Raw genomic sequence first — 144,179 nt, 5'->3', positions numbered from 1 at the left:
GCGTGTGCGGAAGGGACCTAAGAGACAGTGCAAAGCCCATCACTTCCTGCGCATATATTACTTTCTTCTGATTCTGAACTATGAGGAACATTCTTCATAAGCAGTATAGTGTAATATATATAGTACAGAATGTCTTATATTATTGGATGGTATTATCAGTATGTTGTCACCCTCTCTCAGCCCTGCCTTGGCAGGAATAGGGCAGGATAAAAATCTAATAAAATAGACAGACAGACAGACAGACCCAAGAATTCATTATAAGCTGTGGTACTTTTGCAGAATTTTTTTTCTGATAAGAAGAAGAGGAGTTTGGATTTATACCCCACTTTCTCTCCTGCAGGATACTCAAAGGGGCTTATAATCTCCTTGCCCTTCCCCCCTCACAACAAACACCCTGTGAGGTAGGTGGGGCTGAGAGAGCTCTGAGAAGCTGTGACTAGCCCAAGGTCACCCAGCTGGCGTGTGTGGGAGTGCACAGGCTAATCTGAATTCCCCAGATAAGCCTCCACAGCTCAGGCGGCAAAGCTGGGAATCAAACCCGGTTCCTCCAGATTAGATACGCAAGCTCTTAACCTCCTACGCCACTGCTGCTCCTGGGCTATTTATGGATAACTTTGATCCAGTTTCCATATTACATGTGGACAAAGATCCTGGGACAAAGGTCCTGTTACATGTGGATAAAGATCCACTACTTTACTCTGGATCCTTGCCATCCTGGGTAATAAAATCATGTAAGGACCACATCAACATCATTCTTGCATTTCTGACTATGACGCAGATACTGAACATTGTTGCCATATTATTAGTGTGAAATTCTTGTCCCAATTAGGGTGGCCAACTCTGGTTTGAAAATTTCTGGTGATTTGGGAGTGGATGCTGGAATGGGTGGGGTTGAGGGAAGAAAAGGACTTCAGTGGTATATAATGCCACAGAGTCTCACTTCCAGAGCATCTGTTTTCTCCAGGGAAACTGATCTCTGTGCTCTGAAAGTCAGTTGTAATTCAGGGAAATCTCCCAGACCCAGTTGGAGGTTGGCAGCATTAGTCTTGATGCTTCTAAATTCTCAATTTGGGCGCCTGAAACTTAATTAAATCAATGGAATCAATGGTAGCTGACACAAAATCTAGTTTCTCCACACTCTACCTTGGACTCCCTTTCATTTTTTTAAGTTCTCTCTGCTGGACTCCTAACCACTGAAGAGTAAAACAAAAGGTGAATTAGGGTATACGTCCTAAACAAATCCGAACCCAGCCATTCAAATGTAGAAATATGTCAAATGTGGTTTTTCCCAGATCTTTCGGTACTTTCTGGGATTCCTTTAGGCTCTGTTTGTTGGCTTGGCTATAGTATGATTTGTTCTACAAACCACAGGAAGCTTCCTGAGATAAATGAGATTTGCAAGCTGTTTCCTTTGCTTGGTAATAGCTCTGTGGGGGAGGGGGAAGGTCAAATATGATGTCTCATAGTCTTGACAAAGCATCTTATACTGAAAAATTTGCTGTCAACCTTGTGATTTCCTCTGTGCCTTCCCACTGGCGATCTAACATATTAATCCAGGGTGTTTGCAGGCATATGTTTTTTGCATTTTAAAGTCTTGGAATGCCTGCTTGGGACCACCACCACCACCCCGCTTGATTTACAGTGCAGAGAATCTGAACTTACAAGGAATCTGCAGAACAGAATTTGAGTCTAGTAGCACCTTACAGATCAATAACATTTTCCAGGCGGTTGGCTTTCATGATTCAAAAACTCATCGGAGATTTACAGGGTAGCTGCAGGTGAAGAGTCCATCTAAATACTTCCCTGTAGCCACTACAGGGAAGGGGTCACTTTCAAAATGGCCTGGAGCAGCTCACCCTAACCCGTACCATTCTCCTTATTTTAACCCTTCAAAGGGATTTTCCCTGCTTTCCCTATCAAGCTGCCCTGTAGTGGTACAGCTCTACATGGTAAGGCACATGCAGAATAATGTATTTTCAATCCATTTTCACAATGTTTTGCAAGTGGATTTTGCTATTCCGCTCAGCTGCAAAGTGCATTGAAAGTGGATTGCAAATGCATTATTCTGCATGTGTGGAAGGAGCCAGAGATTCTGGGAAAAAATCCATCATGTCTTAGTAGGGGGAAAAGAAAGAGGGGTGGGGTAGTGGCAGTAGCAAGGGGGACAAGAACAGGGTGTGTGTTCCCACCTATTCCTATTTTCTTCTGCTGCTCGCATGATGGGAACATGTTTTAACACCTTCATCTGGAAGCTGTCTGGGTTTCCCAGTGCTTCTTTCCAGAGTGCTGCCATAAAATGACAGACATGTTCAGAGTTATACGTTAAGGAAGATAAGTAGTACCCTAACCAGTAGAGAGGGAACTTAGTTGTTTACAAATATATTCTCTTGCTGTTTTCATCCATTATAAAGTACGGATCCAAAGAGACATAGAAATATGGGGGCATAAAGGTACTGGTTCTACCATCAGGTGGCTTTTTTGCAGCCTGTCATAAAATAGAGTTGCAGCAATCCCGTGACCTTAGCTCTGACAATCCATCACACTCTTACCAGAACAAACATCATGGTGAGAAACATGAGAACCAGTCCAGGTGGATTATGACCTTTTGGTACTGCTGTTGCCCAACTTTCATTGTGGCATAGGTAAAAGATTGATCAATGGACCAAGAAGTTCCCAGATAGAATCTAAATGCGTAGCCCCAGGCAAACTTGCGTTACTTTCAGCTCTCCCTGACTCACGCAATAAGAATGTGGAACTACTTTAGGATTCCAGCAAGATTTCAGTGCCTGATGCTTGGAATGTTCTAAAGTACTATCCAGAAGCTAAGTGTGATTATTAATCCTCTATATGGACTTTTGCAGGCAGTCAGTCAGTCTTTATTTCAATACAAAACCAGCTCCAAAAATTTAAAAAAGATAATAGTGAAAATAAAACATGAGATTTAATATAGCAGAATAGTATCGGTGCTATGTGATAAAAATGTTAGCCTCAATCAGCCACTTATGTGGCCCTGAAGGCTGCATTGGCGACTTGGGTCCTTATCTCCTGGGAGGAGTCTTTAAGCAGAAAACAAACATAAGATTCTTTCTATCTTCCTTCCGCATAAGGCTGACAGGATGGGACCGATATACTCAGATCAAAGGTCATTATAGAGAGGGCGCTGCAGGAGGATATGTCCTGTAGTTTCTACTTTCCCTGTGTTACATGGGAAAATTAATTGGAGGAAAGGAATAGGATGGCATCTGCCTTGCTTGAGAGCTAAAGTAGAACACTGAAACATGCAGGGACGGTAAAGATTCTTCAGTATATGGGAATCTCAAGGGATGTGAGATAACTTGTTGTAACCCGTCTTGAGCCCTCCGGGGAAAGGGTGGGATAAAAATGTGATAAAATAAATAATAAAATAATATTCTGTGGATTGGAAACATTTTGTGTATACAGACTAGATGTTCAATTGTATATCTGGGCCCTATCTGACTGAAAGGTGTGATCCCAAAACTGTTGCTTTATTGCTTCTTTCATTTTTTTTGGCACCTTAGGTACAGCTTGAGCAAAGAGGGGTGTTTCTGAAGTTTACTCTTAATTGTGCTTTGCTAAGTAGAACGATGGTTATCGATAAGGATTAGGGGTGCTATTGCCTCAGTATAAGTTGTACCAGTAGTTGGTTGTGTGGATCCATGTATGGGTCTCCATGTGGATCAAGCCGGTTTCTCATCTGAGTAGGATGTTCAGGACTCATTGCAGAACTTCAAAGAACTTTTGCAGGAACTTGAATTGAATAGCTTCCAATGAACACTTTTCTTTGTAGATCCTGGCAACCATATAAAAGCTGAGATGCAATCTTTCCCTAGCAGACTTTGAGTGTTCTTTTGCAGTCAGCCTTTGGTGGAGACATCAAAGAAATATAAAGCTCAGTCAAGTTTAGAGTAGCAGTGGCGTAGTGGTTAAGAGCTAGTGTATTCTAATCTGGAGGAACTGGGTTTCATTCCCTGGTCTGCTGCTTGAGCTGTGGAGGCTTATTTGAGGAATTCAGATTAGTCTGTGCACTCCAACACAGGGCAGTTGGATGACCTTGGACTAGTCACAGTTCTTCGGAGCTCTCTTAGCCTCACCTACTTCACAGGGTGTTTGTTGTGAGGGGGGAAGGGAAAGGAGTTTGTAAGCCCCTTTGAGTCTCCTTACAGGAGAGAAAGGGGGGATATAAATCCAGCACTTCTTCATGGTGGAGTTTAATCTGAAGAATCGGGTTTGATTCCCCACCCCTCCACATGAGTGGCAGATTCTTATCTGGTGAACTGGATTTGTTTCCCTGCTCCTACACATGAAGCCTGCTGGGTGACCTTGGGCTAGCCATATTTTTCTCAGAATTCTGTCAGCCCCACCTACCTCACAAGATGTCTGCTGTGGGGAGAGGAAGGATGTCAAGGTTCCTTGGTCCTCACTCAGGGCTACATAGTGTGTGGGCTCTTGCTTTGAATCAAACACTTCACACTAAAAGGAATAAATAATATTTATTTATTTATTTACTTACTTACTTATTTATTTTACAAAGTTCAATGGTACTGATAACCCCAGGTATAGACAGTACAAAAAACAAATTGGAAAACAGCAGTGACTAAAATGATAATGCACAGTCCTAACATGTAGCAAGCTGTATTTCTGAAGTCAGAAGCAAAATTCAAAAGAATGCCAAGTTCAATCAAAGTGATGATTCAAGTGTGACAGAATGGCCAGCCAAAAAGTAGCAAGATAGATAGATCTCTCTCAATAGCATTTCAAAACTAATATAGTCAAACTCTAACCCATGTGACCCCCCCAACCAACAGGAATGCCTCTCCAATTAAGCCAAAGCAAGCTTGTTATCTAAACTGTTCGCAGGTGAAATCAGATACAAACACCAGAAGGAATGCTCTCCCAATTAACTTGTTTTGAGGTCCTGATGACCTTGATTCCCCGCTCTGCCGCCTGAGCTGTGGAGGCTTATCTGGGGAATTCAGATTAGCCTGTGCACTCCCACACACGCCACCTGGGTGACCTTGGGCTAGTCACAGCTTCTCAGAGCTCTCTCAGCCCCACCTACCTCACAGGGTGTTTGTTGTGAGGGGGGAAGGGCAAGGAGATTGTAAGCCCCTTTGAGTCTCCTGCAAGAGAGAAAGGGGGGATATAAATCCAAACTCTTCTTCTTCTTCTCTTCTTGGCAGATGAAAAGCTCATCACTGCAGCTGTGTTTGCTACAATAAATGAACAGACAAAGAATTTTAGATCCTAGAAATCATTCAAATATGGCTACAGTTATGTCAACTTAACATAATAACAAGTTAAAATACATTTTCTTTACAGGAGAGAAAAGCAGGGTATAAATCCAAATTCTTCTTCTTCTACTGGAAAAACTTTCTCGTGAACCTCTTGTGACCAGGAAAAAGAAGAGCTAAGCCCCAGCCACTCTACCACTGCTGGGATTGGTTTGATCTCAGCGTTATGGGTGAATCCTATTTAATTATTGTATTATTTATTTAAAACTTTTAATAGATATTTTTCTTCCTTATAGAACTGAAGACAGCTTGTAATATGAATAACACACATAAAATAAAATACATAAAACCAAAAATTAAAATTATGGTTTTGGACTGCTTTAATCAAACATCACCCTAAATAAAACTGTTTTCAGCTGCCTCCTAAAGATTGAAAGTGAGGGGACCTGGCACACCTCCTTGGAAAAATTGTTCTATAATAATGGGGCAGCCACTGAAAAGACCCTCTCTTGTGTACCCAGCAAAAGAGCTTCTTTGATTGATGGGACAGTCAGGAAGGGATCTCCCTCTGATATTTATTAACTCTTGGTCAGGAACATATGGGAGAAGACTGTCCTTCAGATACCCTGGCCCCAAACCATTTCGAGCTTAAAAGATCAAAACCAACCCTTTGAGCTGGGCTTGGGAGTGGATCGGTAGCCAGCGTCATTGCTGTAGTTTTAAGGTCACCTGCTCTTGATAGGCTCCGACCAGCGGTCTAACCAGAGCGTTCTGCACTAGCTGCAGCTTCTGAACATTCTTCAAGGGTAGGCTCCAGCAGAACACATGCAGTTGCGCAGTCTAGTAGATGTAACTGAGCATCGGGCCTATGCAATTATGTCACCTCCAGTTATTTGCCAGAAGTGGTGTCCTGCCATTGGCATGATTCTGATTTTCCCTTGCTGCTCTGCTCAGCAGCAACAATATTCAGTGCTCAACTTCCCCCTTGTTTCTTGCTTCCTCGCCACTGGAGGCAATGGCTAAAGCTATGCCATGAAGTTGAACGGCTCCAGCACAAGTCTCTTATAGAAGCTTAGGGGTTGCTCAGCTTGGCCTGTTCCTGGGGCATGTTAACTTGCTGTTCCAGGCCCTGCTCAAAGTTGCAGCCAAGAAGCTGCATTCTGGATCCCCCCCGCCCCCCATTTGAAAAATTTATGTGTGGTTTCCAGTGACTGCAGCTGGGATTTTTCTGGCTTTTACTAGTCATGTTCGGTAATGGATTTACGTACAGTTGCAGCTCCAGGGGAGAGGAAAATCAAGGCCACCTTGATATCAGGTCAGGTATAATAATTCATTTCTCAGAAGTTTACAATCCGGTAATAATAGGAGCACATCTCGGAATGTTTTCCCAGTTGGCAGTTTCTCAGGTACTGCGTCAATTACAGTGAGTTAATAATTGAAATGAATTTGCATTACATCAAGAAAAATACACACACCCCAGAATATTGTTTCTGTGGAATAGTCTTTTCTGGTTTAAGGAAAAAGGTTTCTGTTTGCATGCCGTATCTCAGTTCTTCGTGCTGTCTAATGCTTTGTTTGGACTAGAATTACGTTGTTCCCATTCCCTTCAGTCATATGGATATGAAGTTCTGATAATGAAGACTGTGGGCGAATTGAACATTAACGTGACATTGCTTTGCGAGTACGCTATTGGGCATTTGCTTTCGGTGGAGGACAGGAGCAGCAGTGGCGTAGGAGGTTAAGAGCTCATGTATCTAATCTGGAGGAACCGGGTTTGATGCCCAGCTCTGCCACCTGAGCTGTGGAGGCTTATCTGGGGAATTCAGATTAGCCTGTACACTCCCACACACGTTAGCTGGGTGACCTTGGGCTAGTCACAGCTCTTCTGAGCTCTCTCAGCCCCACCCACCTCACAGGGTGTTTGTTGTGAGGGGGGAAGGGCAAGGAGATTGTAAGCCCCTTTGAGTCTCCTGCAGGAGAGAAAGGGGGGATATAAATCCAAACTCTTCTTCTTTTTCTACCAATTTGTAATCAGCTATAGATTTCAGTCTTGCTGAACAGCTGCATACAGTTTATCTTGTTTATAGCCAAGAATATATTCCTTGGACCTGGGAAAACAAAAGAAATTAGCTGAGGCTTCCAGCTAAATTATTCCCTTGTGTACTGAAACCTATAGGAAAAGGGGTGGGTTAAACAGATGAGTAAACTGCACCTTAATCATACTAGGAGAAGGGAAGGTTTTCCTTTCAGTAACTATGGAACCAAACGTTTAGCCTTGAAAGCCAGCCTCTGCTTTAAGCTCTAAGAGGTATTCTGATATTAATCATTGACTTGTTCTGCACAACACAAATAAAATGTCTTGAGGATGTTAAAAGAAGCGTTTTGGAGAGGAGTTCTGCACAGCTCCCCCCCCCCCCCAATGTCATCAGGACATTTTATTTCAGCTCAACTCATTTTAGTTTGAAAATGCTAAACTAGCAACCTTTGTTCCCAGACAGGTTCAAGACATCTCCTGCTGCTGTGTGGACAGCAGGAAACATTATTCCCACCCAAGTTTAAAGCTTCCATTTTTGTTTTCTCCACAGTTCATGCTAGTGGCATAGCAGCAATGGGGTGAGGGTGGGGCGTGATGCCCCAGGCATGTGCCACGGTGGGGGCATGGTGGGGGTGTTCTGGGGTGGGGCGAGTGGCACCACGGCAGGGGCACAGAGTGCGCGTGTGCCCCGGGCACAGTTCCCCCTCGCTCCGCCCCTGGCACAAGCCCAACCTTTTCTGACAGTTCAGAAAATTCCCTGTGCTGCCCCCCATTTGCTGAGGGTTTCTCATGGATGTTTCCTCAGCTGGCATCGTGGCCGCCCCCTATTTCAGTATTTAAAGTGCATGAATAAACTTGGTTTTGCCTGGCAATTATACAAACATGGTGTTTGTATTTTTTGTTTTGTTTTCAATGAGGTGTCTTCAAAGCTATGGGGACTCAATATGAGAATCGACAATATGTGCAGATTTTGAGTCTCCATAGCTTCGAAGCCACCTCATTGAAAACAAAAAAAGGACAATGGCACGTTCACATGAGGGCCAGGCAAAACACTGAAACAGCGGGCAACCACAATGACAGCTGAGGAAACACCTGTGGGAAACATTCAGCAAATGGTGTGTGGCACAAGACTCCCCGAAGTGGCAGAAAATAGCAAGAAAAAGAACAGCTGGAAGAACTTTATTTTTCCGCACTATGCAGACCCCAAAAAATTAAAACTGGTTCTTTTTGTAACGTCTGGAAGACAATTTATTTATGTTGTGTAGACTGAACCCAAGTGTAGAAAGGGCCACTGTCAGGATGAATTTTAGTGGTGGAGAATATAATATTTAGCAGACCCAGCATAGCCTAAAGCACAGGTGTCAAACTCGCAGCCCTCCAGATGTTCATGAACTACAACTCCCATCAGCCCTTGCCAGTATAGCCAATGCTTATGTTGGGAGGGACTGATGGGAATTGTAGTTCATGAACATCTGGAGGGCTGCGAGTTTGACACCCCTGGCCTAAAGGATAAATACAACCTCTGAATGGGTTCCCGTTTTGGTCTTGACACAGATGCACAAACAAAGAAAGGAAACAAAACTTAGTCCTGCAACAATGGACCCAAAGGTCAAGAAAATACAAATAAGGGGATGTTAATAATAAAACAATATGTGTGTGTATGTGTGTATAAATAAAAAAATTATATACACAAATATATATAAATATATTTAAACAAATATATATAAACAAATGAAAACCATCAGTGCATGTTAAGAGCCCATAATAGCCTACATTCCAAATAGACACACCATTAGACCTTGGGGAAATTCATTCAATCTTTCTGCCTTTCCTTCGTCTTATTTTTAAACATATATATATATAACATATTTTTAAACATATATATATATATATGGACACACATACATATCAACATACGTTGCCTTGGCAGGAATGTAGCAGATGATTAAATCTGTCAGGAAGCATCATGCAACGGTTGTATCACACGTCAGCACCCAAAGCTGTCTAGTGTTAAGGGACTGCTGGCTTGACATAATGAAAGGAATTGTGGTAAATCAAAGACAGAAGGAGAGCATTACAGGCTGGATGCAACGAGAGACTTATCATTGTATGAGTTCAGTGCAACTTTATTTTTGCTTTTTCTTGCATACCTGCATGGTAGTTCTTTTTAAAAAATGATCTCTTATAATAACTACATTTTGGACAAAAAGGTTAATGAAATTGTGCAACAAACAGAGCCAGGGTTGGTTGGCAAGTGGATATTGTTGAATTATCTAGTACAGATTTTTGAATAATTAAATTGTAGAGGACCTCAGACGGATTGTCATAATAATTACAAACCCACCTTCTTCATTATAACTGTCTTTTTTAACAGCAGGACAACTGTTAAGATTTATCTGGAAAAGTGAGACTAAGATTCTAGTCTTCTGATAGATTTGGTTTCATTGAGATGTACTCTGACATGTTTCTTCAAGAGAGGTCCCCCCACCCCCAAGTTGAGGGGGATCCAAGCTAAGACACAAGGACTCCAGCTCACAGAACGTGAGGGAGTGGAAATCATTTTCTATGAGTAGGAGTCCAAAATGCTCCCCAATATCCTGTAGCTGACCAGTAGATATGCTATTGTGAAACCAGTTCATTGTGCCAGTGGAAGTGGAAGTTGTTGAATAAGCTTTTCTTGGAAGACTCTGCCTCTGTGTGTGTGTGTGTGTGTGTGTGTGTGTCTGTTTGTGCTATTAGGTCACAACTGACTTATAGAAACCCCATAAGCTCTTCCAAACAAGAGACGTTTGGCATTGGCTTGCCATTGCCTGCCTTCGCATGGACTGAGAGAGTTCTGAGAGAACGGTGACTGAACCCAAGTCACCCAGCAGGCTTATTGTGTAGGAGCAGGAAAACAAATCCAGTTAATCAGATAAGAGTCTGCCACTCATGTGGAGGAGTGGGGAATCACACCTGGTTCTCCAGATTAGAGTCCACCACTCTTAACCACTAACCATTCTGTGTTCGCTGCAGCATTGTGAGACTATGGTTGAGTGGTAGGGCATCTGCTTTGTATCCAGGTGGTCTTAGGTTCAGTAGTTCCTGGCATCTACTATTGAAGGACCTCATAGAGCAGAAGTGGCATAAGGCTTTCTTGTATGAGACTTGCACAGCTAGTTGCCAGCTAGCATGGAGGGGTACACACTCTGCAAGTCAGATCACCAAATAGTTGCTCTCATTTTTCTTCTGGTCTTGGGTTCTCTGTCTCTGCTCACTCCCTTGCCTCCCCTCTTTCTCTCAGATGTCCTCCCTTTGCCTCCTCCTTCCAATGCCTTCCAGTTCTCCAAAGGTTCTCCTCTAGAGTTTTACCTCAGGTGCGTCACCATTTCTGATGCACCCACCATTTTTGATGCACCCATGTTTACTTTTGGGTCCTTCCTTGGAGGACTGAAACACACCTCTGAAATCCAAAATTAGAAACTACAGAAGAGCCACAATGGCATGCAGATGAGACACATGGAGCTTGCAGACTGTAGAGTGTGTACCACTGGATTCTATTGAGACGAATGGTCCAGTGGTCTCACTCAGTATAAGGCAATCAGTTTCATGTGTTCATAGCCTGCAATGTGTCGAGGGTTTCCACCCCCTGCTGGATATTTCTTTTTTAATTAAAGTTTTTAGAATAGTGATACAGTTACAAACAAATCAAAATTACAATAATCCTGTCATGTAAATCAAAAAATAAAGCCCAAATGCGTATTTACATTAGGGGATTGTTATACCGACAGAATAAAAAGGTGCAGAACCTTCAAGAAAAGTAGTTATTAGAGTGATAAGGGAGAAGAAAAAACAGCTAAAACTCAGAAGAAATAATTTTAAAAATGAAAAAATGAAGGAAAAAACAAAAGAAAAAAGAAAGAAAAAAAGGGAAAAGAAGCAACCCCCCAAAAGAAGTTTTTAAAGAAAGAAAGGAAAAAGTGGAGAGAAAGAAAAGAGGAAAATGAAGCAAAATCAAGACAAAACAAATGACTTCCTCTTAGCTCTATTACTATTGATGCATCTCTTCTTATTTTCAACTTCAATTCTTTACTCATTAAACAATCAGCATTGACTCTGTTGGATATTTCTAGTCTCTGCTGCTAATAACTTGCAGAGGAGCGACCCGAAAGGTGACTCACCTGGCTCCATTGGTATGCCACACATCATTGTGTAAGGTGTGTGCTACGCAACCAAATGTCAACAATAAGCTGACCACAAAATTTCCTTTTCTGTGGAAAAGGAACATGAGATACCTGTCACCTGGGCAAGAAAATATGTGCATCAAATGAATGGGAAAATGATGGGCTCACACTCATTGCCTTGGGAACTGACCAGCTAAATACTCCCATCTGATCCGGAGGCCCTTTTGCAAATGCATTTTGTCTTCCTAGTTATCTTGCACAGGTGTCCCAAACATAGTGAAAAAATAATATGGGTGGAGGAGGGTATTTGTTAAGAGCCATGCTGCTGCTAACGAAATTTGCCAGCAATGATTTGTTCCCCCCGCTCTTCAACAGTAATGTAAAAAAAAAAAAAGGTCTACATTGTGCAATGGTGCAATATAGAAATCTTGCAAGAATGTCAAGGGACAAAATGAGGTGGTTCGTCTGTAATGATGGCATCATGCCAAAGAGAAGAAGGTTCAGCCAAGAAATGGGACACATTAATTTTGCCCTTGCAAAACGTTTCAGAGCATTTTTGATGAGTATGAAACAAAACAAAACCCTGAGCAGTCCTCCTCAGAATCCTGCAACAAGATGTAATCCCAGGAAAGTGTTTCTGTGCTTTCACTTACTTCTGAGTAGTCCTGCTTAGGAGTGCTCGGTTACTATGATGGGCTTAAAAGGGTATAACCCTGTTTAGGATGACACTGTAAGAAGACCATGTGGTGCCCAATTTCCATTTAAAAGCAAAGACAACTGTGTGGGATAGCCTCTGTCATTGAGAACTAGCAAGATCTCGTGCCGGATTAGTATATTGGGCCAGTTGTTCTATTTCAGCCTATCCTACCCAACAAGGTCGTTGTTTTGTTGATCAAAAAGAGGAGGGGAGGATGACATTGTAAGGCACTTTGGGTTGCCATTGTGGAGTACAGTGGCATGCAAATATATAAATAAATCATTGTACATTGCAAGGGATTTTAGAACATCCTGTGTTATATGATTTCATAAGTCATGATTGTTGCAAATTTGACAGTAAATAATTCCATCCTATGAACTTGGCTGAAATTGAATGACTTAGGGGCAGACAATCAAAAGAAACTGTAGAGGTCTCCTCCTTAAGAAAATGTACCAGACTTCACCCAAGTGAATCCTATGTACATTGAGTTTGATGGAATATCCTCCCAAATAAGTGTGGAAAAGACCACAGCCTTGATAAGACAAAACTCAGGACCCCTCTGGAATCTGTCTAATGCAGTTGTACAGAGAGCCACATTCACAGTTACATAAATAATTGCTGTCAAGTCAAAGCTGACTTATGCCAACCCTTGCAAGAGTCTTTCAAGGCAAGTGAGAAGCAGAGGCAGTTTACCATTGCTTTCCTCTATGGAGCCTTCCTTGGTGGTCTCCCATCCAATACTGACCTTGAGATCTGATGATACATTCCTTCCCCACATTCACAATTAATATCAACCAAAAGAGTCACATCTATTTCCATCCCTGACAAGAGGCCTGCACCTCATGGAAGTTTGCCACTTACTCATTCTGTTAGTGGCAGCTGCTTCAAGGTGAGGACCACCTGCCATCCACAAGTCACAGTAGGCAAGGGCATTGCCTATCATCCTGAAACTCTGGGGCCCCACATCGGGGAATGATGGGTCATTTCCCCACTGAAAAAATGAAAGTGGATAAATCCAGGTTTGAAAAGAATCTGCACCTTTTGATCGCAGTTTCATGGTCCCCACTGCAGCTTGTGGCCCCCAAATGACCCTCGGTCCCAGCAACGCAGCAGCAACGCAAAATTCCCCACTGTCAGCAGATCTAATGCGTGATCCGCACAGGGTCCTGATTGGCTGCTGCGTTGTGCTGGGGCGGGATTTTTAAAAATTCCTACCGTGCAGATCCGCGGCTGCGCGAGCATGCGCAGAACATCTATATGTGGAAACGCGGAAACGGGTGATTAAAGTAAAGCCCCATTTCCATGCTGCTTTGTCCCCTCATATCCACGTGGATACGATGTTTAGCACTTCATTGTATTGCCTTTTACTCAGTGAAACATTCAAAACCGGCCCACGTTGCCTCACATCCACGTCGATCTCGGGTACGGGAAATGAAAAAGGGACGCACGAGCATGCGCAGAGCAACTCTATGGGGGAATGGGCGATTAAGGGCAAGCCCCATTCTGTGCTGCTTTGTCCCTTCATATCCGCATGGAAACGACATTTAGCACTTCATTGTATTGCCTTTTACTCAGTGAAACATTCAAAACCAGCCCCACGTTGTTTCATATAGACGTGGATCTTAGCTCCGTGAAATTTTTTTTAAAGGGCTGTGCACGCATCGCACACAGCCCACTGCGCCCTGATTGGATGGGAGGCTCCACATTGCTCGCAAGGCTGGGAGATTTGACCCCCAATCCTCCCCACTGCTCCCTTCCATCCTGGATTGATCATGGCGTTTTTGAAACGGTCTACTTTCTTCCAGAAACTAGATGAATGCGTGTTCGGCGATCAGGCAGTGAGGAGTTCTGTTGGAAACCTGGATATTTGGAGTGACGAGCACGCATCTAATCATCAGTGGGGAATCGACCATGCTCAGAACAGCCACAGGGGGCATGTGAAAGAGCCACATGTGGCTTCCTAGACACCAAGTATCACTTCTATGATTCACCAAGCAAACAATACGTAGACTCCGAATCCGGTTATGTCTACATGGGCCCATATTTTTGAAGAGCACCTCTAATCTCATCAGATGTTTGGGGTGTTTTTTTTTTTGTCTGATGAGACTTTCTCTACTCTGGAAGTTCACAGTGCTAAGCACCTCACCTTCCTTGAGCTCTCATAACTAACTGGCTGAGTGCAGGAAGCAAGGAGCGTTTCCAATCATAACACAGGTGTTCTGGTATTTATACACTGAAGTGCATTTCAAAGCATGACAAGTTTTAGAGGAACTGACAACTGTCTTAAAATGTCCTTGTAATATAAATCTTAGTGTTTTGATGAAAAACAAGTCACCCGTATCAGGGATGGGCAAAAGGTGAATCACTGGCCAATTTCCATTACGTTTTCTGGCATCTACCTGCCGGTTGCTGCAATTCTTGCAAGGAATGCTGGACTTTGGTCTGATCCTGCAAGGAACATAGAATCATAAAATCATAGAGTGGGAACATCTTGTTTTCTAAATCAGACGTTTCCAACGGTGTGCCTTTGGGCATTGTGGGACCCTCTGGCACCTTTCCTGGCACCCACAAAGCTTTTTGAAAGAATGTGGGTGGAGCCAGAAGGGCCTTTTACCCAGCAAGACCTCTGATTGGCCACTGGAGGTCCAATTGGCTGTGCAGGAGAGCCAATGCAATGTAGTGGTTAAGAGCAGATGGACTCTAATCTGCAGAACCAAGTTTGATTCCCTTTTCCTCCACGTGAGCGGCGGACTCTTATCTGGTGAGCTGAATTTGTTTCCCTGCTCCTCCACATGAAGTCTGCTGGGTGGCCTTGGGCTAGTCACAGTTCTCACAGAACTCTCTCAGCCTCACCTACCTCACATGGTGTCAGTTGTAGGGAGAGAAAGGGACGGCGTTTGTAAGCCTCTTTGTGGCTCCTTACAGTTGAGAAAAGCAGTGTATAAATCCAAACTCCTCCTCCTCCTCCTTCTAATAAACAATATAAGTTTCAACAGCAGCTATTGTTTTCATTTCCTGTCCTTCCTCTTTCCCAGTGTATTTTTAAAATCCCCCCCACATGTGGCCTTCCTCTGGTGGTTGACTGTACCTCCTGCAGCAGCCATTCTGTGGTTGGCCCTGCACCCTATGCTAGAATTCCAAAGGTTCCCACAGACTGAAAAAGTTAGGACTCTTGCTCTGAGCATTAGTTTGCAGCCAGGATCATTGGTACACATTAGTCATACCACAAGAAATCCCCAGGAGCTGGATTAAAATTGAAAACACAAATAGAGACCAAAGCCTGATCTACGAAGAGTGTCCTCAAACTCAAGGAGAATTTGATGTTTGAGTGCATTTCTGACTCTCATGGTACAGCTAGTTCCCAATTATCACTGTATCAATTGGTAACAGAAGTCAAGTTATAGGAATAATTCTGGTAGGACTCCTTCAACTAGCATCCAGAGAACCTCTCCAGATAGCAGGGGCAATGTGCAAAACTTGACTTGCCCTTTTGTAAAGAAGAACGATGAGCAATGCAGCTGAAACAAAAAAGGGAGTTCTAGGAAGCAGCTCTCACTTCTCGTACAGAGAGAGGTTCACTGAGTACATTTAGGAGAACTGCAAGAATGAGCTCTATGGGCCATGTCACTTATGGGGTGATTATATGAAGCCAGCCTTGTCTTAACACTGCTGTCTCGGAATATACCGGAAAAAGTCTCATTGTGGTAATCTATATATATAAAAAGCTAACAGTGTTTTTGTTACTGATGCCCTAACGCCGAAACAGCTAGACGGATCGCCGCCAAATTTTCACATGACATCCCTCCCTGTTGCAGGCAGGTAATCGGACCTTCAAATCACCAAAAGTCCATACCTGAGCCAGGTAAAACGTATTTTTCCTGGCGCACCAGGCCATGAGGCTGGCTGTGTTTAACTGTCACCCTTAGAATGTTCGTGCAGCATGTGGCCTGAGGGCTTGGTATGCAGGAATAATCGGTTTCAGTAATCGGTAATAATCGGTAATTTGTTTCAGTAATCGGTAATATTCGGTAATAATTGGTTTCAGTAATCGGTAATAAACGGTTTCAGTAGTCAGTAATAATCTGTAATAATAATACGTTTCAGTAATCGGTAATAATCCTATTACATGTAGGAGGCATCTGGTCATGCAGGGGGGAAGTCCGGACAATCTGGGGGCGTCCGGATACACAGGGGGCCTGTCCGGACACGCAGGGGGGCCGTCCAGACACACAGGGGGGCCATCGGGACACGCAGGATAGTATCCGGACACGCAAGGGGGCGTGCAATAATTAGTTTCAGTAATCGGTAATATTCGGTTTTAGTAATCAGTAATAATCTGCAATAATCCGTTCCAGTAATTGATAATAATATGTAATAGTACGTTTCAGTAATCAGTAATAATAGGTAATAGTAAGTTTCAGTAATCGGTAAAAAATGGAAATATTAGGTTTCAGTAATCGGTAATAATCGGTTGCGGTAATTGGTAATAATCGGTTTCAGTAATTGGTAATAATCAGTTATGATCGGTTTCAGTAATCATTAATAACGGGTTATAATCGGTTTTAGTAATCAGTAATGATTGGTGATAATCCGTTCCAGTAATTGAAAATAATAGGTAATAATCGGTTTCAGTAATCAGTAATAATTGGATTCAGTAATGGGTAATAATCAGTAATAATTGGTAATAATCATTTTCAGTAATCGGTAATAATCGGAAATAGTAGGTTTCAGTAATCGGTAATAATCAGTACTAGTAATCAGTAATATTCGGTAATATTCGGTTTCAATAATCGGGAATAATCGGGAATAATTGGTTTCAATAATCGGTAACGCAGAATGTTCTTAGAATGTTCGCACGGATGTTCACACACCTCACTCTGCCCTCCCTCACATCCAACCACCACTTACCCACTTCCTCACCCATATTTGTCACAGCTCTCTTTTACTAAAAGCGAGCTGGACTTTGCCTTTTTCTTCTAAAACAATCTGTGGGGTGGGGGCGAACCAACACTACTGGCTCCGCTTCTTTTGCACATGGCCCTTTAAGAACCCAGGGAGCTGGCCTCGATCTGAACGGCTTACCACTCTGCCTCTGCTGCCTGACTGGGATAGCCTCCTTGCCCCAGTTCTGCCTTACCCAAGCCAGGACTGTGCGTGTCAAACAGCCTCATGGACAGCGGGATTTGCACTCTGGACAATTCCGTTGTGGAATGGGAAGGGTTACCTTAAACTAAAAAAACAAGACACCACCATATAAAGATATACATTGAAAAGGGAAAGAGGGATTCCATTTGACCACCCCAAAAGGCTATGCTGCGGATCATTGGACCTGCATGGACCTCTGTGTGGGTTGCAGACCATGATGAGAAGGACAATTGCCACAGCAACACGTGGCCAGGCCCCGCTAGTTAAAGATAACATTGCAATGCCCTCAATCCATCCTTTCCTTAGATTCTCCAGATTGGCAGAAACTGGAAAGTTCACTTTTGTTGGCTTTTGAAATGTGCTGTGAGTGCTTCATTAACACCTTCCAAGAGCTTTTTCTCCCCAAAACCGTGGCTCCGCCAAGCCATAAAGATGGAGCTTGGTGCCCTGCTGAATCAAATATCCAAAAGCTGAATGTTGAATGGTGAGCTTGGCTTGGCTGGGCCCCAAGTTTATACTTCAGGTTCCCCCTCCAAAATTCTGCCTCTGAAGTCATGGGGACTTTGGTGGTGGAGCCTACAGTTTAAAGCTGGACCTGGCTGGGCCAAGCCCTGCATTGAACAGGCTTCTTTCTGCCACTGATTGTGCCATGGCAGATCAAGGAGAGGAAGAGAGACAGAAGAGGAGGGCAAACAGTTGCAGGCCGCATTAAACCATTTGGCGGGCCAGATGTGTACCCTGGGCTGTACTTTGGAGATCCCTGTGGTAAAGGATGATAGAAATGTAGATAACTCTCAGTTTTGATCACATTTCCCGGAGAAGTGGAATGTATCATTCTGTAACAATAGGAAGGGTATCTAGTAGAAATGATCATCAAAAGGGTGAAAAATCAATGAGTTTGAAATGCAGAAGGAGCAAGTTATAGTAACCCTTAAAGGGGATGCTTTTAGAAATGTAACAATCGATTTGTATACCAAACTGCTAAGGAAGCTTATCGAATCTTCTCCTGTTGAAGTTTGGAAGCAAAGATACGTTGAGTTAACTCACAAAAAAAAGTCCCACAGGAGGCCAGCGAAGCTGCTAAACTCATTTCTGCAATTTGAAAGGCGAGGGAGTAGATTCACACCCACCACAGAACATTTCCTGGTGTATCATGTTTGAAGTCATAACAGCCCATTAAACAGCTGACTCACAAAGCAGACAATGAGTCAGCCCTGCTTCTCTCAAACTTCACACATGCAACCATGATCTTATGCTGAAGCATTTGTGGCGCGCTGTGTCAGACGCGAGAAGGAGGTGAGGCTGAAATGCGTGACCTGTTAGGAAAAGCCACAGCGATGATTGTCCGATATCAGCAGGCACCGCGCCTCGCCTGTGGTTTTATGCAAACATGGCAAGAGACGCCTGTGTGTGCAGGTTTGTCCTCTGCAAACAGCAGTGAGGTGTGGGCTGCATCTTAGGATACCAAGCAGCCTGTTGCATCGTTATATCCTCTTTCCCCCTGGGATGTGCTGAACTTGCTCACCTTCAAACCAAGTAGCCTCATGTTCCACATCCTCACCTAGAACTGGCATGCTTTGACACATGGTACTAGTTCTGCGAATGTTTTCCCTGCATAGTCGTTATTCATTTATTTGGGTGTTTCTCTGCTACACTTCTTCCTAAAGAGGGACCCAACATAGCTTAGAGGAATTTCCCAAACACAAGATAGCCAGCGTAACACAGGTCCAATTCAGCAAAGCAAACACATTCAGGGCAAATCCAGATTCTCTGGGCTGATTGCATTCAGATTTTTCTGTGCAGGGCCAAAGAGCATAAAAGGAGGTCTGATTTTAGCAGACGCCATCGCAGAAAGAAGTTTGAAAGAGTTGAATGCAAAGCTTGGCTTTAACCGCTGCTCCTCCCTCTGAAATTCTGTTGCTTTGACTGCTGCATGCTTTGGATTACTGCCTGCCTGCATTAGATTCCTGCTGCCTGCCTGCTGCCTGGAGAAGACATCAAACGTTTTTAAATGTTTGGTTTATTTAAAAAAAATTTGTGTGTGTGAACTGTGTCTGTTTTACCTTTTAGTATTTGGCCTATTGGTGGGTGGGACTCAGGGCCCAGTGAGGCCTAAAGACTCTTCAGTTGCCTTGAGTTTGGTTTGAATTCCCTGTTTGTTAAAAGTGGGATTGGCTTGCAGATCTGTCTGGGCTAGCAAAAATGTCCCCACACCTTCAGCTACCTGGCACTTTGTGGTTGGACATGGGTTCTGCTGGGCTTCTGCTTCCAAGGCAAGCATGGGTTTTGCTGGACACCGGCATGTTGGATTGGCTTGTGGTTTTATCTGGGCTGCAAAAGTGTCCCCTGTTTTGATGTTCTTGTGTTGCGTTTCTGTGTGTGTGTGTGGGGGGGGGGGTTACATTGGTTCTGTTAGGCTTTGTGATACATTGTATTGTCGAAGGCTTTCACGGCCGGATTCAACTGGTTCTGGTGGGTTTTCTGGGCTGTGTGGCCGTGGTCTGGTGGATTTTGTTTCTAATGTTTTGCCTGCATCTGTGGCTGGCATCTTCAGAGGTGTATCACAGAGAAAAGTCTGTTTTACACTGTGTCTAAGTGAGAAGGGAAAGTTTAGTGTGGTATATTGTCCATGTCCCAGGGTGGGGAACCAATCATTAAGTTCTTGGGTGGAACTTGCTATGCAAAGGTGTGGTTGAGTGCACTGTATTGCGGGTGGGGTTATCAGTCCATTTTTTAAGTACTGGGAGCCACACTTCGCTAATTTTACATAATCTACTGCCCAGTCCTTTGACCTAGAAATGCCGGGGATTGAACCAGCGATCTTCTGCATACAAAGCAGAGGCCCTACTACTGGGCTACAGCCTCACAACCCCAAGTCTAGATCTTGTATGAGGAGCACCTTGTTTGGTGAATCAGAGAGTCAAGAGCTCCAGTGATATCAGCAGCTGTTGATTCTGGCTCCTCCTGGCACACGCCTCCATATAAATAGTAGCAGAGTTGTTCTGACAAGTTGGTCTCACAGTTCCAGACAGTAAATGCCCCACAAAAGAACCCAAATAGCCGGCAAGAAGATGTGGGATGGAATGCCAGAGCATTCCTTCCTCCTCAAGCTGAGAAAAAGCCTCGAAGCCTTAATTGTTTAAAGGAGCCCTGTAATTAGATAATCCCCCTCTTTAAATGATAGCATCGGCATGGTGTGTTCTTCACAGAAAATTCTGAAGGTTGATGTTTCACGGCCCCCAGAAAGCAAGAGGCTGGGAAAAGGTACAGATGGATTCAGTCCAAGCTCAGCCAAAGCAAACACTATCGGGGACACTTGCGTCATTCCTCTTTGTCCTTATCCTTCAAACAATAATTGGCAGGTGAAAAAAGACTTCTGGATGGCAGACTCTTGGCCCAACCTTGCCAAAGTAATGAGTGTCCACAGACAGGTATAACGTCGGACCTTGCTACCGTAATTGGTTTTCTAATTGCAGGTGGATGTTAAATCAGGACATGATGGTTCTTGTCCCACTGAAAGACCGAAGACATTTCAATCAGGAAATGGTGATTGTCAAAGAAATGCATTCTGAATATAGTTTGTTTTATGTTATGTTTAATACTAAAGGGCACAAAAACAAACCAAAAAATCCCCAAAATTCTGCCCTGGCGACATTTTGGCTAACCTGGGTGAGCCTTGGGTTTTCGCAGAAATCATAGGCTTTTGGAAAGAATCATTTGGAATAACCTTTCATCCAAGGTCATTTAGTGGGTTTCCTGGCAGGGGTCTGAACCTGCCTCTTTCCAATCGTCTGCAGCTGCCTCACACTGAACCTGCCTAACCATTTCATTTCAATTTTAATTTACACCCCGCCCTATCCCTGAAGGGTTCCTGGTCGCTAACAACATGGTAAAGCTGTATACAATTATAATAGAATAAACAGTAATGAAACAATAAGGAAATACATTAAAACTAAAAATAAGGATCGAAATTACAGATGGTGACTTAAACATATCAAATCTAACAGATCGAAGATAACCACAACAGCAGCACTATAACAACATCTCAGTACACATTAATATCAAATCCATCCCAAAGCAATCCATCCTATAACAATACTTCAATAAACTAATGCATTAACTATAATACAATAACAAGATATTAACATATTAGAAATACTAATACATGGACAGTCAATAAATTTACAGTAGATCAATACATTTAAAACAGTACGTTTAACAATGTATTAATACATTAACACTACATCAGTAAGACTAAAAACTACTCCATGCTAGACCATAACTGCTGCAAGAGCCAATCTAATAATACTACCTATTCAACCTACCCTCTTTAACAATATATAATATATGAGCTAAGTTAGTATGTACCTAGCAGTTAAACTACAATTAAAGTCACAGTAAAAGAAAGGATAATTGTGCACAAGCCCAGATTGAAAAAGGCTAGTCTCCCCTCCCATAACCATTCTGATGGGGTTCTTGCCACCAACCCCCACTGTGTACTCCTTGACGACTGATCTGCTGGAAATCACAGACATAGCCAGTGCAAAGGTTCACTGTTGTTCCTTGATCATAGGCAGCCCAGCCAGTTTGAAAAAGTCCATGTCCACCATTTTGGCAGTCCTAGTCCGCCGCTGTGAGGAAACCTCTGCCACTGGTTCCTCACTGCTTGGCTCTTTACTACCCGGTTTTGTGGGGTGTTCTTACCACAAACTCGTCGTACGTGAACTTGCCACTGTGCACTCGCTGCTGCGGGAAAGTCTCTGCTACTGACTCTCCCTTATGCAACTCACCAAAGGGGCCACCATCGCCTGACACACATGTCGCCATGAAAGGACCCTTGTCACTGGTCCCCTGCCGTTTAGTCTACCAAGGGGACTTTTGCCACCAGCCTCCCCACTGACTGGGCCCCTGAAACCAGGCTCTGCGCAAGCCAGGATTGATGTCCACCATCGGCTTCAAATGCTGGCGTCCTCTGGCAGCCGCACAGCTACAGCCCAGCAAAAAGGGATCCGGAGACATATTGGTCTTATAGCGATGCAAACGTCGTTGCGCAAATATCACCACAAGAGTTAGAATGACCTAAGGTAGTTCTTCCAGTTTAACTAAGTTTACTAAATGTTAAAAAGTTTTGAGAGGGAAAGGGAAAAAAAACAGAGCTCCGTCTTAACGAACTCCTCCGGGCACCATCTTGGATATTTGAAAGATCTTCAAAGCATTCTGCTTTGATACTTCCTAATACTTTGATAAGCCTAATCCTGAAGCTAATAACTGGACTATCATAGTCTGTACTGTCTCCCCTCTCTGGCAATGGCTATCTGTGTGGAGTAGCCAGCCAAGGGCTGGCAGACTGATTGCTTTTGGGGGCAGGACTAGATGAAGCAATGTATTTTGCTCTGCTGCCACAATGTCACTTCTCATTGCCTACCTGGAAGTGGTGTCGCAGCATTCCTCTTCCTCCATTTTCTTCCACTGTTGCACCAGGCAACAACAGGCAGTGGGAGGCAGGGGGTGGGAAGAGTCTCACTCAGTATCCCCATAATAAGCCATGCAGTCGCGCAGACACTGTATTGGTGCCATGCAGCTCAGGCGGCCAGTGGCAGGCAGAGCTCCCACAGGTGGCTCACTTCTGCATAGAGGTAGGGAACTTCTGCGCAGTTCCCTACCACTGTTAGAGAGACCATTACTCTCACTACATCGGGAGACGTGGTCCTCCTATATCCAAGGTCTCAGGGGGAGTTCCATCACATCTCCTGCTATCTGATGCTTTTAACTGGAGATGTCAGGAATTGAACCTGGGACCTTCCCCATCCAAAACTGATGCTCTGTCACTGAGCCACAGATTCTCCTCCATATACTGGGTAATGACAATCACTGTGACGTTATCGATCTGAGCACTGTTGCCCTTACTGACATTCTGCAACAGATTGGGGGAGAGGGGGAGAATTCCCTTTTGCTGCTTTAGTCTTGGTGATGGTATTTTTTTCTGCCCATCTTCCCAGGAATTTATAGTGGTGTACATTGTTCTCTGCTCCTCACCAGTATCCTCCTAACTGCCTTGTGGGGATGGTTAGGCTGAAAGGGTGTAATGGACACAAGCTCACCCAGTGATTTTCATAGATGTGATTATTTCCACCAGAGAGCCAGTGTGGTGTAGTGGTTAAGAGTAGTGGACTCTAATCTGGAGAACTGGGTTTGATTCTCCACCCATATATATGAAGCGTTCTGCATGACCTTGGACTAGTCACAGTTCTTCAGAACTCTCTCAGCCCCACCTACCTCACAAGGTGTCTGTTAAGGGAGGAGGAAGGGAAGGAGTTTGTATGCTGCTTTGAGACTCCTGAAAGGTAGAGAAAAGTGGGGTGCAAAAACCAACTCCTGTTCGTCAATCTGGATCTCCGTGATCCTAATTTCTGCACCATACATGCTGTGCTTTTTATCAGATTAAGCTGTATGCAGTGTCTAGAAAGGCATCGTATTTATGGAGAAACACTGCTTGCTCCACAAGCACATAAAGCTGCAAGTCAGCTGATGCAACTCAGCAGAAGGAACAGCAACGCATTTCCCTCCCAGAGAATCAGCTGCAAATAGATTCCAATGTTTTTTGGAAGACAGAATGGCCACCTCTCCTGCAGGAACAACACAACATTATTTGGTCTAATGCAACGCATTTATCCCCAGAGTTGGGAGTTTGTAAATCTCACTCATCCTGCCTTTTCTCAAGTACAATTTATAATATTCAAGTTGTAGTGGTGGGACAGTTCCCACAGGAACTGATTATAATCTCATAAAACAAGGCTCGGTCTCCTGGCCTTTGTGAATATGTGAGAAAATAAGCTGGCTGAAGGGAGATATTTTTCCCAGTTGCCAAATGTCAGCATTGTGTATGATTCTGGCAATAAAAAACGCCCTTGAGAAAAAACAGATATCGACTGGTGGGTTTTTTTTTTAAATGAATGCGAATTCACAGTCTTTTAAGTCTGGGAGGGGAAGAGATAATAGTTGGTAGGGTAGTTTAGTCTGTGAGGAGATGGGCTGGATTTATATTCTTTGTGGGAGGGAATTTATCAGAAGTTCAAAAAAAAGCCCAAAATGGCTCAATTAGTCCTTTAATGAGAAGTCTCTGTAGACTGTTACATTATGAAGTCATTCTTCAGGGGAATTCTTTTTTTAGCACCAAGATTTTGTAGCTTCTCCTGATGAACACAGAAGTCAGTGTCCTTGCAAACCATCAGCATTTGAGCATAGCAAATTTGCAGATTAAAAAAAATAGATTGTAACACTTTTAGAACACCCAGACACAGAGCATGAATGTCAAGATGCTAGGAGACAAAATTCCAGGAATGCTTGTTCACTTTGGAGGCCACTAGAACTAGGCAAGTAATGTGATTTGATGTCGCAGTCATATAGGAAAGTTCAGTCAGTGACTACTAGCCATGGTGACATGGTGGATTTCCAACTTCACAGGCAGTAAACCGCTGGCCAAAGCACGATGTTGGACTTAGCGGACCATTGGTCTGATCCTGCAGGATACCTTTTGTGTTCTTAGTTGGTGGTTGGGTTGAATCTGATAGAGATAAATGGGGATGGGGTGGGTGGAATATTTGCCTGGAGGTTCTTATTAGCCCTGCTGGTGTATTGTAAAACAGAAACATATACAGTGGAACCTCGGTTTTCGTTGGTAATCTGTCTGAAAAGAATCGATGAAAACCGAAACCGATGAAAACCGAGGCAAACTTTTCCATAGGAATTAATGTAAATCCAATTAATCCGTTCTAGGCACTCCAAAAACCTACCAAAAACACATTTTTGGTGAATAAACATAGTGTTTAATGCTGAAAACAGTACCAAACAATAACACTAGGACCAGCTTCAGAGCCAGTGGACCAATGTCGCAGCAGAAAGCTGTCCAAAGAGGTCTGTTTCTGACGCCTCTTTAAGATTTGTCTGAAATGGGGCAAGACATTGTCATTAAACAAGTTGCAGACACGGCCTGCAACAGCTTTGTCCGGGTGATTTTTCTCCACAAACCCCTGCACCTTACTACAAATCGATGAAAACCGAGGCAAATCAATGAAAACCGAGACAAATTTTTCACTGAAAAAATTGATGAAAACTGAAATTGATGAAAACTGAAGGCAATGAAAACCAAGGTTCCACTGTAGATATAGTCTGTACTAATTCAGCTGCTTAGGATCTCTTAAACATAGCAGAATGTAGCATCATTGTACTCATCACGTGTCTGCAAAGCTATGGTGACATGAATAGAGAAGCTGCAATGTGTACATATTTATGTAATCACAGATTTGCAAACATCCCCCTCAAAACAAAAAAATAAAAAGGAAAAACAACACGTGCACAGGATCACAAAACAAACTTTATTCATCTAGTTTTACAGCGAAATTGTGCACTGATGAGCTGCAAACAGAGGAAATCTCCACAGGGAATCTTCACGGAGAATCTGCTGCAGCACACAAAATGGCATCTCATTTTTTGTCTGGGCAGCACCAACAAAAACGCATCAGAGGAGAAACTTGGTTTTTTTCCTTCACCCACTTGCGGTTTCTCTGTTCCTCACACGCCCATCATTTTCTGCCGATTGACTCCTCCATTCTGCCTGCCATTTGCTAAAGTTGCCCTGGGACGTTTGCTCTTCAGGTATTGTGACTGGCCACCTTTTTAGATTATAAAGTACATGATTCAATTCAGCGCTTACTGCTGATTCTAGCAATTTGTGGCTTCCAGGTTTTTGAAATTTTCCATGAGGTGTCTTCGAAGACACAAACACACTATATGAGAATTTCATCTGATTCTCATATCTTGTTATTGTGTCTTTGAAGACACATTGGGGGGGAAAGCAGAAAACTATATATTGACAGAATCAGCAGGAAATGCTGAGTTGAATTGTGTACCCTATAAGCTAAAAGGGCAGCCAGCAGCAATACCTGCAGAGCAGAAGTCGCGGGGCTTAGCAAATGGTTGGCTACAGGAAGGAGTTAACCGGCAGAAAATGGCAGACGCAAGGAAGAGAGAAACTGAAAGTGAGAGCTGTATGAGTGTGTGGAAGAAATAAGTTATCTACTGAGCTTTGCAAAGTAAGCAGGAGATGACTTTAAGTCGACTTCAGAAAAAAGTTTGCTAGTTTAGTGTTTTCAAAAAAAACCCTGGGTTGAGCTGAAATAAAATGTCTTGAAAATATTTTTGGGGAAAAGCTGTCCGGAGTTCCTCCCCAAAACACTTCTATTCATGTCTTTTCAAGATGTTTTATTTGTGCTGTGCAGAAAGGACCTCTGATGGACCTAGAGGAGTGTAAATCAGCTAAGGATTGCAGTATAAATTTCTTGCTTCCTATTCTTATCAGGAACCACTGGAAAAAAATACCCTAGAGAGGAAAGAAATTTTGAATTCATGTATCACACAGTGGTCTTGATGAATGCTAAAACTGCCCTAGCCATGGCCTGTAAATGAGTTTGCCATTAAGAAATGTTTAAAAATAAACAAGGCCCAGCCTAAACTACTCTGCATCTTGCAGAGTCGGACTTGTTCCAGGGTTTTAGCATAGTTACTTCTGGGCATGTTGTTTGTAAATACATTCTGCTGTTTTATTAACCTGCCTGCCTGGGGTACAGGATTGTGCTTGTCAAGCTGGTTACTATTTATATACTTGAAATATTTAAATATTTTGTGACTCATTTAGACGCCTTTATTTGGGTGCGCAGCTAATATTTTCAAAGCTATTGCTTAGCTCGAGAAAGCTAAGTTTCTAAAAGGAGGCAGGGTTCTTCAATGAGATGAATCCGTAACTTTGTTAAACTCATTGGTCACAATCCAGAAAACTGAATACGGTAAGTGTACTTATGTGTACCTTCACATTTCTACATATTGCCTACCTACATTTGAAACCTCTGGAAATTCTTTATTTACAAAAGTGTCCAATAATGTATTGTCAAAGCCTTTCACAGCCAGAATCAACAGGCTGTTGTGGTTTTTCCGGGCTGGATGGCTGTGTTCTGGTAGTTTTTGAGAGCCAGAGTGGTGTAGTGGTTAAGAGCAGGTGGACTCTAATCTAAAGAACTGGGGTTGATGCCCTACTTCTCCATCTGAGCAGCAGACTGAACTGAATTTGTTTCCCCACTCCTCACATGAAGCCTGCCGGGTGACCTTGGGCTAGACACAGTTCTCTGAGAACTCTCTCAGCCTCACCTACTTCACAAGGTGTTTGTTGTGGGGAGAGGAAAGGGAAAGGAGTTTGTAAGCCCCTTTGATTCTCCATATAGAGAAAGCGAGTATAAATCCAAACTCTTCCTCCTCCTTCTTTTAATCCTAATTTGTGGGCCTAATTTGTGGGCCTTCCGGGTTGTGTGGCCGTGGTCTGGTAGATCTTGTTCCTAACATTTCACCTCCATCTGTGGCTGGCATCTTCAGAGGTATATCACAGAGAGAAGTCTGCTACACACTGTGTCAATTTGGCTTTACAAGCTGAAGATCTGATAAATAGTTCCCTACCGGCACATTTGCTTTTCTACCACATTTTAATCCCACCCTTCCTCCAAGGAATTGTGTGGGAAGCACACAATTTCTCCCCTCGCAGCACTCTGTGATGTGCATTTGTCCTGGGGGCGGGGGGGGGGGCATGCTATAGATGAGATCAGCAACTGCATGTAGACATGTTCAACTGTAGCACACTGGACTGCTTAGCACATAAGGCCAGTTTGCCATATGAAAGACCAAGGCAAAACCACAAAACAATGGCAACACTATTGGGTGTCAACTTGTTCCATGGGTGCTTGATCAATGTCCTTCAACACAGAGGCAAACATGCACCGCCTTCTGCAAGCACACCCACATCTTCACAAGCAGAATTACTCCACTCTGGCATCCTCCACATCCAATTCTATTGATGGTTTTTGATTGATTGACAGATGTATAGGCCGCACTTTCCCTGAACAGGCCCAGGACGGCTGACAACAAAAGATTAAAATATGTGGCAGTGCTTTGTAAAAGTTGCTATAAGATCAATCCTTCACTCACTAAGGGGGATGAATTAAAGGAAGAGGAAAAGGAAACAGGGGGAAAGAAAGAAACAAGGTAAAGGGGGAAAGGGATGGGAGAGAAAGGGAGGCCAGCTATGATGGAGCGCAGTGAAAACAACAGAGAGTGAGTTTAGGAAGAGTGTCGTAACTGATGCTTGTAGGAACACCCTTGATTCACAACATTCGTCCATCAACTGAGCTGGTACCCGCGATAATGCAGAATCAACTGCCGGCTCTTGTTCCCATTTATCTGTGAATGGGAGGGCCTCCTGGAGCACTTTTCATGCTGTTTGCTGATCTATACTGTCTGTTGTCCTCGCTACACCTCTGAGTGAGAACAACTCAGTGAGAACAGTAGCTGTTTGTCCTCAGGTTTCCCTTGTAAACAGAGCAGGTGTAGAAAGAATCTTGGCAATCAAAAGGGCTCCTTAAGGGAAGGAAACAGATAAAATGTACAGGCGATGCCAATGTGGTTGTGTTTTCACGGACAGCAGAAAAACTAGATTGGAGACAGCACAGTTTGAAGGCTGGCTAAGGGCTTAGTGTCCTTTTGATAATGACATAGTAAAAGGCGAAAGATTTATACGATCTGAAGAGAAACCAGAGTATGTTCCGGTTCCGGTAATTCAGCAGACCAGGCGGCTATGAACGCTCTCTTACAATTTTAAGTTAAGTCCAAGGTTTTAAAGACTATTGTAAAGATTTATTTGCGATATTATTTGCGATAATGACATAGTAATGCAGATATGAGAAATGTGAATATCCAAGGCTTTGGGTTCCACTACCATGGAAACAGTAAGGAGCTAATGTGGTGGGTCTGATGGTCTTTTAAAGATTTATTTATACCTCCTTTTCTCCCCAATGGGGACCCAAAGAAGTGAACTTTATTCTCCCTCCCAACATTTTATCCTTCCAAGGCCAAATTCCCATCAGGAAATTCAATCTAGATCAAACCAAGTTTGAAAATAAACTGCACCTTTTCATCGAGGTTTCAACCTCCCCACCACAGCATGTTTCCAGTGAAGACATCTAGGCCTATCTTGGATTCTCAAGAAATGTAACAATCCCCACTACCATGCGATTGGCTTGGTAGGTCTCTTCTGATTGGCTGTCATGCCGTGTTGGGGCGGAACCTTTTTTTTCTCCCGCAAAAATGTGCTGACGTTATGATGTCAGAATGTTATCACGTCTCCCAATTTCTGGTTGGTTATCGTTCTCTCGTGCTCTCGCGAGAACAGCACCATGCACACTGATTGGTTGTAAGGCATTTGTGTCATGCTCCACAACGGGGAAATTTGAACCAAGATTAGATCCCTGATCCTCCCCTCCAAACTGGATCGAAGACGTGTTTTTTGAAACACAGGCAGATTTTGCAAAGACGCGAGATAAGGGGGAGAATGAGTGCCAGAACCTGAATGAAACCTTGTTCGTCTGTCAGGCAGTGGGGAGTTCTTCCTGAATCCTTGATATTTTGTATATCACACGATTAATTGACCGTGGGGAATCGGCCCAACAAAACCTCTGTGGTAGTTGCTTAGGTTGAGAGAGAATGACTTTCCCAAGGTCACCCAGTGAACTTTCCTGGTACACTGAAGAGCTGAACTTGGGTCTCCCAGATCCTAGTGAAAGTCTTAAATGTCTGTTTCATATTGAGGGTAGTGAATTGCTACTCCTTGTTGAACGAGGGAGAAGAGTGCTCAGCACTTTATAGCAGCAGGCCTCTCCAGGCTGCAGGAAGCAGGCACATAGCTGCTGAATGGCCAGCAAGATAATGCGACCTGGGGATATAATTAACTTGCAGGCACTGCTGGTCAGGGGCTGCAGCCCAGGAGGACTGTTGCTAGCCACATGTGCCTGCTGAAAATAAAGGAACTCCTACCCTGGCCCTCCATTGCCTATCCTTACTCTGGGGAGCAGCTAGAAGAAACTGGGGGAAGGGCGACATTGCCTCTTACGATTTGATATCACTTCCAGGTGAAGAACTGTTCAAAATTCTATGGTATGGTTGCTGAAGGAAGTGATGTCACTTCCAGATCTTCATTCAGAAGTGATGACAAAACTCTGTGGTGCTGCCAACACTGTGGGGGCTGAATTTGACCCTGGGCTGTTTTAACTATCCCTTGGCCATGCAAGAGCTGCGCACCTTTATAGTGTTGCATCCCTCCCATTTCCTGCCTCCCTTGCTACTGTGATGCCCACTTGTACAAGCCTGGGACAGTCTCCCCTTTGGTTATTTACTCTCATTAGCCCCTTTGTGTGAGTTGCTGATTCAGGTGCAACCGCTCCCCCACCCCCATGAGAACCTGTGAAGAATTTGGCGGCGGGGGGGGGGGGTGCTCAGCTAACTTGTTGGGCCCTGTATAGAACTGGGTTACTTCTGATTTTGTTATCTCCCCTCCTGTGTTAAAAGCTCAGGCCTGATTTATGTGATGCCATTAAAAGTTCTGAATACAAGCCTTCCAAGCGTCCTGCAAACATACTAATATTGCGGGTCAGCAAGATCCGAATTATCAAGTGCAATGCAGAAATGTGTCCTGTAGTCCATGTTGCAGAAATAGAAAAAAAAACCCTGCTACACAAAAGCTATTGGCAAGAAAAAGTAAATGTGTAAGAACGTAATATAATTAGTGAGTCAAGTACATAACATACAGTACAAGTAGCCACATTGAAAATGAACCAAAGTACCGCAATGAATAGAACGAAAATATACAACATAAACAAAGTGGAAAAAAAGTACCCTGCCACAAAGTCAAGGAAAATTATTTAAACCCAGGTCCATGAGTCAATGAAAGTCCAAGATAGACCTTTGGGTATATCAGAATCAGAAGATGAGGTTTCGGTGTCTTTATATACCCATTTCGCTTCAAGCTTTTTCACTCCATAGAGATCAGCTGCCTGCCTCTATACAGGATATCTTTCTAGTGTAACAGACCATTACAACATTCCATAGATTATTTTAGAACAATAAATACTAATAACTATAAATATTAAGAGAACAATAAATACCCTTTATAAAAATATTTAGATAAAGAATTATTTAATTTCCCCCTTTAGGTTTAAGTTAATATTTTTTTATATAAACAGATGTTTATAAATATTTATAAATATTTATAAATATTTTAAATTATGGTTAAATTTTTAAAATAAATATATGTAATAATTATTAATCCATAGTATTTACAGATAGAATCAACATTCTTGGATGTTCAATAGGCTAGACAGCTTAAAATAATGAAGGTAACCTTTCAAGTGCAGGATTAGGTGATGTTTTTGCTCAGTTGTGAGTGAAGTTGATGATACAGAGCCCATTTTCCATGTTCAGTCCAAGCTGAACAAGAAAGTGGCCATCCTGAGCCAAATGAATCTGCTTCAGGGTCTATTCCATTTTATCACTGTAACAATTCCATGAGATAGGTTAGGAGAAAGATCCTATTAAACATTTTCCCTGGCCAGCATCTAAGCTCAGCATGGCAGACTAAGCTCAGCATGGCAGACATGGTTCTACCATCCTCCAGTTGGTTCTCATGACAACCTTGTGAGGTAGGTCAGAGTGAGACAGAACAACTTGCCCAAGGTTACATAATGAATTTTATGAAAAGCAGAGATATGATCCTTGGCCTGCCTTGGTCCTTTTCCAACACGCAAACCCAGTGGTGGGATCCAAAATTTTTAGTAACAGGTTCCCCTGGTGGTGGGATTCAAACTGTGGTGTAGCGCCAATGGGGCTGGGCAGGGCATGATGGGGGCATGGCCGGGCATTCTGGGGGTGGGGCATTCCTGGCCAGGGGTGTGGCAAGGATGCAGCTGCTGTGCCAGTCCTTGGGCGGGAAACGAATGCACGCAAGCGCAGGCTGCCACACACACCGGTGCACCGCCTGCTAGACTTCTTCAAGTTCTGCGTGCTACTGCTGAGAGGAGGGGCGTAACTAAGGCAAAAATCACGTGGCAGCAAAAATCACCAATTAGTAACCCCCTCTCGGCACACACAAATAATTAGTAACCTACTCTCAGGAACCTGTGAGAACCTGCTGGATCCCACCTCTGCGCTAACCATTGCACCAACATGCCCAAGCCCATTGACTGAGCAGGATAGGAATCTAGGTCCTTTCTGCATAAATCTGCTAAGAACATTTGCAAAATGTTTTCAGTCCCCCCTTTTGTTTGCACTCACCCCCTGAAACAATTCCTGGCCACCATTTTCTGGTTTTCCCTGTGTGTGGACAAATGAGTTCTTCATGTTTCACAGCCTCATGCTGCTATTACCTGAGTCTTCTGTAGTTGATGCTGTGAAGATGAAGCCCCCCCAAAATCTAAAAAATGTTCCAAAAATAGGACAAAGGGCTTCTGCAGGCAAGGAGTGAACTCAAAAATGGCATCTTAAAGGGACAGCATACACAGGAAGCCTTTCAAAAAACATTTCAGCCAAAAGAATCACTAGAAAAGAGGATCCATTTAAAATATTTTGAGCCTGCAAATAAAATGTTTTTGGGGAAAACAATGCAGAACTCCTTGGAGGAAACGTTTTATTTCTTGCTCCTAAACGTTTTAAAGTGTCTGTGTGGAAAGGGCTCTGGTCTTCCTGGCTGAAGTCCCAAGTTCTGTATATATGACTGCACACTGGCTGTGGGCAAAGATACAATCAAACACTTAGCTCCTGTTGAACTAAGGCGGATTCCTCATGGGCCAAAAACAGTGGTGTGAAAACAGTATAAACCCTTTTACATTATTTTAAACCATTTTGCACTGTTTTCAAACCATTTTCACGCTGCTGTTTTTGGTCCAATGCAGAATCCACCTAAGAATCTGAATGACTTTGCGGATGGTTTTGTCACTCAGACTCTCTTCCCTGCCTTGGTGAAGATTGTTATGCTGTGGTTTTCTCTGATGGGGATTGGCCAATGATAACCTAGCCCTTGATGGCGTCGTTTGCCCTTGATGGCGTCGTATGATTCGCGCTGTTAAATTTTCATGCTTGATGGTCAACCCAGAGGACAGCCTCTGGGACAACTTCAGCATATCTCACCTTGATACACGAACAGGGTTTTCTTGAGGTAGTTTGTGAGACAGAACGTCTCTTTTTGAATCCAGGAGAGACCCCCAGTGCACTAAAGGATACCACCAAAGTAGGATTTTTGCATGCAACCATTCACTTCTAGGCCTTAAGCCTCCGTTCTGCTCAGATTTGGATTTCCAGAAAGCACTAGCTACTTAAATCCGCTTAACTGCAAGTTTTAGGGGGTTTAAAGGCTTCAAATGAATTCAAATGAGATTTTAAAAGGTTGCGATCGGCAGGAATTTTATGGAGTGCCAACAGAATCAGAAGAGGATTATCAAATTTTAGCTCTTAGCAATGAACAGGCAATAGAAGGCCAAGTGACTTACGATGAACCGTTACTTATTTATCCTGTAAAAAGGAACAGCTTTTCAACGTAGAGCAAGCAATCTCCATATTGTACATTTCAGTGTTTGGCCTTTCCCTGATTTATTTGTAATTAGAGATGAGGATACTTTGCTAAATCCAGGAGGAGCAATACCTCAGGAGTAGAGCTACTGGGACTTGGTTTGATTCCCAGTATTTCCACTTCAAAAGGGACTACACATTGCTGGAAAAATACATTGAGTAGGATGTCAGATGTCAGTCAAAGGGGACAGAACTGACCTACTGCACACCAACATTTACCAGTGCAAATTCTATACATGGATTAATAGCTTTCATTGTAACAAAATATTTGCATGTGAAAAGATAGCGACTTAAAGAGTTTTAGATCTACAGGGTGGGTGGGTGGGGGGATACAGTGAGCCCTCCCCGCAATGTGTTTGTGTATGTGTGTATGCTTGGAGGAGAGATCTCAGATTTACGTCATTCAGGAAACAGGCTCTTGAGATCCAGAGAGGCCCAGGTCACTTCCAGCATTTGAGGCCTCTGGCCACAAAAAAACTGCTGACATACAACATGCATAAAAACAAATTGTGCAACTTATCAAGTATCCCCCAAATTAGCAAATGTCTAAATGCTTTGCTTTGAGCTTGAGGGCCAGGGCAAATGGCCCTCCTGTGCCACCTCTTTCCCCCTTCCCCACCCACCAATTGGCCCTGTCAAGAAATGATTGTGGATCATGGTTCAAACTTTTATTTAACCCTGAGGATCACTGTCTGACCTTGAGGGCTAAGTCACTAGGTCTCATCCTAACTCCTGTAACTCCATCTGAAAGACAGGTGGATTTACCAGGACAAGTACTTTTAGAAAGCATGAACAAATGGAGCCATGGGGGGGGGGGAAGGAAGCGATGATACCCCAGGATGCCCACAGATGCTTGGCACCCAGTGATGTCTGCCAGGCCTACTTACTTTTTAACCCAAGAGAATTCTGAAGAACAGAATTTTTTCAAAAGTCATTCCCTACATACATATATTCATTTAGAACAGGGGCTGCAACCTGCGGCTCTCCAGATTTTCATGGACTGCAATTCCTATCAGCCCCTGCCAGCATGTTTCTGGTGCTAGGGTGCTGTGGGTTTTCTGGGTTGCATGGGCATGTTCCAGTAGCATTTTCTCCTGACATTTCACCTGCATCTGTGGCTGGCAGGTGAAACGTCAGGAGAAAATGCTACTGGAACACGGCCATGCCACCCAGAAAACCCACAACACCCTAGTGTTTCCAGCCGTGAAAGCCTTGACAATATATTTCTGGTGCCTCTTCTGCTTGAGGTGGTTTGCAATTAAATACTGCAGAATTAAAACACAGGCTATTTAAATACGAAGAGCTGAGCTCATCCCAAATAAGTAAGTCACCCTGAATTTAGCCACACACAGACGTTGGGCTTGGAACCTCTCTCTGTGTGTCTGTGCAAGCAGCAAACTTCCTCTTTCTTTGGAAACTGAATCTGAGCATTACCTCTTCCCTGAAGCAAGGAGCCCATCCCTGCTTTCCTCAGCCTCTTTGGTGCAGAGGATACTTAGAAGAACCCAGGGACCCTCTGAGGTCACAGGGACCAATCCTGCCGGAAGCCGTTGCCCTGGGCATAGCTTGGAACAGTCCAACATTCTGCAATTGACCTCATACCCCTGTGGAAGGTCTCCATCAGGGCTTTTTACATTAATCAAAATAAATCCCTTTTGATTGTACTATTTACCCACAGACCAGATCAGAATGATAATTACAGGCCGGCGGAGCAACTGTGTAATACCTTGGAGGGGGGGCGGGAAATACCAGAGTCCAAGCCTGATTATTTCTTGGAAACTGGCATCAAGTCCTCGTCCCAAATGCCACAAATCATGAGTAAAATGCGACCGTGATACTTGCAGTGTTTCAAGTGGCGTCACGCATTTACTTAATTTTTATTGATCTTAATCGTTTCCCGTCTGACTCTTCGCGGAAGGTGCTTGAAGCCGAATGCAGAGAGTTGCAAAACATGAAAAACAACAAATGCATATGTTGATCACTTTAAAAATCACTCAAAAGGAAGCCTGAGTAAACTAGACAGACTTTAGCTGACACTGGAAATGCCTGAATGTTCAGTACCTGATGCATACCAGTGGAGACATTATTCCATAATGAAAATGCTACCACAAAAGAAGCACAGTCTTCATGTCTCCCGTATTCCAGACACACACAATGGGGCATGCTGATACTTGGCGTCTTCCATATACCCTGGTCCCAGACTACTGTAACGGACACATTGGCCCTTTCTGCACAAACCTCCTACAATGTTTAAAATGTTCGTAAAACGTTTTCATTCCCTCATTTTTGTTTGCACTCATCCCCTTGAAACAATTCCTGGCTGCCGTTTTGTGCTTTTCCCCTTTTTTAAAAGTCCTGTGCTTCAGTGTTTCACAGCCTTATGCTGCATTCTCTACTCCTCATACATGCGATGCTTCGAAGATCCCCCCCCCAATAAAAGGACAAACAGCTAAATGCTGCAGAAAAACAAGCAAGGGGGAACTGAGTGAACTCACAAAATGGCACCAAGGAGGAAATTCAGAGAAGTGGAGAAACATAGTGAATAGATCACACAGCCACTGAAGAGGTTGTCAAAAACACTTCAGCCAGAGAATCACTTTAAAAGGGGATTCATTTAAAACATTTTGAGGCTGGAAGTAAAATGTTTGGGGGTCAAAACAATGCAGAACTCCATGGAGGAAACGTTTTATTTCCTGCCCCAAAACCTTTTAAATGAATTGAACAAAAAAGCCCATTGTTAGTTTTCACTTGGGTCTTAGTTGCATGCACAGCTTACCACAGATTGTCCCGGTGGTCAGACCTTGCGTCTCAGAAACATTTCTTGTGAAATCATTCCACACACCTCCACTGTCCCTGTTGTTTCCCCCTTGTCATTTCAGTTACATTTATTCCACACACTACTGCTGAAAACTTATTATTCCCAGTAACGGTTGGGTGTCATACGTGATGCAGAAGAACAGCAATAACAAATGCCAGAGAACCATATGCTAGAATGCTGAGTTGGTCAAACGGTACACACGATTTTGGGCTGCAGGGGGTGAATAGGAGTTTCCAGTGTGCCTTTGCATACAAAACTCCATGTACAAACAGTAAAGTAAGAACAAATAATGTACTCCCATCCTCGGCTTCCTCTGCTAGTTTCTACTAGTACGTATGAGAACATTCTGAGATGTGAACTTTCACAAGAGAGCCACCAGGGATAACAGAACGTTAGCGCCAATTCCAGATCCTCAGGGGTCCACCTCAAACCCATGTGTCTTTGAGGCGATTATGGGAATGGGACCAGCTACCCATCATGTTCTTCTATATGCTGTAGTCCAGAGGGTACTACCAGTGTTGCAAGGATCCCCATCTTGATTAGGCAGAAGATCAGTCTTTTCTGCAAACCTGGGCCAATTTAGAAATGACTGACACGTATATACTCGATCCGCAGGGAAAGGCTACCCATTGGTATTAGATATAGGATAACTACCTAATGGGAAAAGAAAGTGAGGGAAAGGTTGAGCTCAACCGAGTTCCCAGTTTCTCCTTTCCTACCCGACAGATGGCAGAGGGATCGTCTGACTAATAATTCCAATGGAACCTGTAACTAAATTTGGCCCTTTTCAGGAGACACAAGACTCCAGTTCCTATGATTGAAATAAATTGCTTATGGGTCAACCAGAGGTCTTTGTCAACCAGGATAGCTCTGAGAGTGCCAAGTTGTAATTCAGTTCCCAGGTGCCTGGACTCAATTTGGACCAGGACCACCGCACTCCAGGAGAGAGGACTCCATGTTTTCTCAAACTCACCCGGGGGCAGGGAGGAGGAGAGCCAGTGTGGTGTAGTGATTAAGAGCAGGTGCACTCTAATCTGGAGAACAGGGTTTGATTCCCCGCTCTGCCACTTGAACTGTGGAATCTGGTGAATCAGGTTAACTTCTACACTCCAGCACATGCTAGTTGGGTGACATTGGGCTAGTCACAGTCCTTCAGAACTCTCTCAGCCCCACCCACCCCACAGGGTGTTTGTTGTGGGCGGTGGGCAGAAAAGGAGGCTGTAAACTCCTTTTTAGTCTCCTGTAGGGAGAAAGGGGGGAATATAAATCCAAACTCTTCTTCTATGTAACTCATTATTCACATTCATCTAGCTATTTCAGGTCAAGAAAAATTGGGTTATTATGCCTTACAATCAAGGCCCCCTACATCTGGGCATTAACAGTGAAATTCTAATAGGGTTGATGGGTTCCCCTTGGCTACTGATGGGGGGTAGGGTTGCCAGTTCCAGCTTGGAACTCCTGGAGATTTGCAGATGGAGCCTGCGGTGGAAAGGGACCTCAGTGGGTACAATACCATGGAGTCCACACTCCAGAGCATTCATTTTCTCCAGGGAAATTGAGTTTATCTCTAGTTTGGAGATGAGCTGTAAATCCAGGGGATCCCCAAGTCCCACCTGGAGGTTGGCATCCCTACATCATAAACAGGTATGGATTCTTCTAGGGCTGTGATCCCCAACCTTTTCCACTCACCTACCACTTGGCAACCCATTTTCCCCAAATCTACCCCCATATTAACAAACCCATTATGCACTTTTTTTCACGTACCCCAAAACGTTCTGGCATCTACCCCAGGAGGCGTACGCGCACCCCAGGTTGGAAGCCACGGTTGTAGGGCGATGGACTTCAAGGGAGTTTAGAAAACTGTTAACTTGATCTCGACACGGTACTCTCTTTGCACGTCTGAACGTGTGCCCGTGTCGTCACGAAACAGGGCGAAGCAGGAGGCAGCGGCTGGCTACGTGGGCGGCGGTGGTATGAGGAAGTCAGGCGAGGCTGCCCCAGGGCGGACAACCCCGGCAACCCCACTGAGCCTCAAAGCCACGCACCCTCCCGGGCCGGGGCGCCCCCTGCAGGCTGCCCTGTCCTGCCACCAACAGCGGGTTTCGGAGGCGCTCCCCTGCCCGGGCAAAAGGGGAGCCCGAACACCCGGCTGGGTTAAACTTTCGGGTTGCCCTTAGCGCGCTTCTCCGTAACAGCCTCGGGCGGGCGTACTTGCTCGAATCTAGGCATTGGGATCTGTTGGGCAACCGCGTTTCCTCTCAACGGGGCGGAGAAGCATTCAGGCGGCGTCCGGGACGGAGTCGAACAAGATCGCTGCGGGCGGGAGACGGCAAACGCAGAGTTTAACTTCGTTCCTTTTTTTTTCCGCCTCCCTTTGCTCCCGCCCTGCCCGCGGGGTCGCCCTCGGCTGCGGCGCTGCGAGCGGGCAGAGCGCGCGGAGTCGCCCGGGGATGGTGGGGCAGGGGCTAGAAGTTTCCCGCCAGCTGTGCGCCGGGCAGATGTGGGGCAGCCCCCAGCGCTGCCCCCTCTGGTGGTCCTAGCGGGGCGGGTGGCCCCGATCTCGCCGTCCCGGGCGAACTTTGCAGAAGGACGAGCAACTTCTGCGGCGGGAGCTCCGCTTGCTGCTACACCGACCCGCCTCTGGGTTGGGCTATTCTTGCACGTCTGTAGGCAGTGGTGGGTCCTGGTGGTGCTGAGCGAGCGACTCTGCCGGGCAAGAGCCAGCCGGAGAGATCCCATGGAGGAAGCGGGCGACGGGGGACGAGGGGCCGTGCACAAGAGGAAGGCCTGGGCGAAAAGCCGAGATTCCTGGCAAGCCTCGGAGGCCGAGCGGCTCTCGCCAGAAGCGCCGGACCTGAACCCGGGTCGGGAAGGAGGTCTGTGCAAGCGCCCACCGCAGTCCCTCTTTTCTCGCATCGGTCGTGTCTGGGAGCGGAAAGGTCAACAGCCGCTGGACCACCAGCTGTGTTGCTGCAATCCCTTAACAGGATAGGAAGGAATCCCACTGATTTGCAAGGGGCTTACTTCTGAGTAAACGTGGCTAGGATCGGATGGGGTGACGGGGCCCCCTGCAGCTGGGATTGAGGAGACTGTTGAGCCTGTAACTCTAAACACGTGTGTCCGGGCGCTGAGATCTGTCGAGCTGGCTTCCAGGGAGGGTGGTGAGACTTCAGCCACGCTTACTTATGAGTAACGCTTCTTTGGGCTTGAACTCCGAGGAGCCAAATTATATTTGGGAAATTAGATGTAGCGTTCCCCTCCCGCTGTTTATTTCCTGCACTGTATTGTTTTTATTTGCTCTCTTTGTAATGCAACTCCTCCATTATAATCCATTGTTTCTCTCCTTTTTCCAGGCAGTATTCCAAACGAAAAAATTGCAATATGGCTTAAAGATTGCAGGTAAGTTAGTGGTTTGATGAATTGCTGTAACAGCTGAAACTGTCACTTTAATTTTGGGCAGGGAGTGCGCCTGTTTTCACAGAGTTGTGCGTTTCCAAACCTTCCATGGCCTTTGGAAAATGTAACTCTGTTTAGGATTGCGCTGCTGGAAAGAGCTTCTTCAGTTTTGTGGGTTGTGGGTAAGACGCTTTGATGTGTAAATCGATTGCCATAGAATCCTGCCCAAAAAGTGTGCTTGGGAAAGCATTCCACACACTTGCTTGGGAGCCAGACTCACTGAATGCTTTGGGTCTTGCTTCTGAGTAGACCTGCCTGGATCATGCTGTCAGGCATGTTTAAGTCTGTTGATTTCATTGGGTTCACATTTTCCTACTTCTGTGTTGGGCTGTGACCAAATCCTGTTTTTTATTTTTATTTTTTTCCTGTGTGTGTGTACTTTTAGTAAATCTGTTTAGGGAACGAAGTAAAAAAACCAAACCTCTGTCAGTGTTGTTTGCTTTGCAGTTTACGATGTTGTTCAGGAAACAGCAGCTGTTCTTTGGAACTGCAGGTTCTGTGTCATAAAGAGAGACGCGAAGCCACAGTGTAATGTTGTAGTTTGGAAACATGATTTTTTTTTTAAGGAAACAAATTCAATCCAGTATATTCCCTGCAATTTGTGATTTCAGCTGTTGTCTTGAATGCGTTGGAGCTGCAGTCTTGAACGTGTCACTTTGCAATTAGCTGCGTTTCCTTCCCTGTAAAATAATATGTTTGAAATCTGGTTGTTGTAAGACTCCGCTGAACAGTCATGTGTAGGTTTACTGAGAAGGGTGTTTGTTCAGGTTTACTCTTGGGTGAGGAAATACATTAAGTACTAGAACCTTACAGTGCAATTTGTGCAGATTTTAGTCTGGTCTAAACCCACTGAAATCAGTGGGTTTGGACTGCAGTATCTCTCTGTAGAATTGTGCTGTTCCTCTGAAGTCTGTTACCTGAAGTGAGTTGCTTTGAAGTCAAACATCTAGGTGCAAATGTGTCCAGAACGGAAGTCCTCCTGTGCCATCTGGTGTTACAATTACTCGGGTATTTCTGCTGATACTGAGAAATGTGTTTTATTCCATTAATATTGCAGAGGCTAGTTAGCTGTGGTATACTCCAGTTGAGGTTTCTCAGGAGGATGAAATAATCCAGGGAGTCATTGTGAGACAGAGTGATGCAGCGGTTAATGCCAGCCTTGGTAGAGAACAATTAAGATCGGGACTCTGGTAATCTAGGTTCAAATTTCTGTACAGGCTCGTCCTGACTGATCTGACAGGGTTGTTGTGAGAACAAAATGAAAAAAGAGGTGTGTAGAGAACCAGATATGTTGCCCTGAATTCCTTAGAAGAAAGTGGGAAATAATCAACATGGTGATTATTAGGGAGACCTGTGTTTGAATCCTCTTCTTAGCTGCAAGCCTTACTTGGTATCCTTTGATCAGTCACTATCCTCCTAGTTAAGGTTGTTTAGAGGGTAAAGGAGGTGAAGCTGAGGTGCGCTGCCTCCTTTAGAGTAGGGGTGGAGGAAAGTCAGATAAAGATTAAAGTTGCTGATTGCACATCACTCCAAAATTCTGCGGTTAGATTTTTTAATTTAAGAAAGCCAACTTCCATTTTTAAAAAGAAGTAATTATAATCTATCTGCGGAGGGTTTTGGTTTGCTGGTTTTAGGAAATTATTTTTGAAGTTTAACCTCTATGGTTTAGGAAAAGGCACAGTAATTGGATGAACCTTGGAGGGAAACAGGCATTATGGTTTGGCTTTTACCCATGCACACATTTGCATTGTACTGAATCCAGCCATTGGTCCATCAAAAGCAGCATTGTCTATTCAAACCAGCCGCAGATCTCCATGGTTTCAGGTGAAGGTTTTTCAAATCACCTGTTGCCTGATCCTTTGAACTGTAGATGCAGAAGATTGAACCTGAAACCTGCATGCTAAGCAAAGGCTCTTCTACTGGGCCACAGCCTCTGTCCTAGTTACTCACAACCCCCCCCCCCATTTTTATCCTGAATTCCTTGCTTCCGTTAAATGTAAACCAGCAAGACGGAATAGCTGTTCCTCCCATGTGCTGTTTTTGCAATTGTATTATACACCTTTAATATTTTATTTCATCTTATTCATACCCTACCTTTCTTTGCACTGGAGACCTAAAAGTATTTATATTCTTTTTCTATCCTCTGTTTTATGCTCACAGCAGGCCTGTGAGGTAGTCAAGGTCACTCAGAGAGTTTCCATGGTCGAGTGAGGATTTGATTCTGGGTCTCCTGGATCCTAGTCCAACACTTTTACCCTACACCACTAATAATTTCAAATAATTTAACAACCTGTTCTGGTGGTGGGATTCAAATAATTTAACAACTAGTTGTTTACAAGCACCATTTTAACAACCGGTTCTGCCGAAGTGGTGCGAACCTGCTGAATCCCACCACTGACGTTTTCCTAAACCATAGAGGTTAAACTTCAAAAATCATTCCTGAAACCAGGAAACCAAAATGATCTGCAGATAGATTATAATTACCGTATATACTCATGTATAAGTTGAGTTTTTCAGCACATTTTTTGTGCTGAAAAAGCCCCCCTTGACTTATACACGAGTCAGATGTATTTTAAAAAATATTTTAGGGTCTTTACTTTGTCAGCCGCCAGGGGGCGCAGTTTTTAGGCTAGCACAGGGGTCTGCAACCTGCGGCTCTCCAGATGTTCATGGACTGCAATTCCCATCATCCGCTGTCAGCATGGCCAATTGGCCATGCTGGCAGGGGCAGTTGGGATTTGTAGTCCATGAACATCTGGAGAGCCGCAGGTTGCAGACCCCTGGGCTAGCAGCACCAAAATTTCAGGATATCATCAGGTGACACTCCTGATGATACCAGCCAAGTTTGGTAAACTTCGGTTCAAGGAGTCCAAAGTTATGGACCCCAAAGAGGGTGCCCCCATCCCCCATTGTTCCCAATGGGAGCTAATAGTAGATGGGGCTACATTTTGAGGGTCCATAACTTTGGATCCCTTGAACCAAAGTTCGCCAAACCTGGGGGTTATCCTCAGGATAATCTCTTGCTGATACCAGCCAGGTTTGGTGATGTTTGGTTTAGGGGGTCCAAAGTTATGGACCTCCAAAGGGGGTGCCCCATCCCCCATTGTTTCCAATGGGAGCTAATAGCTAACAGAGGTAGTTTACTGTTTTTCTTTGAAATAAATATTCAAAAACATTTCACCTACTGATGCCTCAATTAATGTAATTTTATTGGTATCTATTTTTATTTTTGAAATTTACCAGTAGCTGCTGCATTTCCCAACCTTGACTTATATGCGAGTCAGTAAGTTTTCCCAGTTTTTTGTGGTAAAATTAAGTGCCTCGACTTATGCAGGTCGACTTATACACTAGTATATATGGTACTTCTTTTAATGGAAGCTGGCTTTTTTAAATTAAAAAAATCCAACCACAGAATTTTGGAGTGATATGCAATTAGCAAGTTTGATCTCAGTAGTTCTTTCCTCTTGATATTTTTTGGGGGTGAGAAGGGGAAGTTGGCAGCCAACTCTAACCCTGAGAAGTTTCCCGATCACTAGTTAAAAGCAACCTTCCCCATTTTTTCCAAATAAACATATTTCACTGTTTGATTGCAAAATAGCGGCGCTGAACATTCCCCATGCAGCTGATTCCAGTATTTCAGACAAAAGTTCAAAGACAGTGTAACAAACCACTGTTGGAACTGTGGAAGAATTTCAAACACTGATTATGGTTTGGCATATCATCCCAAGGTAGGCAGTGTACCGCTTATTAATTGGTCACGGTCAGACTCTTGCCCAAAGACAGGAGGCTGCTGAAGAGATGGCAGTTTCCTTGTGAAATTTCCTAACCGTGTTTTTTGTTAGCAAGGTCAAGGCCAAGAGTTGCTGATTTGTAACCAATCAGCATCCAGGGACAGACTGATCAGCATGCCAAAGTTTCTCCTGCTGGCCACCAGGTGTAACTCCAGGCATCTCCAAACAAACTTGTCTTGTTTTTGATATCAACCGTGGCTTTGCTTTATTTCTGTTTTATTTTCTGTAATATTTATTGTAATATTTATTGGTTTGAAATATTTATATATCCATCTCTTTCCCAGGTATCCTGGGACCACCAGAAAATTTCCTTTTCCTTTTCATCACTGTGCCTATTGTTCTAGGACAGTGGTTCTCGGCGTTCCTAATGCCGCAACCCTTTAATACAGTTCCTCATGTCGTGGTGACTCCCAACCACAAAATTATTTGTGTCTCGGTTCCTATGACCATCGAAAATATGTGTTGTTCGATGGTCTTAGGCGACCCCTGTGAAAGGGTCATTTGACCCCCAAAGGGGTCACGACCCACAGGTTGAGAACCGCTGTTCTAGGAGAAAAACCCAACAGAGAGAATTGTTCCCCTTGGGCGGCAATCTTGCTTACTGTTGTTGGAAGTCATGATAAGATATTACAATTGACTGCATTGCTTCCACGTCACAGTTATGCTAATTGGGTTTCCGAGCCTGTTGATAATAAAAAAAGGATTGTTTTGTTCTGATAAATGCATTGTTTTGAAAACATTTGACTTGTCAACAGTTTGTTTTGACAGGTCAGGTGCCTGATCCTAAGCAGAATATAGTATGGATGGAAGAGTGTTGGGTGGGGGGGGGGGGGAGCAGAATTGCTTTAGCTATTCAGCAAGCGTTTTGTCAGATTGCTGAGACTTCGTCTTTTGTTGTTTTGGCCAATGAAGGAAAGCCAGTGGTTAGCTATCTAGCTCACATACTTGAGCTTTAGAAGTCTAGGATGAAACACTGATGCGTGAATCAAGCAAGCTGTTCCCAGGTCTGGAAAGGGGAAAGGTTTGCAGTATTTGCTACACAGCAGAAGCTTGGAATTTAGATCTGGCATATCTCACTGATTTGATTGTAAATGACTGTTTCATCTGGGATGAGGAGTGTAAGGGGGTGGGAAATACTGCTTCTGTGACTTAAAGTCTTGTCTGAAAGGGAATTAACTTTTCAGCAGAAACCAGACTTTAGCAGCTTTGTTCTCTCTGCAGAGATCTGCAGCTGAGGCTACAAGGGAGTATTTTTTTGATGGAGGGAATAATTGTCCTCAGGGTCATTCAGAGATTCTCCTCCTTGCAGAAAGAACTTCTGCTCAAAAGTTCATTTCCTCAGTGGGTTTTCTTTAGGGAAACAGTACCGCTGCAGAGGCTGCTTGGTGAAACTAGCCCTTTTGGTTAAATTAAGTGGCTGGGCATCCCATCTCCTGTATTTTGCCCCCCTTTAACTGTTCTGTTATCAAAGGAGGAAATTGCCTGCCTGATTTGTAAAGCAATGTCAGGAGTGTTCTCCAAACTAATGCCTGCAAAGGATATATTACGCATGAAAGCCAGAGTTTGCAGTGGGTTTTTTTTTATTGCCTTGCTAATTTGTAGCTTGTTTGAAAATAACTTGTTTCGGTTGTACCTCTAGCTTTGATGCTCTGAAATATTTTAGTACAGCTGTGTGGGATAGAACATTTAAACTTATCCTTGAAATCCTTCCACATTCTCCTCGGGGCTAAGGAGGGCTCAGCCAGAACTTGTTCCTGCCTTTGTTGTTGAAGCTGCTGCAAAGTTTACAGTGCTCTTCTAAACCCGTTTATGGGTTTTATACCCTTCTAAAGGGTGTAATTCTCTTTAGAATCTCAACACTTCAGTCCTGATCAGCGTTTCATCTTTCCGAACCAAGAGAAGCTGCCTTGAATGGTGTCTGTCTACTTAAAAACAACTTGCTCTGAATTCAGTTGGCACCAATAACGGTGCACATGATAGCAGCTATAAGAAGCTGGGGTTGATTGTGAGAGATGGTTTTTTATTTATATCCTATTTTGCTCCTTAACGGGGACCTGAAGTGCAGAGGCGCAGCTTACTGAAACAGTGCCGGAAGCTTACTGGGTGACCCTGGGCCAGCCAAATTTGCTCAACCTAACCTACCTCACAGGGTTGTCATGAGGATAGCATGGAGGAGAGGAAAACAATGAAGGCAGCTTTGGGTTCCCTCTGGAGAGAAAGTCTGGGATATAAGTAAACAGACTTCTAAAGGAAGAGCAGGGCCTCTCCAACCACAAGGATTCCATCCCTAGCTGAAATTCAACATGGGCAGCCCAAGGACTAAGTGATTTTTTTACTCTGTATGCTTAATAATGGTTATTGAACTTGAACTTGACTAAGTGATTTTAAAAATACCATGAGGGCCAGGTCTTGATCTGGCCCACAAGGCAACATTTTTGCCCCCTCCCCCCCAATACGCCTTATCAGGTTCTAAAATAGCCATTGTGTGAGTGTGTGTGGTTGTTCGGATGAGTCATGGAGAGGGGAACAAGAGCACCTTGGCACCAGTGTCCTTGTGGAGCCGCAAGGACACTGTCACATCTAGTTTGGCCCTTGCAAGCTCCTCTGGCAGAGCAGAGATTCCTGCTTGGTTATTCCAAGTCTTAGGTGTTTCGTGATACGTGTTTCTTTCAGTCTCACCCTTGCTGCGCTCTGTTTGAGAACTACTGTGAAGACCAGGGGTCAGCTTTGAAATTAAAGGGATGTAGACGTCCCTCTGATGGCATTTGTTAAAATATGGGAGAAATTTACCCGCAACTGATTACAATGGCACTCTGTGCCCATGTGTTGTGAAGTCACAGGTGACTTATGGCAAGCCCTGTAGGTCTCTAGTGGCATTGTTTGAGGAGAAAGAAATTCAGGATGTAAAATATAAAAGTACTGGAGACATTTAACCTCCCTGATTCCAGTGATACTATCTGAGGAGAAAACTTTTAGTGTGTCCCTATTCTCAGTCTTGGAATTGAGTGGGAACCTGACCGGGTGGTGACGATGAACTTCTAGCCAATCACTGGTGCCCAATGGCTCCAGCACAAGTGGCTTTGGGGGTGAGGTGCGCGACAGCAACCGCTCCAATTGCTGAGGAGTGGGAGTCTTGGCGATTCACTCCCCACTCCCAGCCAGTCACTGTGGCGCAATCCCAGTGCCTCATAACTGAAGGGAGGCTGCATTAACATTCCCTCCCTCCCGCCCTCCCTTCCATTACCGTTTCCTCTCTGCCTGTCCCCTGCCTTTCTCTCCATGGCGGCTGCTTTTTCATTCCCTCCTGCCTCTCCTTCCTCCGCCCATTTGAGCAAGATGCGGGCCTGAGGCAACGTTTTGAGCACAGGAGACAAACTAAGCGCAAAGCTTGAACACATTTATTTGTTTGTTTATATGCCGCTCTCCCCGAAACGGCTCACAGCAGCTGACAATAATAAAACATAACATAATAAAACTCGATATAATAAACAATTAAAACAGCTATTAATAATTAAAATAAAATCCAGGCTAATTAAAATACAATTAAAATTAAAACATGAGGGGGAAGGATGAGGACAGAACACAGAGCAGCACAAGAATAAAGTGGGGCAGGTGGGAGAAGAATCTGTTGTTGGAGGAGAGCAATCCCTCTGGGGATGGTGTTTGTGTGTGTGTGAGAGAGAGAGAGAGAGAGAGAGAGAGAAGCAGGCAAAGAGGGAGTGAAATATCTAATGTTGGCCAAAGGGGGAAGAAAGACAAGAGAGCTTGCCCCCCTCAGTGGGTGTGCTTAACCCACCAGTAGTTGTCTAGAACCCATTTTCTTTGTTCATACAATGACCTTTACTGCTAATAAGACCATATTCATTGATGGTGTGTGCTATGGTGATGTGTTTTGCTTGAGGATATAGGTCCGAGGTCCTTGTTGAGTCTATGGGCAGGTGAGGAATTTTCAGGAGACGCATTGTGTACTACCACAAAACAGCTGCCATTGGGATCCGGAACGTGTCATAGTATGTTGGACCACTCTACTAACATCTTTTTCTGAGACAGACTATCGGCCTTTCCTTGATAGGGGAGAAGAAATGCCTATGCAGTTTTTCACCAAATTACTCATTGAGAAGTTGTCAATTTCTCCGTTCAGACAATAACTCACTGGATGGGTTTAAGGATTTTATTGAAGACATGAGAAAGACAGGAGAAGACAGTTCTGGCAAAAAGGCGCCAAGGCAGTTGATAATATGTTGCAGCAAATCCCCACCCCCACATGTGAATCGGTTCAGTTAGGAAAAGTCCAGCCTGAAGGCTCATCCCAGTCGCCAAGTTCCAAGGCCGGGGAAACAGATAAAGCAGCACCTGCAAATGCTAAAGCTCTCCCCAGCAATTCCCACCTCCCAGCAATGGCATCCTGACAGAAGTAAAACTTCTCCTGCCTTCAGTTGATTTGACTACTGCACACACAGTCCCTAATTGCACATGCACCATTTTGTTGAAACTGATTCTTAACTGTTGCCAGCCATTTCACTTTTGGACTGCATGTGTTTTTTAGGGTTTAGTAGTTTGGCATTGATGTAATGATCTCATTCTGCAACCACAAGTCCTTTCCCAGCCACCATATTATTTGCTATAGATAATGTGGTTTAGTCTTCTGGAAATATATATATATATATATATATATGTTTGTAATGCACAATTATATTAACATTCATGGGCGTGTATAGGTACAATTGGAGGCTAAAGGCGATAAAAGCTGCTGCCAAAAAACTTGGCTAGTTAGTCATTTTTTTTTTATTGATCTTGATGGTTCTCCACCCTTCTTCCAAGGAATTCAAAGTGGTTGTCTCGTCTGTCATATTATTTTAAAAAATGCATGCATTCTGAATGGGGGAATGGATCATTCTTTCTCCTCCCTTCCTCTCCAACATGCATGACTCATCAGCTGCCCTGACTCTGTAAGCATCTTGGTTGGTTTTTCTTTTCCTGATTATACCCCACAGTTTCTGCTTTCCTAGGATCACGTTTTCTTCAGCCCTTTTCCCCCTCCATTTCCTCCTCCTTACCAGCATGGCGTAGTAGTTAAGAGCAGGTGCACTCCAATCTGGAGAACTGGGTTTGATCCCCGCTCTGCCATTTGAGCTGTGGAGGCTTATTTGGGGAACCAGATTAGCTTGTGCACTCCTATCCATGCCAGCTGGGTGACCTTGGGCTAGTCACAGTTCTTTGGAGTTCTCTCAGCCCCACCTACAAATCCAAACTCCTCCTCCTCCTTCTTCTCTGCTTTGCATTTCTGCCCCTGCCCCCATAAATCATCCCCCAAAGTTTCTGCCTCTCAGCCCATTGTCTTTCTTTTACCACCAGAGTCTCTTGCCCAGTCTCTAGTTGCTCCATTGTTCTCTTGCTTAAAATGGATACAAATCAGGCATTTAAATGTGGAAGTTCTCAGATGCCAATAGGCATTCCTGGATGCCATCGGCAAAATCAAAGTTTCAAAGAATGACTGCAAGATTGTTTATTATGTGGAAAATCAGATGTAGATGGGTATAATATGCTTGGAGTTAAGAGCCAAGGATGGCAGGCACACACACTGAATCCACTTTCAGTCCACACTGGCAATCATTAGCAAGTGTATTTTTCCTTTCATCCGGCCTTTTATGCACACCCTACTTAACCCATTACTGTTTTCTTCACAGTGGGGTTTCCTGACAGTTTTTGTTCACTTGGGTCTCTTTCTTCCCCTACTTCTGCTTCTCCCTTTGGTGCTTGGGTGACAGCAACCTCCATGATCTACTGGGAAGAACTACTGTACTGTGGGTAGAGTGAGAAAACCTGAAGGAAGAGGAAAAATAATAGTTTTAAGAGTTTTTGGAAACAGCAGAGCTTCTGTAATCTGAGGCGGGGTGGGAGCCCAAGATGTGGAGGAACATGCATTTGCCCGATTCAAAACTGGTGGGAATGCATGGTCAGTCCGAAGCTGACCAAAAGTGCGTAAAAGGCCCCGGTGAACTGTAGGTGGAAAGTGTTTTGAAAGAGTATTAATCTTCATGTGTGAAAGTGCCCTTTTGCAAGAAAGCAGTTGTACAGCTTTATGATGTACTTTGACAGTAAGGTCTGTGCCCGGTCTGGTTTACTCCTTTAGACTTGGTCTTACCGTATTTTCCATCTGTGCTAAGTAGTGTCATAAACTGGCCTCAGCTGTGGATCTTAAAAACACCTGCCAGATTGGTTTGCTGGTCTTTAAGGTCCTGCAGGACCTTTGGTGGTTTCTGTTTCAGTAGACCAGCAAACGCACACGCTCTCTGTCTCTGTCTCTCTCTCTCTGTGTCTCTGTCACTCTCTCTCTCTCTCTCTCTCTCTCTGTAATCAAGTTGCACCTGACCACTGGCAATCCCGTAGCCTTTTCAAGAGGTGCATCTGCCATTGGCACCAGATGTCTGGAATGTTGGTCTTTTCTTCAGTCTCTTGTGTCACCAACAAATGTCCCAGTTCCTCTTTTTCCCCATCCCTCCCTTTTTTTGCATATTCTGCTGTCCCCTCTCAACTCTCATCCTTCCTTTTTCTCCTTCAGTCAGACTTAGGTCTGTCCAGCTATGGTCTCTTTCTTGTAGCGACCATATTCTGGTGCTTTTTTTCTTACTTGGCTTCCATGCCCACACCAAGTGGACACAGCCCTAAAGCAGTACTTTATTGTCTTCTGCCGGTACTCAATCAAACAGGTTTTTCAGCTCTGGTTTTTCAATGCAAAGTATCTGATAAAAGTGCTGAGCAAAATAATGATCCATAGTTGCTATTGATTTAATATAAGACTCCTAGCCTGTTTGCAGCCCCTCCTCTTATTGTGTGGCTCAAGCTCCTTCTGTTTTCCTGAGGTCTTGTATCAGATTTTTCCAACCCACATTTACTTCCCTCATTTTTACCGTGTCATCATTTTACTGCAGAACTTCCCCTTGAGCAATCGGAATATTAGTGAACATTCAGTCTGAAGCATCTCAATGAGTGCTTGGGGGAGAGGAGAGTTCTTTCACAAGTACAAAAATAGTAAAGAAATTTAGTAACTTGAGGGCATTTCTGAAAATTAGATTTCAAACAAACTATTAAGTAAAGAGGGTGATCACAAAGAACTGTATATTTAAATTTACAGTTCTCACACCTGAACATACGAAATTGCCTTATAGCAGGTTCTCTTAGCTTATATCCTCACAACACTCCCGTGACACAGATTAGGGTAAGAGACAGTCAAACTGTGAGCACAACTGTCAAACTGTCAGCTCTTGCTGACCAAAGTAAGAAATTGACTTTGGGCCAGTCACTGTCTCTTAGCCTAATCTGTGTCACAGGAGTGTTGTGAGGGTATAAGCTAAGAGAACCAGCTATTATGTCTTGAGCTCTTTAAAGGATGGGTAGGATAAAAATATGGGATGTTGGATTCTAGACGCAGGGCATCTGCCCTCCGTTGTAGCTGATCACCCAAACCCAACTGAGGCTACCTGAATTGGAGACAGCTGCCATCTTTCTTCCTCAGAGCACTCCCATCCTCTTGACAGACTGACCTGTCCCCCAGCGAAATGAAATAATTAGCAATTTATGCCAACCCAATACAGGAAGAGGAGTTTGGATTTATACCCCACCATTCTCTCATGTAAGGAGTCTCAAAGGGGCTTACAAACTCATTCCCTTCCTCTCCCCACAACAGACATCTTGTGAGGTAGGTGGGACTGAGAGAGTTCTGAAAGAACTGTGACTAGCCCAAGGTCACCCAGCAGTTTCATGTGTAAGAACAGGGAAAGAAACCCAGTTCAACAGATGGGAGTCTGTCACTCATGTGAAGGAGTGGGGAATCAAACCCGGTTCTCCAGATTAGAGTCTGCTGCTCTTAACCACTACACCATGCTAGCTCAGTAGTGGTTTACCTAATTATATGTGCTACTGCAGGTCTGGAAATTCACAACAAAGCAAAACAGAATGGCGGTCAGCAAGTCCACAGGCAAGCCTCATTGGCTGTACTTCCTAAGCTTAAATTTTGTACATTTGCATTCATAGCTGCCTGTCTGATTGACATTTTAACCTGAAGATGCAGCTGTGGGGAAAAAATGCTTTACGCTTATTGAGGGAATTAAAAGTGCTGGTTGGGGAGAGAGGGGAACTGCATTTGATGTCCTCGGGCTTCGTTGCCCTCAGATTGGGATGGCTGCGGCTAAATGGATCTGGCTTGTTGTGAACATGTTAAACCGCAGTGAGGGGAAGCCTGCCCTGTGGAAATGTTTAAAAAGCAATAGAAATATTTTAAAATCTTGTTTCAATTTTCACAGGCGAGGAGATTGTTCTGCATAGTATAGGGTTCTTAAACAGTTGTGATTGAATTGTAAGGAGTTGCAGACCTCGTGAGATTTGTCCTCTTGGGTTGGAAACTAGTGTCCAGAGTACTGAATCAGGAAAGAGAAACTGTGTGGGTTGTTTTTTTTTTCTGTACAAAGTCAATGAGCATTGTGGCTGGGTTGATTTTTTTAATCTGCACTTGCAGCGTATTTCCTTGCATGAGTATCAGTACTGCCCAGAAGTTCCTCTTTCCTTCTTATTCTCTAAATTTATATAACTGGTGTGGGAAAAAAATCAACATGTTCACTTGCGCTAGAAGAGTTTAAGTTGATTTCATGGTTTCTTCTGTTGGTAGGGCCAACCTGAGAGGGAGCCAAAAGGGCTGTTTGACGGCCTTTTCCATCTCCTTTTTATTTCTTTATATTTATAAGCTGCCCTCCCCCAAAGGTTTGTGCCCTGATTTCTACTTTCATTTATGCCTTTAGTTGTTGTTTCAGGTTTTGTGGGGGTTTTCTCCCTGGTTCTTTAAAGACCATAATTAAAGGTAGTCCCCTGTGCAAGGACCAGCTGATTACTGACCCATGAGGTGATGTGGTAGTTTGCCATTGCCTTCCCCAGTTTACCCCCTGCAAGCTGGGTATTTATCCTTAGAAGGATGGACGGCTGAGTCAACCTTGAGCTGGCTACTTGAAACTGACTTCCCTTGGGATCAAACTCAGGTCATGAGCAGAGCTTGGGCAGTGCTGCAGCTTACCGCTCTGTACCACAGGGCTGTTTCCAGCCCACTTTTTGATGATTAGACTGCCATGGTCAAACCACTTCCTTTCGTCCCTTTGCCCTGAAGATGAGCAGTTATGTTTTTATTCTTCAAAGGGCGCTAAAATATCGATATACTGTTGTAATCGATAGATCAGGCAGGTCCTCTGAATTCCCAGCTTTCATTTAAAAAGTTTCTTCCCTCATGGATATATTAGAAAAAAGGCACTATCTTGTCCAGGGAAAGGTCTGGAAACTGGAAAATGTTTGGGAGGAGCTAGCAGACTGATGTGCCGCACTGAGGAAGATTCATCCATTCGTGATATTTATGTCCTGCCCGTTTTTCAACAAGCTCAGGATAGCCTATCTTGTTCTCCTTACTTCTGTCTGACCATCACAGCTATTCTATGTGGTAGCTGAGGCTGAGAGACAGTGAATGGTCCAAGGTCACCCAGTGGGATTCCAGGGCTGCATGGGGGTATAAATTTGGGCCTCTCTCGTCCAGCATTCCAACCACTGTACTGTACCTGGTTTGGAGATGGAACAGTTTAGAAAACAAAGAAAAATCCTGACTGGGGTAGGTGTCCAGCTGAAAGATCGGCATTTGCTGGCATATCCTTCGTTGGTTTTCCTCAAACAATTGGAAATATAATTGCTTTTATGGCTCTTCTGATGTGGAACAAATGTCAGTTTATTTCTGGTATCCTCCTGACAGCCCTAAGTGGACAGATCAATCTGCTGTTCCCATTTTACAGATGGGAAAGTGGCATGCATAAGGTGGCGTTTGCCTGTTCTCTGTTAGAAAGGTGAGCTGGTCCCTTCTTTCTCCATGCCTTTGAAAGTCAATACAAATATTCAAAACCAACAAGAAAGTTTATGGTTTATGTTCTTAGCACTCATGCGTGAGGTCTGCTGTGTCAGCTAGTAAAAGTTTACAGTGGACTATGTCAAATGTCATGCCCGAATCATGTTGTGGAACAAGATGCTGTTAGATCTGTCCCAAGAGACGCTGAGCACTGTGCATCTAAAGTCGCGTTCAAGGGACTATTTTGATAGAGCGGTAGGGGAATAATTATCTTAAGTAATAAAGAATTTCTGGCCCGTGGCTTTGTAAACTCTAATTTTGCTTTTCAATCGTTTTCTTGTTATATTTAACACTAAAAGAAGACATTCTCTTTCTTCCCTAGTTCAGCTATATCATTTAATGTAGTTTATTTAAAGCAGCTCTGTATTTGACTTGAGTGCAAGGGCAGGCCCCTCTGGGATTAGTTAGGATCCATCAAATTAAGACTGGAAACCATGGTTTCTATGTGGCTTGATGAACCGCAGCCAGGCAACACCCACAGATCACTGGATGTTGTGTTATTGTTGCACTGTAACAACTGGATTTTCATGGTGTGGACGAAAGAACCTAGATACAAACGCCTGTTGGAATGCAACGATACTGCAACATCCAAGTGTAGACACTGCCTTAATCTTAAGCAAGGTTTCCTGTGGCATGCACATGCAGATATCCTGGCTTCCTCCCAGGTGATATTGTTGCATTCACCTGAGCTACATAGATGCTCAGTTAGAGTGAAGGTGGTGAGTCCACTATTTGTGGAGGCCAGCCTGGTTGTCTGTGAGCTGAATTCTGGGTTTGCAGACTAACCATGGTTTTATGTTACGGCTGAACTGCATCCAAGTACCCCTTTGGGCAGAGTATTCAATAAGCAGCTGCCATTGAAGATGGAGAAGTCTCTGTTGTCTCCATGATTGGTCCTGCCATCCTGGGAGGTAAGGCCTAGAACTTTACTTAGCGACAGGGACTAATATATTAAGGGGGACAGAGAGGAAGAATCTAAGTAGGGTGGAACTATCTATCCACTAAGCAGCCTACTCCCAGTCTAAGGAGCCTTCCTCCAGCTAAAGACATTCTTCTGTTAAAGGGGATCCTGTAATTGGGGGAGGACTTCAGACTTGAGGCAGAAGCTTCAATAAAGAAGCTTTGCTCAATGTAGCGGTAGGGTAGAGGCCAGATCCACTCCAGTGTATGTTGAAAATGCTGTAATTGGCATTCAGAATGTAACAGCTGAAAAGCAGGATCTAAATATAGTAAGGAAATAAAGAGGATCAGAGGTCTCCCTCCTGAAAGCAAGCTTCCCAGTTAGCAGTAAAATGCACCTCTATAAACAGGTGAGAAACAAGTTGCTTCAAGTTGCTTCTGCTGTAAAACAGCTTTATTTGCCAGTGTTTCCTGTTGAATCCCAAGAGCCTTCTACACAGGCTGTGTTTTCTCTCTTCAGGTTTTCAGCGTAGCAGATATTTTCTAGTTGTCTGTCTGTGCCTAGAAATGCAAGCCACTTGCCAGAGCTGCTCTGCTGGTTAATGGGCTTCTGAGAGGGAAAGTTTAGCTCTTTAAGAAGAGTACCGACATCTGGTGATCAGTTACCATTTTGCTACTGGCCGACATGGGCATTATTGGCACCAGTTTAGGAGGGTATGGGAAACAAAAGACAGGCTTTCTGAAGAGGCCACTAAGTAAGCTGAGGAGAAAAGAGCTGTTGAAAGTCTGTGGTATAAACAATAAGGGCTGTTGTTTTCAACCTGAGCTTTAAGAAGGCCATTACTTGAAAAAGTTTTTTTTTCTGAAACTTTGCTCGTTGACCTGAAAATTCATTGGGATTGCATCAGACTCTGATTGCCAGAGACTTGTTTGCCATCTGGCACTGGTTCCATATTGAAACTTTCTCACTCCTTTCCATTGGTTGTTCATGTCCAGAATGGGTGTTGCAAAGTGTGTGTTGTTGTTTTGTGGTGTAACATAGTTACTAACTTGTCACTGGGAAACATGCAAGGCTATCAGGGAATGGTCTGCGTTTGGATCTAAGGACAGGTCACATTCTGTGGTATTAAGAAAAAGGACTCTTAAATCCTTGGGCTCCTGCATTCCTTCTTGAGAACTGTTTGAAAATTGTTCCTCAACTAATCAGGTTTTCATTTGTCCAGACTGGACAAAGTGGCCAAATATAGGTGTGCTCCCTTGCATGTGGACTAGGATTTCTGACAGTGGTTGAATCTTTGATGGGAATCATGATTTATTAACAAAGTTTATGGAAGTTTTCGATTCCTGATCAGGAAGGGGAAATACACCACCCAAAATGTTTCCAGGGCTCCTCTCGGTAATGACAAGCTATGAGTATGTGTGAATACAACCATGGACGTGTAACAGGATTTGACTTTGAAAATGGAGCAAACACAGCTTTGCCATTACCAAGGAAGTTTGTCCCAGATTCTCCAGATTGTCATATTGAAAACTTTCAGGCTTCCAATGCACAGAAAGGTTTTTTAAGTGTTTTGTTTGCCAGTTTTCCATCCATAGTTCTTGGAGGACAGAAGGTGTGTGATTTGTTGCTCTGCTTTCTTTTAAATGTCAGTTGTGAAGTTTTTGCTGGTATAGGATTTACCTAACAAGGGTTGGATCCAGCCAACTTGTCTACTAGTAAAAAGGCAGAAGTCCCCTTTAATCAAAAAAATGTATGCTGGAGATGTTGGGACCAATATGTTCCAAAGCAATTGAAGCAGGGGCTGCAATAACAATAATAATAGTTTGGATTTATACCCCACCTTTCTCTCCTGTAAGGAGACTCAAGGTGGCTTACAAACTGCTTTCTCTTCCTCCCCCCGCAACAGAAACCTTGTGAGGTAGGTGGGGCTGAGAGAGTTCCAAAGAACTTGAGTAGCCCAAGGTCACCCAGCAGAAATGTAGGAGTGTGGAAACACATCTGGTTCACCAGATAAGCCTCTGCCACTCAGGTGAAAGGAGTGGGGAATCAAACTCAGATTAGAATCCTTCTCTTAACCACTCACCATGCTGGGGTATAGTGGAGTAAGATTGAGTGACAAAGATAGCTAGATCCAACCTCAGGTCTGTTTGCAAGGAATAGCACTTTAAAATTGCATGAAAAACTCTGAAGTGCTGAATGGTTGAATATTTTCAAACGATGTCCAAAGGCTTGAAAGCTGGCAGGAACCAGAAAAGACAATGAAGTGTCATTGGGTGTAAGGTTGGAAGTAGGAAGTCTGTCTGTTCCTGATTCTTGAACTGAAGGCTTCAGGTTGTCTAAAGTCATCTGGTATTCAGATGTTAAGTGCCTTGTACATATTTTGTCTTACCCTATCTAGTATATCAGGTCCTTTTTTTACAGTGACCATGTTGATTACCTGTAACACAGGGAGCCCCTGAAGAAAATCAACCAAGTTCTTTCCTGGTAGCCAGAACTAAGAATCTTCCATAGAGTAGCCCCGCAGCTTAGTAGATGCAACACAGAGGAGCAGTGTTGTCTCAAACGAGTACTTTGTTACTTTCTGTGGGACTGCCACATTACAGAATAAGGAACTATTTACAGTAGGGGCAATGAGATGGTCTGTCCAGTGTTGATGACAATCTTACTGTTTACCTCAGATTCATGTTGTTCAGCGCTAACAACTGTGATATGGAAACCATACAGACAGTCGGAGTTGATCTGTATAAGACCCCTATTGTACATTGTGGAAGCTGGTTTGGTTTGGCTGCTGTAGTGACATCTGTTGATAGTAACTGTACAGATCTGATGTGGTTACTTCACATGCCAGGTTGCCCTGCCCCTACGGATCAGTGTCTTTGGCACAGAAAGTAATCCTGTTGCTTGTCTAACCCAGGAATCTGCATGGCCGGTACTGTTGGCACATTACCATACACAGTTGCTCCCGCAATGCTTGAATAGCATACAAAATCATTCTTCGTTCTCCTTCTCTCTTTCTACCTACAGTTTACTTAAAGAACTTGAAGTGGCTGGATTGCCCTGGGTGATTTCAAGTGCCTTGTGTAAGCGTTATTGAAAGCCAGCTAATGGTGGAGACCTACCCAGTTTCCTTTGATAGCCTGTCTCCCTGGGTGGGTTAAAAGCAACTCGATACCTATGCAAAATGGTTTTCTGCCCTTGTAGGGGAGGGTTGCCAGTTTTCAACCTGCTACAGCAAGTTGGTGTGCAGCTATTTGCATATGGCAGTGCTTCATCTCCCAGATGCTAGAAGCTTCACCTGCGGATTCCTGTTCACCACAGCTGCTGTTGAAAAGCACGAGAGCTTCTTTTGGGCTTCTGTTCTGCTCCATTTCAACCTTGTCCCAGGGCTGAAATTGGCAGTCTGGGCTGTGCTGCACCTGATAGCCTGGGGGGACAAAACTGGGTCAGTTCTAACCCTCCCCAGTTCACTTTCCCAGATCTCTGTTATATAAGCCAGGTCGGGCCCCTCACCCAAAATCAAATCCAGCATTCAAAAGCAGCAGCACCAGGCCAGTGGGCAGAACAACTGAGTCACCTCCCTGCCTCCCTTTGGATGGGTAGCAGAGCAGAAGGACATCCAGTGCGCCTTCTGAAAACCATTCTCCTCTGACCCCCAGTGCCATAAGGCCCCCTGCCCATAAGCACTGGGATGGCCCCAGCCTCCCTGCCCTTCCCCTCACCAGTCACATCCCCCCCCCGCCCTCTATTAATCTTCTAGGCCCGCTACTATGCCCTTGGGAGTGGGCCCTCCGCCTGTCACTCGGAGGGAGAGCAATGGAAAGACCCCATGAATGGACTCTCACTCTAATTTGGGGTCTTCTGACCAGGACATCCTCCCACCATAGTGAATGCCAATGAAATATAATGCTGCAGGGATTTTTTTTAACCAGTTAATAGCAAAGAGGATAGTGGACATCTTTTTCTTTTGAAGGAGCAACTCATCAGTTGTCGGACGCTTTTTTTCTTCGTGTGTGTGGTGCTATCGAGTTGCAGCTGACTTACCGTAATTCCGCAGGGTTTTCAAGGCAAGAGACTAACAGAGGCAGTTTGCCATTGCGTAGCTCACACGCCTCTCTTTCTCCAAGCTTGGTTTGGTAGCCGGTTCTTACCAACCAATGTGCCTGTTTTATTTATTTATTTTGCAGGGTTATGATTTTGACTGTGCCGCAGCTTGCTTTATGGGTTGTTTTTCGATCTTCTCCCATGTGGGTTCAGGAAGAGTGGGGGTTGCAGATATGACAATGTGCTGCTTTAAGGAAGGATGTGAAGAAGCAACTTTTGGAGACAGTCATGTATTTCTTTTAATCTCTTCCTTGGTTTCAGAACGCCGCTGGGAGCCTCTCTGGATGAGCAGAGCAACTTCACTTTGAAGGGTAAGGATCTTATGGTTAAGCAGTGTATGAAGGTGAGGGGGGAAGGGCAAGGAGATTGTAAGCCCCTTTGAGTCTCCTACAGGAGAGAAAGGGGGGATATAAATCCAAACTCCTCCTCCTCCTCCTCCTCTCTCTGTCTTTCTCTGTCTGTCTTTTTTGAGGAGGTATTACTTGAAAACAATAGTGCAGTCAGTTAGACTGGCTGCTGGTGAAAGTTGCTGAGAGCACCTTGTTTTCTTTGAAGGGGTTCGACAGGGAGTTTTAATTGTTCAGGGAAAGGAGTGAGGTTGTGTGGCGTGTGGGAAAGAAGTTTGTCAAGCGTGTACGTGGAGAAGTAGGTCAGCTTTTTTTGGTACAGTCTTTCTCGGGTTGCTGTGACTGAACTTGCCACGCCTGAAAAGTTACCACCTGAACCAACCAGACTGCAAAAGTTCAAAGTACAACAAGAATCTACAGGTAGTGACAAGGTATATAAGAAGCGGTCGCTGGAGCGCCCTTTTTATTTCCCAATGCACAGAGCCGAGAAGGGATGTCTGATCCTTGGTGTCCTGCGGGTTTGGAGCTCCCCGGTAAGGTTTCCAAAGTGTGTCTTAAGATGCAGTCTTCGCATTTTTGTTTGTAAGCAGTGCATGCTACCGACCGGTGCTCTGCTCATGATTTATGACAAGCCAGTTTTCCCTAGCAGGGAAGTTTTGAAAGAGTAACTGTGGAAATCACCGGCATCCCTTCCTGTCTTTTAATCAAGGCATTCTGAAGAGTAACATCTGTCCACTTGAGGCTCTCTGCAAGGCATTGTTGAGAGCTAATTGGGTCTCTAACTTAAAAAGAAATGGAGAGGGAAGCATTTTTAAATAGTTTTTTAGTGTCTGGTTTATTGCAGTCCTGATTACTGACGTGTAGGCATTGATGCTCAATGCTAAACTTTACATCCTTTTTTTTATTAAAGGCATGCTGGTGAGAAATGGAGGAAGTTTTGAAGATGACTTATCCCTGGGAGCCGAAGGTAGGTGTGGCCATTAGCATGTGATTGATCTTCTACTTCAAAGCTGCCTACTGTCTGAATGGAAGACCGTTCTTAGACGAGTGGGACTTGGTTGGTTGGTAATGGGGTCAGAGGCGGGAGGCAAAGCTCAGAGTTCGAAATCAGACTTCTGCGTCCGGTACAGGGTGATTCAGTGAAGCACAGCAGTTTTATGGAACTCGCGTTTTGTTGCTGTTTTGAAAAAAGACCGATTCTTGTTTCTACATGAAAAAAAAATCTGAGCTGGTTTTTAAACGTCAGTTGTGTTATAAAAACAGTTGAGACGTCTCTATCTGGGGCTTAATTTGGAAGAGAGTTCTGCTATGGAGCTGGCTTTGTTGCTAGGGATCAGCCATGGAATATGTGAAGTAAGAGTGCCTTTGAGCGGGTACGGAGTACTTTCTGTTTGTTCTGAAGCTGCCACAGCCAGCCTCCACATGTCCAGAACTTCAAGCAAATGGCATGAAAATGAGAAGTGCCAACCTTGAGTCTTGGCATCTCTCACTCTGGAGATTAAGCATTGTTCCTGGTGGGCCACAAATATGTAATGACAATCCAAAGGGCTAATAAAAAGTATATAGTGTTTGAATTACCTCATTACATGAATACATGAAGCTGCCCTTATACAGATTCATACTGGTTTGCCCAGATCAATCTTGTCTACTCAGACTGGCTGTGCGTTCCAGGGTCTCAGGCTGAAAAAGAAGAGTTTGTATTTATACCCTGCCTTTATGTCCTGTAAGGAGACTCAAGGTGTAGTGGCTAAGTGCAGCGGGGTCTAATCTGAAGAACTGGGTTTGATTCCCCGCTCTTCCACATGAGTGGCAGAGTCTTATCTCGTGAACTGGATTGGTTCCCTGCTCCTCTACATGAAGCCTGCCGGGTGACGTTGGGCTAGTCACAGTTTTCTCAGAACACTCTCAGCCCCACCTACCTCACAAGGTGTCTGTTATGAGGAGAGGAAGGGAAAGGAAGAAGAAGAAGAAGAAGAAGAGTTTGGATTTATATCCCCCCTTTCTCTCCTGTAGGAGACTCAAAGGGGCTTACAATCTCCTTGCCCTTCCCCCCTCACAACAAACACCCTGTGAGGTAGGTGGGGCTGAGAGAGCTCCGAGAAGCTGTGACTAGCCCAAGGTCACCCAGCTGGCGTGTGTGGGAGTGCACAGGCTAATCTGAATTCCCCAGATAAGCCTCCACAGCTCAGGCGGCAGAGCGGAGAATCAAACCCGGTTCCTCCAGATTAGATACACGAGCTCTTAACCTCCTACGCCACTGCTGCTGTTTGTAAGCTGCTTTGAGACTCCTTACAGGAGAGAAAGGTGGAGTATAAATCCAGACTCTTCTTCTTTAATACAGCTATACTCTGTGTCGCGTTATATTTACAGCCTGTATGATCAATATGCTATTTCTGATCCAGTCCTCCTACAGTTTATATGGTTAGGATATTTTATAGCGAGATTATCCAGCACATGACAGACATATAAAAATTTCATGTATTCTGTACAAAAAAGGTTGTCTATTGTCTTCATAGTTCATCTGAGCTTCGAAGCAGGGAGCATCTCCGCCAATTGCCATTATCTTGTTATACTCCTTCTCAAATTCTTGGGCCAGCATGAAATTGATATAGGAGAATGGAAAGTACCTAGACAACTGCCCTGTACTGGATAAACGCCATGGGGTCTGCTATTCTTTACCTGGAATGGTTTTCAAGTGATCCTAGAGCTTTCAGCTATTGCTGGCTTAAGCAAAAGCAGGTATAGCCAGAGATGTTTGCAATCGATAGAAGATTGTCAATAAGGACGGGGTGTAAGGCAAGATAATGATAATCTATATATATAAAAAGCAAACAGTGACTTTGTTAGTCACTCCCTAACGCAGAAATGGCTGGACGGATCGCCCCCCAATTTTCACATGACGTTCCTCCCTGTTGCGGGCAGGTAATCGGACCTTCAAATCACCGAAAGTCCATACCTGAGCCAGGTAAAATGTCTTTTTCCTGGCGCACCAGGCCATGAAGCTGACTCTGTTTAACTGTCACCCTTAGAATGTCTGTGCAGCCTGTCTGTCTGTGGCCTGAGGGCTTAGAATGTTCGCGCAGATGGGCAGAGAGGAGCAGTGAAAACAGTACATAGACAATACTGTTAGATAATACGAGTGGAAGTGAAACACATACACACTTTGCCATGTGAGACGTCAGGTGGGGTTCTCCCCTACACACACATGCAGGTAACTTTCACTCTCTGCGCCTCAGCCACTGCTACCACATAACACACATACTTTCATACACATCCAGCTCATCCTCACACACCTCACTCTGCCCTCCCTCACATCCAACCACCACTTACCCACTTCCTCACCCATATTTGCCACAGCTCTCTTTTACTAAAAGCGAGCTGGAGTTTGCCTTTTTCTTCTAAGAAAATCCACGGGGTGGGGGTGAACCAACACTACCAGCTCCGCTTCTTTTGCACGTGGCCCTTTAAGAACCCAGGGAGCTGGCCTCGATCTGAGCGCCTCACCACCCTGCCTCTGCTGCCTGACTGGGATAGCCTGCTTGCCCCAGTTCTGCCTTACCCAAGCCAGGACTGTGTGTGTCAACCAACCTCGTGGACAGCGGGATTCGCACTCTGGACAGTTCCTTGTGGAATGGAAAGGGTTACATTATACTAAAAAAACAAGACACTACCATATAACAATGTGAATTGAAAAGGGAAAGAGGGATTCCATTTGACCACCCCAAAAGGCTATGCTGCGGATCATTGGACCTGCAAGGACATCTGTGTGGGTTGCGGACTGTGATGAGAAGGACAATTGCCACAGCAACGGGTGGCCGGCCCTGCTAGTAATAATATAATAATAAGATAATTGGACAGGTTACTCCTGGTTGATCAACCTAACCCATTTATCTTGGGTTCTAAGATGTTTGTGATAACAGGAACAGAGGCTGCTGTTCTTGGTCTTTCTTGGGATACTAAAATATTTTGGAGGAAATGCCATCTCTTGTATGTTTTGTCAGCTGTTGTTGACATCTTGTTTAGTTGTGCCTCCAAGGCAGCAGGATCAGGGCTTTGATTAGAGGTGCCATAATTAATGCTAAAAACATTCAGAATAGCAGCAGAGAAGGAAAGCTATTTACTAACATCTGTGTTGCTCTAAACACACATAGCAGACATATTGCTTTTCCTTTTACAAAATTGTATGAAATCAGTAATACATGGGGTAAAACAATTTTCCTGTAACAAGCTTTCAATTTAGGTTGATAAAATTTACTTTATCTGTTCAACTGTATCCATTTATGAGTAAAAATGAATGTTGTACCAGTTGAAAACATAGTGCATTGTGTGTTACGGTGCCCATTGTATGAAGGGAATTGCAACAACTCCTCAGTCTCTTTATAAAGATTGGTCTACAGCGGGTATTAATTTGCTGTCATTTATCAGGGTATGTATCAAAAGTAGCATTTTTTTTGCAAAGAGTATTTAAAAAATCGAACCAAGATTGAGACAGCTTACCATTTGTGTAGGTGATCGTATAGGTGTCGGGTTTTATTGTGAAATGCGTTTTGTTAATCTTCTCCTCCCTTACCAGGTGCAGTCGGTGTCTTGCTGTAATTGCCTGTAGTTAAAGTGACTTGACTGTGAAATAAATGTGTTGAAGCGGCATTCACAAAGGAGCCTAGGAGATGAGGATTACATTTAATGCCAGAATATGGAGAGGAATTTATGGCTTGCCTTGAAGTCTGCCAAGACTGACTTACAAGACCTGCTTTCTGAAATTGCTTTAAACCAGTGATTTCTGAATATTCAATATATGCTTTCTATTGCGAAGTCAGACCTGTAGAATAAGAAGTTTGGTCATGAATTGTTTACCTTGCAGGGTAGCATGACTTTTATTGTTGGTAGTGATGAATTTGGTACATTTTTTGTCCCTGTCCCTCTGTTGTTTACTTAATTAGCATGTTCATTCATCACTTTTCTCCTGCAAGTTAACCGATCAGTTTACTGTGTTCATAGATACAATTTAAATAAAATAAAGAGAACATAACCAGCTATAACTCAATCCAGTAGTCCAGTTCATTTAAGGCCACGAGCCACTTGCCTTTTCTCCTTCGGCTCACACCCAAGGATTCGTGCCTCTGTCCTTGCCCAAATTGGTCTGTATCAGACATATCGGGTTCAAGGTTTACTTAAAAAGAGGGTTCCCATTATGGTCTAATCCTGGATCTGTATTGATCCTCAGTCAGGCTAAATTTTATGAGTTTTCCTGAAGCAACTTTTTGGCCCCTTCCACACATGCAGAATAATGCACTTTCAGTCCAGTTTCACAACTGATTGCAAGTGGATTTTGCAATTCTGCACAGCTGCAAAGTGGATTGAAAGTGCATTATTCTGCATGTGTGGAAGGGGCCTTTGAGAAGTCACCATAACGGAAGTTGGCACTGAATACATGCCCCATGAACAGCAGTAGTGCCATCGTTCATCAAGTCTTTGAAAAGCTAGTTCCCTCTGCCCTGCCTCAGTTGGCTCTTCAGATATCAGAGGAACACAGAGACACTTTTCAAAGGGTAGGAGGCAGGGGTGACAGTTGTGCCGGGTATATTCTAAACCGTACACACTGTTAATATTCAGATCAACTTTGATCCTTGATACGGTAGGCTCAGCATTATGTTAGTCCTTGGGATTGGCTGGCCATTCCAGTTGCTCAGTCTTATCTCACAAATAAGGGAGGAGATGGTTGTCTTTTCACAGAGAATTGTGGGAGGACAGTCTCCTCCTCATGTCTCCTGACTCTTTGTCCTTGTACATCAGTGTCCCTCAACTTGACCCTAGAAACGTTTCCTGTGCAAGCTTCCTGTGTGTTCTTAATCCTCATCCAGTATGTTTGGGAGGGGTGATGGATCAATGGTAGAGTCTTTGTTTGGCATGCAGAAGGCCCCGGGTTCGATCCCTGGTATCTCTAGTCAAAAGGACCAAGCAATAGGTAATGTAGAAGACCTCTACCTGAGATTTTGGAGAGTTGCTGTCTCTCTAAATAGACACTGTCTGATTCAGTATAAGGCAGCTTCACGTGTGCTAATATATGAAGTTGGCTGCATGTACCGTATGAGTTTACAGCGCCAGTGTACAGGCTGAAAGGAACTGTACTGTTTATTATTGGACCAAGTAGTTGCTATTTGTTCGTGGTTATTTATATTACAGTGCAGGAAATTTATATGTATTGTTTCCCTTTTCAGCTAATCAGCTACACCAAGGTGGTGAACAAATGGAGATCTGGTAAATAATCTCATTCCTGGCTTGGGGGTAATGGCTGGCATTCTCTGCAAAACATTAATTTCTCTAAAATGTAGCTATTGGGAGCAGTATTCCGTAGGTTTAGAAAAAATGTTTGGGGGAAGTGTTTTTAACAATGTCCAAGCAAACCGAAAAGACTTGTGTCAGATCCCCACAGACTTATAGGCCCTCATTGACATTTGTCATTTTTTTAAAGTGCATTTTTATCTTGCCTTTCCTCCATGGAGCTTGGAGTACGTGGTTCTCCTGTTTAACTTTGTCCTCAAAGGAAGTAAGGCTGACCCAGAATGACTGGATCAGTGTAACCCAGTGATTCCCAAAGTGGGCGCCACCGCCCCCTGGTGGGTGCTGCAGCGATTCAGGGGGGCGGTGATGGCCACAGGGAGAAACATTAATACATATATATTTCTGTTTAATTGCTATTAAAATTAAAAAAAATTAATTTCCAGGGGGCGCTAAGTAATATTTTTTTTCTGGAAATGGGGCGGTAGGCCAAATAAGTTTGGGAACCACTGGTGTAACCCAACATGCTTTACAACAGAATGGATGTTTGAACCCAAAGCCTTCCTCCTGGGCTTTCAGTATGAGTCTCTGGACACATTCAGGACTTCATGCTGTGGTCCAGCAGCTGGTTCTGCTGGGTGAGGCCTAGAAGTCCAGGCTCTAAGGGTGCCCTCCTTGCTGCTGTCATGTGACTCACTGGAGGTGGTGAAAGTGTTCCATTTGTGGTCTGAGACCTGAACTACAGAAATCAGACCCTGGAAGGAAACTGTGCCAAAAATATAGAACAGAGTCATTTCCATATTCATTAGATATGGGAAGACATTTGGGGCAGTTCCCTGGAAGTGAAACAAAACCCCAGAGCCAGCATCGTGTAGTGGTTAAGAGCAGGTGTGCTCTAATTTGGAGAACTGGGCTTGATTTCCTGCTCTGCCACTTGAGCTGTGGAGGCTTATCTGGTGAACTAGATTAGCTTGTGCACGCCAAGACATGCCAGCTGGGTGACCTTGGGCTAGTAAAAAATATCTAATGAGCCAGAGACAGCATCTAATTTATAGAAGGGAAAAAAACCTGTCTGACTCTAGTGCGAACTTTAAAACTCTGTCTTTAATTAAAATAATTAAAATGTTTATATAACAGAACTACAACTCTTAATCAACAACAAAGTATACATATTATAAATAACAACAACAGAACAATGAATAAAACCCACAAAGGGGATCCCAAACACAATAATATCAAGTCTCTGTAATAAAGGTATCACTTTGAAAGAGATCCACTAATGGTGTGGATGTGAAGGATAGCAACTGTCTGATGCCTGTAAATACTCAACTTCCATGGATGAGCTTCATGTTCTTATAGATGAACGTACCAAACATCAGGATGTTGATGGAGAAATCCTTGGCTGGTGGTCAATAGAAGGTGGGAGTATTGATCCGGGGAAAAAACCAATACTTTCGACTGTTATGTCTTCTTCAGCCACTTTAGGCACAATCATTAAATACAAATATATAAATATAGTTGTATATTTAGGAACCAGAATAATCTTGGGCTAGTCACAGTTCTTTGGAGCTCTCTCAGCCCCACCTACCTCACAGGGTGTTTGTTGTGAGGGGGGAAGGGAAAGGAGTATGTAAGCCCCTTTGAGTCTCCTTACAAGAGAGAAAGGGGGGATATACATCCAACTCTTCTTCTTCTTCTCAGCAGAGAAAATACCAGAGGAGAGAAGATGCAAGAGAATAGAGGGTTTGGGAGGACTCCTACTTCCTTTTATGTGGATGGACTGAGTACTCCAAGGGCATGTTTTAGTCAAGAGTGTTGACCTTGTTCATGTGACAGTGGTGAACCCTTAAGGAAATGGAAATAAGATAATCTTGAACCCCTTAGGAAGAAAAGAAACTTATTGCCTTACTACTCTTGATTCTTTTGCATGTTCAGTAACGGTATGTTGGCAAAGGACAAGAGACTTCAGTTTCATCAGAAGGGCCGAAGCATGAACTCTACTGGCTCTGGGAAAAGCAGCGCAACGGTTTCAAGGTAAGCAGAGAATTAATATCCTGGACACATGAAACAGATCAATTATATGTCTTGTTCTCTCTTCAGCATGGTATAATGGTTAAGAGCAGGTGGACTCTTATCTGGTGAACTGGATTTGTTTCCCCGCTCCTACACCCAAAGCCTGGTGGGTGACCTTGGGCTAGTCGCAGGCCTTTGGAACTCTCTGAACCCCACCGACTTCACAAGGTATCTGTTGTGGGGAGAGGGAGGGAAAGGAGTTTGTAAGCCCCTTTGAGTCTCCTTGCAGGAGAGAAAAGGGCTGTGTATAAATTCAAACTCTTCTTCTTTCTAGGATACCCTTCCTGGTTTAACATCAATCAGTGTCCTGAATAGCTCTTTATTGTTTGATAACATCCCATTTGGGGTATAGATACAAATTCGTACCTCCCAGAGTTGTGGTTCAAGCTAGACATCGTGGAGGGCAGCCCTGTTAATCATTCATCGTCCCGCCCACTTTGAGGCTAAAGCTGACTGACTGGGTGGAACTGATTTTGATATTAGGAAGGGACACCTGCGTGAAGGGAATACACATGAACCTGCCTTCTGTTGAATCAGGCTCTTGGTCCATCACAGCCTGTATTGCTCCTCAGACTGGTACTCTCCAGGGTCTCAGGTTGAGGTCTTTTGCATCACCCACTGTTAGATCCTTTAAAATGGGGATTCCAGGGACCTTCTGCATGCCAAGGAGATGGCCAGCCTCTGAGCCACAGCTCTTCCCCCATATCCTCTCCTGCTTCTTTCTCCCCAGTTTCCCATGCTTTTTCTGTCATCCTGGATCAATTAGATCCCCACTTTTCCGCTACTTGTCCTTTTTGATGTTACAATCTGACCACGATCCATTCACCCCTCCTAGAAGTCAACAGGAAACATGGCTGTCCCTTTGGGTTGGTTTCAAGGCTCCAAATGGGCTTGGAAACTGGATTTACCAGCCTTATTAGCTGCTCTGCTGTTCTTTCTCTTTTCCCTACCTAGGTCAGTGTTGGGAGGTGGGACACAGTTGGACTGTCCCCTTCTTTTTCTGATGGCTCTCTCACCAAAAGTTTTCTCTTTTGTTTTGCCTCTTGTTTTCAGAAGAGTTTGATGAACAAGGACTTTTTTTGAGGTCTTAAAACACACAGCACGTTAAAGGTTCCCCCAGACTTTGCACACTGTCTTGAGAAACTGTCCTGCAGTCGATTGTCTGGACATCTACTTCCAATGAGGACAGATATTGTGACATAATAAAGCACAATGCTTCAGTCTCAGTTAGAGGAGAGCTGGTCGGTGAACTGGGGGAATCCTTTGTTCAGGCTTTTATTTAGCTTTGAATGTGCTGAGTGGCTGAGTAGGCCATGATCTTGATTCAGTGTAAGGCAGCTTTATGAGTTAACTGATTTATATCCACTGACTGAAGGCAGATATAAGCATGGAATTTGCTTTGAATTTTTTTCCCTTAAAATCCACACAACTTCAGTCTGAAACTCTACATGGGAAGTAAGTTGTGGTATCACATCCTGGCTCTAAACATCTTTCCTTGAAAGTCTTATTTACTTTCTAAATAAGCAAACTTAAGATCTCAGTCTTAAACTCTGAACTGAAAGTTTGGAGGAAAACTCAGAAGAGTACCTATCCACACCAAATGAGTTATTTCCTAGAGGGAGAGATGAAAATTCTTGTGTATTTTTTTTTTGTCTAGTGTGTCTGAACTACTGGAACTGTACGAGGAGGATCCTGAAGAGGTTCTGTACAATCTTGGGTTTGGCCGTGATGAACCAGATATTGCTTCGAAAATCCCACCAAGGTTTTTTAATACAGCATCATTTGCCAGAGGAATAGATATAAAAGTGTTTCTGAGCGCCCAGTTGCAACGCATGGAAGTAGAAAATCCAAATTTTGCCTTGACAAGTAAGTAATACAGTTAGCAGTTAAAGCATAGTAAGGAGCTGTGTTGCTTTAGAGGTTTGCGCCCACGTTCTGGGAAAATACAGTCTTGGTTTTGTTCTTGTTCTCGAGAAGCAAAAATGCAGAGTTCCATCCTTGTGTCTGTGATGCATTAAAGACAGAGCTATTGTGAGGATGAAATGAGAAAGAGGAGAATGATGTAAGCTACTTTTGATCTCCACTGGGGAGAAAGGCAGGGTATAAATGGAACGTGTCCAGAGGAGGGCAACCAAAACGGTAAAAGGTCTGGAATCCATGCCCTACCAAGAGAGATGTAGGGAGCTGGGGATGTTTACTCTGGAGAAGCAAAGGTTAAGAGGGACATGATAGCTATGTTTAAATATTTTAAAGGATGTCATGTCGTAGAGGGAGCAAGCTTGTTTTCTGCTGCCTCAGAGACTAGGACATGGAGTAATGGATTCAAGGTGCAGGAAAAGAGATTCCACCTAAACATTAGGAAGAACTTTCTGACTGTCAGGGCTGTTCAACAGTGGAATATGCTGCCTTGGAAAGTGGTGGATTCTCCTTCTTTGAAGGTTTTTAAACAGAGGCTGGATGAACATATGTTGGGAGTGCTTTGTGTGTTCCTGCATGGCAGGGAGTTGATGGCCCTTGTGGTGTCTTCCAACTCTATGATTCTCTGATTCCTAAATGAAATAGATAAATAAGATGATTTCATGGGGAATAAATGAATTAAAAGGGAGAAGAGCTGTCTTGATAGAGATGAAGGGGCTGGACTCAATGGAGAAGGGGATGAAAGGAAGAGAACGTAAGGATTTGTGTGGGCAAAGGGTGTAGAAGCTCTCTGCCCGCTTTTTACCTACATCACAAAAAATTCCTTCTGCTTCTATACCTTTGAAATTCTTAGGCACATAATTGGAAATATACCTTGTATGTTAGAGCCATCTTCTTAGTTATTTCCTCCCAGAAACAATCTTTTCCAGCTACATGGAGTTGGAGTTGCAGGACCCATGTGTAGTAACAGCTGTGTAGATTGGGAGGTTGTAGGAGGAGGTGGGCAACGTGACTCGTAGCTTCTTCCAAGAGTGGAGCTCCTGGTGTATGAGGATGAATGATTTCTCCCTGGTGTTCCCTGTGTACCATGTAGCTTTTACTCTATGTGGCTCCCACAACCTGAGGAGAAAATTTCCTGGACTTGAAAAAGATCTGGGGGAAACAGGAAGGCTGGGAAGATTTACAGTCTCTCCATGATCCATTGCCTGGATCCAATGTATAGTTTCTTTCCAAAGATGGTTCCTCAGCACCAGTGGAGTTTAGTAGGTGTGAGTGTTGACGGTAGTGATCGAAAAAGAAATGGAAGTATGAAATCTGTCTGGCAGTCACTTTGAGAAAACAGATTTCCTTTGAAGAGGGACTCTTTTCCTTTAAAGTTCAGACTTGTGTTTTAACAAAATGTCTGAAACTCGAAGCTATCAATGTGTTTCAGCCAAGTTTTCTTGGTGTGAGAAACTGAACTCTTCTCTGCTTTTGTGTGGTTGCTCTTTCACCTTTGCCAGTTCCAAATCATTTGTAGCTTCATGGCTGAATTTTACAATGCCATCCATTGTTCGGTTTGTCATCTGTTTTGTCTCCCTGCCAGGTCGCTTTCGTCAAATTGAAGTTCTCACTACTGTGGCCAATGCATTCTCTTCCTTATATTCGCAAGTTTCTGGCACCCCGTTGCAGAAAATTGGGAGCATGAATTCAACGGCTTCCAGCAAAGAGCCAGCCAACCCGCCGCCTCTAACCCGAAGCAACACTGCGAGCCGTTTGATGAAGACCTTATCTAAACTCAACCTCTGTGGGAACCAGCAGGCAGGTGAAGCGGGCAGCTGTTCTACGCCTTCGCCGGTTGAAAAGGGGAAAGCTGAAAACGGACAGTTTGAGGACTGTGACACTAAAAACGAACCCAAAACACCAAAGCACTTCAAAACAACTTTGCTGGCTACAGTAAAAGAGGAGGTACCTGGTAATCAGCCAAGCACTGTGGATGTTCTTCATGCTTCTGAACTTTCTTCTGACTCTAACGTTGCACAAGGATTGCAAAGCGACCACATGCCTTCTGAAGCTGAGCAAAATAAGGACTCCTTTGGTCATTCAGATAGACCTAGGGAGCAAGCTGGTATTACAAGCTCGTCCAGGATGGAGAGCGAAATGCCTGCCTTGGGCACTTGTGGTCTTGAGGGCAACTCTGAGCTGCCTGTGCTTCCTACATCACCACCGGATAAGGAACCCTGCATTCTGATAGCAAACCCATCCATTGTCAGTCTCATGCTACAGCAGAAGGACTCTTTTGAGATGGAAGAGGTAAGTGGAAAACTGCACATTTCAATATTCGTGTTCTCCATCATGTTGTACCTTAACATCAGAACTGGCATGTTAGACTTCATAGGCCAACTAAGTGAAGTTTTGTTTCTCTGTATTTATTGAAACATTTGTAAACCACCTTTCTCCCATGCCACAGTGGGACCCACGGCAGGTAATAACAGTAATTAGTTTTATTGTTGTGTTGCTTTGCTAACAAATCCAACACATACAGTTCCATAGCTGTAATGTTTTGTTCTTTTCTGAAACCCTTTTAATGTAACATCTTTAAAGGTACCTCTCTGTTGGGTTCTGAGGAGACATGTGTTATGCTGCCCCCCTTGCCTACCGTAATGTTTGTTTTTTTTTACATAATTTCACTGCCACAAAAGGCCCTTATAGACTTCCTAGTTATACCCAAAGAGCAGGATGCTTTAGCTGTATTTGATAGAATTACAGTATGGTCAATGTGTGGGTGTGGCTTTGAGATAAAAGGGAATCCTTCAGACTAAATAAGACAGCTGTTCTCTTAAATATGCACGGAGCTTATGTAGAAGTATAACAGCATAGTAGTTTCTGTAAAGCTCTTGTGTAACACTCCCACTCTCAAAAACAAGTTAAGGGAAGCATTAGCAGTGACCTTGGCTGAAGTTAAGGTTAATCAGGATTCTTCTTTAAGCTCATGTGTCAAATCAAGATTTGAAGTTGCTTTAAGTTCCTGATTGTTGTCCTGGTTAGCCTTGACTTCATCTAATGTCAGTGTTTGATTTAATACTTAATTGTAGCTTTGTTGGTGGTGAGAATTCCCAACTGATAGGAGGTCTGGGGATGAGGACAGTGTCCCACAGTTCAGCCAATGGTATATTAAATGGGTCCAGGGGAAAGGCCTGTGGCCTTAGGTCACCATTGCCAGTCGACATAGAAGGTGTTGGTCTACATGTATCAGGGTCTCTGCCACTGGTTTGCCTTACCTTTCTCTAACCCTTTCCTCAGACTCCTCCTACTGCTTTCCTTCAACTGCAATGGCATCTCACTGTCTGTTCTCCCTACCCACTAACCCCACAAGCCAAGCTGGTTATTCTGCATGTTGGTTAACCACATTTTCTGGATATTACAGTGCCAGATAACAAGGCTTGTACTGTAATTGTTTAATGCAGACTTCCAGGGTCCTAAGGAAAGTTGTAAATGCTCCTGAGGATTAGTTATACCCTGTTTTCCCGAATATAAGACATCCCCGGAAAATAAGACGTAGTAGAGGTTTTGCTGAAGTGCTAAATATAAGGCATCCCCCAAAAGTAAGACGTAGCAAAGTTTTTGTTTGGAAGCATGCCTGATGAACAGAACACAGAAAAATAAGACATCCCCTGAAAATAAGACATAGCGCATCTTTGGGAGCAAAAATTAATATAAGACACTGTCTTATATTCGGGGAAACACGGTATGTGATTGGAATGTGAAAGGGAAGACTGTTTCTTCTCCCTTTCCTAAAATGTTGCAGCTAGGGGTGTATAAAAAAAGGGGAGAAATTCTTATCCAAGTAGATTGGAGCCAAACTTTTTTGGAATTCCTGAAAATTCCCTAAGTCCCATAATGTTATGTGGTTTTTTTCAGGGCTTTCTCCTCCCCCCCCCCCCAAATCTTTTAAAAATTGGCTCTGTTATAACCTATGGGATTTTTTCCCAGGACTCTGAGGGACTGTTTTTAAGGTAGAGGCTCCCTATTTTCAGCATAGTTTCTCTTTAGAAGAACCCCCAAGTTTGATAAAGATTGAATCAGGGGGTCCAATTTTATGGGCCCCTATTTTTCCTCCATTGTTTCCGATGGGAGATGGATGAGGCACCCTCTTTAGGGATCCATAAAATTGGACCTTGACCCAATCTTTACCGGACTTGGGGTTCTTCTAATGAGAGTCACCAGCAGTTATGTTGAAAATTTGGTGCTTCTATCTTTTAAAAAACCCACCCTTCCTCCAAGAAAGTGGGATTTAAACTTTAAAGACTTGCAATGTTGTATGAATTTGCCAATGGAAGCGCTTTTTCTTTTTAAATGTATCTCTTACCTTTCTATTGCTGTGGCTGGAGATAATAACATTATCCTGAAAAAAGTAACATTTTTAGCTTTTTGGATTTGGGCATGCTGGCTACAGCTTAAACCCCCATTTTTTCTTTTTGTCTTACTGAATGCTCACCCCTATATTACTGAATGCAAAGTACTTGTCCAAATGCTTATGGGTTATTACAGGTGGTGTTAATACTTTTTTATATTCTAAGCTACACTAGCCAATTAGGTGCATAAACACCCAGACCATAGTATTGCACTGATGAACAAAGTGTATATTAATTTATTTAACTCAAATTATTTATAGGCCCATCTTTTCTCTTAGGCAGCCTGGAATTCAAGAAAGATACAACTATTTTATATAACTGGTTGTCTGTCAATTATACTGAACTTATTTTAAACATCTACATTTTAGTAGTTAAAACACCTGTATTTTAGAAGCAAAAATAGCTAGAGGCTATTGTGCTTTGGTTGCACCATGAAAAGAGAACCCTCACTGGAAAATGACAGTAGTACTCGGAAAAGTTGAAGGCAGCAGGAACAGAGGAAGACCTAATGTGAGATGGATTAACTCTATAAAGGAAGCCAAGGCCCTCAGTTTGCAAGATCTGAGCAAGGCTGTTCAATATAGGAAGTTCTGGAGGTCATTAATTCTTAGGGTCACCTTGAGTTGGAAGTGACCCTCCATAAAACACGCGCACACAAACACTCTTTAGGTTTAGAATGTTAATCCATGCAAGTGAGAAATCCCTGGAAGTAGGGGTGGGTAGCGTGGTGGCCAAGTTTGCGGATTATACCAAATTATGTAGGGTGGTGAGAACCACAGAGGATTGCAAAGAGCTCCAAGTGGACCTTTATAAATTAGGTGAGAGGGCTAAGAAATGGCAAATGCAGTTCAATGTAGGTAAATGTAAAGTGATGCACATAGGGGCCAAAAATCCAAACTTCACATACACTCTACAGGGGTCAGTGCTATCAGTCACAGACCAGGAAAGGGATTTGGTTGTCTTAGTTCAGGGGTCGGGAACCCGCGGCTCGCGAGCCGCATGCGGCTCTTCCGCCGCTGTTCTGCGGCTCCATGAGCGGAGCCGCCGCCCCCCTCTTCGGCCGCCCTGCAGGAAGCAGGGCGGGCACATCTCCAGCCCGCACGCGGGCTTTGGCTCCTGCCCGCCCCGCTGCTTGCGGGGCAGGTGCTCTCCCGGCAGCCGGGCAGGCCGAGCCGCCGGGCCCCTCTTCGGCCGCCCTGCAGGTATCTCAAAAAGGATATCTAAGAGATAGAAAAAGTGCAGAGAAGGGCAATGAGGATGATTGAAGGATTGGAGCACCTTCCTTATGAGGAGAGGCTGCAGCGTTTGGGACTCTTTAGTTTGGAGAGGAGACGTCTGAGGGGGGATATGATTGAGGTCTATAAAATTATGCATGGGGTAGAAAATGTTGACAGAGAGAAATTTTTCTCTCTTTCTCACAATACTAGAACCAGGGGGCATTCATTGAAAATGCTGGGGGGAAGAATTAGGACTAATAAAAGGAAACATTTTTTCACGCAACGTGTGATTGGTGTTTGGAATATGCTGCCACAGGAGGTGGTGATGGCTACTAACCTGGATAGCTTTTAAAAAGGCTTGGACAGATTTATGGAGGAGAAGTCGATCTGTGGCTACCAATCTTGATCCTCCTTGATCTGAGACTGCAAATGCCTTAGCAGACCAGGTGCTCAGGAGCAGCAGTAGCAGCAGAAGGCCCTCGCTTTCACATCCTGCATGTGAGCTCCCAAAGGCACCTGATGGGCCACTGCAAGTAGCAGAGTGCTGGACTAGATGGACTCTGGTCTGATCCAGTAGGCTTGTTCTTATGTTCTTATCCCATAACCAAAACACAACCAAAAATAGGAATAATTCTTATTTTTTTTGTGGGTGATATATTCCAAAGGACATATTTTCAACAATAAGGAGCTATTAGTAATGTGACAGAAAGGCTGTTGGCCTATCACTTCCCTAGCTTTACTTTGGCGACCTTTTCCATTAGAAGAACTTGACAGAGATGTTAAAGCTGGATTGTTGTTGTTTTTTTCCCATGGCGCCCTGAGGCCTTTGAAATTTCTGCTCCTTTAGGAAGTCTGTTGCTGTCAAGATATCCATTGCGGGAGTGAGTCAGAGTAAAGTTTCCTTAGCTACTTTTTTTTTTTGGTCCTCTATTCTGTGATCCAATCAGGATTCTCTTCAGCTTGTGCCCGATGTTGATATTGGCTAAGGAAATGGGGTTGGGTGAAGGCTTGCAAAACAGCGGACAGAAATTCAGGATCCTGTGGCCAAAACAAGGGGCGGGTAACAGAAAGAACAAGTAACAGCCACAGGAGTGTCTCACCTGCAAATCCAGACCCATCAAATGACTCGTAAGGTAACATTTTATATAAATAGGATAGATTTATTTATTTTTTTTTGAAATCCAATATCTGTTGCTTAGATTTGTCTTCGTAGATGTCTGTGTTCTGTTTGAATTATGGAAATGTGTGTTTCATTTTATATCTTGACTCATGTTTTGACAACGGTAGGACAGATCTAAGAGCTTTGTAGAGCAGGTGAAGGCAAGGGTGTTAATGTATGGAATGGCTACAGGCAGCAGATATCTGCTTTGGGGGGTTTCTGTTAGATACTCGGTCCTTGTCTTAGGGAAGAGCTTAACCTCCACACAGGGGTTGTGGAGATGAATTTTTAAAAGATGAAGGCAAGATTTGTATACCATTCTGAGATTAGAAGGGGTGTGGATATGCGTGTTTCCATTTGTAAGGTTTGATTTATTCCTTTGCATAGGCTTCTCCCTCTCCTGTGACCTTTCCCCACCCAGTTATGATTCACTGTGATGTTTCTGAATCCCCTTGTGCCCTCCCTCCCTCCCTCCCTCCCTTTTCATCCCACATCTCTCTGGCAATTGCAGCATGATGAATTTAGGAGGACTCTATTTCAAATTCTTCTGAATCTCTGATGGAATTTGGAATTTGGGTCTAACCAACTTTGCTTTTTGTTTCAATTGGGATGGAGGGAATCAAATGCCTTCATATGTGCTTGGTTTTAATCCTAAGGAAGTTATCAGATTTGTTGTGTGTGTGTGTTTTGCTGAGTTCTGGTTGTTGTTGGTCAACAGGGAAGAATGATAAGATGTTTAAGGGTGGTTTTTGAAGAGGCGTTCATTTCCTGTATTCTTCGTGCACCTGTGCATCTAGTAAACTAAAGGCCATGGTCAGAATCGATGCCCAAAGAAAATTCTTCATTTCAACTTTCTGTGATCTGGCTTTCTTCTTCCCAGTTAAGCCTCCACTGGGATAATTTTTTTCCATCTCAGTGCACTATGTATGACTGAGTCATTTAAATCATTCCCAGTGCACAGACTCATTCTGCCCAAAGAGGAGGTTGCCTGTTGTATCTCTGCATGAGCTACTGAAGTGCCTTTTTTCTGGTCAGGAAACATGCTGAGAATAGTGACATGAGCCAAAAAAAATAGGTAAAATTAAAATAAACTTGCCTGTGCCATCAGCCCACAACTGCATGTGCCATCAGCCCACAACTTTCCATTTAGTTCTTGGTAGATGAAATAATAGCAAAGTCATCATGAGGCCAAAGCCATAAGCTTCCATCCCACCCTGATATCTTGAACATGGCAGTGGTAGATCAGGTATTGGGAAACTGGGGAATGTAGTTCTCCAGGTTGTCCAAGACCAAGCTAAAAGATGTAGTAGGCTCAATAGTAGAGTGTTGACTTGCATGGTGAGGACTCCAGGTTCAATTCCCAATGAAAAGGGTCCAGTAGTAAATGATGTAAATGCCTGAGACCCCTGGAGTGCTGCCGCCATTCAGAATAGATAATCCTGGTTGTGATAAGCTAGCAGTGCACTCCAAAACATGCTTAAGGTAAAGGTAGTCCCTGTAGAAGCACTGACTCATGGGGTAACATCACATCACAACATTTACTAGGCAGGCTTTGTTTAGGGGATGATGTGCCATTACTTTCCCCACTTGTCCACACTTTACCCCTAGTGATCCCGGTACTCCTTTTACTGACCTTGGAAGGCTGAGAGGCTGAGTCAACCTTGAGCTGGCTGTCTGAAACTGTCTTCTGTTGGGATCAAACTCAGATTGTGAGCAGAGCTTTGACTGCAGTGCTGCAGCTTATCTCTCTGTACTGTGGGATTCCCTGTGCTGCCAAGTCCATTGAAGTCAATGGGCTTGAAAAAGGGTAACTCTGCTTGGGATTGCACTACAAGGCTCTGACTCATGACCACTTCATGGGTTAGTCTCCTTGCACCCAGAATACTGCATACATCTTCTGAAACACAACGAGTTCTAATACAGACATATTTGCATTAATACACTGGATCGTTTCTGTTTGCTGCCTCTCTTTTTTAAAAGTCTAGTTTTTCAACATGAAGCCTGAAAATAGGAGGGGATGTGGCGTGGTAGTGGCGTGTCTGCTTGGCATTCAAAAGGTTTCAGGTGGAATCCTCAGCATCTCTTGTTTAAAGGCCCAGGTAGCAGGTGATGTGAAGGCCCTTTGCCTGACATCTGGGAGAGAGAGAGAGCGAGAGCTGCTGCCAGGTGGAGTAGACTGTACAGACCTTGACAGACACTTCTGTGGTCTGCTTCACGGTCTGCTTCATGTGACTTGTATATCTAGCTGTAAATGTTTAAGCAGTGTGTACAGCTGCCACACAAGAAGCAAATGGCCACACTGTGTTATCCCAACTGCTGTTAGATACTGGGCTAGCAGCATGAAGCTGCATGAGAGTTTAGACGCTGGGGCAGGCACAGAAACTAATTATATGTGTAATAAAGACCATGAATACAGATTTAGGGTTTGGTACTTAAATCTGTTGCATATCTTTCCACAGCAATACAAGTAGCTTCTCTTAACTTCTGAAGGAGGGAGGTTGTTGTTGCTACTGTTTGGATTTATACCCCACTTTCTCTCTTGTAAGGAGACTCAAAGGGGCTTACAAACTCCTTTCCTTTCCTCTACCCACAACAGATACCATGTGAGGTAGATGAAGCTGAGAATGTTCTGAGAGAACTGTGACTGGTCCAAGGTCTCCCAGCAGGAATGAGCAGGGAAACAAATCCGGTTCACCAGATAAGAGTCAACCACTCATGTGGAGGAGTGGGGAATCAAACCCAGTTCGCTATATTAGAGTCCACCTACTCTAATACACCATGCTGAGCAAGCAGGGGTGTTGTAGGGAGTGATAGTCTATGTCTTCATCCATAGAATTGATTCTTAAATACTACTTTCTGAGTGCCGATTTCTCCACAAGCCATGAAGTATTTCACATTTATATCCAGGGACCTGTAAAGTTTTTATCATTGCCATAATACCTTATCCAAATAATAAAATTTTATGAACCTCGAGACATCATGTACTTAAGTGAAGCAATGAGATTAATTAAACTCCCAAGGTTTATATTAAAACTGGTGCACTGGGTCAGCATTCCATTCTCTAGCTTTTGATTTAAGTTCAGCGTCAGAAATGACAGTAGGCTAACCGGTCTTGTATTTTTGATACAATTACAAGACGTGCTAATATTTTGTATTTTGTTTCCAGTGTTTTTATTCTTCCTTTCAAAAAGCATTTCCTAGCTGGCTTCCAACAAAAAAATACATCAGGAAAACCCTGTACGGGACACCTTAGTCAATTGCCGATAAAACTTTGTGGAACAGCAGAAGAGCTTTGGGGTCCAGAAGAAATGTTCCTTCAGACCAGATTGGCCTGGTATCCTAGACTTATTCCGCACATGCAGAATAATGCACTTTCAAACTGCTTTCAATGCTCTTTGAAGCTGTGCGGAATACCAAAATCCACTTGCAAACAGTTGTGAAAGTGGTTTGAAAACGCATTATTCTGCATGCTCGGAAGGGGCCCTGGGGGGGGGGGGTGTTGCCTTCCTCTAGGTCTAAAGCAAAGGTCACTGTGAAAGTGAGGAGTAGTTATGAAATTCCTGCATTGTTCAGGGGGTTGAACTAGATAACCCTTGAGATCCCTTCTAGTTTTATTTTTGTAACTTTAGTGGTTTATTGGATGTTCATGACTGATTTAAAATAACAAAGTCAGACTCCCGAGAGTCTTGACCTCTCATTTAGATGAATGAAGGGGCTGTAAGTCAGTTATGGATCACTTGCCATTGTGGTGTAGAAGACAGGGTTGTTTAGGGTTTGCAGGAGATTGGACTAGATGACCCCTGTCGTCCCTTCCAGAACGATGTTTCTGTGTTTCTAAGGTAGTTTAAAGCTCACACAAATAAAGATGATTTAATCTGAAGCACAGTAAAGTGGGTGCTGGTGACCTTTTCTGGGTATTCTGCAATTGCTGTGTAAAAAAACATGCCCTTTTTCTGGTAGCTGTTCCTCTAGCTTTCTGCAGATGGAAGATGCCCAAAGAAGGACTCTGAAAATTATCTTAAAGCTTTTGCAGGTTCTACATGGAAGCAGACTCTATGTTTTTTGCAGGTTCTACATGGAAGCAGACTCCTGGTTCCTATTTTAGAGATCTGGGATTAGATATTACATCTAAATACCACAGAGCTGAGTTTGTAAATGAGAATCTTTTCCCACTAAAAGCTGACAAAGGCAGGCTTTTGATCTATCTGTGGTGTAAGATGGTTGATCTTGGACTTTCTCCAGGACCTGAAACTCTAGCCAACAGTTCTGAGGGAGATGCATGCCTCCCTGAATTAAGGGGAGAGTCAGAGAAAGCCGGACTGACTCCTGAGACAGTCTCAGTCTGGTAGGGATCATGCAGAAATACTTACTGTAGTGATTTGCTGAGATAGAGAAGTCGGAGTTGCCACCATTTCCCTGCTGGAGTCTTCACCCTCCTTAGGGAAGATTACATCCAAGCCAAAGCTTGGCTTGGAGTAAAGGAGGAAAAGAGAAGCACAAAACCTGTTGTGGATAAGTTCAGCAAAAATGAGATCTAAAATGTTCAGAAGCACGGTGAAACATAGAAGTTTGTAAAGAACAAAAATGAAACTTGACTAAAGGAGATTCTTGGAATCGAGGGCATTAGAGAGTGATAGCTGTTTTGCAGCTATGAAACAAGACTGAGTTGATTGTTTCTCCAGCTGATGGAATGCCAGATTAAGACCAGAAAAGAAACGCTATTAGAAAAGCATCACCAAACAAGAGAGGAGGGTGACAAAGGGTCCTGGGACAGACAACTGCTGGGTTGGGTACTGTTACATAGTGTAAGCTGTTTGAAACACAGTGGCTGCTATGAGGAAAGGATCTGCATCCTTGGAAATAGTGGAAATTTCTAACAATGTGAAAACAATGTCTGCAAGCATACAGAATCTACAGTCTGAAATGGACTCTAAAAAAAATAGCATTGAAAAAATATTCCAGCAACTATGTCTGAACTATTGAGGGAGTTTAATGAATTAAAGACTGATTTTAAGAAAATTGTTCAGTTAGAAGAGGACATGAAAGGAATAAAGGAGAAAATTAAAGATCTGAAAAAAGGAGTTATGCTGTACAAATGGAACTTAAAACACGTAATTAAGCTATTCTTCAACTTGAAGATCAGATCAGAGAGAAGGCATTAAGACTGAGGTGATTAGCAGAGGATCAAGATCCTTCAAAAATGAATCTTTAAAAAATCTCCTCAGCTTTGGCAAAATTTATGAAGATGAAGGACAAAGAAATGGCTTCAGAAATTGAGAAATTTTACAGTCAGCTCAAAAAATCAAAACACATGGAATATGTAGAGACATTGTTTTCTTCTATGCAAAAGATTCTGCAGATCAAATTATAGAGGCTCATCGAAAATCAGCGTTCAAGATGTACAATAAAGATGTCATCGTTATGAAAGAAATACCAACAAGGGTCCTGCAGAAGAGAAAAGATTATACTTTTCTAGTGGATGCACTAAGGAAGAAGCAGATAAGATTTACATGGCTTATATGGGAAGGACTCCTTTAAAACTACAAAGAACAGCAGCAGAAAATCACCTCTACAGCAAGTGCCAAATAATTTTACAAGAAAACCAATAAGAACTTTACTTAATGATATCGAGCTGTTGGAACAGTTGAACTGAAGATAAAAGTTAGTAAAATAGATTAGAATGTCTGATATTAACGGTAGCAAGAAAAATGTCAAATAACCGTTTTAATTATATAATTTGTATGATAAAAGTGTAAGGAGGAACTGTGGAATTTTATATAATTGTCTTCAATTTTGAGAACTAAGTTGGGGAAATAAGGTTATAATATAGTATTCTGTCTGGAAATTGAATTTTAGACAGGATAGTTTTAAAGTTTGCTGGTCTTGATATTAATAGAAAACTATTAAATTAGGAATAACTTTAACAACAGGTTATCAGTGGAAAATCAAGTATATATGTTGTGTGCATCGCCCTGTTGTCCACATAGTTTAGAGTGACTGGTTCACTACTGTGTGTTCACATCCTTTATATTGTAGTTATTAAAAAGTAATCAAAATATTATTTTAAAAACTGACATACAGTTGTTTTTTATCATTTGAGGAAAACTAATTTCATGACAAGATTTGAGCAGGGAGTCATCTTGAAAATAACCTCAGTGTGCGTTTGGAGCCCTCGTTGGCATCTCTGGTCTCATGGCATAGCTGTGTTTGCTCCCATTTGCCCCTGGTTCATTTGCTTGACTATCCCTTTTCCTATCTTGTTCACTGTTACATTAAATAAAGATCAGTATCATCGATCGGTAGTTGCTGGTGATGATATATGTTGCAGGAGTAGCATTGTTAATTAGATGTACATATATAAAAGGGCCAAGTAATTACTGTATATGTTTCAGCTGTGATTGTTTCTGTTTTGGAGGCTGCACTATAGAAAGGCAGGATGTAAATATTTTAAGTAAATAAAATTAATCCCCCCCATCAGATTTTAGATTGGAATCTGTTTGGGGCAGAATGCTATCTTGTGTGTAAGCTGTAAAATACCATGTATGTTGACAATGCTCTATTCAGTAATAGTGATTTAATGGCACTTGGCTTCTGACCAATGCTTAGTGGGACAGTGGAAGAGACTAAGGGAAAGCTGGAAGAATGTCTTCTGTCCTATAGTAGATTTCATTTCTTTATTCATAACAAAATATTCCTATTACATAGCATAACACATTTGATGCATTAGATCTATTGACAGTTTTTTTAATGCAATGGTTCACAAGCCATATAGTGAGCAATGTGTAGCTGTTTGCTGTTTAACAGGTGTTAGGTGCTGAGGGCAATTTGTGATTTGCCTCCCAAGTTACATAAGAACACAATATATCCCCCTGCTTACAGAAATTATCAGAATAAGTTAACCACTTTCCTGGGTTTGATGGGGAATTACCTTCTCCCAGCCTCAATCTCCCATCCTTAACAAACTGAGGAGAAAAAAGCATGGCCTCCAAAGCATCACTGTAGATGTTTCCCTAATTGCTATTGCCTTTGCCATGAGGATCAGAGGAAATTTCTAGAGTGTCACCCAGAAGTGATCTACCTCTGCCCCCACAAATCTCCTCGCATTTACCTAGGCAGTGTTGAGAACCTTAGATTAGGGAAGTGTAACTTTGACATGCAGTTAAGATGTGTTTTAATGTGTATATCAGGAATTCCCAACATAGTCCTTGTGTCCACCAACGTTCCAGGTGCCTGCCAAATATTTTTGAGAATTTGGCCAGGTAGGACTTTTCCCCAACATGGCTCCTGACTGACCATTGGAGATCTGATTAGCTGTGAACATTCCAAAAACATTGTTTTGGCAGCAGCTACCACCGCAGCACAAGGATCTTCACAACATGACTGAAGATAAGTTGTGTGTGCAAGAAATTATTTTTCAACAATATCTTCATTTTAAATGTCATCCTGTTAAACTCTTCCTGAAATGTTGGAAGAGTTACTATTAGATGTACTCATCACCTCACTTCCTAATATTTTGTGGTTTTGGAATGCCCTCATTAAAATTCTTATCATGATCAATGGATTGCCCCTATTTTAACTAAGTTACCTTCTATCATAATAAAAGATAATATAGATCCCCTACTTGTTGGTGGATAGAGATCCAAGAATCTATCTGGCAGTGGCCAAGTATTTCTCCACCATATTACCTCCAAGAAATAAAAGTTCCCTATTTGCTGCTCAAGATCTTAAGATCAAAGGAGCTTGAAAGGAAAGGAAAATGGTGAAGCTGCTGTGTCCAAGGTGATACTGATTTCAGAGATAGTCTGTGATATTCTTCCAGAGGAATAGAAGGGTTGTCAGGCTTGCCAAATATTCTTCTGGAGGAGTGGTACGATTCCCAGGCTTTGCAGCCAGCTAGAGATTGGGAAGATTGGTGACATGGAGGACAGCCATCAGCAACGACATGGCGTCACTTGCAGGATAAATCCAGAAGTGGTGTCACAACTTTCCAGGAATTGCTGGAAACTCTATGGTAAACCGTTACAGTTTCTGGCAATTCCTAGAGAGGCATGATGCCACATCTGGGTTTTCCCATAAGTGATGTCATGCCATCGTTAATGGCAGTTTAGTTTTCTGCTGGCTAGCGTAGTACCAGTGGGTAAGACCCGCCTTGTGCAAGAGATCTCTTGATCCAGCAGACACGTGGCAACCTAAGGAGTAGCCATGTTGCTGTGTAATGCCCCAAAGGGTCCATTGTCCCTTTTAAAACAGCACATTTATTGATTTCTATTTATGGTGAATTTTTGCGGGCCAGAGCCAACTTCGTTGATTTCATGCAGTGTGTTTCCCCCCCTCTCTCTGGTAAGGCTTGTTTTGAACTATTTCCTATTTGTAACATAACATTTGAGGCCCAACCCCCTGAGGGATCTGTCATCCCTTCTCTTACGTAGGACCATATTGTTCGGCATGTTAGCTAGTATGCGCATGGAGGATATTTTGCCTCCCTTCAGCCCCGAATACAATTGGTATTACAAAAAAAAATGAATGCAAAAATATCTCTACATTGTTCCCCTGGGCAAAGCTCAAGCACTTTTTGTTTCAGTAGTATTTTATCCATTTTGAAGGCACACTAGGAGGGACAAAGGGCTTTCAGCTTTATTTTTTGAAAATATGCCTTTTCCTGAGAGGAAGTCTTTTGATACTGGCTGTTCCTATATTAATAAACCACAATGCTGTCGGAGCTTGTTTTGAGAAAGAAGAGAAACGACGGCAATTTTATCAACAAAGGACATCTTAAGATTGAGGAAACATCTAGAGAAGCTGAGTGGGGGTGAAATGAGAAGGCCGAGTGCTTAACAAAAGATTCCCTGTAGTTAGGTGGTGAGCTGCTTAATCTAATAGGCTTAAATAGTTGCAACTCTTACATACTTCATGCTTTGTATTGAAGCCAGAAGGAAAGTCAGTAGCGCTGAGGGTTTTAAAGGTGATTTTTCATGTTCCATTAATCCATTTCTTGACCCCATTTCAAGTGCATTTTGTCTTTTACCATTTTAAACCTGCATTTTTCAACAGCCGTTAGACAATCGGGTTATTGTGCTGTGATAGAAATGGCTATTGAGGTCACTCTATTAGAACAGAGAAAGAATGCTTGGGAAATTGTGCATACTATAAAGATTTTTTCTCCCAAAAGCCCGGCACAGTCGTTCTTTTTCAACCTTTTCCTCACTGGTTAATCTTAACATGTAGATTGCTTTCAGTCAGGCCAACAGTGAAAGAAAGTGCAATCTTTTGATAGTAATTGGAAACCCCACTTTTGTTACATTCTTTGCTGGGAGATAGGTCATATTCTCCCAGTAGAAACTGAGTGCCAGTGTGATAGTCTTACCCCATATGTCCCTACACGGCCTCTACGTTCGTTAGAGGCCAATTTACTGGTGGTCCCTAGCCCCTCGATGATGTGGCTGGCCTCTACCCGGGCCAGGGCCTTTACAGCCGTGGCCCCTGCCTGGTTGGACACTTTACCACCAGCTATCCGGGCCCTGCAGGATCTTGGAGAGTTCTGCAGGGCCTGTAAGACCGAATTGTTCCACCGGGCGTTTGGAGGGACCAGCCGCTGATGGCCCCCCCTCCCCTTTCCCCCTCCTTTTCCTTTACACTCTGGGTTCTCCGCTCCTCTGTTTTATTTTCCAGGGTGGGTCTATTAAGTTTATGTTTGTATGATTGGATGCCAATGTAACATTATTAATTGCTGTTTTAATAGGGTTTTATTGTAACTATTGTTTTATTGTGTTGTTCACCGCCCAGAGCCCTTCGGGGGAGGGGCGGTGTATAAAACCAATTATAAATAAATAAATAAATAAAGTGGTTAGAAGTCAGAGCAGTATGGATTATAGGGTTGCCAGCCAACCCTGGGAACTACTAGGCGGGAGCATGGGGGCATGTGATATTGGTGGGTAGCTCTAGGAATCATTGGAAACTCTTGTAAAGCCATAGCATTTCTGGCAATTTTTAGCGCTACCCATTGTCATTTCCGAGTTGTATCTGGAAGTGATCTACCAGCGCTGAATATGCTGGCGTTTTTAACTTTTTGAGTGGTTGTGGCCAATGACAGCAATCAGTGTAGGCTTGGCAATTCTAGGGAAGACCTTATCTCTACTCGGCCATGTCTCTGATGGGGCACTCTGAGCTCTACAAAGCTAATGTAGTGGTGAAAGTCTTGTGAATGGATACAAGAGAGGAAAGGACTATGTATACTTCCCCAGGCTCTGTAGAGGAAGAGCAGGCTGATTGGTGGGTGCCAAAAAAGGTGTCAGCAGGTGCCATTGCATCTGTGGGTACCACACTGGGGACACACACACCAATGCATGGCTTGGTTGCTATGGCAAAACAATGAATTTTCACCCACATTTCATGGGAGTTTTTAAGGATATAAATCATCCATCAAATTATGAACAGCTAGATTTAAGTCCAGTGGCACCTTAGAGATCACAAGATTTTTAGAGTATGAGCTTTTGATTGTCAACGCTCCCTTCGTCAGATGCCTGTTGGAAATTTTGAAAAAAAAATCATATTGACTGGCACCCGTACATATAAAATAAATGTTGAGTAAACTATTGACAGTGATTTTAAATTTCAGATGCTGTGCCTCTACTTCTAGAAAATTCCGAAATACTCTGTCGGATGACCAGTCACTGAATATAAATTCCTTCTTGTAAAGACTAGCAAAACAATACTGGGAAATTTAGGAGATTATCTCCCTCTTCAAAAACAAAGTCAAATGTTTTTCATTTCTTATTTCTCTAAGTGCTGTGTTTGCCTTCCTTGCATGTTTAGAATTGGGATACATCTTCCTCCTCTGTAATTAAGAAGTAGCTATTTTTATAGCTTCTTGTGTGATTCACTTTCAGAACGCTTCACAAACTAAAAATAGTGTTTTTCGGTTTCTAATGTGAATAACAAAAGGGTGCAGGCCGTCCCCTAAAAAGCCAATATAACCAAGGAGGCCGTGTCCTGTGCTTTATAATATTTAACTTTTTATTCAGACAGATACTGCTGTCTCCAGCAAACGTGAAGTGAGTTTGAACGCTTCAAAATAGCTCTATTTGAACACCCAAAAATAGCTCTAAAAATAATAGAAAGACTCATGTTTGTCTTTAAGGAGCCACAAAAGTCACTATTGTTTTGGCTGAAATAGAATAGTACAGTGATTTTCTCCGTATTCACTTTTTAAAAATTTAAGCAGATTTCTTTACAGCCCAATCCAGAGGGTGCCGCTGCCAGGGATGGGACCTCTGCTGTTCCTCTTCGCCTTCTCCAAAAGACTTTGAGGCGGCACGGGAAGGCATGCAAGATATGAAAAACCCTGGTCGCTCGAAAAGCAGCCATAGGGCAAATGAACTGTGGGGCATTCCTGGGCATTCCTGGGCCAAAGCCAACTGAAGTTAGCTCTACCCCCTGGAACACCACAGCCTGCCTCCTAGTCATGTTGGCGTCCTCCAGTATGCTGGCAATACTCTGGGGGAGGCAGCCTCTTCTGAATCAGGTGGTGTGGAGCTGTGCTGTACCTACCTGCTGCCCTATTTGCATTTTCTGCCAGCATAGGTGCTTACTTATGCTGGTGGGGTAGACAAATGTGTTGGCGCAGGCCCACACTGCTTCCAGGACACAGTTTGCCCCCCTTCCCCGTATCCTGGATTGGGCTGGTAATGACATAACTGAGATTTTCTTCTTAGCTAATATGACAAGAAGTAGTTGCTGTATTTTGCATGTGAGTGATCACAACATCTAAAAGCTGGAGGTAACTCCTGAGAGGTAAATGAAAGCAGACTTGCAACCCGAAGAGTACCCTGGGGGCAAAGCTACTTTAATGATGGAGCAAACACCACAAAGCTCTGTGGTGCGTTTATGATCATAAAGCCCATAACAATAATTTTCGTTAATGAGATGGTTTCTCTTCTAGTAACTGTTACATTTTAATTTGATTTCTGCATAGACGCTGATTTTCCTTCAGTAGCCTAAACTGGCATCTGTCAAATGGCTTTTTTAATTGTGTGCGTAAATGTGCAATAGCCCTCAAAGCTTTCCTGTTTAGCTCCATGGTTTGAAAAATAAAATCACACAAGAACTGCTTACCTAACAATTAATTTAGAGTGGTCCTTTTTTCCCCAACTGCTTAAACAAAGGAGCTGCTACACTGTATTATATCTGTAGCCTGTATAAGCAGGACAACCTGTATTGGAGTACATGGCAGGGTCTCCAAAGGGAAATTGTATAGTTACATATACAGGATTTATCCCGCAGTGATGACTTGTTGGAATGCCTGGTTTTAATGATAATGCTAGCTAATATGAATGGAAACCTCTCGGTGCTGTTTGAAGTCGTTGAGTGATGATGAACCTGCATTTGTGAATGCACCCTTACCCTCTATTCTACAAAATTTGCGTTTTTGTTTTTACAAATGTGTATGCTGTCAAGTTGCAATTGGCTGAAGGCCACATTAGCAAGGGGTTTTCAAGGCAAGTGAGAAGCAAAGATGATTTGCCTTCTCCTACAGAGTCTTTGTTGGTGGTCTTCCACCCAATTCCAAGCCTGCATAGTTTCCAAGGTCTAATGTTATGATTTAGTCTTTTGCCAATTCAGGTCAGTTTCACTAAGATAAGATAAACACAAAATACAAGGTTTTGTCAATGGCTGATTATGCATGGGATGCTTACCTCAGGACTGTTCTCTGAGCAGTGGGCTTTTAGTGGATTGTCCTCAAGATTTTCTGTTTACAGGTGAGAAGGCAGACCACAGCCTGCATCATAGTTTCTCTGTTGGCCTCTCCTTCTCCTGGTTCTCTTAACTCCTCCCATCAACAGCCTTAAAGGCACAGAGCTCATCACACTGGGAAGACCCAATACTGGAGCTGATAATCTCTCCCCCTCCCTTCCCTTCCCATCACCACACACACGTGCGTGCACACACACACTGAATGGTTTTAAAATAAAGACTTGTCCGCTTGCATGTGGGGTTGAATTTTGCTCCCTTCCTTTTATTTTTGCAATTTGCAGAAGCCCTGATTGGAGGTGTGTGGTCTGGCCAGCATCCCCTTTTCCACTTTGTCACTCTGCATAGCGCAGTTCATCCTGCAGGGTTGAAGAAGCTGACCTGCCTGGAAGGGGTTGACAGTTGGTGCCAGAATGTGGAGCAGGCTGCCAGGGAGCACAGGGGTGGTGGTGGTATCAGTGGTGGGATTCAGCAGGTTCGCCCCACTTCGGCTGAACCGGTTGTTAAAATGGTTACTGTAAATAACCAGTTGTTAAATTATTTGAATCCCATCCCCGGAACCGGTTGTTAAATTATTCGAATCCCACCACTGGGTGGTGTCCAGTGGGCTCTCCACTGAGTTGACAACTGGAGCCTAGGCTACCGGACTAAGGAGCCTTGCCCTGCTGCTGTGGGAAGGGAAAGAGGGGAGGGAAGTAACTGCCAGCAGGGGTAGGTGTGCACCTCCGATGAAGTGTGTGGGGAGGGAGGGTGCGCCAGATGCCAATTCTCTGTTATAATATCAATACATCAGTAGAGGCATTTGGAGAAGTAGGAAGGAGCTGGCAATATGGAAGGGGAGGCAAGAAAGAAGGCCTGCAAAACAGCACAAGGAAGTGGGAAGGCTGGCCACGGTCAGAGGGAAGAGGTCAGGACAAAGTTGTGCTCACTGGCAAATCTGCCATGTTTAGGGAACGAAGCAAAATTCAAATCATGCTAGAAGTGGTTTTGCTTGCCGCAGACAGAATGGAAAGTGAAAACAGGATTAGAAGAAATATGTCTGCATAAGAAATCTTGCCACTGCAGACATTTGCCTCCACCACATAGCAAACACCTTGTGCATAATCGCCAATTGCCTGTTACAAACAGACTTGAATGTAAGGTAAATTTCTAATGACACAAGGTTCATATATGTAAATAAATCCAGGTTTCTTGTATCATAAATTCCTGTATAAGGCTTCCTTTAAGAATAGGTTGTGTAGTAATAGCTAAAGCACTATTTCTGAACTGTCTTAGTGGAGGAGTTGCCTCACAAAGAGTCATCACTGTTATTCACGTTGGTTGAAAGTCACATAATGTGTCTTTATACGAAATATCACAATTCTTGTAAATCCCAGCAAACACTGTGTAGAGGTAGTAATGGTTTATGGCAGGGGTCTGCAACCTGTGGCTCTCCAGATGTTCATGGACTACAATTCCCATCAGCCCCTGCCAGCATGGCCAATTGGCTGGTGGGAATTGTAGTCCTTGAAGATCTGGAGAGCCGCAGGTTGCAGACCCCTGGTTTATGAGGACAAGTAGATTAAGAATGCTGAGGCTAAACATATATTCCAGCGTAAGAAAGACACAAGATTCCAATACGTTCTCATTTCATTCCATCATCAGTCCTGCTTATCTATTTAAAAAATTACATAAATCAACCTTGTGTCATTTGAAATTTGCCTTAGAGTCAAGTCTGCCCTTTTGTTTGTATTAGGTAATTTGACACAATTTTGTATTTATATTATCCCAGTAAAATTGAGGCGAACTAGGGATTTTTTTTATTCAGCAATCTTTCTTATATGTGAAAATACGACAAATTACTAAATCATAATAACATTGGTATTTAGTGAAAATTGATTTGATTTTGCCATAACAAATTGATTTCAATGTTACATTGAAGTCTGTAGTACTGTGAGGGCTATATAGTTTATATGTTCCAACATCTGACAAAACTGGGATATTCCATGTTGCCTTCCCTCTCAGTATCTTCGTTAGGACCAGCTAAAAAGTGACAAAATAAGATCTAGCTTTTGTATTTCACAGTCTCTTATTTGTTTAAGCATAGAGGTTGAATAGAAAGGGGAGTGGGAAGAGCAAAGGATGGAATTGTTGCTTCCTGAGGCCTTTTCTGCTCAGGCCAGTAAACATGGGTGTAGACTGTAAAAAAAAACGTGTGGGGGGGGGGGGGGGGCTTCGCACAGATCCAGTGGTGGGATCCAAAAATTTTTGTAACAGGTTCCCATGGTGGTGGGATTCAATCAGTGGCGTAGCGCCAATGGGGCTGGGCGGGGCACTTTGGGGGCGGGGCATTCCTGGGCGGGGCTGTGGCAAGGATGCAGCTGCTGTACCGGTCCTTGGGTATGAAACGAATGCACGCAGGCGCAGGCTGCCATCCACGCCGGTGCACCTCCTGCTAGACTGCTTCAAGTTCTGCGCGCTACTGCTGAGGAGCAGAGGGGGCGCGTAACTAAGGCAAAAGTCACGTGGCAAAATCACTAATTAGTAACCCCCTCTCGGCACACACAAATAATTAGTAACCTACTCTTGGGAACCTGTGAGAACCTGCTGGATCCCACCTCTGCACAGATCCCACCCCTAAAATTAGTCTGCCCTGTGTTATTTCCCCCAATCCGTGTTTGTTTGTTTTTTGAGAATTGAACTTTCAGCGAGTCTTTTTAAAAATGGCAGGTTGCAACCAGGCAGGAGGTGCTTTTTTCGCCTCCGTTTACTTTTTAAAAAATATTTGCAGCTTACATCTGCGTAGATACACAGGGGCAGATGGTTGTTTTGTGAGACATCAGCATGGCTGTGGAGGCTCACTTGTGCATGCCTGCTTAGCTATGCATCGGTCAGAAGTAAATAAAAAAGAGATCTCCGTGTGATGGTTCGACAGATTGTTTCCGTGGGCTCGAATTGCTGCCTGCATGGATGCTTGTGAATACAAAAAACAGGAAAACAGGTTACTTTATTCTGACTGCAACCCATTATACATGTGCTGTGTGGAGGGGGGCATAGGGTCATTTTCAGATGTTACAATCACACATATTTGCCAACCATGCTTATTGGGAGCGCGAGCTTCCTCCCAGCCCGGCCTCCATGCCATCTGAATGGGGCAGCTGGTGGATTTCACATCCATGAGCAACTTCTGCTCATGCTTTACAAAACCTCAAATTTTTTTTGCACAGTTTGGCATAGCATGTACTGAAGCTGAGAGTCTACACATTTCTTCTTTTAGACGACCAGTGGCCACACATATCAAGAGGATTTGACCTCAGTTGCTGAGCTTCTGGTATATGTCAACTGTAACATCTGAAAGGGTTTTACGTTACTTTCTGAAGATCTGTAATATAATCCAGAGCCTGAGGAAGAATTCTGTGTAATGCAACAGTATATTCTTTCTGCTTTGTATTTTTTTAAAGAGCTCCCTGGAGTAAATATGAACAAAGCAATCCTTGTGACCATCTCCCTAAAAAAAATAATAATAATTGGTCAGCATGAACTACTGACATGATGTCATGATCTTTTAACATTAGAGTCCTGTGTGCTTCTGCCAAAGTACTTATTTGCCAGTCCAGGAAGTCCAAAAGGAGATGTTCGAATGGTGAGGAACCCCGAGCGGTTTCTTCAGCTTGCCAAACTTGATTGCATTAAAACTGCTGATCAGCAAAATAACCAGTTCTGCCGGGTGTTTTGTTTCATGTGAACGCAGTGCCTGTTAATCGTAACTCTAAAATGCTTGGCTTTTTCTTCTTGTGTTGTAGATTCAAAGCACCGAGGGAGAGATTCCACATACCCCTAGTACAGGCCAGCTGGCCCTAGCGAAAACAAAAAAAGGTGAGTGAACTTCTTTCTCCTTGCAGGCAGCTCTGCGCAACCCTTTTATTTCTCAGGAGTGTGCATTTGATATGTTGATTTTGGTACTCGAAGCTCAGCCCACCCAAAATGTCTTGTTCTGCTTCCCAGTTAGTTTTCAAATCATGGTGTTTTTCTGGCAAAGTGGCATCTTAAATGACAGGGAGGAAATCAAGGCGGGTTAACCTCAGTTAATGGTTTGACTTCTCGGTACTTCAAAGACTGGGTAGAGAAATTGAAAGGTTATGTGTTTTTATTACCAAAGCCTGTCATTTCACATGACCGTTTTAAATCTTAAAATTGCATATTCTTCAAGCCTAAATTGTATGCTGCATGCAGGATTTGAGTGTTCCCTCAGAACACTGACTGCACAGAAATGCAATGTGTTGGGCCTTTTCAGTTGAGAATATTCTGGAACTGATTTGGCAACAAGGCTCTAAAAAGTAGGTGTGTGACATAGGCTGTTTTCACATGGCTGATTTGCCCTGGGTTCAATGCAAAGAATATAAGAAGATCTCCACTAGATCTGGCCAGAGGTCCATCTAATCCAGGGGTAGGGAACCTGCGGCTCTCCAGATGTTCAGGAACTACAATTCCCATCAGCCCCTACCAGCATGGCCAATTGGCCATGCTGACAGAGGCTGATGGGAATTGCAGTTCCTGAACATCTGGAGAGCCGCAGGTTCCCTACCCCTGATCTAATCCAATATCCTGCCTCACACAGTGGCCAGTTATTTCCCTCACTATTGGAAGTGAGTTTTTTAAATTGCTTCCCCACATCACTGTTGCGTATTCATACGCCACCTGGTGTTTCCCTGGGTCCCCCCCCCCCCAGTCTTTCACAAGCCTACTTTGCTCTGAAATTTGGGAAACTATTGTATAGGCAAAAGAAGTCAGATTTTTCTCACATGGCAATAATTTCCCCATACGGTAGTGATCATGTTCTCCTTCTTACCACAGGGAGCTTTGAAAAAAATCAGAACTGAATATTTATTTATTTATTTGATTGATTGATTGATTGATTGATTTGATTGATTGATTTCTATCCCTCTCTATCGCCGGAAGGCTCAGGGCGGGTTACAACATGTACATTTGCAATAATATAATAATTAAAACTTTAAAACCGATACGAAATACAACAATATGTGTGACAGCCTCTCTAAATCCCCAGATTTATTTTTTTTCAAAGCACATTTCTAGCCCCTTTCAGTGCAGAGACATAAAGGGAAAGGCATATCTCTGCATCAAAAGAGGCTAGAAACTTGTTCTTTTTTTAAAAAAAAATGACAGCTGAAAATTCAGAGCACCTGTCACACATATTGTTAGAACAATGTTCAGAGTTGCTTATTTAAAAAAAAAAAAAGCTCAAGCGGGCGACCACTGCCGTGCATCCGTGAAAGCAGGGAAATCCTAAAACCTGTCAGGTGGAAAACCTGTTGCTGCTACGCTGCATTAGCAGCCACAGCAGCAACGGGGAAATCACAACTGTCCTTATGTGGAAAATACCTTCAGTAAAAGTCTATGTTTATCATATGTGCATCAGTTTCTCAGCAACTGGAAGATTACACAGCCTGGCTTGTTCTCCAGGCTGAGTGCAACTAGCCGTAGTTGTTGGGACTTCTCGTGAGGGGGAAAAAACACAGAAAGAACCAGGCATCATGCTGAAGGATGAGAGCAGGCCTCGTTTTGTATCCCATATACCCTGCAATATCTCCCTGTGAAGATGTTCCAGAGATTAAAAGGGCTGTCCTTGAGCAGACACTCAGGGAGTAAGCTGAGCACTTCCAGCACTTTGGGGGCTTGTTTCTTGCACGTGGCTGTTCTGCTATAGTCTGGAGCGCTCCGAGGCTTATTCTTTCCTGCTTTCCTTGCTGAGAGAAATCTGGGTTGTGCATTTTAACAGAAATCTAAGATCCATTTTGAAAGCAATTGGTAGACATCAGAAACCTCAGAATTAATCTCAGAAACCTCAGAATCACCATACGTTGTTAGATGTTGCGGTAAAGGGTACCTTTGTCGTCTTTTACACACGTTTTGTTCTTGCCCACGAAACAAAACCGTGGGTCCAAAATATTTCTTCCAAGCTATACAAGGCTGGTAAGCACAAGCAAAACATGTATTTTTTTTCTTCTGAGAAACAAACGTCTTTAATGTCCTTCATCTTGGTTCAGGCAGCATCAAGAACAGCTATAAGTAGAAAAGGCAGTCACTGTGGTCTTCTGTGTGAAGTGCTGTAGTTGGAATAGGAGACACAGGTTCAGACTTATACTCATCCCCAAAGCTCACTGAACAGCTTAGAAATGTTGGCATCAGCCTTACTTGCCTCGTTGGGTTCTTGAATAGCTGAAATGGGGAAAAGTGAGATCAAGTAAGCCAGGCTGATCCTCCTAATTTATGAAGACTCATCTAAACATGAGTGACATAGGTGGCGGGGGGGGGGGGGGGAGGAGCTTGCCCATTGCCACAGCAGCTGGCTGAGAAAATGCCCACATATATCTTTTTGAGCAGGTGTCTCTGAGACGAAACTTTGCCCCAGGGATCAAAAGTTTGGAACGCAGGTGAATAGAGGCATCCAGGTCTCTGTGCTTGTGAGTGCGCTCAGTTCAGCTGGTGGCCTCATTCTTATTAGTAATTAAGCAATGAGCTTGTCTTACCCTCATTTGCTGTCTGAGTCTTTCTATTTTTACCCTTCGTTCTGGGCCACATGAGAGCCCTATTCCGGTGCCGAGGTGAACGATCGCATTCTTGTCAACCTGTTTACTGCGGCCTGTTTCCGAAGTCCAAGACTGGGTTCAGAAGCGTTCTCTTCTTTCAAACCAGGGCCCCTGTGCCTCTCGGGCCATTTCGCTTCCCATGCCAGAGTTATGCTCTTCAGCACACAATGTTATGAATTTCAGACGTGTTTATGGTGTCGTGCCGCTGCAGAGGAGACCGTGGTTTGCTCTCTAACTTTTATTGCAGTCTGAGTGATGTTTTTAGTAGGCATGCTGCGAACTGTACACTATCTAAAGCCTACGCCGATTGGTATGGCCTTTCCTCTTTTTTTCTTTTAAAGCCATAAAAACATTCTTCGGACATTTATGTAAAATCCACCGAGTTTTACAGCTACTGATGCCGTACAGTAACACACGCTTCTTGATTTTCATACTACACTTTGTTTATGAGTGATGTTTTCAGTTTTTATTTTTTTAAGCGGGGGCGGGAACTTAAAATAATCATTTCCCTCTAATTCGCCCTCCTTTGAAACACATGGTTGCCAAAAAAAAAAAAAATCTAGGCAGATGACACAGCATAATTGCTTAGGTGATGCATTTTACATGTCGCCAAACAGGTTTCTCTGGAGAAGGCAGCCTCTGCACTTGTTTTGTAATGCAAACACAAATGTGCTTCATTTTTTTTTCTTTTTTGTGAAGAGGCAGAATGAGAACTTCACTTTTGATGTGTTGTAAACTCCAAAGACTTGCTAAACTGCTTAATGAAGTACATCCCAGCAGGAATTTAACTTTTTTTGTTTGTTTCATTAAGTATGGCCTGAACTTGGGCAAAATCACACTAGTGGTATTCTTTCAACTCTTGCAATGATCCCAGCTCTCATTTTAAAACATGCCTCTGGCTGGGTATATTGAAAATTAACATTGGTATGTCCTGAAAATGCAGAAGGTGCTAACGAACTATGATGTAGGAAGCTTTCTTTGTACTACATAGTGTTGGATTCATGTCTGGGAGACCCAGGTTCGAATTTGCACTCTGCTGTGGAAGCTTGCTGGGTGACCTTGGACCGGTCACACACTCTCAGCCTAACCTACCTCACAGGTTTGTTGTGTTGGTAAAATGAAAGAGAGGAAAACGATGTCAGCTACTCTGGGGTCCCCATTTGGGAGAAAGGTGGGATATAAATGGAGTAAATAAATAAACATAACTCTCAACATCTATTAAGTATGACCTTGTACAAGTGGCGGAAAGCCCCCAGGATTAGGAACAAGTTGTGTATGTGCCATTAAAAATACTAATAACGTTCTTTTAGTCTGAAAATTGCTACTTTAAGTTGCATTGTGGTCTATGTTTTTGTGCTATGACTGGGTTTATTAGTTCTAAATTTTAGTGAATAATGCTTAATGCTTTCTGATGTAAGCTGCCTTGGGCAGGTTCCTAGAGTGGTGGCATAAAATAAATAAAAAGTTTTATGACGGATTCCCCAGCTCCTTTTTGCTAAGCCATCCTCCAACAGAGCAGTCACTGTGAATGAAAAGATGTGTTCAAGTATTTTTTGCATTTTCCTGTGCACGTCCATCCAATACTTCTTGATTTTTTGCAAGTCCACCACATGTGGAAGAAAGACTCAACCTCTGTGCACAATCACGGAGAAAGCCTCCCCGCCCACTCCCACCCACCGCACCTTGTTTTACTGTGTGGTTTGTGACTACTTTATAATCCAGAAGTCATGTTCCCGAGAATCTTGACTTCTTGCTTATATGGGTGGGGGGCAGACTCTGCCAGTTGATGCAGAGTCTGCAATGATAGGGACAATCAGATTCATACTCCTGCTCAGCAAGTGGCTTCTAATCTGGAGAACTGGGCTTGAATCCCCACTCCTCCACCTGAGTGGCAGAGGCTTATCTGGTGGACCAGATGTGTTTCTGCACTCCAACATTCCTGCTGGATGACCTTGGGCTAGTCACAGTCCTTCGGAACTCTTTTAGCCCCACCTACCTCACAAGGTGTCTGTTATGGGGAGAGGAAGGGAAAGGAGCTTGTAAGCCACCTTGAGTCTCCTTACAGGAGAGAAAGGTGGGGTATAAATCCAAACTCTTCCTGTTCATCTTCATCATCATTTGACTAACCTTGGACACACCAATCATTTTCTCTCTTAGTTTCACCTGTCTCCTGAGACTTTAAAGGTGATACGGGGGCGTGGGAGGAGAAACAGATAAACAGCCCTGAGCTTCTTGTGGGATGGGCAGAACACAGTGTAAAGGAGAGAAGCACATTCTTTTGCATTTCGGAACATTCCGTGTTCAGCCCTTGATCTTTTTCAAACATGCTTGGGTAGAAGGGGTTCTACAATCTTGGTGTGTGTTGGGGCGGAAAGGTTTTGGTGCAACTGTTAGTCTGGTTTTCAAGCAGCTTATTCAGTAAGTCTCTACACTCAGGTGTTTACATTCAGGTCAACTGGCAATGATCTGCTTTCAGAAGACTATGACCCATGCAAAATTTAGACAATATACAAGATGGTTAAGAAATAAAAAGAAAGGACCAGGTTATGTAGAGTACTGTGTAGATGCTATAACACATGGTCTTGGGGGAGGGAGAATTCCAGGTTCTTTTGTCCCTAATTTATCACATTCTGCTCTGAGGAAAGGGTTACTGACATTCCTGCACCTCCAGTCTGAAAAAACGGAATGTTTGACCTGACTGTTCGCAAGAGCGACTGCAGTCATTGAAACCTGTCTGTTTCTATAAAAAACAGTTCCTCATATTCTGTCACCGATGAGCGTGGGCTGGCTGTTCCAGTTCCTCCACCTTCTCCCTTTTGCATCACTACTGATCAAAATCTATTCTGAGGTCAAAATCTATTCTGCAGAGACATATGTAGGGAAAATGTAGGCCAATGCAAAATCTGAGTTTTTCATCCCCCATTCCCCCTGTATGGGCAGCCGCCCTTCCCCACCACGGCCAAACAACATTTTTTTTTGCACCAGGTCATCTCACAGTCACCATCACATGATAGAACATGCCCCAACTCACCGATCTGAACACAGCAATGGTCCATGACACACAGTGGAAATAAAATTCCCCGGGGGAGTTTTCCTGGAAGGGTGTGGGGGTCAATTTTCTGCTCCCAACATGACTAAATGGCCACAGCCCAGGGACATTTGACCCCATGTGTCCCCCTTAGTGGTACACCCCTGCTATTCTGAGATGTTTCTGAGCTGGTGCTTCTTTACCCATATCTAATTCCTCAAACTTGGCCACCGAGAAAGACTGAGTGGGATTGGTGTGCAGAGCAAGGCATTGGCAAACCACCTCTCCTCATCTCCTGCCTTGAATACACCATGACTCAGTTGCAACTCAACAGCACATTGTTCTTCTTCTCCCCCCCATCCCCCGCCATCTAATGGAGCCATAATTTATCCATGCTGCATCCTGCCATGCTAGTGGACATTCTGGGGACCAGTGTGGTGTAGTGGTTACAGTTTTGGGCTACTGATTCTGGGTCAAACCCCTACTCACCCATCAAAGCTTATTAGGTGACCTTAGTACAGTCGCGCCCTCTCTGGCCCCTTTCTGCACGCACAGAATAATGCACTTTCAATCCATTTTCAATCCACTTTGAAGCTGAATTTTACTGTGCGGAATAGCAAAATCCACTTTCAAACAATCGTGAAAGTGGATTGAATGTGCATTATTCTGCATGTGTGGAAGGGGCCTCTGCCTACCTAATTCTCAAAGCTGCTATGATGATAAAATGGGGTAAGCAGAACTACGTCTGCAGCTCTGAGATCCTTAGACAAGTAATAGTATAATCTGTACTAGAGAAATACCAATTTATTATGCTATTGCTCATCCCTCGTTACTTTTAAGTTAAGTAAATACATAGTTCAGCCTGCTTGTTTTGAAGGCAACCGAGGGCTGAGGGTAGTAAGGAATAAATTTCAGTAAATAAAGCCATGCTGGAATTATTTACAGATGGCTAATATCTCTGGTGAAGAAACTCAGGGCTGATTCCAGCATTGTATATTAATAAACAAATTCTCATATGGGAACATGCTTTGTAACACAGGAATTTTTCATCTCAGTGGTAGTGCTATCTATCACACGTTGGGAGGAAAGAATACCCAAACGTGGCTGTTCCTTGGCTTTAATTTTATACTTCCCTGGCCTAACTCTGTATATGCATATGGAAATGCTTTGTGGAAATCTGCTCTGAGAGAAAACCTTCGCCTCAACAACTGATGTTGTAGCCAAGTATTCTTGGTGGAGCACAATTTGCTGGGGTGGAGGTGGAAGGAAGCAAAGAGAATTATCATGCAGATCAGTTTTTCATATTTGTTCAAACTCTTTGTTGCTAGCTATAGGCTGAAGTCCAGTTTTTGTGCTGCAGGTGTGGTGTCTTACCTGTGGCTCTGTCCTGTACTATGCTTGTCTGGTAAGGGAATTTGCATGCTGGAGATCATGTGGGATTGTCCAGTGTACTGCTTATGCTCTGCTTTGGTGCTGAGCAGCACATTACAGTGCTGTGTGGCACAACTGTGTCACCGGTTTCTGGCACATCACTTCCAGGTACAGGCATTGCAATAGCAACATGGACTGGAACAGGGGTAGGGAACCTGCGGCTCTCCAGATGTTCAGGAACTACAACTCCCATCAGCCTCTGTCAGCATGGCCAATTGGCCATGCTGGTAGGGGCTGATGGGAATTGTAGTTCCTGAACATCTGGAGAGCCGCAGGTTCCCTACCCCTGGACTGGAACCATGGGAGAACGGCCACAATAGCATAGTGCAGTGGTGGTGAACCTATGGCACTCCAGATGTTCATGGACTACAATTCCCATCAGCCCCTGTCAGCATGGTCAATTGGCCATGCTGGCAAGGGCTGATGGGAATTGTAGTTCATGAACATCTGGAGTGCCATAGGTTCGCCACCATGGGCATAGTGTAAGATCTATCCTAAAATGTCCTCATGACCAGATGTAGCATAATTGTTATTTTACTAGGACTTGAGGACCGTTTCTCTCCCAATATGTATTTGTACAGGAAGGATTTGACCCAAATTCAACAGATCCTTCACTTAGCATGAACATAAACTGAGGTGTTTTGATCCTTGGTACACAAATGAGGCCCAGTGAAGTCGGTGGAGATTTAGATAGAAGAAGAAGAGTTTGGATTTCTGTCCTGCGTGGAGTCTTAAAGTGGCTTACAAACTCCTTCCTTTCCTCTCCCCACAACAGATAGCTTGTGAGGCAGGAGGGGCTGACAGAGTTCTTGAGAGAATTGTGACTGGCCCAAGGTCACCCAGCAGGCTTCATAGGTAGGAGCAGGGAAACGCATCCTGTTCACCGGATGGGAGTCTGTCACTCATATGAAGGAGTGGGGAATCAAACCTAACTCTCCAGATCAGAGTCCATTGCTCTTAACCACTACACCATGCTGATATATTATTCTGAATTCATTAGGCTTGAAGTCCTTTCCAGTCACCTGGATTATCCAGGGTATCTTGATCTTATCAGACATGAAAGCAGAGCAGGTCCAGCCCTGGTTCGGTCTTGGGTGGAAGACCACCCAGGAAGTCTGTGGTTGCCACACAGGTGCAGACAATTATTAGTATTTTATCATTTCTATACATCTATAACCCGCCCTCCCCCGCAGGGCTCAGGGCGGTGAACAACAGATAAGATAAAAACAATGACATCGACTATGTAAAAAGCAATACATTCCATAAACAATAACAATAGCAGAGGGCGACAAACCCACCTCTCCCAATGCCAAACCAGATCGGTTCCTCGCTTGCCTCAAAAACCCTATGGGTTTTGGGTTGCCATAAGTCCGCGGCAAATTTCTGGCACTTTCCACCATCTCTGGGATGGCCTAGCTGCAGATACTTTGCAGAGTTCTGAAATACTTGGATGGCCACTGTGCACGGTTGGTGAGCTGTGTATATCAGTAGAGCAGGTCTGTGCAAGCTGTTTTTCTGAGGTTCATGAAAGCTTTACATTTTGAAGCTCTCTCCCGTTAAGGGAGGCTCATAAAATTAGTGGTTCTTGCATAAACTGCGTGATGCTCCTGTGAAATTTGAATGAGCTACGTTTCCCGGTCGTGCAAAACAGGAAATAAAAATGTGAAAAAATGGTTGCTATTGCATTGCCAGTAGCAAGTTCACAAGTAAGACACTTTTTGAGAGTGTGTGCTTTGTTTTTGAAATTAGGTCTTGTAATGGCATGCAAAAAGAAAATCATTCTTGCATTTTTTGGTGCTTGTAGTGAGATTTAGGAAATCAAGTCCTGTCACTTCCCATTTTTTGTAGTCATTTCAAAGTTTTGGGGACAGGCTAGAAACCTGTATTCCACAAATAAGTGCATCTGTCCTCTTGATACCCAAATATGCCATGTGAATGTGTTGGCTCACAATATGTGGCCTACATATCTATGTTTCATTCCTGCCCTTCTTTCTTTCCCCAGATCAGCTTTTACGATCTGCAAGTCAGCATTCTGACAGCAGCGGCTTTGCAGAGGATTCTTCCACAGATTGCTTCTTGCTAAATCAGCTGCAGGTAAGTTTACCGTGCATTGCCTTGCCTGGACCACCCAGCAGCTACTGAAAAGTTGTCTTACTCCTACTTCCAAATATGCTTCTCTTTTTACAACTTCTTATATTCACCATTTCCCAGGATGTTGAAAAATGTCCCATTCCAGAGGTGAAATTTTTCTGTTCCAAAAGAAAATTTGGACAGTTCAAAAAAATTGCATAAGTCACATTATGTTAGGGGACATTTAAAAAGACCAATAACTAGAAGAAGAAGCGTTGGGTTTATATTCCCCCTTTCTCTCCTATAAGGAGACTCAAAGGGGCTTACAAACTCCTTTCCCTTCCCCCCTCACAACAAACACCCTGTGAGGTGGGTGGGACTGAGAGAGCTCCGAAGAACTGTGACTAGCCCAAGGTCACCCAGCTGGTGTGTATGGGAGTGCACAAGCTAATCTGAATTCCCCAGATAAGCCTCCACAGCTCATGCAGCAGAGCGGGGAATCAAACCCGATTCCTCCGGATTAGAGTACACCTGCTCTTAACCACTATGCCACTGGCCCATATACACTTCTCTTCGGCCGAAGACATTTACCACAATGCGTGGAGCATTCACCAGTGTTTCAAAGATGGAAGGAAACCATTCTAGGAGGTAGGGCCCTCTTTTCTGGCAAGTCACATTATGCTATGATAAGGGCAGTGCATGTACACATAGTGAAGATATGTGGAGCATTTACCAGTATTTAGTTCCATATTTTCTTTTTAAAAAGAAGGGGGGGAAATCCTGCCATTTCCAAATATGTATAAACAATTCTTGACAAAGACCTAACTTGTCCATGGAAGAAGTAGAAAATGGCATGCCCTCCGCTTCTTTACCAAGACTTGATAACTGACTCCTTTTCTAGGCACTATGATTTCATGGTTGAAGTTCATTCTTTCTACATAATTGCTGATTATCTGATTGCTCGGATGCTTCTCTTCCCTTTGAAAATTTTAACCGATAAGATCGTAAGGCAGGTGTTACAATCAGTATTTTTACTTAGTGTGGTTGGAGATGTCTCTTTAAACAGAATGTTCAAAGGTTCTTTTATTTCCTTCCATTCCTCCTGCTTTCAGCCAACATCTTAGACATCTCAAATCTCAAAATGTAATGATGAGGGATTTCTCCCCTTGTTGAGAAGGGTGTGTTAACATTATGTTGCTGTGATTGATGAGACATTCCTGAGTAGAGTTGCCTCATGCTAAGTCCCAAGTGTAACTCTGACAATCAAAAGTCAATCTTAAGCAGCATGACTGAAATACGGAAACCATTCCAGATCCATCCACAATCTAGTTGAATGCCAAACCAGAGAAACAGCTCTCTTGCAAGCTGAGAGCACCCTTTTTCAACTGTATTTATCACTGAGGCAGTTATTTGCTTCTTATCCACTTACCCATTTGGGATTCAGGTAGATAGTTGCAATTAACTAAAAGTCCAATCCTGTTGTGATATACTAAAGTACTTTGGGGGGGGGGGGTTTTACAAGAAAATAGAGTAATAGATAGAGCAGGAGATCCCCCCATCTTAAGTTCCCAATCTCCCTGCTTAAAGTGGAGACAAGGGAAATTAAAAATTAAATGAAAACTGTTTAAAAACTGGCTGGTGTCACCTACACAATGATGTCACTTCCAAGGAATATCCAGAAATGATGGTCGCTCTAGGAACTGCCAGAAACTCTATGGTAAAACCATGTCTTCCCCCCTGCCTCCCTCTCCCACCACACTGATTCCCAGGCTAATCACTGAGCATAAAATTATGTAAGAATTGATTGACAAACATATTTTAATCTTACAGCATGCAAGCTCAGTCCCAAGGTAAACAAAAGGCTCCGCTGGTATTTAGGTGTTAGAATACTGAAAAGTTTGGCTTGTGTCCTGGTGTGTACTCTGCTCATTAAAGTTTGACACCTTTTTCTGTTTAAGGAGTTTTTTTCAGTCAGAAGAAGGCTGCTGAGACTGGAGGAAAGCCTCAAGCCCCTTCTGCACATGCAGATTAATGCACTTTCAATCCATTTTCAATGCACTTTGCAGCTGGGTTTTACTGTGCAGAATAGCAAAATCCACTTGCAAACAATTGTGGAAGTGGATTGAAAGTGCATTATTCTGCATGTGCAGAAGGAGCCTCAGACTTCGTCAGGTGGAGGGGGTAGGGTACAAGCAAGCGATTTAACATTCGCTTGCCTTTGTGACAAAATCGCACCGACCAACAACTTTGTTCCTTTACTCCATGCATAGCTGAGTCACATTAGCTCAAGTTCTCAGTTAGGAAAAAAGGAGGGGACAAAGAAACAAAACAATTGCTTGTTGGTGTCTTGAGTAACTTCTGCTTGTTGGATGAATGGATGCATTGACATCCTGGCAATATGTAATGTTGACTTGAGACGAAACAAGCATGGCTTGTGCCGTGGCATTCTTGAAGGAGTGACTGTCTAGATCTTTCCTGCACATTGCAAAAACAACAGAACAGAAAGAAATCTGAATATAATTGCTGCGGTGGCTTTTTTGTTAAGAATATCTGAACTGCTTGCTGTTCTACACATATATGATAAATTGGTGCCCTCTACTGTTACAACTTTTTCTTTGACAGCTCAATAGGTTCAGAAGAAAAGTACAGAAAGGAAAGTTGATTTTCCTCCTCTTTCAGGGCACTTAAGAAACTGATGTCTGGATTTTAAGCAGAGACAATCAGCACACGATCCCCTGCACCCTGATAATGTTTCCAATAATTAGGCTGCAGTCCTTAATATACTTGAACAGCGAAGAACCAGCATTGTGCTCAGTGGGACTGACTACTGAACATGTATACTTACGATTGTGCCATTCATGTCAGATCCCATAGTAATATAAAAGATAAAACGCTGCCCAAAAAACCATGAAGACCGTAGCTGCTCCCACCCTCCCACTCCCAATTCGAGCTAACTTTTGCTAGGACTTATTTTTCTGTGCCTGTAGCTCCTCGTGGTTAATGAAGCTCCGCAGCAGAGATCTCATTTTTATTCTCCTCTTGGCCATTTAATCTTTTTTTTCAACCATTTTCTTCTCTGGAAGAGCCTATATGTGGGTGTAAGTTCCTACTTCGATTCATATAAGGGGGAACAGTATCTCACTGAAAAATCATATGAGTTCCCTTATGGCTATAAATTTTGTACAACATCCCTTCCAAGTGTCCCCAAGCTGTTTCTAATCACTGATATTTAAGTATAAAGATCCCCAGAGTCAGTCTGGTGTAGTGGTTAGAGTGCTAGACTAGGGATATTCTGATGATATCCTAGAAATCCTCTGGATGATGCTGTATCAGTTTAGCGTACCTTACAGAAGTATCAAGGGTAGCCTGGAGAAGGGTGGCAGGCTATATAAGCCCTCCTGAACACTTGAGTGGAGCAATGTCATAAAAATATGACAGACATGGTATCTTCTATGTTCCATTTTCATAGTAGACATGGTATTTTCTGTGTTTCCTTTTCATGCAACTACCCATGTGGGATTATGTGAAAAATTAGTTGATCTGCTTTGAACATTTGGCTAAATTTCAGCTAGAGGTCAAAATCCCTGTTTAGATGCACATGGTTCCCTTTTTGAACTCTGGAACAGCTGCGTGTGGCGAGAGCATGGGCCCCCATCACATGAGCTTGTGGAAAGCAGAAGTGGTCTCTTTGGGGCTTCACCTTGACAACAGCTGCACGTTGCTTCCTTGTCCACCCTTTCACAGGCTCATTCTTCATCTTTCCTAACAGGACAGTCTTTTTTTTAATGACTGATTTATTATTGAGATGGGTTTACTCAACCCCATCTTATGTGTTCCACATATGGTGGGATGTGTGGGCTGTCGCTAGGTCATGTGCCTTTCTGATTGCCCGTATAATGTTTGGAAGGGAATTTATGCGTCCATGTTTTTAATGTGGAAGTCACCCCATGTAATGCAATCTTTTGTGGTACCCATTTTGTGATATGTAGATTGCATAACTGAAGTGGATTACCAAAGCTACTTCCATGGCGGCGGCTGGATGATGAAACTAAAAATGTAGTCTGTGTGACTTTTCACTGCCTCACTTCTCTTTCGGTCAGCTGTTACAAAAAAAATGACACAGTGGGAGCAGAGCATGTTGGGAGAGGAGGGCAATTACAGGAAGTATTTGATCTACTGTTTGTCAACCCTTTGTCTTCTCAGAGGAAGTCTATTCAGTACTGCTCAGAAATATATTTGGCCACACATTCGGAACTCCTGATGAATGGCATGGTGAACAACTGTTTTTAGCATACCTGGATTTTAAATTTGGTAGACTGTTGAGAGTAAAGAAAAGTTGCTTTGCTGACTGAACTCAGGCCCTTGCTGCACCCGCCAATAAACACAGGTGTAGGACGCTTAAAAAAACCTGTTTTGAGGGGAGACTTTGCACAGATCCCGCCCCCAAAACGAGTCTGCCCCATGTTATTTCCCCCAAACCGTTTTTTAATCGCTAAACAAGCGAGTCTTTTCAAAAATGGTGGATTAACATATATCTCTATAAATATTCTTCTGCCTTCAGAAATCTAGTATTGGATACAACCTGTAATATTGTGTCTCTGAAACATATTTATTTGATATGTTTTACTCCACTCTTCTGTAGAGAGCTCATGTGCCTTTCTGATCGTCTGTAGAATGTTTGAAATGTTTGTGCATTTGTGTTTTTAATATGGAAGTCGACCCGTCTTAAACAATCTTTTTACCTGTCTTGTGGTACGTGGATTATATAAGTGAAGTGGATTGCCATCTTCTCCCCTTGTCTCCATTTTATCCACACAGTACTCTCAGGTTCATTGGACTGTGGGAATGTGAACATAGGTTTCCCAGATACCTCATCCAACACTCTGGCTATACTCACCTTCTCTTGTTAACTTTTCTTTATATGGGGGCACAAATACTTCTGGAAATATTTAATTTTTCATCCTGTGTACTTCCTCAGGCACACGAGTCATTGCAGGCCATGGGCAGCAGTGCTGATAGCTGTGACAGTGAAACAACCGTTACATGTTACAGTGAAGAACTCAAAACACCAGTAGCCGAACAGCCGTCTTGCTTCAATGAGCTTGATGAGGAGAAATATCTCCTTTCAGAAGTAGAGCGGCAGCTGGGTGACATGGCTTCTGAGGCAAAAGCAGGAGAAGGTGAGAACGTTCCAGAAGGCAAACCTGATGAAGCTGAATCTGGAGAAGACACAGAGTTTGGCCAAGGAAGTTTCCTGGGAAAAAATGATGACGTTCCTGTACAGCAGGTTACGTTTGAAGTGTTGGAAGAAGACAGCGAAGAAAGCGATTTAGATAGAAGCAGTGAGTGTGAGTTTCCTGAGTATAAAACTCACCACATTCTCAAATCTATGTCCTCCATAGAAAGTACCAGCTCCTCCCCTTCTTCTGTAGACCGGGTTAGCATTGCCTTGGAAAGAGCCCAGAAAAAACTCGGCAGTTCATCCGATTCCAGAGCTGGACGCACTCTTCTAAAATCGAAAGACCTTCTTTTCAGGCACAGGAACCAAATCGCCAACCTCAGCTACCCCCTCCGGCGCTCCCAGTCCCTCCCGACCACACTACTAAACCCTGTGAAAGTTGTCTCCTCAGTAAATGTCCAACTGAATCCAGGCAAACAGACTCTGTGCAGCCCACCTTCTTTTACTTATAAGTACAACACAGATGAAGAAGAGGGAGGGAAGGAAGACGAAGAAGTGAAATCTGACGAGGGGGCAAATGACAGCCCTCCACGGTGCAAATCCACACTTTTTATCGCCACTTCATCCACTAGAAAAGGAACGTCCCTGCCAGGATCAAGCAAGGTAGCAGAAGAGCCCTGCCGGAACAGGATCCAGAGCTGCCCGTTGCATCTCCCGGCACACTTGTCTCAGTCGTCGTGTTCGCTCCACTCTCTTCATTCCGATTTCCTAGAGAGGCCTCTGTGCGCTCATGCGAGAACATTCAGTACACGCAGCATCCCAAGTACCCCGGGGTCCTCCTGCAGTGGCTTGCCTTCTCCTTTCGGCTGTCCTCACTCTTTGAGGAGCCTCGGCCACTCCCACCAGCCTCAGCCTGTGCATCCTCCATCCACTGTCGAAATGCAACTGCGGAGGGTCTTGCACGATATCCGAAGCTCTTTGCAGAACTTGTCCCAGGTAAGAGAGAGAGTTGAGCTTGTGTATGGAGGAGCGGGTATAGCTGTAAAAAACAAAACAGGTCGGGTCTCGCTGAAGGACTGTGTGAAGACTGCATAAGGGTTGTGGTCCTTCCCTGTTCTCCCCTCTCCCAGCATCCATTTCTGACCCTGGTAACGTTAATTCCCAGCAATGCAAGATCCACATAGCGTAATAGTCATGTGGGCTGGAGAGCTGCAATGGAAAGGGAGGGAAATCACTAACAACAGCAGCAACAACTAGCCTTTATTGGCATAAAAACTAGACAAGATTTCTTGGAGACAGGGAATTTTATAACACTCCTGCCATTGAGAACACTGCAAGAAAATGGAATTCATATATTTCATCCGTATCTTATCATATTTAGGACAGACAAACAGAGAGTGATCAAGTGTTTCGACAGTAACCAGATCACAAGAACAAACCCTTTTATCACGTTCCATATTCTTAAATCTCTCGTCCAAAATAGCTGATGGCAACACATTACATCTTGCAGTAGCCAAAGCTCGCTTCAGGGAAATCACTACTTCTTTCTCTTCTGTCACTGGTGCTCCTTTCACAGAAAGGGTCGGAGGGAGCAATTCTGCCCCCCTCTTCCCTCTCCTGGGCAGCTTCCTGACCCCAGAGAATCAGTTTTCCCAGGGCTGGAAAAGGCTGCTGGGGAGGGGGGCCAGAGGAAGCAGCGTAGATCCACCACAGCTGGGCCCTGACCTATAAGCCGGAGTTGGCCCATCTGTCCTGAAGGAATTACATTTATTTATTCTGAGGTAAGCCGTTGTTCTAGGTCCAAGTCCCAGGGAGGCAGGTGGAGGCAGAATCTAGCTGTGAAGATTCTGTTGTTTTGTCACACATCAAGGTGGTGAAGAAGCAAGGAAGGGCTGTATTTTGCCAAAGACAGCCAAGCTCTGTTACGCTGTCAGCACTTCAGGGGTTTGCCTTGCACCTCCTGGGCAGTTGCGCAGGACCAGGAGGCAAAGAGTGGGTGTAAATCATGCCTGCAGTTGCCTTCCCTGTTGCTTTCCTTGGATGGCAATCTGGCCATGCTGCCAAGCAGAATGATCTTCCGTTCTGCTGTCGGGCACAGAGATGGGGGGGGGGGGGTAGCTGCTTTAGTCATGACATGTTTTGCCTTGCTAGACATATAAATCTTTGGCCAGCATGTTTGCATGAAAACAGAACATCAGAGCACATTGCACTGTTTCACTCTTATTTCTCCAGCAGTTCAGTGGTATCTTTGTTTACTGAGAAACAACCCAAAATATCAAATGATGACAGAACGGAGCTCGTGCTGAGACATTCTCTCTGCTCAGCACTCATCTGCTAACTGCTCCACTGCTTCTTGTGTGTGTTCTTTCAACATAATTATGGCATGTTTGTAGCAGACAATGGAGCTCAAGGCTTGCTTATGCTGGGTACAGGACTTGTCTGCCTGCTTGAACAAAAGGCTGTTTGTCCCGGTTGCTGGCTCTGAACCATTGGCTGTCCAAATAGTTCTTTTGTGCTGTGTACCTGAAAACTAGCCATTTTCAAGTGCTGCTGTGAACACTGGTGGAGCAAGTGATATTTGTGCGAAAGCCAAATAAAGCTAGCACAGAAACCTAGAGGAAGAAATATATCGGAACAGATATTTCCAGATGTTTCCAGTGAAAATTGAATTGAAACATTGGGAACACCTTTTTCATACACAACACGCACATATAAACCACTTGATTCAATTGTTAAACTTTCACTCTTTGGCTTTAAAAAGTTATTTTCACTTAATTAAACCTTGCAAAGCTCACTTTGAGATTTTCTCCATTTGCACTTAATAGTCCTGTGATATATTCCAGTATGCTTTCCTTTCTGAATGCAGCGCACTGTAGGTCTAGGGCTGTGGTAGCGGACCTATGGCACGTGTGCCAGAGGTGACACTCAGAGCCCTCTTTGTGGGCACGCATGTTCTTGCCCCAGTTTGGGCACTTGGCAGTGGCAGAGCACCAAGGGGGTAAGGGGTGCACGATCCACTGGGAGCGCACCCCTGTGGGGGCGTGGCAAGGGTGTTCTGGGGGCAGGGGCATTCCAGGGCAGGACAGGGGCATGGCAGGGGCTCAGGGCCCAGATGCAGTTTCCCCTTGCTCCACCCCTGGCATTTGATCTCTAAAAGGTTCGCCATCACTGGCCTAGGATGAGCATAACGTTTTTGTGAGTGATTAATTGTTCGTTGGGCAATCTAAAATCAGAGCCTGAACTTGCACCTGGTTTCAGGGTGCCATTTTGAGATCTAAGGCTGGATCCAGACTAAATTTTCTGTATGACAGAATGGAAATGTCCTACATTTCACTGAAGTCCACTGATCTCCATAAAAACTCTGCTCTTACACGATTAGGACAATTTCAAGAGCCATTATTTAAAAAAATATATTCACTGTGGGTGCTACATTACTTTCAGAGCTAGTCTATATTGTGTTTGCAAAATGTCAGTTGTGAGACTGTTACATAATATTTGGAAGTTAACCCCAATTAAGGATAAAACAAAAGTAAGGCCTTACTAATCTCAAAGGGGAAATCTTCCCAATACTTAATCAGCATGCTGTGCTTCCTGCCTGAGTCTTCAGTGAAACACTGGAAAGGGCAACTCACAAAATTGTCTGAAGGGATAGTGTTATGCACAGGCTGAAAACAAATTCCCGGGTTTGCGTCGAGGGATTGGGATTTTGTTACTGTTGAAAGTCCTTCAGTATTGATGGATGCGTTGAAGGTTTGCAATAATAATTATTTAATACATACACCCTTTTCATGGTCTCAAAGGAGTTTGGAGTGGGTATTGTATGCAACAGATGTTCTGGATTGAGCAGGGTCCAGATGGTTAAATTATTCTGGACAGTCTTCAAAAGAGGTGTATGCATTGTCTCCCAAATTATTTGGCGGGTGCGGGGGGGAGATCTAGCCAAGCCCTTTATTGCAGGAAGCACAGGATTTTCTTTGCTGTTCCATTAATTTATCTGCCAAACAGAGACAGCAAGTTTTCCTCAGAAAACTTGGAGGCGTTTAGCACATTATTCCTGAGCCCTTGTGCCTAGGTGGAGAGGCATGACCCTCTAGCCCAGGGGTCAGCAACCTTTACCACCCAAAGAGCCATTGGGACCCATTTTCCACAGCCCCACAGATCTACTGAGCCGGAGAGGTGGCTCCACATGGAGCCGCCTCCGGTTCGCCCCCTTCACTCATCTTTCCTTCCAGCGCTGGGAGGCAGAGGTGCCGGGCAGGGAAACCCCCTCTGCTCCACAGAGCAGGCAGCCGACTGCTCCATGGGGCCGAGGGGGGGATGGCGGCCGCGGGGATGGCAGAGGGGGATGGCGGCTGCTCTGGAGGGACACGCCCACACTACCCTCCAACCTCCAGGCCATGTGGAGCTGCAGTATAAGGCTGAAAGGTCCAGAGCCGCAGGTTGCAGACCTCTGCTCTAGCCTTAGTGTTCCCTTTCATCCTCCTTGCATACACATCTGTTCCAAGACAGAGAAATCCCATTTTGAAGAAATACATACCTCTTCTGAGGTAAGCTTTCCCCCAAGGGAGGAAGGGATTACAAAATCAAGTGCTCATTTTTTTCCTCCATGGAACTACCTACAACGCATTAAAAGGTCATGCCTTTATTTCCCCTTTTCCTGCTAAACTGTCACTATATGAAAATGCTCAGATTTCTAGAACAGGCCCCAAAATGAAAGCAGAGTGACCGCAGAACAGAAATCCACTCTGTCTCAAATTTCAGGTACCATTTTTGTTTTGACAGGAAAAACTTGTGTGGGAAGAAGAGATGCACAACAGTTCAGTGCTTTAGGCTGTGATGCTTCCAAAATAACACGTGGGCTTCACAGAGTGGGACCAGACAAGAGGGTCAAGTTTGTGTATTTAAGCAATGGTCATTCAAGTCAAGCCAGGCAATTTATTGTATACCCATAGGCCTTAGCAATGTAAAACATACACACAGTACAAAATATAATTTACATTATACATTTGAAGTTGGAAACTTCAGCTTAACTCGTGTTATAAGGAAACTCGTAACAAGACTTAGTTAAACTTTGCTGAAAAGCTTAAGACAACGTATTACAAGCCAGGTAATTTATTATTAATTTATTGTTAAATTTTTATTAATTTATTTATTATTAATTTTACATACCGCCCTCCCCTGAGGGCTCAGGGCGGTTCACAACAAGGTGAAAACATACATTAAAACATAATTTAAATTTCAGTTACCTAAAAACAGAACATTATTTAATGTATTATTAAATTAATTTATTATTAATCATTAAATGATTATAGACCCATCTGGAGTTCACTAGCCAACTGCTGCTACATTCCTCTTTTGTGCCGTTCAAATCCCGTTACTCCATATCACTGAAGTTTCAGTAAGTGCTCTGCACTCATTGCCTGTTGCTTTAGTTTTCTTCATGCAACTGCCTTGTTCATACTTTCATACTGATTTATATAAATATATGTTGTTTCTTTTTCTCTAGAATGCTGTGATGAGAGGGCACGACATTACATCACCTTCTTACAGTACTCAGAGATCATCCATTCTACCTCTATATGAAGTAAATGGCACTTTTCCTTCAATGTTGTTCTATACGTGATGAACATACCTCTGTAAATTTTAAGCATGTAGATCGCTCAAACTTCAGCAATTAGAAATATATAGAAAACGCTAAAAATATTTAAGTTTGGGTGTGGCAGAAAATAGTTTTCTCTTCACATATTCAGTTCCTCCCTGTGCCCCCAACCTAAGCTTATTTCAAGACAGGCAGTGGAACCTGAGTCAGAGAGGAATTTTGTTTTGTTTGTTTATGTCCCGCCTTTCTACCCTTTGGGACCCAAAGCAGCTTACAATTCAGAAATCGATGTCACACAAAGAAGGGAAAGAGGGGAAAAGTTTTCTGAGTGAAGGGTAGGTCTCTCCCTTCTGATTCTGAGCTATGACTCTCAGGCCAAAAATTAGGCTCATTCCGCACATGCAGAATAATGCACTTTCAAACTGCTTTCAGTGCTCTTTGAAGCTGTGCGGAATAGCAAAATCCACTTGCAAACAGTTGTGAAAGTGGTTTGAAAACGCATTATTTTGCGTGTGCGGAAGGGGCCCTTAGACTGAAGGAGCTTTTTAGATTTTGTTCTTCAGCTTACTTGCCAGGCATGCCTAGCCTTAAATACCCATGAGCAGAGGAGAAACCAGCTTGGCCAGATTTTTTCAGCCGCTGCTAGCCCACTTCAGGCTCTTTCCGACATCCTCTCCGGCCAGTCCTTCATCAGGAAGACTAACTTATTACTCAGCTGCGGGCCTCCAGGAGCACCTAGATGATGTCAAAGAAAATTTAGTGGGACACCTGCTTGCCTTACCTGGAACTCAGGGTACCAATGATTCTTCTTTCTCCATGCCCATCTAGAATACATTCCAAGATCTTCAAATAGTTCGGAGAAGCCTTAACCTGTTTCGGACGCAAATGATGGATTTAGAATTGACCATGTTACGCCAGCAGACGACAGTTTATCAGCACATGACCGAAGAAGAGAGGTAAAACAAATAGCCAGCGGCAGATTTTGAGCAGGGAACCTGACAGCTCTTACTTGACAAGCTTCTAGTTATGTTTGTGCATGTGCTCCGTTCCCTACGTCTGCTAAAATCTATATACGCACACTTGGTTCTCTTTCGTTCTCAGAGCACTCTTTCTTCCTAGGCGAACAGCCCTGAATAAATCACAAACCTCCTGTTCTCCACCCCACCCCAAGCAAACTGGCGCAGCGCTTTCTCCTCCTTCCTGTAATGCATACCTAGAACCAGCGCCCAGTTGCTTCCTCTGCTGCTGAAATCCTTTGTTTCTGCTCATGGCTCATACTGATCACGGCAACCTCTCTCCTCTCCACTTGGTCAGAATGCTTCTGTCAAGAGTACTTCTGTCAGCTTTTCGTCCTTTTATTATGACCTCTCCCCTTTTGGTAAGTTCTCTTCATTTAACTTCAAGTTCCTATTCTAAAGGGCTTTCTGCATTTCCACAAGGGGTGGTTTGGATGTTTAGGCTTTCTTCCTCAATGACAACAGGGGATCTTTGCAGCCACCTTGTGGTAGATCGTGTAGTTTTGTTTTTTTTTTGGTGGAATTGTGATTGCTCAAAAAATCAATTTTCAGTGGCTGCGATGATCTTACCAAGAGAGTCTCAACTCTGAGGTCCACTATGCAGTCTCTTTTGTGCATGTACAAACTTCAGACAATTGGGAAGGGGCTCCAGTGGCTTAGAGGTACAGCATCTTCTTTGCACGCAGAAGTTCTAAGGTTCAATTCCCGCCATCTCCAGTTGCAAGGCTGGTATAATAAGTGCCATGAATAGCCAGTTTACATTCCCAGAGAGTCACTCCCTGTCAGAGTACCAAGCTTAAGAAGAAGAAGAAGAAGAGTTTGGATTTATATCCCCCCTTTCTCTCCTGCAGGAGACTCAAAGGGGCTTACAATCTCCTTGCCCTTCCCCTCTCACAACAAACACCCTGTGAGGTGGGTAGGGTTGAGAGAGCTCCGAGAAACTGTGACTAGCCCAAGGTCACCCAGCTGGCATGTGTGGGAGCGTACAGGCTAATCTGAATTCCCCAGATAAGCCTCCACAGCTCAGGTGGCAGAGCTGGGAATCAAACCTGGTTCCTCCAGATTAGATACACGAGCTCTTAACCTCCCTACGCCACTGCTTAAGGCTGATGGTCCAACATAGTATAAAGTAGGTTCATGTACCCATTCGGTTTAATTTTCTAAAATACCGGTTCTGTGTCACTGCAGAGGTTACCATCTGTGAGTGGAGGAAAATGAGGGTTGTGATGGATCCAAAGCCATGGTTCTATTCATAGCTTCTTGCACTTCTCATTGCAAACATCCTCCACCTGTGGAACCTACTCCATTTTTTCAGTTCTAACATAGATGGGTCATACTGCGCTCTATATAGCATGTAATTCACAGTGATTTTTTAAATATTCCAGTTAGCTTGGCAAGCCTTACAGTCTTTCCCAAAAGGGCAATTTTCCTTTTAACAGACATTCCAATGGATTTTCTGGCCAGCTCTAAAAAACAAAACAGAGCCTCAAATGGATCATCGAGCTCTGCCTGCTATGTCACAGTCCGTTATAGCATATATAATTTGTTTCTTTTTGGAGGAATCCACTGCTAGTGTGCAAGAATGCTAGGCTTCCTACTTCTTTCTTTGGACACATATTGACAGGAGCAACCGGACACAAGGCAAAGTCATTCATTGATAAAGAGGATCCATCTGCACCTTTGATACTTACAGGCGGCCCCTCCTGCCCCTCAAATAGCCCCATTGGCCATCCGAAGGTCCAGGGGCCAGCATTCCTGGGATGGAACGCTGGTGGAATGTTAGTCAACTCCACCCCCAGGATTGCCCTGGCCCGCCTCCCTGTCCGCCAGTGTCTGCAGCGCCTTGAACTTCCAGGATTTAATGCTGTAAAGTTGTGGGCTGACCGGCCGCTGGCACCTCCGCCCTCTTTGCCAGTGGGGGCACCCCTCACGCTGACAGAGGGAACAAACACGTCAGTGTAGCACCCCACTGCTCCCTGTGGCTATTTCCTGCCCATCTGGATTGGGGTATTAGCCTGTTACTGATGTGTGACTTAGGTTTCCTGTCCCTGGCTCTTAGTGTCATGCTGTCACCCCTAGCCTAGGTCACACATCTCGATCCTTGTCTTCTTGTCACATGAGCACGATGTCACATGACTTCCTTTGCATGCTTGAAACTCAATTTGTCCCATGTTTGTTAGCATCTTACCTTTGGAAAGACTGAAGATCCCCCGCCACCATAGATTACATGTGAACAGGCAGCAGACAGCATGCCACTCTTCTCACCCAGAATAAGTTCCTCATTTGTTTCTGATGATCACATTGTCTTCTGTTCTGCTAACAGGGTATTTTCTCTTTTCCATTGATTTTCCTTCTGATTTAGGTATGAAGCTGATCAGCTCCAGACACTGAGAAAATCCGTTCGGATGGAGCTTCAGGAATTAGAAATGCAGTTGGAGGAACGTCTACTTACTCTTGAAGACCAGCTTAGGAATTTACATGTATCGTCACCTTACAGACCACAAATGCACATGGTGGGTGCAAATTGCTACAATCATCCATGTAGCTCAGAAAGAAGTATTTACAAAAGTCACCTTGCTCTTAGGATCCGCAGTGCTTCACAGAGAATATCCCTGCACAGATATTTCATTTGTGTGCTCATTTGTAAACAAACAATACTTTTGCCTTCTGGGAAAAATCAAAGCCCTGGCTGTATCAGTGATAACTGCCTCACTCCAGCTCATTGTTATATTATTAGAACAGCAACATGAACCTGGCATTTTCTTTTAGGGTACAGTGATATTTTTTCCAAGTGGTTCCATATTCTGTAATTTAATCCAGTTTAGCACACACCATATAGACCTGTTTCCAAGCCTATGACACCAGGAGCTGTGCTTTGAAGAAGGCAGACACAAATCACTGGAACAGTGTTTTGCTTTAGGGGTTCAACATACCACTGAATTGAATCACTGTGCCTTTAAAATATTCTGATGCTGTAGTGCTATCTTCCAGTCGCACCCCCAGTTCCTCTGGTACCCTGCCTGGTTTTGTTGCATAAACATGTCTCCAGGGGCCAGCACAACTCCAGACAGAAACTGTTGTATTGAATGCAGGACCATTTGTACGAGGAGGTGTGGAACCTAGTATAGGTTCCTCCTGTCTCCCCATAGCAATCGGCTCAGGGTGAAGCAGCCATCTCTGTGAAGACAACCAAGATGCTGGTCACACCAGCTGACAGGCAATGGATTTGGAGTTGAAAGTTCATGACATTGGGTCCTTTCAACCACAAATCCATCTGACCAATCACCTGCATGTCTGATCCTACCATACCCCACGCTTATCACACTGCCCAGGTGATTGGAAGAGAATGGAGAGCATTACATGCAGAGCCACTTTGACTCACTGTACCTGAAGGACATCTCTGATGGAGTAAATTCAGATTCTTTTTGTTCAGTTAGCCTGCTGATGCTGACATTCTGGGTGGAACATTTTTGTTCACTGAATTCTACCAGCAAATGAAAGGTTACCCTTTGCAGCATCAGAGTATTTTTTTACTTTTGAGGAGTCAAGTACAGAAGAAAACTCTGAAACATTGTGGGCAACAACAGTGATAAACCTACATAATTATTTTTTCAAAAATTCTCTCCTATTAGATTCGTGATTGGATTCGTTCCAAGTTCTCATATGCCAGAAAATGTGTTGCTTCTCCAGCTGCTTTTCTGGCTCAGTGTCTCAACGCTTCCTTAAAGTTATGATTGTTTCTAAAAGGTTCAGTGTTCTGAGTTTCTGCTGTTTCGTTGCAGGGCATGTATGGAAGCAGAAGCGCTGACAACTTATCATGCATTTCTCCACTGAATGTGATGGAGCCGGTAAGTAAACGAAGAGAGCCAAGACAGGAATGCCCATAATTTCAGTTCAGTAGAAGTGTTTTAGAAGGAGGGATGATGGCTCGGTGGTCGAGCATTTTCCTGGCACGCTGGAGGTCTCAAATTCGATTCCTGGCTTCTCCAGTTGAATGGACCAAACCAGTAGATGATATAAAAGATCTCAGCCTTCAATCCTAGAGAGCTGCTACCAGTTTTAGGAGACAATATTGATCTTTAAGAATCAAGGCTCCAACTCGGCATAAAGCATCTTCACACATTCAGGAGAGGAGAACTACTGCATTCAATGGAACTGCTCATTCAGTGTAAAAGATATGCATCAGTAGTGATTGGATTAGCAGCTCAATCCTATGCTGTTTTGTTCGGGATGAGTCCTATCCACTTGAACAAAGTTTACTATCAAGTAATTGTGCACAGAATTATGGCCTTAATACAGAGAAAAAGAAAGAAGGGGGGATTGGCTTGGGGGGGGGGAAGAGAAAGAGGGGAGATTTTCTAGGGGAGATAAAGACAGAGAAGGATTAACAGCAGCAGGAGTTGACTGTCAGATTCTTGCTAGGCTTGAGAATGTTGTGCATCCCTCTTCATTTGGTAGATGGGTCATTGTCAAAGCGTGAGAAACTATTTCGTATTCTGTCCTGTGGCAAGAGATTGGATGTCCGCCATTTTGTCAAGACAATAGGCGAAATAGCTGACCTTTCTCGCCTCCTTCAATCCACAGGTTTCTGAACTCATGAGAGAGCAATCGTTTCTGAAGTCAGAGTTGGGGCTGGGAGAGCTTGGGATGGAGAATCCTGTGGAAGCAAATTCAGAATCTTTTGATCATGGAAATTCAGATTCTTCGTCGGTGTGTTCTAGTCAAGCCAGCAGGAAAGGTGGCGCACGTTCATCTGAGGTGACCGTCAAGGCCAAGCCCCAGAGCAAAAAAGTGTATCGTGCCTGTGTTGCCCTGATGCCCGCTCCACCAGCAAGAGCAGGGATAGTGCAAGCACCCGAATGCTCTGAGGACCCCGCGACCACCAGATCGGAGGTTGAACCAAAACTTGACAAGGGGGTTCTTGCACCTTCTGTCGAGGAGGTTCAGAGAAGCTCGGAGAGCGATGAACTGCAGCAAGTCATCCGAGAGGTAAGAACAATCTGGCTCGAGGTTTTCCCCTCAGGATGGCTTGTCTTTATAAACCTTTCTTTAACTGAAGGTTTTTAATTGGATGAAGTTACTCAGGGAGAGCTCAGAGTAAGGGTAGGACAAGGGAAAACTGACCACGCAGGGTCCAGAGGGAATCTTTAGGAAAAAAGAGTTGTCTTTGATCAGCCAAATGTCAGTTTGTTCTAGAGCAGGTCTGTTGTGAGTCATTCCTCAAGGAATGTTATGTGGGAACCAGGCCAGAAAGACTATATTTCAGCCACTCCCACAAGTTATCTATCTAGCCATCTCCACCATCACAGGTGGACTTGCTAGTTCAGATCCTTGTGACTGGAGAGACAGGCTGAACTCAGGGGACTGTCCCATGGAAAGTGTGGGTTTCACCACAGCACTACAAGTCCTCCTCATGCTCAGTGATGCAACAGTTAAGCCACGTCCAGGTAGATAAATGCCCTTTTTACAAAAAGACAGTAGCCAACTGGGGTCACTTGAGGAGTCCACTAAAGGCCAGTGAACTAGATAAAACTAGTGAAATGTGTGCATTGTGGTCTAGCAAGGGACAGCACTCTTGTACTTCATGAGTATTAATCAGTGTTTTTAATTGTAACCAAGTGAATATTGGAAGACAGACTTTGCTTCCAACCTTCCTCAACCGACCACAGCCCTGACCATCTGTTCAGTGTTGGAAGGGGAAGAGATCTTTTTACATAGCCCATTTCTGAACACAAGCGTCTGTGAGTAGTTTACCCATAATTATTTATATAGACATTTTATGTGTAGGGAGCCCTGAACTGGGTAGCCCAGGCTAACCAGATCTCGTCAGATCTTGGAAGCTAAGCCTTGGTTAGTATTTGGATGGGAGCCCACCAAGGAATACCAGGACAAGCAATGGCCAGCCACCTCAGAGTGTCTCGTGTCGTGAAAATGTTATAGGGTCACTATAAGTTGGCTTCAACCTGACAGGGAAAAAAAATAGTCTAGGGACATCTTTTCAATCCCCCCTTCTTTCTTTTTCTCTGTATTAAGGCCATAACTATATAATGCAAATGTCTTGTCGTCCAATCTGAAATGGCATCTGTGGAAACATTCTAAACTTACACACACACACACACACACACACACACACACACACACACACACACACACACACACACACACACACACACACACACACACACACACACACACACACACACGCGCGCGCCAATCCATGCTCAAAGCTCCTGGCCTAGCGAGAGACTAAAAGGGAAGAGGGATGAGTTTGGGCTTTTGCTTCATACTGGGCTTTAGAGATTGTCAGAATCAACAGGAGATCAGGTTCAAGTCCAGTAGCTCCTTAGAGACCAACAAGATTTCCAGAGCAGACTTTTCGAGTGTCAAAGCTCCCTCCATCAGATATCTGATGGAGGGAGCTTTCACTCTCAAAAGCTCATAACCTGGTAGTGGACCAGCTCTTCCACTGTAGACCAACATGGCTACCCTCTGACATCATCACCAATGTACCCTCTGAAGCCATCTTCCACTATAAACCAACATGGCTATGCTCTAAAGCCATCACCAATGCGATGTACTTTCCATAGTATCTGGTGTAAACCCAGCAAGTGATGAGACAGAGAAGCCCTGGACCTTGTTAAACGTTTTTGTACATTACTGAGACCATGAAGTGGGGTGGATTTGGTCTCTATTGCCGCTCTGAGTCTCCATGATGCCTATATAATTCAGAGGAATTATGGGGGAGAGACAGATGCCCTTTTAAAATAAATGGCCTCTCAAGGCAACTTTCTTTGTGGCTCTCTGTTTACAGACATTCCTTTCAGTAACCTCTCACAAACAGAAGTTGACCAAATGATTTAATTTGTATGTATTACGAGAGGGTTTTTTCCCACCCAGCGCCTACAGGCAAACCATTGAATCCACATTTGCATCTTGTACATACCAAAAGCATCCACTTCCAAAACAGAGTGAATCTATTGCCCAGGAATCTATTAGTATGCATTCTTGATATTTTGATACAAAAGCTAAACTTGTGGCTTTTTGAATTATTTTTCCTCCTTCTGTGTACTTGAATTATGTCATTTCTTAAAACAAAAAACTATAAAAACTGTGCAGTGTTTAAGAGCGTGCCTGAGTGGACTGTAATGTGCTTGAGCTTTGACCTGTAACTATTTTCTGGAATGAAAAAGAACCCGCTAGCCCGTCCGATAAATGAATACACTCCCACAGAAGAGCACTGAAAAATGCCAAGATGGTTAACTGTTCTTTTTTGGATTGCGAAACATGCAGACAAGCCCTTTAAAATACTCCATTTCATCTCCAGTTATGGAAAGCAATAATGTATACTGACATTTCCACGTTTAAATAAGTTGATCTATTGGTTATTGATGAACTACAGATTTAAACAAACTGAATCAGAGAGAATTATGTACATTTCAGTAGATGGGATAATATTTATGGGCCCATCACTTACTTTTCAAGACCCTGGTATAGGCATTTAGAGGAGAAAACAAAAAGCCACCCTGGTAGGATGGTAAGATGAGGATTGATTCCTTGGAACAAAAGAAGGCATTTTCCCAATCGCCTCTTCCCACTGCATGATTCTGTGTCCCTGAAATCGTGCTTCTGTGAGTCACTGAGCCCTCAGGAACAGTGTGAGGAGCAAAGTTCAAGTTTGAAGCAGGAAACTTACCAGAAATCGCCTCTGTTTTCTTTGTAAATGCCAGTCCACTGGAAGACCCAAGAAATGTCGCCTTAGGACATTTTAAAGACATCAGTTTCCGAGAAGTTTCTCTGGAAACAGCTGGTCTTCATTACATATATGTAATTTACCTATTAGTCAAGAACATGCAAAATGTTATTTCTGGGAAGACATTCTGTTTGTTTTTAAATATCCTTTAGGAATATAATTACCTGAAAAACCTTTTGTTTTCTGTATTGTCGAAGGCTTTCACGGCTGGATTCAACTGGTTGTTGTGGGTTTTCCGGGCTGTGTGGCCGTGGTCTGGTAGATCTTGTTCCTAACGTTCACCTGCATGTGTGGCTGGCATCTTCAGAGATGTATCACAGAGGGAAGTTTGTTACACACCACAGTGTGTAACGGACTTCGCTCTGTGATACACCTCTGAAGATGCCAGCTCCTAGACTCAACCAAAGCTGACCAAGGAACAAGATGGCTGTTCACTTCTACACAGCCCTAGCCAAACTTCTACGACTCCTACTTTCATTTTCTTTTTCTTTTTTAAGCAAACTAGTTGTGAGGCCCAGGGTTGCTTTCTTTGGTATAGGCATTTAGAGGAGAAAACAAATCCTTATCAAATATTTCTTAACGGAGCTGCTCAACTCCTTTGAGAAAGGGCACAAGAATTACTCCTAACTGTGAGCAAGCTTTGGAGTAGAGGGCTTGCAACATCCTGCCAAGGTCACACAGGAAGTCTGGCTGGGGCTAAGCCAGGAATAGAACAGGAATAGTTCCTAGGCCTGTTTCTTTTCACAAAGATGAATCCGTCCTCTTGTTTTCCCCATCAGTTAACTCTGTTAATTTAAGAAGCATTCATTGCTTGTTTTGGAATACAGTCTTTAGCGGATTCCGCATGGGCCAAAAACAGCCGTGTAAAAATGGTGTAAAATAGTTTAAAACAGTGTAAAGGGGTTTACACCGTTTTCCACCGCTGTTTTTAGCCCATGCGGAATCTGCCTTTGTTTCTGTTGTCAGATGATTTCACAGCCTTATCATTTGCTGCTTGCCTAGGGCTGTGGTGGCGAACCTTTGGCACTCCAGATGTTATGGACTACAATTCCCATCAGCCCCTGCCAGCATGGCCAATTGGCTATGCTGGCAGGGGCTGATGGGAATTGTAGTCCATAACATCTGGAGTGCCAAAGGTTCACCACCACTGGCTAGGGCAAGTAGAAGTTGCCCTGATCCGAAAGTAGCAAACTGCATGGTGCTAGAAGAGGTCCATACATGTTCTCTGTCACCCGTGTAGCAGCAGGCAGGTGAAGCAGAGCTATATATGTAGGTAGCCACAACTGGCAGCACTGATCCATTGACTTGTGGCTCAGGAAAGAGAGAAACTGGGACTGGTTGCCCCAAGCGTGGCTCAAGATATTTTGTCACCACTTTGTGCCACTAGAGCCACTTCAGTGGTGATCTCCAAGGCTTTGCCCAGAAGATAGGGCATTCTCACCACTCTCTCTGCCAACTGGTGTGCCACAAGTAGCCACATTGGTTATTTATGTGGATAGCATTAATCATGTTGTACATAGGGTATTTCTGACTCACTTTTGAGTGATCTACCTGACCTAGAAGATATTAGATATTTTAGTGGTTTTATAAGCCAAAATTATATACCTGAAATACATTTAATATGGGGGAAAGCCCAAAGTGTTGTACACTCACCCTAATATGGAAGCAGTGGATGGATCCAACCATCTTCTAAAGAACCATTCTCCAACTTAAATGGTGTTTCCTCCAACAGAAGAGCCCGTTGTGTTGGAGGAAGATTCCTTAGCAGATGGTTCAATCCAGCTGACTGCCTCCATAACAGGGTGAGCATGCTGCTCTATGTGACCTTTCCTCTACATTAAAGGCTCCTTAAACTGGAGGAAGGCTTCAAACTTTGCTCAGTGGAGTGGTAGGATACAGGTCCTATCTACCCCACCACGTTTTTTGTTTGTTTATTATTAGATTTTATAGATCGCCCAACCCCCGAGGGGCTCTGGGCAGTGTACAGTAACAGGCAGTACGCAATGAAATACAAATTATAAACATTGAACATTAAAATCCCTTAAAGCACAATAGCAGCATTATCATAAAACCCATATTAATCTATCATTGGCGTCCGATCCTAAGGCCGGGAGGGGGCCAGCAATGCCAAAAATGAAGATGTAATACAGGGCAGAGCCAGAGATGGTATAAAATCTAGTTTGGGGGCATCAAAAGGAGAGCAGGCAATCTGCGGCCAGCCTTCCCAAAAGTTTAGTACCACTGCCCTTGGGTTTCTGGCTCAAAGGAAAGGAGTGGTGGTTAGCTGGTGTGGTCATCTTTGCACTGGCTGGAAAGATGTGTACGACAACAGATATCCACTGCTTCTGCCTTTGTGTTCCAGGGCAGAAGGAGGATTGGAAAGCAGATTGGTGGAGAAGGATGAATAGGCCATCAATTCCCTCCATCAGCTATTTTCTAGAACCGTCCAATGGTAAAAATGGGTCTGAACATAGAATGCTTGTTTGGGCATGCAAAACTGCTTTGTAGTAGCAAGTGTTGCTTTCACAAATAGCTTAACATAGTCACACCAATAGTGTACCAAAAAAGCTACCAGCATTGCCTCCATGGGGGAAATAAAGACAAAATCAGCCCCATCCATAAGAGTTCTGGAAGTCACATGAGCACCTCTAGTCAGTTAAGTTGTTTTATACTGGAGCAGTTTCCATCTTTTAAGATTTTCTTATAAAGGGAGCCATATGGGGTGGGGGTTTAAGATAATGTGGGTAATCCAGCACAGGGTGAATAATAATTTCAAAGCTCTGTAATGCCCGTCTGATTCTATTTGGTACTGCAATAAATCTATGACAATAAATTTTAATATTACTGTACCATTGAGAGGAGTAACTTATTTTGAAATGAAAGCATCGTGCACATATGACTTATATTTTAAAATCTGCATATATGTGTATATACTACTTTAAATTGTAATTGTCCTGTGCAGTGTGCTATACAGAGGATGGTACTGTGAATATAATGGGCATTTGAGGTGTGAGAAATAGACAGTGCAGCAATTTATTGTATTAGGTATCATTCTTTTTCTCATTTTTTGTGTGTTTTTGCTTTACTAGCTCTTAATCTTTAGCAATGGGGTATATAAATTTATTTCTACAGGAATCTGTAAAAAAACCTACCTTGCTTAACTTAGGTAAACTATAATGTGATCTTATTTCAGATTAAAGAATCTATTGTTGGTGAAATCAGACGGGAAATCGTGAGTGGTCTGTTAGCAGCTGTCTCTTCCCCAAACAGAGGAAGCACTAAGCAGGAAACACAGCCATGAGCAGGTACCACAGGTAACTTCTCCAAACCTTCTTAATCTGTATTAACTAAAAGAAAGAGCCAAACTACATGTTACACTTTTTACCAAGTTGAGTCTGGGTTCCCTGTGCAGTATGTACACCCCCCCCCCAAAAAAAGCAAATAACTCCCTCAACCTGGACCATTTCAGACCTAAATCAGGTCCCTGTAGACCTTTTAAAATGCCATTCCTTATGGCTGTTGTGTGATAGCAGGGTGAGTTGAGTCCAGGAAACCCCAACCCAGGTCATTAAATGCAATGTGTAGTTTGGCGGAAAGACTTAAGGGTATTTTTTTTAAGGAATGAGAAATACATTTTGAACTTTCGGTTACTGCTGAAAATGTCTTTTTCCCCTCCACTTTATAGAAACCTTAATCGCAACACAGTTACATAGAGCTCCTTCTATCGCTTCCAGCACTCTTAATTAGAGTTTGCTTTATTTAAATCGGTATCTCACACTCCTGGCTAAAGAGCTTGCAGAATAGTTTACAAAACGACCTGTATAACAAGATGACATTGAAAACGTGGCAGAACATTTAACAATAACACACACAACATTACGTGGACACACAAAGCATTGCTTCTGAAGATAGTCTTAACAGATTCATAAGTGGGCAGTCCTTTAACTATCCTAGTCCCAGACCATCGGGGTTTGCAGAGCATCATTGACACTGTGTCCAGGAGTATATTGGCTGGAGTTCCTTAAACATGCTTACTCACCCTTGAACATGTTTACTTCAACTGAAATTTACTTCATATCTTTTTCCCCCCTCAAAGGCTGACCCATGTTCCGAGGACAGTGAAGAACACGTAGATGCAATTATCTGTTTGTACTCAAGAGGACAAAAGAGAAGACTGTGCAAACCATCTGCAGTTGTGTAGCAGGTCGTGTCCATCTTGATGTTCCCATTCCACAATTGTGACAGTCTGCATCTTTACTACTGCCCAGAAATTATCACAAGAAATCTGGCTATCTTGCAAGCCTAAATATTTATTTGTATGTTTTCCTACTGTTCGCTTGTCCAGAGTTTTTATTTCTGTGTTGAGCTGTGTTCTTTATAAGACTTGAAGGTTCCTGTACCTACCCCAGTTATAAATAGACTAGAATCATCCATCTATTTTATTTTATTTTTAAAAAGCCACTGACCTCTGTGAGGTATTTAACTGTGCAATAACGGATTCATTCTGAGAGCTTGAAACAACCAATAAAAATGTCACTGCTGTTACTTAGTGCCACTTCAAAAACAAAGAGAATAACCTGTTGTAAAAAAAAATTGCTGTTGTCTCTGGGGTGAAGCTGCTGTTTGCAGTGTGTTTAGAGAGTGACATGAACTTACCTGAAAAAGAAAAGCTACTATGGATGCTTACACTGAAAGCCTTCTCTTTGTGCCATAGATTCCATTTGCGATGTGTGTTGCTTCCTTTAATTCTCTTTTTCCTTGGGGATGTGCCTTTATCTTTTTAGAAATGGTTTTAATATATAAATGGACTACTTCTCAGCTATATCAGAAGGAGGTCTTTTCCTCCTTTTAAAAAGTCTATAAAACACTAGTTTAAAACGAAGAAACGGTTGTGTGTAACTTGAAGCGGATTGATCACTTTGAATGGGTATTATATGGAACTTGGCCTTTATTTCCTCGACATTTCTTCTGAGGTTTTGCTAGAGCCCAGGGGAAAGTGGCATTGATTGCAATAGATATGTTTGATGGTAGGCAGGGTTTTAGTACATATGTGGTTTTTGTCTACAGGATGCTAGATAGCTGAAATATAACAATGTTGGAATGCCACTGGGATTCCGTAAGGGTTTTGTTTGTTTTCAGCTAATAAAAATATTTTAAGACTGTATGTATTGATGACTAGTAAACATATAACCACAATATCCGAAGGTAGAAAGTATGTCCAAAGATTTATAAGTGTATTTGGAATACACCTTAAGGGCTGATTTTCTTTTAAAGGGGGGCTGTTATGCCAATAAAATATTTATTTTGCCTATAAGTCACCTGTTTCATTGTTAGAATTCTTTGGATTTACTGGATTCTATTTGTAATCAGAGACAGAAATCACCTGGGGGAGAGTTGCATGAATAGTCTCTTTGCCACTGGCTATTTGTAAGGAGTGCCCAGCAAACCTGGTCTATGCATGCACAACAATAAGATGTTAGAATCCTGGATCAGTAGAATTTTCTGCACAGGCGTATCTAGGGAAAATGTAGCCCTGTGCAAAATATGCATTTCCCACACACACACCCCGCCCCCTATGGGCGACTGCCCTCCCCCACCACAACCAAACAATGTTTTTTCCACCAGGTCTTGAAGTCAGTGTATGAACCCGGGGGAAGAAGGAGGGGTGTGGAGGCGATTTTCTGCCCCCCACATGACTAAATGGTTACAGCCCAGGGACATTCAGCCCCATATGTCCCCCTGGGCGGTACGCCCTGATTGTCTGTGCTATTTCAGATTGCATGCAAGATGTTTCATTATTTTTGTGCTCTGCCTCACATTTGGAAAAAAAAGAACAACGTCAGCAAGAGGTTCTTGGATTATAGAGTTAGATTTCTGCTTGTAGTTGCTTCTATAGGAGTACTTTAAAAAAAGAAAGCTACCACAGGCAACTGGAAATGGTAAGATGAGCCATGTCATCTCAAGGATTTTACCACCTCAAAGAGGAAAGTTGTCAACACCACTTACTATGCAAAGTTTACTGAGCCGCATGTGGGCACATGCAAGACTATGCAGCCTAGAAGATACGAAGATGTTGGATTAAATTTATGATCCCTCCAATCGTCAGTATAAAACTAATATTTGTTTATGTTGATTTTTATGCCCGTTTTGGAAGAACTTGGCATCCACTGGCTCTGTTCATCTTTGCTATAGAAGTGCGATGCGTTTGCCTCTATTTTGTGAAGTTCACCTCAGTTCTTGAAAAACCTCTCCAGTCATCTGTCATGTTTGAGGCAGGTTACCCAAAATACCTTCATAAGTAAAATTAAGGTGAGGCTGAAAATTGGCCTTCAGGAAGTAAACCAACAATAAATGAAAGGGCTTCTAGAACAGCAATTTCTTGCCAATCAGCAAGTATTGATCAGCAAGTATTAATAAGTCAGCAGAGTCCATTCTGTCGCCTCAGAGCCATCAAAGAAAAAAATCACACTCCTTGGTTTCCTTATGATTTTGAACATCTAGATCAGGGGTAGGGAACCTGCGGCTCTCCAGATGTTCAGGAACTGCAATTCCCATCAGCCTCTGTCAGCATGGCCAATTGGCCATGCTGGTAGGGGCTGATGGGAATTGTAGTTCCTGAACATCTGGAGAGCCGCAGGTTCCCTACCCCTGATCTAGATATTAACAGAACTAAAATTGTGAGAACATATTTTAAAGCAAGGTTTAAGTTGAAGCAGTTTTACATCAAACTGACTTAAGAAATTAACCATTTTGTTCTTTCTTACCTTTGCCACTGTTTAAGAAGTCACATAGGAACCCACTGTAGTTAGTTAACTACCTGACTCTCATGCAACTAAAGTAACAGAGCTTGAATCCAGATAACATTTTTTAAAAAGATTGTATGGTTCTGGTCTGCACTATTGTACTGTGACTGAATTCAAAGTAGCAGACTGTATGGCCTTTCTACCTGTGATAGTACTTTCTATACTGCCCTCAATTATTTATGAAACATTCTTAAACCAAGCCATCTATAGCCTCAAATAACCAAAAAAAAATTGGCACTGCACATAAGTCATTTTTTGCTGACTGTTACTGGTATGGCAGAGACGTAAATGGGTTATTTTTCAGGTGTAATGAATATAGTACTGAAATACGTCTGAGTCTTCATTGAAAATGGAACGCAAATCTTTTGAGAAGGTACAGCAAACTAGACAAGATGCTAGCCAAGTTGGTAATTCTAGCTCAAGGCTCCCTTCTGCTTTGCCTCTTCCCTCCAGAAAAACAAGCAAGATGTTTTATTAGGCACAATATGCTGATACTGTCCTCTTGGTGATACTTGCCTGCTTCACTGGGCTCTGGGTTGATCAGGGCCTCTGCAATTCCCACCTCTGGCGACCTGGCACATTGCTCCTGGAGGAACTCTACAAGGTTAGGGTATATGTCAGTGGTGGCGAACCTATGGCACGGGTGCCAGAGGTGGCACTCAGAGCCCTCTCTATGGGCACGTGCAAACAGAGTCGCCCCACACACACACATCTAGGCTGGCCTGGGTCGCTGGGCTCGATTATTAGCATTAAACCTAAGACCTAGTTTTGGGGAAGCAGTGTAGGTAACCCTGTTAAGCGCTGTTAAACCCCACTGATTTTCATGCGAAGAACTAAAGCGCAATCCTCCTAGGGTCGGGATTCACCTGTTGGAAGAGTTGCACGGTTGCTTCAAAGCGAAACCATAAACTACCACCAAGCTTACTCCTGAGTAATGCGCGCCTCGGAGCCCACCATTTTTTTCTAAACTAAAACCTCAGCATTCAGGTTAAATTGCCCTGTTGGCACTTTGCGATAAATAAGTGGATTTTGGGTTGCAATTTGGGCACTCGGTCTCGAAAAGGTTCGCCATCACTGGTATATGTGTTTCCACTTGTGAGCAAAACAGCCCAAGACAATCAGCCAAACATTACACTTTTCTTAACATGCAATTGTGTTTTTCATTCTTTTTTATCTTGTACCAGGGACTGAGCAGAAATTATACAAACACCCCCAAGTGGGTTTTCTTCATCTTGTGAAACACTATAGATTTCCCATACTATTGACTAGGCAGGGGAGAACCTACCTTACAGTATGAAAAGACAAGCTTGCATTCTTCAGCGATTTTCTGGCACAATATACGACTGATCTATGTAAGCAGTATATTAATTGAGTCTTCCTTAGAGCCACACTAGATGTTACGGTAACCACAAGTTTGACCAGTGGCTGCTAATGCCATTTTAGAAAGACTTTGACCCCTGGAAAAAATGCCACAAGGGTCTGGTCCTTATTGGGCCCATAACAAAGGACTAGGTGATCTTTTAAAAAATAATGTTTTATTATTTATCAAAATATATTAAACAGATTGGGAAAAAAAGAAATACTAAAAAATAGTTGAAATTACAATATATGAGAGCTCTACTCACTATACTGTGCACATTACATAATGGATCCCAATATAACATTTTCAGATTACTAGACAGACCTTATAAGGTCTTAGAATCTTTTTTTTTTCATTTGTTTGCCAGCTCCAAAGCATTGTTACTAGTCCAGTTATTGTATCTGAGTCATTATTCGTTTTCAGTCCTCGAGTCATCTTGTTTTTATATAATTGATTCGGATTCATACAAAAAATTAAGACCAAATTTCTCATTGAATTCATGTTTTGAACATCGATTTACAAGATTGGTTTATTTAGCATAATCTCTCATTTTATCTTCCCAGGATTCTACTGTAAGACCTTTATCAGATTTCCAACTGGTTGCAATTATTACTCTTGCAGCAATTAGTAAATGCCAGCACAGCTCATTCAACTTCTTAGAAAGCTTTTCCGGTAGTATACCCAACAGCATCATTTTTGCAGCAAGGACATTTAAATTTAATTATTTTGTGTATTGTCTTGTGTATTTAGTAGAATCATAGAGTTGGAAGAGACCCCAAGGGCCTTCAAATCCAATCTCCTGCAATGCAGGAACACACAAGCAAAGCACTCCCAACATATGTTCATCCAACCTCTGTTTAAAAACCTCCAAAGAAGGAGACTCCACAACTCTCCGAGGCAGTGAATTCCACTGTTGAACAGCCCTGACAGTCAGGAAGTTCTTCCTAATGTTCAGGTGGAATCTCTTTTCCTGCACCTTGAATTCATAACTCTGTGTCCTAGTCTCTGAGGCAGCAGAAAACAAGCTTGCTCCCTTCAAATATTTAAACATAGCTATCATGTCCCCCCTTAACCTTCGCTTCTCCAGACTAAGCATCCCCAGCTCCCTAAGCCTCTTTTCATAGGGCATGGACTCCAGACCTTTTACCATTTTTGTTGCCCTCCTCTGGACCCGTTCCTTCTTTAATTGCAGTGCCCAGAACTGTACACAATTTCTATCCAGAACTTCTTGATTTTTTTTACAAGTCCATCACATGTGAAAAAAAAGTTCCAACCTCTTTATTACATCTCCAGCATATCTTGTCCCCACCCCACTTCACCTTTTCAAGTGTCAAAATGCCCCCCCCCCCGCCATCCTTTTGATGCAATAGGCTATGTGACTACCCCTCTGGAATGAATGGCAAAAGAGTGGCTATAACTAGAAACTGAGGTGAAGTATGTACCCACTGAGAGAATCTGAAGTAGCACTTATTTTCTTGCTTTACTTACACATAATAATTAATCTCTGCTGTACTGTATCACAAATAATCTGAAGATTTTGGAAGACCAAATCTTTTTCTGCACGCTGCAGTAACCTCGTATTGTAGGTGCTTTTGACTCAATTGTTTCCCACAAAGTTTGTCCATACTTCTCATTTTCAAATCTTCTTTCTTGGCAACTTGAAACCTTTCTGTTTGTCTACGCAAAAATAGATTTGTTTGAGTGTAGCAACATCACGAGGTATTATGAAAATGTGGTGAAAACAAACACTGTCATTAAAAGCATTTCCCATGAAACAAGCGCCCCCAAAACCAGTACTCACTGCCCGTACCCGCCTCCATAGTTTTATCAATCCTTTTGCTCCAATGAAACATTGATAATACACAAAAAAGAGGAAAAATCAGTAACCACAGAAGGGGGAAATGGGGCGAGGTGAGGGGATGAGGAAAAATGGTGGCCAACCAAGGGGAAGGTTAGGCAATTACAGAGAAGGTGCGCATCTGCTTTTTATGTCCCCACATAGGTTTTTCTATGCCATCTGTGGTAATCTGGTTTTCATGTTTAAAATACCCATATTTTTATATTATTTATTCCATTGTATTGTTTTTATATGCTTTTATTGTAAGCCGCCCTGAGTCCTTCGGGAGATTGGCGAGGGAAAAATGCGATAAATAAATAAATAAATAAGGGCTGGGGATTTTTTGTAGGGCAGGAAAATAGAGATCTAATTGATATGTTCCCACTGTAAAGGTGGTGGTTTTTAAACTTTTTGCTGTCACACCTCCCTTGGAAAAACCTTCCATAGATCTTGCCTAAACTTTAGGCAGGGTGAGTTTGCATTTTTTTCAGGGCCTAAAAATGCAAACTTTTTATTAATCTAGGGAGCCTAAAATTTAGGCTCTGGAGTGAACTGAAAATGCATCCTCACCAAAATGAACACAAACCTAAGCAATTAAACAGTTTTGTGGAAATAAATTTGGGGGATTTTGTGTGCGTAAAATACAGATAGAACAATTTATAGTCGAGAGGCAACTTCCACCTCCCCTGTAGTCTGTCTATACCTCCCCTGGGAAGGCATACCTCACAGATTTAGAACCCTACCTGTAAAAGGAGGCTAGAACAGAAACATTGTGGGGAAAAACATTGGTGTTAAGTGTTTTGTAAAATGTCAAAGGAGAAGGTTGAAAACGTTTCTGAAAGAGAACAAGTGAAATGTGCAGAAGTCAAGCGGAGAAATATCGAAATAGCTTCCTGGATATGAGGCAAATATCTTGTGAGGAAAGGGCCCAAGTTCTTATCATTGTGACAGGAAACATGTTCTTTTTAGAAAGCAGCTTGACAGCTAGGCAATTATGAGCTGCAATTATTGCTCTTTTTCATGCTAAATCACCCCATCACAAGTGTGGATTACTGGTAACTCAAAAAATTTCCAGCTATCTTAGTACACCCTAAATACATGATGATTTCCTAATTAAATATACCTCAGTAGAATCTAATCTTCAGGGAAATTGATTTAAGCTTCCTTTCCTATAAATGTGTTTAGGAACTGGGTGTTAGCAAACCATTTCTCTCTCTAATGTTGAATGGTAGGCTGAACAACACAGCACTGTTTTCAATTTATAATAAAATACAATTCATTCTCATTTCCTTTATGTTGGCTTTGCACTGTTGATGAACAGCAGCAATGAACATCTACCTGAAAATCAAACTGTTCAGATATTATCACTCTCTCAGGTAAAGTATTAAGAAGAGCCAGACCATTTGTAATTTAACTTAAATTTCCAAACTGTATTTGCCTAACAGTGCTGTTTGTGACAGATGCTAAAGCCCCAACTCCAAATCCAGGCCACCTGCTCCCAAACCCCTTACTTTTAACCCTGTTTGGAGGCAGTCGGTAGTTTTGGGCTGTTCTTAGCATGTGGTAAACTTCAGAATGTGCTGTACCAGACCATAACTATAGATGGGGAGAATCACATTTTAATTAGCGATGCTCAAACACTCGCCAGTTTAGTTTGTGTCGTGTTAACGTATCATGGACAGAGAAACAATTTTTTATGGGCTGTTTGTTCATTGACCCATTTATGTCTATTTGGCAGGCTGCTCCTACTATTCCTAAAAATACAATGCTACACTATTGGCTTATTGTGCAAGCATGTTGTCATGCTGCCCGGTGGAATTGTATCCACTCCATTGTACCACTGTCCTACTTGGCAGGCAACTGTTTAAACAGTCTGTCACAAATCATATAAATCAATCAGAGACTGATCGGCCATTGAAACCACCACGGAAAAGGGCTCACCCCGAGGGGAATGAGAGCTTCCATCTTAGAGATAGTCATCACCGCCACCACTGAGCAAAGCAGATGTTAAATGCTTCTGGCTGCCTCACTGGAGCCAGGAGCCCAACCAAAGGCAAGCCTCATTCCCCCTGCATTGGAGGCCGGGATGGAAGGGTAGTTTTATCTCCCAGCCTTTTCTCTGGAATCAGTCATAAACACTGTGCTCAGTGCAGTAGGAGTTTAGTTCATTCACATGAACATATGAAGCTACCATTTACTAAATCAGACTATCAATGTCACTTTAGCCTACTCAGATTGGCATAGGAGTGTGCATCAATTTTTTCCAGTATTCTTCAGATTTGGGTTTTTATAAACCCCAAATTTTAAAAAGAAAAAAAAACAATCTCCATGCCGAAATGGTTTTTCCCCCAGCTTTTTCAACTATCTGAGATTTTGGTCACTTCCCACAGAATCTCACCTAAGGTATCGCCCTATAGGCATTCAGTAATTTTATAGTCCATTTTATAGTATAGTGAATGGAGAATCCTAGGAGAACTCGAGGCCTGTGGATCACCCTCTGAAGCAATCAATCCACATCTGTTTCTCTACCATGAGAAACAGCCATAATTTAAAACAAATGTGCCTATTTTTATTTGTTTGCTTAGATCTATTCCCTGCCCTTTACAACCGTCTGGATTAGACTGAGCAAGGATATTATTTTTTTATATATATAAATGATTTTATTAGTTATATAAATAGAGTTACAGAGGTTTACAAAAAGTTTAAAAAAAGAAAATTTACATATGGCAGGTATAATGCTTAAATATCGTCATAACTCTTCATTTTACATTTTTTCTTCTAGGTCAAGTACGTCATCATCTTGAGTCTATTTCAAAGAATAGAAGAGGAAAGAGAGTTTTTAGGAAGGTAAATTTAAAGAAAGAGTGGGGTAGAAAGAAAAAGAAAAGAAAGAGAAGAAGGGGGGGAGGGAAAGGAGGGGAAAAGAATACATAGAGAGTAGTATTTTGTGATGTCCTCTATGAACACCCTTCGTATTTTTCCTCTTATCTAACTGGTTATAGACTTCTTCCAAGAGCTAATGCTGTCCTATTATAGGGCAGCTGTTATATTTCATCACTTCAAATGGTTTACAGAAGATTAGTACCAACTATAGCTTAAGATATTTCCATGTCTAACTTACTTAATAAACTATGATCTATTTTCTTTATTATAGTTCTCCTAGTTTATACATCATTACATCATAGTTAATCTTTCAGAAATCAACTGGGTAAATGTCGACCTTTAGTTCTTCGGTTATGAAATTTGTCCAGAGTTGCCAATTAGCAACATAGGTTTCAGCCGGAATAATCCGCCTTTGGTATAAGTTCTTGTCCATGATATAAAAGTATTGAGTTTTTGTCTTCCAATCCTCAAGAGTTGGCATGCGGTCCGTCTTCCAGATCTTTGCTAGGACCACTCTCGCTGCTACAAGTAAATGAGTTATTAAATAAGCATGTTTTTTCACAACAGGTTCATTCGACAATGCTGGACCCAAGGATATTATTTTGAACACCCATATTTCCAGACATTTTATACCCCAATTTCTCACTAACAGACATCAGGGGGTGGGGATTTCAAAACGATGGATTTAAACTCAGTAAAGTGCTACATTTTGTATGGACCCATGCAAGATGAGAACATCTTTCACCATCAGTTGGCCAAAGCCAGATATTCTCCTGCTTCCTTTACAGAAACCTGACTAAATCACAGTGCTCCCTATTACTTAAAATACTGTTCTACTTGATAACCTAGAAACTTAGAGATGTATAACCTAAGACACCTAGCCTTTGGCCAATCAGAAGCAGAACATTTTGGAGATAAATAGATACCATCTGGGGTTATTTAGAAACATTAATGCTAAATTGATAGTTCGAAAAACTGCAGGTCTTTGGCACTTCAGCCTTACGTTGGAACCATCAAAGGTGATAAGATCACATCTTGTTCATCTTTCAGTGGATTCTAGAGATGGGAATGAAGATTGCAGGGTTCCCTGAAACGATTCCACAGAATTTCTCCTGTTCATCCTCCAGTGTTAAATATGCCATCAAACATCAGCAATGCCCTTCCACTCTCAATATTTGACAAAGGGGTGTCAAATACACAAAAGAATACACGACAGAATAAATGGACGTAAATCTGTGCCAGAAGTGAAATGTGTCCCTGGGGATTTATTTTTCATTACACCTCATCAATACTGGGGGAAACCCAAGAATATAATAAACACTGCACAGATGAAGTCACAGAATCAATTTTTCACGCATTTAAGCAGGTTTTAACCAAAGAATATTGAAGTACATTGAAGAGCATAAATATGAAATTACGGGATGTACTTAAAATGAGTGCTAAAAGAAGCTAAGGGTGAGGGTCCCTGATAGAAAAACCATATAGAAAAGGAAATAAAAATGTACACATGTCCAAACATTCTCTGGGCTCCAAATCCTGCTCATTCTTGGTTTGTGGGAACACATTCATTACATACTTAGAGATTGTCCATCTGTTGAGCTGGAACCTGCCAGCAATCCACAAGTTTATGAATAATGCCCTGAGCACAAATTACAAAATAGTTTTCAGATCGTGTGGAAATGGCTTCTTAAATGGGACTTCCATGGTGTTTTCTGTGAAGGTGTCAAGCATTGGATCTGAGACACAATAATAAGAAGAAGAGTTTGGATTTATATCCCCCCTTTCTCTCCTGTAGGAGACTCAAAGGGGCTTACAATCTCCTTGCCCTTCCCCCCTCACAACAAACACCCTGTGAGGTAGGTGGGGCTGAGAGAGCTCCGAGAAGCTGTGACTAGCCCAAGGTCACCCAGCTGGCGTGTGTGGGAGTGTACAGGCTAATCTGAATTCCCCAGATAAGCCTCCACAGCTCAGGCGGCAGAGCGGAGAATCAAACCCGGTTCCTCCAGATTAGATACGCGATAAGACTGTGTAACCATTGGTTCAAAAAGCTTTATTGGCTGACATCAGTGGCAAGATAGCAAAAGCCAATTCTGAGATTGTCTTTCCCAAATCCCAATATATCAATTCTCCAGGTTACTCATCCCCCTCCCATCTTCCCACGCTCCACCCAACTACAAAGCAAAGATAGAAGGAATGTGAGAGAGTTCCGAGGCCAGGCAACGGGAGGTAACACAGCCATCTGGCCCAGGCACCTCCTACTTGGTTTTCTAGGCACAGTGAAAGTAACTGGTAATTCTAGCTCTCCACTCCCGCTCCCAGCGCTGCAGAGTGAACTCCCCTGGATGCCAGGCTCCAGCCTAACAGAAGGATGCTAATCAATATGTGAGTCATAATCCACGAGGGGTGTCTCATGCATGTAACACAACCTATGATGAGTTGATATTCATTAAATGTAATTATATGTGGTCTCTAAAAGAACACTGCTTTGATTTTTTTTAATACCCTGCTTTTCTCCACAGATCATTTTTGACAACATTTCTAACTTGTCTTTCTCTGGACGCAGACTTACCACTACAGTAATAAAAACAATACACAATTGAAGTAAGAACTATAAGAAGAAGCAATTGAAGGGAAGGGTGAGCGTATCTAGGAAAAATGGAGCCCCCCTCCCCCTGCACTCCATTTCCCCCTAGATATGCCTCTACCTCAAAGTGGCGAAATCTCCCTCCCAACAGTATGAAGAATAGCTGTGTAGTAATGTACAATTAGTATATGACCAGCAACACTACAGAGGTAGTAAGGTAATGACTCACGCACCTACACCCCAGTCAGTCTGGACTGACATTAGCCAGCTAGAAGTTTAGGTTTAGCTCAAACCTGCATTTCCCATTAGGGGTTCTAATTCCCAAGCTGCCATCTAATTTCTAAGCTACCATCTACCTCCTCAGACTGTGGCAAGAGCTTTTCACAAAAGACAGATTATTTTCAAAACCAAAGGACTCATTCAGGAAAGAAGGCATTAATTTGTTTAGAGAGGAAAATGACCTTTTCTGGTAGAAGAAAGGGTAATGTACATATTCCAGAACACAGTATAATGAGAGCACAAAAATGCGTTCAATGCGGAAAGGTCTTCAGTTGCAGATCAACGCTTCTTGTGCACCAAAGAACTCACACAGGAGAGAAACATTTTCAATGCATAGTGCAGTGTTTTCCAACCTCTTCATATCTCACGGTACCCCTGCCGCCACCCTCCACCATCCCCTCCCATTGCCCCTGCTTGCCACACACACCACTTTCCCCTCCCAGGGTGAAGGGAAGCACTGGGGTGGGGGGTGGCTGCTGACCTTGTGGCAGGCCCTGCCCCATGGGCCAGCTCCATGTCCTTGCTGGCGCCGGTGGGAGACACCACAAAAATGAGGGTTGGCAGTAGTGTTGCCGCGGTACCCCTGGGACATGCTCATGGCACCCCAGGGTACCACGGAACCCTGGTTGAGAATGGCTGGCATAGTGTGTGGAAAGAGACTCAGTTGTCATAGCACTCTTCAACAGAATCAAAGAATTCAAACAAATGAGAGACCTTTTGAATGTTCTGAGTGTGGAAAGAGATTCAGTCAGAGTAGCAATCTTCAACGGCATCAAAGAACTCACACAAATGAGAGACCTTTTGAATGTCCAGTGTGTGGAAACAGATTCAATCAAAGTAGCACTCTTCAACAGCATCAAAGAACTCACACAAATGAGAGACCTTTTGAATGTTTTGAGTGTGGAAAGAGATTCAGGCAGAGTATCACTCTTCAACAGCATCAAAGAACTCACACAAATGAGAGACCTTTTGAATGTCCAGCGTGTGGAAACAGATTCAGTCATAGTAGCACTCTTCAACAGCATCAAAGAACTCACACAAATGAGAGACCTTTCGAATGTTTCGAGTGTGGAAAGAGATTCAGTTGGAGTAGCAGTCTTCAACAGCATGAAAGAACTCACACAAAGGAGAGACCTTTTGAATGTCCAGTGTGTGGAAACAGATTCAGTCATAGTAGCACTCTTCAATAGCATCAAAGAACTTACAAACTCTTAAAAACTAAGGGCCACAGTTTCCTTTATAGAGTCAATCCATTTTATGTTGGGTCATCCTCTTTTCATGCTGCTTTTGACTTTTCCTGGCATTATTGTTTTTTTCCCTCCAGTGGCTCTTGTCTTCTCACAAACTATGATAGCCTCAGTTTAGTCATTTTATTTATTTATTTGTTTGTTTATTTGTTTTTTTGTTTATTTATTATATTTATATACCCCCCCTCCCCCGGCTTCTAGAGACAGTTCAGGATTTATTTGAACCCACTTATTTGTCTTTTGAGCTATCCATGGTATTTGTAAAATTCTCCTGCAAAACCACATTTCAAAGGAAACAACTTGTCAACTTTCTTCCTTGTCCAGCTTTCACATCTATAAACTGTAATAGGGAATACTATTAATTTGAATTAATTTGATCTTGGTTCTAGAGTTGCTGGGTGGGGGAGTTCGGGAGGGCTTCTTTGCCCAGGGATGTTTGGATCCCTGGGCCAGGGAGGGTTGCTGGGGTGGGGGGGGAGGGCTCTTTTGTCCAGGAATCTTTGGATTCAGGGGCCAGAGTGGGTTGCTGGGGAGGAGGGGAGTGTTCGTTTGTATCCCTGGGCCAGGGTGGATTGCTGGAAGGGGGGAGGGTGAGGGGGCATGCTTGCTATGGGGAAGAGGAGAAAAAGGAGGGAGAGGGGAAGGAAGGAATGGAAGGAAGAAGGGGAGATAATGAAAAAGGGGGAGAGAAAGAAAGCAAAAAAATAGAGAGAGAACTGGAACCTCCCCTCCCCACTCCCCCAGCCGAAACCTTGGGATGAAAAGCTGGCAACTGTATACAATGCAGTACAAGAAGTACAGTGGCGTCATTTACAAATGGGGGGAGGGGGGAGCTCTATCAACCCCAAAGTGCTGAAAGTCTGTAAAGTTGAGCAGTGGCATACCTAGGCAAACTGGAGCCCTGGGCAAAACCTGAGCCCTGGGCAAAACCCTAACCCTCCCCCACCGTGACCAAACAATTATTTTTTCCACCAGGTTGTTTCAAAGTCGCCATCATATTATAGAACATGCCCCAACTCACAAATCTCAACACAGCAATGGGCCATGCCACACAGCAGAAATATTTTTTTGGAAAACATTTTCAAAATGCTTTCAAAATGTTTTATTACTGCTATGAAAACATTTTATGGTGTTGTATCCAGTCCCCCCAATTGGGGAAAACAGCATCACTTTCAATGTTATTTAAACTGGGGACCCCAGATTAAGGTGGATTTAAAAGGAGAATCTGGGCTCCCTAGTTTAAACAAGAGATGCTGGAATCCACTCCCAAACAGCATCATTTTCAATGGTGTTTAAACGAGGGAGCCCAGATTCTCCTTTTAAATCCACCTTAAAGGGAGAATCTGGGGTCCCCAGTTTAAAAAACATTGAAAGTTATGCTATTTTGGGGTGATTCTCCCCCACCCTGAAACAGCATTACTGTTAATGTTTAAACTGGGGACCTCAGATTCTCCCTTTAAATCCTGCCGAAGGGGGTAGATTTAATAATAATATTAACAACCTTTATTAGGCATTGAGAGAATAAAAGAAAGAAAGAAAACAAGCATGGGCAGGAAGGGGGTGGATTTAAAAGGAGAATCTGGGGAAATTTAGGGGGTGCCTGCTGTCAGGGTGCAATTATTAAGATAGCAGCACCAAAATTTCAGAGTATCTTCGTGCACCCCTAGTGATGATACCACCCAGGTTTGGTGAAGTTTGGTTTAGGGGTCCAAAGTTATGGACCCTCAAAGATGTAGCACCCATCTCCCATTAGCTTTCATTGGAAACAATGGGGGATGGGGGCACTCCTTTTGGGAGTCCATAACTTTGGCCTCCCTAAACCAAACCTCACCAAACCTGGGTGATATCAGGAGAGTCTCCTGGAAAATCCCTGAAATGTAGCCTAAAATCTGTGCCCCCGCAGGCCAAAAACCGGAAAAAAACACTGAAAATACAGAAAACCAAACAAACAAACCTGCATTTTGACGCCCGCCACAAGGGGGCGCCCTGGGCAACTGCCCACCTTCTGCCCAAAGCAGAAACTGCTTTGATGGCTCATTGTGAATTTCTTTGAATTTTATTTGTGAAGGCATAAATAATGCAGTTTGGCACATGTTTAAAACACATGTTCGGTACATACTGCCATCTGAACTGTACAGTGCCCACATGCCTGGTGGCCAGAAAACATCTCCAAAGCCAAAAGCCAGTCCTGGCTTTCCTCCACTGAATATGAGCAGGATATATCATTTTTTGATCTCTTTGGCCTCTTCCACACAGCAAATGTATAAAAGGTTGCAGTCAGCATAAAGTAATCCATTTTCCTGTTTTCATGTTCACGTGCATCTGCGCAGGCAGCGATTGGAGCCCACAGAAACAATTTGGATTGGTGTCGTGCCTTCACACAAAGATGCGTCCCTTTTTATTTACTTCCCACTGATGCGTAGCTATGCAGGCATGCACAAATGAGTCCCCCACAGCCATGCTGATGTCTCACAATACGACTATCTGCACCTAGCTACATAGATGTAAGCCTCGATTTTTTAAAAAAGGAAAATGGAGGCGAATAAAGCGCCTCCTGCCCTGCTGTTTGGTTGTGAGTGGCTGCAAGCCAGGATTTTTTAAAAGACCTGCTAGTAACATGATTCTCAAAAAACCTGGTTTGGGGGAAATAGCACAGGGCAGACACTTTTTAGGGATGGGATCTGTGTACAGTTCTCCCCTGAAACGGATTTTTTAACTGTCCTATACCAGTGTTTACTGGCCAATGCGAAATGGGCCTGAGTCATGTCCAGTCACAAATAACCTCCATTGTAGGAGGATATGTTGCTTGGAACCTCCCAACCTTTTGTAATTAGCTCTATGGCAGCCATATTGTGATTCATCCCAAATCTTTTAGGAACCATTTTATGATTGTACTCCCAACTGTTTCTCAGAACTCCAAATATGTCCTCAGGGTTGGGAATCCTTGTAGTAGAGAAACAGGCAGATAAGAACCTATGGAAGGTATGAACCTATGGAAAAGTTTCCCAGACATGTCTCCTGAGAATCAGCGGACAAATCCCCTGAATAAAATAAACTGCACAGCCATGAGGTTTAAAAACTATGCAGCAATGCGAAATTTGCCTAGAATTCCTCTTGGTTTTCACACTATGGATTGGACCACAAAAGAGTACAGCAGCTGTGTCTGTGTTTTTTGCAAAGTTCATGCTGCAATACATCTCAGTGGTGCATATGCCAACGCAACAAATCTGGCCATGTGGGGGGTATAAAATCACCTCACGTAACCAGATGCCTTCTGCCAGCCCCACCCCCTCCTTCCCCCATGCCTACCTGGCTCAGAAAAGCAGGGAAGGCACTGGAGAGGTGCCTGCCCTACAGACAGCGAGCACCACTCACTGGCATCTGAGGCCAGGCCCAGCTGCAACTGAGAAGCCTCTTTCCACACACACACCCACCCCCCGAGGGACATGGCAGCACCCAAGGACAGGCCTAACCATGTGGCTGGGCCCATCCTCTGGAGCCAGCATAATCCCCTGGAGAGGCCTCCCAGCCATGCAGCTGGGCTCAGGCACTGGCACGACACCCAGGTGGGAGGGGAAAGAAGCTTCCCGGCCACGTGGCTGGGAGGCCTCTCCAATGGTGGGATTCAAATAATTTAACAACCGGTAGTTGACAAGCACCATTTTAACAACCGGCTCTGCAGAAGTGGTGCGAACCTGCTGAATCCCACTCTACCCCCGGGGTCGCGCTGGGCCTGTCCTCTGGGCACCTGGGGTGGGGAGAGGGGAGACCTCCAGCCGCGCAGCTGGACCTGTCCTTGGGTGCCAGCATGACCTTGGGGGTGGGGGTGGGGGCGGAGAGGCCTTGCATCAAGAAATATCTTTCCCCTTCATCCTGGGGGTTGCACTGGCACCCGAGGATGGGCCCAGCCATCCTGCTGGGAGGCCTCTTCCCATTCCGGGCCCCTGAATACAAGCCCACCTGGAATCCCTGGCGATGCTGCTCCACCTGCTCTGGAAGACTCCCCGAAGCCATGGATCAGGTGCCCTGGCAGGATCTTCATCGAAGCAAACTCAAGGTGAACAGAGCTGGCAGGGTAGGCTTTCTCTCTCCACTGCAGGGTTGTTGCTATTCTATGGGAATCACAAACCTGTATACTAGAAGTGTTTTCTTGTATTCCTTCCATTGTTACACAATTAAAAACAAAGGTTGTGCATTTCTTTTAAATGTTGGCAATCTGTTTGTGTTAAGTCAGAAATCCCTTTTTTAAAAAATAGCCTCTACAGTATGTGTGCAACTTTAGTGGCCCTCGAAGCATCACTCTGTACCTGCATTCTCTGTCTCTGAGCCCTTCAGGGGAGGTGGGTTATATATGCAAGCAAGCAAACAAACAAAACTGCAGCCTTCTCTCCTTCAAGCCCATGCAGGGATCTTTTTCAAGAACAGTCCTGGTGGACACAGTGTATAACAGACTTCTCTCTGTGATACACCTCTGAAGATGCCAGCCACAGATACAGGCAAAACATTAGGAACAAGATCTACCACACCACGGCAACACAGCCTGGAAAACTCGCAACAACCAGTCCTGGTGGCTTTGTGAGATTTGTGAGTTGGAACATGTTCTGTAATGTGATGGTGACTTTGAAATGACCTGGTGCAAAAAAATCATTGATTGGTTGTGGTGCCCCCCCCCCCCCACAAAATTCAGATTTTGTCCTCAGGTGCCATTTCCTCTTGATATGCCTCTGATCTGGCTGCAAAAGTTTGACTGCAAACGTCTGTGTTGGCACTTCAGGTGTGAAATAGATCACTCACACAAACAGGTTACAGGAGTTTGAGCTACTTGGCTAGTCGTAATGTGTGAACCACTTCTTCATTTGACATGTGCTCCATTTGCCTCTTAGCTGTCTTTGATTGACATTGATTTATCTCTTTCCTGCCTGCTAATTCATGGCACTAAGCCATGGGAAATTGACCGCAATGGTTTCATTCATACAGTTCCCACCTAGTCTTTAGAAATTTGAATGGCCTGCTCTTATCCAGTATCTGTTTAAAGCCTAAAATGTGAATTGTGCTTATGAGCCAGCGTGGTGTAGTGGTTACGAGCAGGTGGACTCTAATCTGGAGAACCGGGTTTGATTCCTCAGTCATCCACCTGACTGTTGAATTCTTATCTGGTGAACTGGATTTTTTTTCCTGCTCCTACAGTCCTGCTGGGTGACCTTGGGCTAGTCACAGTTCTTCGGTACTCTCTCAGCCCCACCTATCTCACAAGGTGTCTGTTGTAGGGAGAGAAAGGGAAAGGCGCTTGTAAGCCACCTTGAGTCTCCTTACAGGAGAGGAAGGTGAGGTATAAATCCAAACTCTTCTTCTTTTTCTTAAATGAAAAGCACACAATTCTGCCCCTCTCTCAGTTCTAGAGGTCAAATTGTGTAGACAGAGATCATCCAGTTCCATGGATATTCCAGTGGGTCGCCAGAGCTCCTGCCAAGTAGAAGAGAGAAGAAGAGAAGAGTTTTGGATTTATACCTCACCTTCCTCTCCTGTAAGGAGACTCACGGTGGCTTACAAGCTCCTTTCCCTTCCTCTCCCCACAACAGACACCTTGTGATGTAGGTGGTGCTGAGAGAGTT

At 43.5% G+C, this 144,179-nt stretch overlaps 1 protein-coding gene across 6 annotated transcripts; it reads left to right on the top strand.

The window, feature by feature from the left end:
• Nucleotides 1–39,011: 39,011 nt before the first annotated feature.
• On the top strand, nt 39,012–126,888 carry ITPRID2 (ITPR interacting domain containing 2). 6 transcript variants are annotated; one of them, XM_048485971.1, is made up of 18 exons: nt 39,015–39,477; nt 39,955–40,000; nt 59,043–59,092; nt 60,039–60,095; nt 65,347–65,386; nt 67,343–67,441; nt 69,138–69,346; nt 70,983–71,689; nt 92,697–92,769; nt 101,963–102,054; nt 107,009–108,205; nt 112,716–112,793; nt 113,637–113,764; nt 116,187–116,337; nt 117,607–117,672; nt 118,409–118,813; nt 124,768–124,879; nt 125,671–126,888. In XM_048485971.1, the coding sequence occupies exons 1-17, from the start codon at nt 39,339–39,341 to the stop codon at nt 124,873–124,875; spliced, it is 3,645 nt and encodes a 1,214-aa protein (XP_048341928.1). In that variant the 5' UTR covers nt 39,015–39,338; the 3' UTR covers nt 124,876–124,879; nt 125,671–126,888. The 6 variants fall into 6 exon arrangements, with proteins under 6 accessions (XP_048341932.1, XP_048341931.1, XP_048341928.1 ...); XM_048485970.1 differs by having other exon boundaries at nt 39,016–39,477; nt 124,768–124,888; XM_048485973.1 differs by having other exon boundaries at nt 39,274–39,477; nt 39,959–40,000; nt 124,768–124,888.
• Nucleotides 126,889–144,179: the final 17,291 nt, after the last annotated feature.

Source organism: Sphaerodactylus townsendi, linkage group LG02 (genome assembly GCF_021028975.2).
Source record: "Sphaerodactylus townsendi isolate TG3544 linkage group LG02, MPM_Stown_v2.3, whole genome shotgun sequence".
Taxonomy (NCBI): domain Eukaryota; kingdom Metazoa; phylum Chordata; class Lepidosauria; order Squamata; family Sphaerodactylidae; genus Sphaerodactylus; species Sphaerodactylus townsendi.
The sequence above is the reverse complement of the archived record's forward strand: the minus strand, read 5'-3'. Positions and strand labels throughout refer to the sequence as shown.

Excerpts from the sequence above, each read along its gene's own strand:
- ITPRID2 (XM_048485971.1), top strand. The coding sequence starts at position 39,339 with ATGGAGGAAGCGGGCGACGGGGGACGAGGGGCCGTGCACAAGAGGAAG. Across the intron at positions 40,001-59,042 it reads ATATGGCTTAAAGATTGCAG|AACGCCGCTGGGAGCCTCTC; the intron begins GTAAGTTAGTGG and ends CCTTGGTTTCAG. Across the intron at positions 65,387-67,342 it reads GGTGAACAAATGGAGATCTG|TAACGGTATGTTGGCAAAGG; the intron begins GTAAATAATCTC and ends TTGCATGTTCAG.